Raw genomic sequence first — 144,179 nt, forward strand, 5'->3', positions numbered from 1 at the left:
GCTGGCGAGAACACAGTCTTTAAACGAATTCAAAGCTGACACAATTAATGCAAGAACACAGTCTTTAAACGAATTCAAAGCTGGCACAGTTTATGTGAGAACACAGTCTTTAAATGAATTCAAGCTGGCGAGAACACAGTCTTTAAACGAATTCAAATATACAGCCGGACCGAGAGACGAATTATGTCGCGACGTGCTTACTTGCACACACTCGCTGACTCACGGCTTACTGCCGACTCACTCCACTCTCTGCCTTCAGCACACTGCCGTCGCATACGGCACACTCTCTCTGCTTTACTGCAGGCTCTCTGCTTACCTTCTGCCTTACCCCAGGCTGGCGACTCGCTTATATTTCGTTCATGCAGCAATGGAACACGAAGGAACCTTCTGCGTGACGTCGCTTGTCCTTGGCCGGTGTTCTGGAACGTCGCGAACTTGCTCGCAGTTCCCATTATGCCTGTGCGTTCGGCGCAAGTTTTAAAGGCTTACGGCCGGGTGTTAGCGAGCTTCTCTTAATAAAAGAATGAAACGTGAATGCTCGTAGGGTGTTACCGTTTCAATATATATATATATATATATATATATATATATATATATATATATATATATATATATATATATATAAATTAAGGCATGAAATGAAAACAGTCGTGAATTGATGAGACCATTCTAGGCATCTTTGAAGCTTAACACTTGGTACCTGACAAGCTGATGACTTCAGGATCCCTAGCAAAATCTAAAATTCTCAAAATTCTGAGGGGGACACGCTGGGAGTTTTAAATCTGCATTAGAACACAGTCGGTGATATTTATCCAGAATGATAACCTGTAGGTTTCATGAGCTTTAAAATTTTTCTGAATGTCCTAATGATTAACCCCCTCCCCGTTATCAAGATGGCAGCACAATCTCCTAGAAAAATTAGAAAATTTATATTTGGCAAAATTATAGCTTTTAGCCTGTAAGCGACGGAAAATTTACGAGATGTTTAAAAATTTTATTTTTAACCCCGGAAAATATCGAAGTATATAGGAAATTTGTGCAGACCTTCCTTTTGAGGTATTTCGTGGCTAAATGGTAAGTCGTATCACAAAACGGATGGCAAAATCTCAATTCAATTTGGAGTGATCTACAACTATCGCCCTATGACTTTTTGTCGTATCTACATCCCTTAAACCTTAAATTTGGCTCTATTACTAGATTTACCTAAATATTGCACTTTGTACACGTATAATTGATGGTTTGATTCACTTATAGGAAACATGGGATCATCAAATTCTACACGAATATTGGCCCACCCAGTAGCCATATGTGAGCTAAATTCTATGTCTGAACCGGTCGCATAAGTATCTGAAAAGTAATTCACTGTGAAAACCTTACACAAATTTCACAGTATTCAACTTTTCTAAATTAATCTTACGTTTAAATAGATAAGATAGGGGAAATATCATAGGGCCAGCCATTAAGATCGCTAAATGAGGCCAGAGGCGTCTTTTCATACAATCCGTTTTTCGATATGATGCACAGTTTAGCAACCGTTATTCTGTAAATGAAGGCGAACATGCATAGGCCTATACTTCCGTATGTCGATCTACAATTATTAATTTAAGCCGATTTGTAGCGATCTAAAGGTGTGTTTGACATTTTAATTAATACTTTACAATTCCATACTGACTGTCAGCAGGTGTGCGTCTGCTGTCCCCACATCGACTTTAACTGGCAGTAGGAATGGGGTCTTCCTCCAACGCCTGTGTACCATTGTAATGAATAATTCCCTTCTCGATTTGACTAGCAGAAGGCAAGGGAGGGTGCGTTTTTTCAAAACGCTTTTACACGATTCTCTTTATCATTAGGTATAGGCTCCCTCTTGCAAGGGTGCCGCGATTATAAACAAATTTATTCATCAAAATGTGACTAACATTACGCATAGTGAATTCTCAGTAGGCAAGTGGACCTGTCGTTATCAAAACTCCGCAACTCGCACTTTGCATTGGAAACAACGTCTGCGGACCTCCCTATGCTTTTTCTCGGATAACGCCAAGAGACGTGCACTTTGAAAGTTCTCATTCACTTCATGTACAGTAATTTACTTCGATATACGTATACAGTGTAGAATACCGTAGCGAAGCACGGGTACATTTGCTAGTATTAATAATAAAATATACAGTAATGATACAGTTGTGCCTGAATACAGCATCCTACATAAAGATATCCTCTGCGCTTTACATTAGATTAAATTACAATGACTAAATATTAAACTGACAACTCGCGTAACAAGATTTTATAAATAGTAAACCAAGTCTTAGGTCTACAATAATAATTAATGTACTCACATTGTTGCAATCAGGTTCCGTCCGTGCCACGGGCGTCCGTAGCCGTTGAATTAGAACATTATGGCGGTGATTTCACTCATTAAGACAATATTGCCGTATCCACCATTGGCGCGGACAACAATTTTCACACGTTTACAACATCTTGATGCCTTAATTCTAACACACAGTTTATGACCTAATTAAACACTTTCAACTTAAAATTACACTGACTGACAGTGACAATGCAACACCAAGGAGGAGTGGTTCGAAAGGGATGAAAGTTGGGGAAAAAACAAAGACGGCACGGACGAATAATTGATGTTTATTTCAAACCGATATGCAGGTTACACAATGCGCACGGCATCGACTCAGTAGGATGTAGGACCACCGCGAGCGGTACAGAGGTACAGAGTCAATAAGAGTGCGGATGGTGTCCTGAGGGATGGTTCTCCATTCTCTGTCAACCATTTGCCACAGTTGGTCGTCCGTACGAGGCTGGGGCAGAGTTTGCAAACGGCGTCCAATGAGATCCCATATGTGTTCGATTGGTGAGAGATCCGGAGAGTACGCTGGCCACGGAAGCATCTGTACACCTCGTAGAGCCTGTTGGGAGATGCGAGCAGTGTGTGGGCGGGCATTATCCTGCTGAAACAGAACATTGGGCAGCCCCTGAAGGTACGGGAGTGCCACCGGCCGCAGCACATGCTGCACGTAGCGGTGGGCATTTAACGTGCCTTGAATACGCACTAGAGGTGACGTGGAATCATACGCAATAGCGCCCCAAACCATGATGCTGCGTTGTCTAGCGGTAGGGCGCTCCACAGTTACTGCCGGATCTGACCTTTCTCCACGCCGACGCCACACTCGTCTGCGGTGACTATCACTGACAGGACAGAAGCGTGACTCATCGGAGAACACGACGTTCCGCCATTCCCTCATCCAAGTCGCTCTAGCCCGGCACCATGCCAGGTGTGCACGTCTATGCTGTGGAGTCAATGGTAGTCTTCTGAGCGGACGCCGGGAGTGCAGGCCTCCTTCAACCAATCGACGGGAAATTGTTCTGGTCGATATTGGAACAGCCAGGGTGTCTTGCACATGCTGAAGAATGGCGGTTGACGTGGCGTGCGGGGCTGCCACCGCTTGGCGGCGGATGCGCCGATCCTCGCGTGCTGACGTCACTCGGGCTGCGCCTGGACCCCTCGCACGTGCCACATGTCCCTGCGCCAACCATCTTCGCCACAGGCGCTGCACCGCGGACACATCCCTATGGGTATCGGCTGCGATTTGACGAAGCGACCAACCTGCCCTTTTCAGCCCGATCACCATACCCCTCGTAAAGTCGTCTGTCTGCTGGAAATGCCTCCATTGACGGCGGCCTGGCATTCCTAGCTATACACGTGTCCTGTGGCACACAACAACACGTTCTACAATGACTGTCGGCTGAGAAATCACGGTACGAAGTGGGCCATTCGCCAACGCCGTGTCCCATTTATCGTTCGCTACGTGCGCAGCACAGCGGCGCATTTCACATCATGAGCATACCTCAGTGACGTCAGTCTACCCTGCAATTGGCATAAAGTTCTGACCACTCCTTCTTGGTGTTGCATTTGCTCTGTCAGTCAGTGTATATATATACTTCTTCCTCCTAAAGCAGCTCACATATTTCCACACGTATGAAATTTACTGCGTGATGAGTTTGTGTCAGCTGGAATACTGTCTGTCTGGCGACTGTGTTTTCCCTGGCTACCTGCTCCTCGGCAAAGTCGTCCCGTTAATCCTATTATGAAATGTAATTCACCCCTCTTGTACTCGCCATACCGTTGACGGCGGCCTGGCATTCCTAGCTATACACGTGTCCTGTGGCACACAACAACACGTTCTACAATGACTGTCGGCTGAGAAATCACGGTACGAAGTGGGCCATTCGCCAACGCCGTGTCCCATTTATCGTTCGCTACGTGCGCAGCACAGCGGCGCATTTCACATCATGAGCATACCTCAGTGATGTCAGTCTACCCTGCAATTGGCATAAAGTTCTGACCACTCCTTCTTGGTGTTGCATTTGCTCTGTCAGTCAGTGTATATATATACTTCTTCCTCCTAAAGCAGCTCACATATTTCCACACGTATGAAATTTACTGCGTGATGAGTTTGTGTCAGCTGGAATACTGTCTGTCTGGCGACTGTGTTTTCCCTGGCTACCTGCTCCTCGGCAAAGTCGTCCCGTTAATCCTATTATGAAATGTAATTCACCCCTCTTGTACTCGCCTTGTTCACCACCATTCCTCAATTAATTATATGCTCCCAGTCTCTAGAAAATGAAAGTATTTCCTTTAACTTGCTGGCTGATCGCCATTGAAATGAAAGTTCCACATTCTATGAACTCCCATCATCTGTTAAATATATCAAAGTGTTGTAACAGGCAAAATAATATTAATGACAAGGCTTATTATATTAAAAATGAATAATTGTTCCTCGACGTATGCTTAGTATTTGCCTCGTATCGGTTATAATGCTGCAGTGTCATAAAAGCACAATCCATAACCTTATTCAATGCTTACATACTGCACAAAAATCTTACAAGTGTCTCATAAATACAATACATAAGCGTTCTCAGTTCACGTCTTCATCTAACGACTTCCCAAATAAAGGTGTTCTCACTGGCGTGGCGTCTGTTCGCAGGTCCTGACACAGGTGCGGAGTGATATCCCTTGACTTACTCTCGGATTTTATGGTTGTTAGAGCGTCTTTTTATTTACACACCAACTCTTGTCACTTCACTAATAGCTCTTATAACAAATAAACCTATAACGATTCCACTGTTATGTCGTGATTGCAAAGTTGATCACTGATTTTTATATAATTCTGACGGCTTGGGTTGAAATATTTCGTCTAGCGGAATGTGTGGCGTGGTTAAGAAATGGTGGCAATACTCATTCTCCCTTGTAGTACGACGCCTTTTCACTTTATTATCAGCCACACATCTAATAAATGTCCTTCCTCTATCATTTACGCTATATAAATCGGAGAAGAATTTCCACAAAATCACCTGTAACTACTGTTGGATATTCTAAAATGACTAAATATTACAGAGCGATAGCTCTGAAATACTCAGAATGGCGAATTTTCATTGGCTGAGGTATTTTGATGCTTGTCTGTGTGGACGCTCCCACTACATTTTTAGGGGTTTCAGGAAGATTTTTCTATCTTCTGCCTGTGTTGCTCCGTTGCTTTCTTGTCTTGCAAACAGCGGAAAATTCCCACACTTGACGTACTTTCTCTGTTATCTGCTGCGTACTGGTGAGCTATTGTGCGCCGAGATAATTGCTTTATTGCCCCAAAACAGAACGTGATTTTAAGAAACTTGAGTGGCTTAAGGATGCTCTTTGTCAATACACGGCTGTAAGAGCACAGAATTTTGCTGTATGGAGACAGTTCACATTTGATATTCACTAAAGATATATTATAATCAAATAAGGCTCAATTCGGTGGGTTCAACACCTCTCCCACTTAAATTAGAAGTGTTCTGAAATATATGAGAAAGATTTCTAAGTTTTATACACTTGATCTCATCTTAGATCACTTTCTTGCGACCATCATTGAGCCTTATTTTGCATTTACTTTCTTTTGCTTGCTAATCTCTTGCCGTAACTGTTGGTTTTCTTCCTCCAAATTTTTCCGTTCCCCTTGTAAGTAATCAATGATCATCTTCATGATTTCCTTTAATTCCATTGCATCCGGTAGGCATGTCAGGCAATCATCCCTTCTTTCATCTTCCTTCCTCTCCTCGAAGTCTGAAGTTTTTCCATCCGTGGAGATCTGGGACATTTCTTCTTCGCTGGTTGATGTACTGATTTGCTCATCTTCTTCTTCTTCTTCTTCTGCAGACAGCTCATCAACATCTGCTGTACTCTCTAGATATTCTGCCAGGTTTACATGTGGTGGAATTCCAGCTGGTGGTGGTCTGTATAATTTCAGGCTTGCAGCATTAAAAATCACCTCATTACTACCGTGCATTGTTGTTAAACGACTGGGTAAATCGATATGGTCCCACATAGAGTGGTGCAAATTTGGCATAATACGTTTCCGTAAGTATGGACGTAACTGAACGTCGGATAAGAACTAATTCACCCACTCTCAGTGGGCGTTGAAATCTTCTTCCCCGAACTCTCCTTAATAGACGCTGCGCCTCTTGTTGCAGTTGTTCAGTAACTTCTCGTACACGAATATCTGGAGCTGGCCTTGCGTCTGCGGGGCTATTAACGACCGCGTGCCATGGTCTTATAGGATAATTGTTTGAATGTATAACCGAATGTATGCATCCTGTAGATTCACGAACGTATTATTAATACAATCCATGATAACTGGTAACAATTTGACCCATTCAGCATGATGAGAGGGAATATAATTTGTGCAAAATTTGGAAATGACTATCATAACCCTTTCTGATGGATTGCTCTGAGGGTTGCATACTGAGCTCATAACGTGCTCTATTTCCAGATCCTGAAACTAAGCCGAAGTGAACTGGGTTCCATGGTCCGTTAGCAAACTCTGTGGTTTACCCATGTTAGGTATTATGCTCCTGGTGAGACATCTCAGTACAAGTTTAATGTTAGCTTTCTGCATCGGGATATAAAGTTGTGTATTTCGAAAACACATCCATTGTTACCAGAATGAATCGATTTCCCCGGGTTGACTTTGGAATTGGACCGAAGATATCCATTGCGTACAAGATATTAGGTTCTGTTGGTAATAATGGGATAGGCATTTGTTTAATGAGGTATGGATTTGACGTAACTGTTTGGCAAGTGTCACAGGTAATAATAGCCTCTCTTACTGACTCTCGGAGATTTTTCCAGGTAAAACTCTCCTGAAATTGTGGCTACAACTTTATCTATACCACCGTGCCCTGTAATTCGGTGAACATGCCAAATTATTTCACCTTGAAGTTGGAATGGGATAACTACTCTTAATTTTGTCTGATCTTTGTCTACATATTTAACTAAAAGATTGTTTACGAATAAGTATTCTTCTGCATGTTTTTGAATTTCCATGTAGTTAGGATCTCCCTGCTGAATTCTCCCTTGGAAAAATTCCACCAGCCTTCTTAATGAATTATCTGCCTGTTGAAATCGGGCTAATTTGCTTAAGTGAAGCAAGACCACTTGATCCTCTGGTACTAAATCTACGTAATTAACTTGTTCCTCACCTTCACTGGGATTCCTACTTAAAATATCTGCCACAATGTTATCTTTTCCTGGACAATGTTCAGTGGTAAAATTCAGTTGCTGCACGTACAATGACCAACGTGAGACTCTCCGACTATAGAATGCCGTCTTCAACACAAATGTTAAGGCTTTATGATCCGTCCGAATTTTTACTTGAAAAGCAGAAATAACCGTGTGCCAGTGTTGCAATACTTGTACAATCGCCAACATTTCCAACTCGGAAGTACTGTAATTGGTTTCATGTTTTCTCAGCTTGCGGCTATAAAATGATATAAATTTCTTGGAGTGCGGTGACTTTTCTTCCTCTTGGAAGAATATTGCACCGATCCCAGTATTAGATGCATCGGTTTGTAATATAAACCGCTTGTCGAAATCTGGATAAGATAGCTTGATGCTTCTTGACAATGATGCCTTCGTACGCTGAAATGACATCTCAGTAGCTTCTGTCCATCGCCATTTATTATTTTCGTGCAACAACTCCTGAAGTGGTGCTATTACTTCTGTGTAATTTGGACAGTGGTCCGAAAAAATTGCACATGCCCAAGAATTGCCGAATGTGCTTGATTTACCTTGGCTTCGGAAAATTATTAATGGCCTCTAATTTAACTGGATTAGTCGAATTCCCTGGTCATCAATTACGTGTCCTGGAAACAATATTTCTGTTTGGCAGAAAAGAGACTTTTTCAAGTTAACCTTGAAACCAGTAACTATCAAATTTTGAAACATTTTCTGAATTCTCCTCAAAACATTTACTCGGAATAATGATTTCATCGATAAATCTTGTAGTTATTTCCTTCACAGCGTCAGTAATGTTCCTCTCTAGGGCTCTAATCAGTGCTGCGAAGTTATTTTTTCAGTCCGAATGTCAACCTTTCATCAGTGTACGTGTGTTGGTCAAAAATAAACCCTATGATTAATTTAGATTTACCTTCTAACTGGATATGATGGAAATAAGAGGTCACATCAACTCCTGTGAACATTTTAATGCTCCTAAGTCCCTGGATAATGTTTATATTGGGGATACCTGGTCGTTCTCTGGAATGAGCTTTTGATTGAGCTGACGGGCGTCTAAACAAAGAAGAAATGAAACATCGGGCTTCACAAAAGTCACCATATTGTTTACGTAAGGGGTGACCCTTTTCGACAAAATTCCGTTCTCTTCCATTTCCCGAATAATCCGTTTTTCTTCCTGATAATGTTTTTCGGAATCGGGTATGATTTACGTTTATCCGGCCGCCAATCTGTAACGTTTTGAACATATTTAACATTTTGTATTTTACCAACCTTTGAGTCGGAAACTTCTTTACATTCTTTAACATGGTTCTTAATTTATCTTTTTTGCTCTTTGGTCCCCTGAAATTCCGGTACCTTGGCTGATATCAAGTCATTTAGTTATGCTTCGGCTTCAGCATTAAGAATATCTATGAAAATACTCTCATTGTCCAAAGCATTCTCCTCTTCCTCATCATTAATTTCGTCCTGATTACCATAATTAATATCAGCTCCGCTGTTAGTGTCATGGTCTAGAAATATTTGCTCGTCCCCTTGTGTTTTGCGAAATTTTTGTACATCTCCTGCCAAATCAACTACAGCATTTGTCTCTCTCAAAAATCAGCCCCTAAAATTATATTGTAGTTCACTCGAAACATGATGAAAATGGATGAATAAATGTGGAAGTTCCTATTTCAATTTCCAACAATGTTTGAGAATTGCAAACGGTAGTTTTATCTGGAATGATGCCTCTTACCTTAACTGCAGACACAGGAATTTCTGGTAATTTATATCTATCATTTATGCCATTCTAAAGTACCTTGATATATTTATAGATGCCCCGGTATCTGTCAAAGATCTCGCCTGAGTGCCATGTAGTCTTACGTTGATAACGGGTAATTTTTGCATTTGGATGGCCTCTCTTTTTACTGGAAAATCTAGCAGATCTTGTGGTTGCACGACCCAGGAGTCCACCTGCGCTATCACCCAATCATTGGCGTTGTTGACCATTAGTACGGGCTCGCCCCGGTCGGATGGAAACGTTGATCTTAATTTGGCGGTATTTTGCCCGTTGCCTCTCTTTGAGGACTGTTTTTCGGGATTTAACGATTGGTGTCGGCGCTCCGTTTGCTCTCGTGCCTTTTGATATTCCAAGCTTTCTGCCCCACTATATCTGGGTTTTAGTCTTGTCGATCAATGGCGTGTCCCCATCTTCCTTTCTCTTCACATTGCGAATGCAAATCCTGTACATACCGTTCGTTCTCTCTGTCTCGGTATTCTGGTTCCCTGTAGTTATACCGTTGTTGTTGTTGCTGCCTGTTATTCCATCTACCACGCTGCCCATACCGTTGGTAAGGACGGTTGCAGTTCCCACCTTCATATCGGTTTCTATCCCGATTCAATTCTCGTCTTGGATACTGCCTAGGATATTCATAATTACGACGATGTTACCTCTCGTTCTGTATTTCTCTACTCTTTGCCTCTCCTCTGCCCTCAGACTTGCGACGAGGGATTGCTCCTGCATTCTGGTTCATTCTAACATACTGGTCATTTAGTTCAATTGTGTCTACCACAAATGTTCTCTGTTCCACGTTCCGAGCTTGTCTAGGTGTATGGAGGATTATCTAACTCACTCATCTTCACTAATTGTTCAATGAAATATTGACTGTATCGTGTTGGCATACAGGACGTATATTTTTAAATATAATTCCAGACGTAAGTTCTGCTGAGCTCCTATTCCCCCAAAACGGTTAAGAAATGCATTCTTGAAGTCTTGACAGGTTTTAAACAATGATCGGAATCCTATAAATCATGTCTCAGTACTAGATTCTAGATATCTCTCTGTTAATCTTAGCTTCTTGTCCTCGGGAACTTGTATTTCCCTGAAATAGGCCTTAAGATCTCTCAGAAACATTTATGTGTCAATGACTTTGAGCCGTTAAACTTCCGTGTTTGCTCATCATTGAGCTTAAAAATGTTAATGAGTTTGAAATGTGTCACAGCTGCCTGTATATTTCCGCTCGGAAATAGTTGGGTACTGTTGTCATTCAGTACGGGCGCTTCCAGGAAAGGATTAATAACCGGCTGCTGGAGTGTTGGTCTGTCTTTCGCGCATCTGCTTTTATTACAGCCTTTTCCTCCGTTATGAATTTTACTAAGATTGCTAAGTTCTCGCCTTGTACATGCAATATATGGAGTTCACTCCTCACCCCGTCTTTTACCTCCTCACGTATTCCCTCTTCACTCAAACTAATCTCTCTGTAAATCTTATTACTTATTTCGTTCTGCCACGCCTTCATTTCACCTTTCGTTTCAGTGAATTGCTGGTTTACGTTTTCCTGGTCCGTAACTCGAGCAGCTTCCATCACTGTACGTCCTTGATCTAACTTTTTCAGGCCTTCATCAACCTTGGTGGTTACTGACCTAAGATTCTTTTGGGGCTGATCCTTAATTACATCTATCCGATCCTGCACGAGAATAATGTGCTGCGATTTTTTTCGCATTGTCCCTGGACTTCTTTTTTTGTCTCTTGTATACTATTACTAAGTGATATAGTAACATCCCCTAGCTGTTTAATAAGCTGATTATGTGCTGTTGATAGATTGTGTAATTCCTGTTTCGTCTGTTGTTTTCGCATTGCTGCAACAGCTTCTCCTGCCAGTCTAGTAATTCTCTTCGCAATTCAGCCTGATAACGCATGAATTTGCACTCTACAGTTTATTCGCATTGCTTGAGTTCCTTCATAAGCATTTTTTGTTTATCCTCGAAATGTTCTGCTAGGTTCTCGGTTAACTCCAATTTAGAAGCTGCTAGTATGCCTTCTATTTGTTTACCAAGATTTTCGGTTAACACAACTTGAAGTGTGCCTTGCCCTGTTTTCAATTCGTTCTGTACTGTTTCTACCTTAGCGTTTAGGAGATTGATGCTGGTCATCAACTGCTCCCACTGCTCGTCGCTTCTGACCATATTTCACAATTATAAAAATACCAGATACGTTACGACTAGGGCGAAACGTAATTGGTATTTCAAATATCGCAACATTTTCCTATTCATCGTTACAACGGGATAAATAAACACATTTTAATTCAAAATGAATAATACTACTATGTCACATAGTTTGTACACAGTGTTCATATTTAATTATTATTTCCTTTGGAATGTTCTAAGTATCAGCCTGGTCGTAACCTACCTATTCTTACCTATATTTCCTACAACAGTTTTACCATTCTTACCGATAATGTAGGCGACAACCAGCCCCAACATTGGCGGGACATTTGTAAGCCTCCTATCCACCCTTTAGCCGGTAGAGCTGCGGTAAATTATCCTGGCTCTTGGCTCGGCTGTTGTAAAACAATATACTGACCGTTACTTGAGAACCTATCTCATTGGAGATCAGTTCTTCGTCGCCTTCAGGGTACTAATAAGGATTGTCTAACTACGAGCTATCTATACAAACGAATAAAAGAAATCTTATTTGACTCACACTGATTTTTAAACAAACTTTATGAACCCAAAAGGGAGCATAATTCCCACATTCTATTGACTGATAAAATAAAATATAAACATAGATTTACAAGTTGCAAACGTGTTGAAAACTTGTTTAAACGTGAGTTTGCAACCTTTACAGAAATTTAAAACAATTATAAATTGTTTAATAACATGTATTAATTAACTATCACATTAATAATTCATCTTACATTTGACAATGCTGTAATTATTATTTTGATCAACATTAATCTAAATTTCATTACAATAGCTTAATAACCAGCAGTTAAATGTTATGACTGACACTTAATATCACCAATTATTGCATTATAATATAATTTTACATCATGAGCTAATAACATTTCATTTGCTTAGAACATTCCAATAGGAGTTGCTCGAGATATTTCTCCCGTTTTCAACATTCCCTATTATTTAAATATGACAAACTTCCTTGCAAATAATAAATATAAAAATAAAATAAAAATCACTGTGTAAATTTCCCTTAGTTTACATCGGATTTTCGAAACTGTTATTACTTAAAATCTCGGAAATACTGAACTTTTACTGTTATCACAACCATGTGGGATATACAAAGTCCTACTTGAGTACCGTATCCCAAATGTTTACTTTTACAAATTATGATTTATTCACTACACATGGGTAACACATATAATTAGTAACATCCTAACGGCCGATAATTTAGATTCAATGCAGGCCTTAACATAAATCCAAATTAGTGAAACAGATAATAATAATATTATTATTATTATTAATAATAATAAAATACACAGTAATAATACAGTTGTGCGTGAATGAAGTATCCTACATAGAGATATCCTCCGCGCTTTACATTAGACTAAACTACAATGACAAAATGTTAAACTGACAACTCACGTAACTAGACTGTACAAATAGTAAACCAAGTCTTAGGTCTACAATAATAATTAATGTACTCAACTTGACGCAATCAGCTGTTGAATTAGAATATTATGGCGGTGATTTCACTCATTAACACAATATTGCCGTATCCACCCTTGGCGCGGACAACAATTTTCACACGTTTACAATATCTTGGTGACTTAATTCTAACATATACTTTATGACCTAATTTATCACTTTCAACTTAAAATTATATATACACACATCTTCCTCCTACAGCAGCTCATATATTTAAACACGTATGAAATTTACTGCGTGATGAGTTTCTGTCAGCTGGAATACTGTCTGTCTGGCGACTGTGTTTTCCCTGGCTACCTGCTCCTCGGCAAAGTCATCCTGTTAATCCTACTATGAAATGTAATTCACCCCTCTTGTACTCGCCTTCTTCTACACTTGACTTGTGGTACAACTGTTTGTTTACCATTCATCAACTAATTATATGCTCCCAGTCTCTAGAAAATGAAAGTATTTCCTTTCTGACTTGCTGGCTGATCGCCACTGAAATGAAAGTTCCACCTTCTATGAACTGCCATCCACTGTTAAATATATCAAAGTGTTGTAACAGGCAAAATAATATTAATGACAAGGCTTATTATATTAAACATGAATAATTGTTCCTCGACGTATGCTTAGTATTTGCCTCGTATCGGTTATAATGCTGCAGTGTCATAAAAGCACAATCCATAACCTTATTCAATGCTTACATACTGCACAAAAATCTTACAAGTGTCCCATAAATACAATACATCAGCGTTTTCAGTTCACGTCTTCATCTAACGACTTCCCAAATAAAGGTGTTCTCACTGGCGTGGCGTCTGTTCGCAGGTCCTGACACAGGTGCGGAGTGATGTCCCTTGACTTACTCTGGGATTTTATGGTTGTTAGAGCGTCTTTTTATTTACACACCAACTCTTGTCACTTCACTAATAGCTTTAATAACAAATAAACCTATAACGATTCCACTGTTATGTCGTGATTGCAAAGTTGATCACTGATTTTTATATAATTCTGACGGCTTGTGTTGAAATATTTCGTCTAGCGGAATGTGTGGCGTGGTTAAGAAATGGTGGCAATACTCATTCTCCCTTGTAGTACGACGCCTTTTCACTTTATTATCAGCCACACATCTAATAAATGTCCTTCCTCTATCATTTACACTATATAAATCGGAGAAGAATTTCCACAAAATCACCTGTAACTACTGTTGGATATTCTAAAATGACTAAATATTACAGAGCGATAGCTCTGAAATACTCAGAATGGCGAATTTTCATTGGCTGAGGTATATTGATGCTTGTCTGTGTGGACGCTCCCACTACATTTTTAGGAGTTTCAGGAAGATTTTTCTATCTTCTGTCTGCGTTGCTCCGTTGCTTTCTTGTCTTGCAAACAGCGGAAAATTCCCACACTTGACCTACTTTCTCTGCTATCTGCTTCGTACTGGTGAGCTATTGTTCGCCGAGATAATTGAAGGGTTGGATCCAAGAACCAGCCAACTCCCCTTTTCAACAAAATGGATATTTTCGTGTATGTGAATGTAAACAAATAAGCGCACATTTCTATGCAAGAACCACACAGCTCCAAGGACTTCCATTGGCGATAGAAAGGAAAGGGAGCCACATGGAGATAGCATTCACCATTATTTTAATGCAAGAACAAGGCAGCTCCAGGTGCTACATGGTTCTTCTATCGATTTTAGTTCAGTGCATCTTCACTGGTGCTGGCTACTGCCCAAAAGAAGAATCATATATTCATACATTTCTGCTCTATGCTAGTGTATCATGGACATGTAGGCTTAACTAAAGTAATACAACGCTTTCCACAGCTTGGTCTCAGCTCTCTTCCATGTGACCGGAGCTTCAGAATAGTAGAAAAAGAAAAATGGAAGAGAAGAAGTCTGTATGTTCCTAATGACTATGTCAACCTCGAAAGAGGGTCAAGCTTGAAATGTGTTTTCAAACAAATTGGGAGAGACAGCTTTCTTGACTATAAAGGTACTTTTGAAGAATCCTTCAGGAAAGATGTTAGTGGTGTAGGTAAGGAGAAGTACTCCATTTCATATATCGGTTGTTTGTTCGTAGTGAAGAAATTCGTGGAACTGTTAAATGTTCAATGAATGCATCAGGTTTTTCTCTACAAGAGTTGCCTCTCTTGAAAAACAGCAGTACTCCAAGGTTTCCTCACGCAAGTCAGAAACTGTATCTAGAAACCCTGCACAGCAAGGAAGCGAAATTTTGGGATGTAATAGCACTGGCTATGTACCTCTCACTGACAAGTGGCATTACAACATCATAATCAGCCAATCAAGACTCATCTGAAAGTGAATAACATCAACTGTCATACTTTAACAGCAGATACACTTAAAATTTCTGTGACTTATTATTAAGTGTTTGCATATTGAAATACTATCATTTATTTTGCAAATAATACAGTTTTGGTAAGTAAAAACACAGGTCATTGAATTAAGCGTTTTCTATGCAAGAACCAGGTAGTATGAAAATAAATTTATTGCTTTAAGGGACAGGAAAATTGAAATTTCTGCTACAGTACAGGCTGAATGTATCAAGGAGGTCATAATTAATGTACAGAGACAAATATGTATCTATACCACCATTCATAATTATTTTATAGGTTTTTTTGCTCCTGAAAAATTAGCAAAAATGGAGCTGCAAGGTTCTTGCATCAAACCCTTCAATTGCATTATTGCCCCTAAAAGAACGTGATTTTAAGAAACTTGAGTGGGTTAAGGATGCTCTTTGGTGGTCTTTATCAATAAACGGCACAGAAGTTCGCTGTATGGAAAAAATTCACAGGTGATATACACTAAAGATGCATTATAATCTGATGGGGCTCAATTCGATGGGTGCATTATGTACTGCAACCTGCGACAACAGTATTTTTCTCTTCACTTTGCCCCATGTATGGGCAACAAATTTAATGCTACCTATTGGTGGCCTCGTAGTCCTAATTCTTACCAAGTTCCAGGTTGGACTGATAAAAATATAGGTATCACCATCGCGCTGTACTTCCTCATACTTCACCTCAAGTTGTAGTACTAATTTAATATGATGTTGCCCGTGCAATATTTCCACTTAAATGTTGCTAATTAACTATCCGAAATCGGGGATGGATATACCAATCAAGTGCGGTGGTTGCATGTCCATATTACGTCAATATCTCAGGGTAAAAACATCTATGTATATTCAAAAATACTATTTACCTTCGTAAGTTCCGTTGAAGAGGTTGTATACTTCAATATGTTACTCATTTTCACCAAAATCCTACCGTAGAATCAATATGAGCCTCTGAATATCATGATTCCGAAATACCAGTCTAAATATATCCTATAACTACTCTTCCTATCTCTACGTTTGAAAATAAACGCTAAAATAATCTTAAAACTAATTTATTAGCATGCCAATATTATAATTAACAAAAATAATGATCATCTTTGGTAATAGAGGAAAGTAAACTCGAAAATCACATATTATTTTTCTTGACAACTAACATTGACGAATTAACATAATTAAAATTGGGCAGGTATCTTTAATTCATCTGGGCAATTATTATTTTGCTGCGTGACCACATTTCATCATTTTATTTCATCATGGGGACAATTAGGATTTACTCTTTATTAAAGGAGGGAGTGGTCTTTTTTCCTTTAGGTCTTTTTGAAATATTCTTTGGGATTGGTTTGGGAATTGCGTACTGACTTGTTTATGGCATGAGATAAGTAACTCTTTCCAATTATGGCTTCAAAATGCCATTTTAAGTATCTAAAAAAATTAATCCTAACCATAAATATTAATTCCAACATCCTTATATATTAAAAATGTGTGCCAAAATAAAATTAAATATCTTCATTTACGAGTGCCACCTCCATGTTCTTCAACCGTCATAACCTGCCAGAATCGTACCGAGCAATTAATTATTGAGTGTATTTTCAATTAAAATGGTTCCTTCGACTGCCTACTAATTTTACCATTTTCAGGTTAACGCGTGCTCCAATGCTGTATATTCATTATGTGAGACAAATATATTACTAGGCGACTATATCTCTTCTATATGCACTTCAAATACATGTAAATTACGATCAATCTATCTCCATATTCCATATAAGTTCGACCAATAGACCATTTAATCTCACTGCTACACTTAATATATTCACGTATCTAGGCCTTAATTCCACTGCTTGCCTCATTTTCAATCGCAACATAACTGTAGCTAAGCATAAATTCGCACCTATTTCCTTCAATCATTTACTTACACAATACCTATTCAACATCTCAAATCTCCAACAACATATTACATTTATGCTTTAAATTACTGCGATTCCTCCTCATACAATCAATATCTCTATTCAGCTTCTTCATAATGTCTACCACGTCGCAGTAAAACATTTCTTTTACCTTAATATCTACTCAAAACACCGCAAGCTGCTACTGTTTATTTCAACTCATCGTAAATGTGGACGATATCGGCCTCGTTATTCAATCTGGTCATTGGGTAGCCTAGGTTTATTATTATTATACTGCACTTCACTTTCATATCTCAGCCTCGCCTAGCTTGAATACGACGTTCTCGTAAGCATATAGGTTCAAAAACATCATAATTCTCTTCCCGATACTGCTCACATTAACCTCATATCAAACTTATGAGCACGGCAGTATATTACTACACATAAATAATACGTATTTGTGGTTATTTTCTCTGGCATGTGCCTTAGAATTCACACAATGGCACAAACAGGTCATATATTTGGCACTACAGCATTCCTACAATTATACTACACTAAATGAAATACTTTATAGTTAAATTTCTCAAAATGTCACTTATCTCATGCCATCCTAGGTCTGACGCTGCTTTCTTCTTCCTGCTCACGGCATCTCGGAACGTCTAGCCTTGCACTGGATCACGTCATGCTGGATCTCTAGGTCTTCAGGCTTGAGCTTACGATGATCTGGTTAGCCCTCCTCCATCGCTTTAAGCCAGCTCTATTCCGTGTCCAATTTCCATGCAACGAAAAGAAATTATTATTAAATTGACAGAATACATCTTAATTTTCAGTATATAGAGCCTTTCCAAGGACTTTGTCTAACTGTATTTATATTTCTTTTCCTCTAAAGATACTGCTCAGATTCAATTTTATTTTCATAAACTGGCTCTTCCTTGGTTTTTTTATGTTGTTTGAATAATGTTCTTTAAATCTTATAAATGGGCTATACGTATAATTTGATGAAAATTTGGCCGTTTATTAAGTCAGTGTAGGCCTTATTTACGAATGCCGTATTCCAACACCTCTTCTTCCGTACAGTATTTGAAATCTATTATGCGTGTTTCCCTGCCGTTTTTACGTATTTTCCAGTAGTTTGTTTCTGGATTCTTCCTTTGTATGGCTCCTATTATGGTTATATTGATTATGTCAGCTAATCTTCTGGTCAGGTAATTGCAATTCACAGTCCGTTTATGACGAAAAAAAATCTTCTTGCCAAAGTAGATAATAATAGACCGTTTTTCAATTATTTTTTTACGTATAATGGTTCATTTCTCATAGAGTTTCCTTTCCATCTCGCCAGGCACTGCCTCCTAATTGCGGTCAACTTGTCACAAAAAGTTATTCCGTGCATTCTTAATGCTTGAAGCTGATCTGCGCCATTTTTCTTCCGATCTATTTTCATGCCAACTGACGTCAAAATGTAACGTAATGGTACAGTACATATGTGCTTTGTTCAATGGGTTGACTGCATGTGGCAGCTTGGTACTCACTTTTAGTTTCCCACTGTTTGTGTTGTCCATTATTGTGTAAAATGGAGTCTTCCAGCGATATATTGTAATTGCATTTTATGTATATTTTGGTGTGTTCATGAGGTGCCAATCACGGATATTTTTCAGAATATAGTTAATTATTTTAGAATCAGTGGAGTTACTGATGAAGCGAGCCGAAGTCCCTACCTATTAAGTCGTTTTCAGAAGGCTAGGTAAGGCCTTGAAGTTGTACCACTGCACAGGATTATGTACACATCCTGGTAGAGAAAAAATTACCAAGCTGTGATTAAATTTGATGGATCCATTCGGGTGAAATCTGGCGCATATAATACGGACATTTTGAAATGTTATGCTATTAATTTATTTTAATAATGTTAGTAATTTTTTCAGGCAGGTTTCATTAGCACCCAAGCGTGAGGCAATTAAGTACTTTATTCATATTTTATTTTATTTTAATCATATTGCAATGGTTAATTATTAACATCATATTACAGATGGCGCCCAATGTGAGGTGCTGAAGTATTTGAATTTATAATTTTAGTCATATGGCAATGGCTGTTAATTATTTTAATTGTTATTCTTATATATAACAGTGTGCATGTGTAACGTACTGTATATTCGCCTTGCGCTCTTCAAGAAACTTCTTACCTCATCCATTACGCCAATGTGGGCGCTATCCACTAATCGCAAGAATATGTTGTCGAATATTAGGTTACGTTAAATATTACCACATTGAACAAAATGATGTGGACGTGTCTAATAACTGCTGTCTTTTTTCAAGCAACTAAGATATATATAACAATATTCAACTCCACCTTTTCTCCAAAACTGTTACAGACATGGTTTTCAATGAAGTGGGACAGCTGCAATATTACTTGTGTTTTTGAAGACTGGACTTGGTAATGACACTAACTATCGCATTGATTCTAGGAATGTACACGCTCCCCAGTATGGTTCATCTAATGTTGTCGAAGCACTTTCTTTTCAGAAAACGTATTACCACATTGAACAAACGAATGTGGACGCTCACCAGTATGTGTAACCAGGTATTGCCGAATATGCGACTTTATAGAAAACTTCCTACCACATTGTTTATAGAAATATGGACGCCCTAACAGCATATGTAAGCATGTGTTGCCGCATGTTTGACTTGTGACCAAACTGCCGAAAACAACGGCTACAAGAATGTGGACGCTCACCAGTGTATGTAAGCAGTTGATGCCGAAGATCCGACTCCAACTGTCCGGCTCCATGGCTAAATGGATAGCGTGCTGGCCTTTGGTCACAGGGGTCCCGGGCTCGATTCCCGGCAGCGTCGGGAATTTTAACCTTAATTGGTTAATTTCGCTGGCATAGAGGCTGGGTGTCCATGTCGTCTTCATCATCATTTCATCCTCATCACGACGTGCAGGTCACCGACGGGAGTCACATCGAAAGACCTGCATCTGGCGAGCCGAACTTGTCCTCGGACACTCCCGACACTAAAAGCCATACGCCATTTCATTTTTGATTCGACTTCAACGAAAACTTCTTGCCACATTCTTCACAGAAATTTGGACGCTCAACAGAAGGTATACCAGCTGGAGCCGAAGACCTGTCATTTGAATAAACAGATAAACCCATTGACGCCGAATACTTGCTTTCCTTTTTTTAAATTTTTTTTTTTTTTTTTTTTTTTTTTTTTTTTTTTTTTTTTTTTTGCAAAACTTGGAAACACATTGATTACAGGAATACGGACGCTCATATGTACGTGTAACCAGGTGTTGCCAAAGACCTGATATTTGAGTAAACCTAGAAGCACATTGATTTCAAAAATTTGGACACTCGCCAAGATGTGTAAGTAGGTGACGCCGAAGATTTGCTTTTCTAGTAAAATTAGAACCACATTCATCACAGGAATGTGGACGCTCATCAGTATGTATAACCAAATGTTGCCGAAGATTTGACTTCACAGAAAACTTCTTACCACACACTTTACAGCAATGCGGCCGCTCACCAGTATGTGAGACAAGGTGTTTCCGAAGACTTGACGTTCGAGTAAAGTTAGCAGCACATTGATTACAGGAAAGAGGATGCACACCAGGATGTTTCAGCAGGTGACGCCGAAGATTCGACTTCACTGAAAACTTCCTACCACATTGATCACAAGAATGTGGACGCTGCCCGTTATGTGTCAGCAGGTGTTGCTGCAGATATTGCTTTTGGGAAAATTTCTTGCCACATTCATCACAGGAATGCTGACACTCACCAGTATGTATAAGCAGGTGACGCGTTAGGCATCCCCTTCGAGTAAACTTGGAACCACATTGATTACAAGAAAATGGACGTATACCAGTATGTGTAAGAAGGTGTTGATGCAGATATCTCTTCCGAGAAAACTCCTTACCACATTGTTTACAATAATGTGAACGCTCAGCAGACGGTGTACCTAGTTGCTGCCGAACATTCCACATCTGAGAAAAATTAGGACTACATTCATTGCAACTGAGTGTCAATTGGCTAATGGGATGGATTGGACTGTGACCAGAGTCACAGGACTTATGTAGGTTGCATTCATTACGACTGGGCAAAAAAATTACTTCACTTCCTTCCTTAAATATCTTGCACCTACTGTTACATTTACCCACTTGACTTCTGGTCAATAATGCAGCATTCCCAAATCTAGAAAACAGAAAACAAAGAGGTATTAGATTTTACGATTAAATAAAAAAATCTAATACAATATCCAGAAGTATACGCAATATATGTAACAAGATTGCTTCTATCATATTAAATAGCACTCCAAAACTCACTAATTCCAGATAAGGGAGCTAACACATAAGCCCATGTAATTTCCAATTGCCAAATAGAATACATGATAAGTTTGCACATAACCACAGCACACCAAAACAATGCAAGAGGGTCCAATATGGAAGCAATTATTGTGAGAATGCGTCCCTTAGAGATTTCCTTACGTGCATTTCCCAAGTTTATGTTAACTGAGACTCATCACATTTAGGATGCCAAATAACAGTTAATGTTTTAATAGCTTTATCCTTGGTGAGGTTTCATGTTGACAAGATTTCCCTATCATTTACAGGGACAATGGCCAGGGCTTCTGGAAAATTGTATGTCAAATTTCTGAGATACACATGTGTACTATAAAGCCGGGAAGAAATTACTGATGGAGCTCCTCACCTGCTTCAATTGAGTTAGTAACCGTCAACACGACATCACCGTAAAAATATGCAGTAGGGTGAGATTATGTGTGTCCCTCAGCAAGTTGAACTAGAAATCTCAGAGAAAGAAATGGTGCAGAACTTGTAACAGTAGTAAGGTCGTAGTCCTTGATCTCTTCATCAGAGTATTCATGCCATGCAATATTCTGAAGACTCTTGTGGTTGGGATGTAGTAACAAATATTTGTATATCTTAGGTATATCAGCTGAATGAGTAACAAGATAGGTTATGAACTTAAAACAATAGACAGGAAGACAGGCTACACTGAAGGGTCAACCATTTACAAAGAGTTCAAAGCTGTCGCATTTCAATATTCACAACATCTGTCAAACACAACTCTTGGCTTAGTTGTCATGCTAGAATCTTTCAGCACACAATGATGGGGCATATGAAAGCTTGAAGAGTTAGAAGTCACAAGGGGGTACATTTTACATGTGTCCCGTCTCACTATATTCACACATAAAGATAATTACAGCTGTTTCAAATCTTGAAATCTAGCAAACTTATTTTCAATATGTTCAAGAATTTTAACAGCATTATGCTTATACTGAGCTACTGGTGACACTTCAGGACGATTAGAAAATTTGTCATTAAATCTGCCAGAATTTTCCATTTGATCACTATTCAAGAAACTGTTCCTCACATGCCCTTTCTTCAGGAGTAAGAAATGGTTGATGTAGTTCTTAAAGCTTGCCAAACCATTGCAATTTTGTGTAGAGAGAATCAAGGTTTATAAGCCTGACACACCACACCTTGGCATTATTCCTAATATAAAATTAAGGGATGGTGCCTGACATTCCCCAACAAAATTTGGTCATCTAACAAGGTGAAATAACCTTACTTATACAAGGTATTGAAAGATAAAATATCATAGTAGACTACAGCACTTAGCAAAATACAAATAGCAGAACACCAATATGACATCACGAGCAATACACCAACTAGAACAATTCAATTTGCTGTGCAAGAACTTCTAATATTCCTATCATTATTGAGAATTGTTTGTCTTTACAAACCAATAAGGTGTGGGGTCCATTGTACCGGGGGCACTTGTGTCGCTTACACAGTTTAGATAAATAAGAAGAAAAAACATAGATACCAAAGTTTATTTTCCCTCATAAACTTGCAGTGATAATCAAAGTTTGTTTGAAATTTCTAACATCAGAATTGCTATGATCATCAAGTTTTCTACACTTACAATTATAGGAAATGCTCCTGTTGGTATTGTGAAATAAAATCTAAAATGAATGACAATGACAAAATGGCCATGAATCAAAGACAATCAGTGGATCCAATTCACAATGCCTTATTTTCAGGGATAATGCGTGTTGTCCAAAAGGGTCCAAGATCCATGTCACTGAAATTGCAATAATATTAATTACTGGTAAAGCAGCACCATGGCCTCCCTATAGTGGTAGTAATCACAAATATCATTCTTACAGGTTCCTCTCACGGTGGTACTACTCACAGTTTATATAGACACATGGCATGACATACATAATGGCACCACTCACAGGTAACACATATCAATGGTGTTCCCCATATTATGGTACTACTCACAAGTAATGCAGACCGATGGTGTTCCTCACACAGTGGGACTAAACACATTCACCGACTAGATCAATGATGATGTTGATGATCATAATACTGGTTTAAAGGGGCCTACCCGCTAGGTAACCAGACCCTATTGGTATGAGGTGCAACAAGATGAAACTATAATTAAAACTTCAACATGTATTCATTGACAAGAATCTAAAGTAAATGATGATGAAAAATTAGCATGAATACAAAACAATCAGTGGATCCAATTGACAATACTTTAATGACGTCACTATGCAGGGTAGGATTAGAAAGAATTTCAGGATAAACCATACAACTTAGCTTGGATTCCCAACGCTCAATGCTGCATCAGCCTGTTTGCATCCCACAGTCGGCGTGTTTTTCTCCTCCACAAAGCGAGTTTGCTACATGTTTTAGTTCCTACAGCCAAGAACATCCACTCGAGGGATGGTACGTTCGAATCCGCAGTTAAGAAGATAGTTTTAAAGTAGTTTCACATTTTCATACCAAGCTGGTTAAGATAACGTCAATATAGTATGAAACTTCTTCTCCACAAAGACATACTAGCGCTTGACCTGCTCTTTATGGAGAGAGTAGCGTATGACCTCTTCCTATTTAGTACTCGTTTCTGTTACAAAATTGAGTAAACCTCAGATTTATCTCTCGGACCTCTTAACAGACATTCAAACTTACACCTTTATCAAATAGACCTAAATGAATTGCTGTTAAAATTTATACTTCATCCATTCAGATTAAAATAAATGCCTACCTCTCCACCACCATTAAGAAACAAACGCTGAATCTCTGAGTTCTGAGATAGAAATTTGAACCCCAAAAAGTACAAAAAACTACGTGCATATTCACTTGGCAAACTTGTATTGATGTAATCTTTTTACAGAGAATCGGTTCATCATGAGATTCGACTACTCAGTAGTATCACTATTAAAATTAAACTTATGTTTTACTGGTCCACCTTTCCAATCCTATATTATGCAATGTGTATAGACTATATAGTATTGGAAAGGTTGAGTAGTATGGCAAAGCAAATATGAGCTGCAACATAACAACTTCAACAGAAACCAACAGAGAGCACCATCAGTAAGAAATATACTACCTGCAGGGAAAGCTTCTTTCATGGTGCTTGGAAATTCTACACCATCACCACCACCATGAGGACAACAAATTGCGATGGAGGACAATGCAGGGAAGCAGGCTAGGAGTCTGGAAGACTGTGATTCTCCAAGCTCAAATCATTGCTCCAGAGGAATTGATGGGCAGAACACATACTCCACTCTCAATCAGGCAGCACATCACATCTCAACATCAGAGTGATATCCTAGCACTGTTCCATTTGCCAGTTGGGAACCGCTCAATGGTATTTATGCCACTAAATATCAGGAGCTAAGCAGAGGCAGCAAAAAAACTTGCACTGCTCACACTAAGTACAATGCAGTGGCACAACAACAAACACTGGTCATCCTGACACATTCTACATAGTGAAGATGAGAAATCTGAACCCGGATATCAACCAATTGATTCCAATCTACAATATAATCACTGAGCTTCTGCCCAATGCCACAGGAGATTATCTCCTAGAAATTCAGTACAGCAAATATGGCCATGCCATCAAAAATTCCAAAATATTTTTACACAGTCCTAGTTAACCAAATAAGACTGGCACATTTTGAACAAATGCTGCAGCACAAAACCTGGCTCAACAATGCGGCACAACTAACCGTCTTGGTGATCAGCCTCCACCTGGTCAGTGGTGGCACATGGGGTTGATTGCAGCTGCACAGGGGACATTATCACTGGCCATCTTCAGAAACAGGGACATCAAACATTCTGGGCCATTGGGGTCCGGTGTTCTAATGGACACACCTCGCTGATGCGTATCCTGTTCCAGATTATGGCAACAATGAACCAGCTTCTGAAGAATGGTTTGCTGATCTACGTGAAGCGACATCATGTGGAGGCCTCTTGGTCATTTTTACCACAGCGCAGACACTGCGATCATTGCCAATTCTATGATCATCCTACTACTGCTTTCTTCAAAATGTATGTGCAATTTGTAGTGGTCAACACACCCCAAGTGCTTGAACGAGAAAGGGATCACTCAAATGCAACACTTACAGTGAAGATCATCCACCTTTCTCAGTTAAACGTAAGGGTAAACATCAACCTTCTCCCCCTCAGCCTGAAAAAGTGTTACCTATCATACCAATTGACATACCTGCCCCATCCTCCGCTTCCAGTCTTCCCCTCCTTCCACTGAGACCAATCTGAGAATCATCGCTATGGAGCTCCAGAATATTGTCCCATTCCAACGTCCTGATGTTTTGTATCAGATCCAGCTAGCGGCGCGATTGATCTTCCAGACTCACTTTGACAGAATTTTCTCTGGGACGTGAATGCACTGTGCATTATTTCTCCTTGATCCTAGTCCACTGTTGTAGTAAATTAATGTTTATTACATTAATGTGTGTTCTTTAAAGGTCAAGTGACTGCTGCCCCAATAGATGTCATAGAGGGGTAGCAATTAGTATTCATAAATCCATCCCTTCAGAACAACAGTATCATTCCTTAAATAAATATCTATCTGAAAACTTAAGAATATAAATCATTATTGGAAATCAAATAATAGCATTGGAACCTCCCATTCTACAAAGCGAAATCAAGAACGCCATTAACCATTTGAAAAGAAGCAAATCCCCTGGACTGGATGGTATTTCTGGAGAGATGCTTAAAGAAATGGGTGAAGAAGGTTTGCACGTAATGCACTCATTGTGTAATAGGATATGGACGACGAGAGAATGGCCAAAAGATTGGACAAGCTCTATCTTAATCCCCTTGCACAAGAGTCGGTCAGGAAGTGTTCCAACTATGGTACAATTGCTCTGATATCTCATGCAAGTAAGATTTTATTGTACATCATAAACCAGCGCCTGAAGTCTTACATAATGCCTCACATATCCCTTGAGCAAGCAGGATTTGTTGCAGGAAAAGGAACACGGGAACAGATTTTTAATATTAGGCAAATAATTGAAAAATCTCGTGAGTTGTGTGTTCCTGTGCTAATATGCTTCCTTGACTACAAGAAAGCTTTTGATTGTGTTGTCTGGAGTAAACTAAGGCAGGTGCTTGGTGAATTTGGCTTTCCGCAACATCTAATATCATTACTGAGAAGTCTGTATGGAAATAACATTGCAACTATAAAGGTAGATGATATGGATGTTGATTCCCATAGGGAATCTGAAATCTTTGTCCTGAATGAGCAAATTTATAATACCAATATAAATGGTCCGTTATTGGACATTATAAATTTTCCAGCTAGCTCATTCTTGGTTGCCAGCGTTTCGCCCTCGTGTGCTAGGGTGGGCTCATCAGTTGGTACCTAGCACACCTACCAATACGCTGGCTAGTGCATACCGTGGAGGCCACTGTGTAGGCTAACTGGAGCCACCGGCAGTGCCAATGCACTAAGAGACTTTGTCTCATCACTAAAAATTGATGCCTGCTTGGCCATCAGATGATATGGATTTTGATTCCCATAGGGAATCTGAAATATTTGTCCTGAATGAGCAAATTTATAATACCAATATAAATGGTCCGTTATTGGACATTATAAATTTTCCAGCTAGCTCATTCTTGGTTGCCAGCGTTTCGCCCTCGTGTGCTAGGGTGGGCTCATCAGTTGGTACCTAGCACACCTACCAATACGCTGGCTAGTGCATACCGTGGAGGCCACTGCGTAGGCCTACTGGAGCCACCGGCAGTGCCAATGCACTAAGAGACTTTGTCTCATCACTAAAAATTGATGCCTGCTTGGCCATCAGATGATATGGATGTTGATTCCCATAGGGAATCTGAAATATTTGTCCTGAATGAGCAAATTTATAATACCAATATAAATGGTCCGTTATTGGACATTATAAATTTTCCAGCTAGCTCATTCTTGGTTGCCAGCGTTTCGCCCTCGTGTGCTAGGGTGGGCTCATCAGTTGGTACCTAGCACACCTACCAATACACTGGCTAGTGCATACCGTGGAGGCCACTGTGTAGCCTAACTGGAGCCACCGGCAGTGCCAATGCACTAAGAGACTTTGTCTCATCACTAAAAATTGATGCCTGCTTGGCCATCAGATGATATGGATGTTGATTCCCATAGGGAATCTGAAATATTTGTCCTGAATGAGCAAATTTATAATACCAATATAAATGGTCCGTTATTGGACATTATAAATTTTCCAGCTAGCTCATTCTTGGTTGCCAGCGTTTCGCCCTCGTGTGCTAGGGTGGGCTCATCAGTTGGTACCTAGCACACCTACCAATACGCTGGCTAGTGCATACCGTGGAGGCCACTGCGTAGCCTAACTGGAGCCACCGGCAGTGCCAATGCACTAAGAGACTTTGTCTCATCACTAAAAATTGATGCCTGCTTGGCCATCAAATGATATGGATGTTGATTCCCATAGGGAATCTGAAATATTTGTCCTGAATGAGCAAATTTATAATACCAATATAAATGGTCCGTTACTGGACATTATAAATTTTCCAGCTAGCTCATTCTTGGTTGCCAGCGTTTCGCCCTCGTGTGCTAGGGTGGGCTCATCAGTTAGTACCTAGCACACCTACCAATACGCTGGCTAGTGCATACCGTGGAGGCCACTGCGTAGGCTAACTGGAGCCACCGGCAGTGCCAATGCACTAAGAGACTTTGTCTCATCACTAAAAATTGATGCCTGGTTGGCCATCAGATGATATGGATGTTGATTCCCATAGGGAATCTGAAATATTTGTCCTGAATGAGCAAATTTATAATACCAATATAAATGGTCCGTTATTGGACATTATAAATTTTCCAGCTAGCTCATTCTTGGTTGCCAGCGTTTCGCCCTCGTGTGCTAGGGTGGGCGCATCAGTTGGTACCTAGCACACCTACCAATACGCTGGCTAGTGCATACCGTGGAGGCCACTGCGTAGGCTAACTGGAGCCACCGGCAGTGCCAATGCACTAAGAGACTTTGTCTCATCACTAAAAATTGATGCCTGCTTGGCCATCAGATGATATGGATGTTGATTCCCAGGCATCAATTTTTAGTGATGAGACAAAGTCTCTTAGTGCATTGGCACTGCCGGTGGCTCCAGGTAGCCTACGCAGTGGCCTCCACGGTATGCACTAGCCAGCATATTGGTAGGTGTGCTAGGTACCAACTGATGAGTCCACCCTAGCACACGAGGGTGAAACGCTGGCAACCAAGAATGAGCTAGCTGGAAAATTTATAATGTCCAATAACGGACCATTTATATTGGTATTATAAATTTGCTCATTCAGGACAAATATTTCAGATTCCCTATGGGAATCAACATCCATATCATCTGATGGCCAAGCAGGCATCAATTTTTAGTGATGAGACAAAGTCTCTTAGTGCATTGGCACTGCCGGTGGCTCCAGTTAGCTTATGCAGTGGCCTCCACGGTATGCACTAGCCAGCGTATTGGTAGGTGTGCTAGGTACCAACTGATGAGCCCACCTTAGCACACGAGGGTGAAACCCTGGCAACCAAGAATGAGCTAGCTGGAAAATTTATAATGTCCAATAACGGACCATTTATATTGGTATTATAAAGGTAGATGGCAACATTTCAGAATTTTTCAGTATTTTGCAGGGTGTCCGACAGTGCTGCATATTATCACCTATTCTTTTTTTTTTTTTTGCTACTTGCTTTATGTCGCACCGACACAGATAGGTCTTATGGCGACGATGCGATGGGAAAGGCCTAGGAGTTGGAAGGAAGCGGCCGTGGCCTTAATTAAGGTACAGCCCCAGCATTTGCCTGGTGTGAAAATGGGAAACCACGGAAAACCCTTTTCAGGGCTGCCGACAGTGGGGCTCGAACCCACGATCTCCCGGATGCAAGCTCACAGCCGCGCGCCTCTACGCGCAAGGCCAACTCGCCCGGTAATCACCTATTCTATATAACATCTATGTTGAATATGTGATGAAGAAAACCCTCAACGACTGGACTGAAGGCATATCAATTGGTGGACGAAAAATCAGTAACCTGCGCTTTGCTGATGACACCACTCTCCTTGCCAGCAGTGAAGATGATCTTGCAGAATTACTTGCAAGGGTAAAAAGATGCAAGTTTAGAATATGGACTAGAGATCAACCTGAGCAAGTCCAAACTAATGATAATTGACAGAGTAGCACAGATTCAGCTGACAGGTCAATTCAGGGAACTGGAAATGGTAAATGACTCTATATACCTTGGGTCAACCATCAGTGATACTGAAGTTCTGACAAAGAGATTAGGAGACGTATCATGTTAGGGCGCATTGCCATAAGCAAACTCACAAAAATATGGCAGAGCAGAGCAATCACAAACAGTACAAAGATTAGACTAGTTGATTCTCTTGTGTTCTCCGTCTTCCTTTATGGTTCCGAGACCTGGATCCTCAAGGAAAGAGATAAGTACCGTATTGACGCCTTTCAGGTGTGGTGTTGGAGAAGGATGCTCCGTGTACCTTGGACGGAAAGAAGAACTAATGCATCTATTATTCGAGAACTGAATATCTCCGAACGTCTCTCCTCTCATGTCATAAAGAGAATCGTCCAATTCTTCGGACATATTGTAAGACGTGATAGTGAAAATCTGGAGATATGTATCATGGAAGGCACAGTTTTCGGCAGAAGACCCCGAAGAAGGACATCGAGTAGGTGGATTGATCAAGCTCTGCATACCACCGGTCTGACTCTTCAGCAGGCTTTAAGAGAAGCTGAACATCGTCAAAGTTGGCGCCGCTTAATCCAGAATATTGTGTGAAGTCAAATGGGGTCATGACGCTCAGCAATGAGTTACATGACTTATGATGCTTTATCTCTTGGCTATTCTCCACCTCACAAATTTGTAGAAAATTCCTATCGCGAATATAGTTCTTACATCACGAACACAGAATTTAAAATTACTTCATATACACAAAAACAACAAGCTTTTTAAAATCAACTATTACATGATATACTGTACTTACTCTTCCCTTCCCATAACCCACCCTACATCAAATATGAGTCCTGAATTTCTGATCCTCAGCCCTAACCTAACAATGAACCGTGACATCACCATGCTACCTTCAATGGGAAATGACCACGCCCTCGCTTACTGACCATTAGAAAAGTATTAATAAACCCGTAGCAACATAACCAACATCCCCAGTCAGTCACACAGTATACATGATCCTACGGGGTAGCATACAAACAATATCAGACATAATATGCAATACTGAACCACCAACTTCACGCATGAATTACAAGATAAAGTTAAGAAATTACAATCCCCACAAACTATTGCCAAGCGACTCCACATTCCAAACAATAAAATATTCTTATGAACATTACAAGGCATACCTTCGAACCTGTGACCCAAATATTCAGGAAGAGAAGAGTTCGAACATTTTTCTACTCTTCCTTCCGCATTTGTAATTCCAACATGACTAATTTGGCTTTCATTATTTTTTTTATCAGGTTGGCATGGTCCCATATCGAACTGGGAATCAAGCATGGTTTCAAAATAAGATCTTCATATGACCATACGATTTTCTCTGGAACCTACTGAGTTAAGCTTATACAAACAAGAGTTATTCCACACATGAATGACATATGTAGTGCAATTTTCTTTTAACAGGACAAATATATAAACATCTTATGACTTACATGCTTCAAGCTGGATCATCTCTCATGTGCGTATGGAATTAACAACTTTCTCACATTAGATATTAAAGAATTTTACTTCATGTTCTGACGCACCATAATCACATTCCATATTTTCGTACTATACTTTTAACTTATTTTAAATCACTGTTGTATATGTGCCATGTGATTTATACTGTTTATTGGATGTTTGTATTTTGTTTAATTTTATCAATGGCTGATGATGACACGTAATTAGTGTCAAAACTAGTACCACTCTTTTATGAATGGCATGTGGTATAATTCACATCAATAAATTAGTGTAGAAAAGGTGGTCCCAAAATACCTTTAATTCACTGACAAGCAAAGCAATCCTACCCCTATTATCTAAGAATACACAACAAATCTGCACTTACTGATAATAAAACATGACTGACATTTTTGCAGATCATTATAAAGTAATCTTCTCGCCATCTTCCGATCACAATATCTACCATCCTGACCACGGTGCAATATCGGAATATTCAGGTAGCACACAAAATCCTCTTTGCCTTACCTTTGAATCTGCTCCAGCTCTTCACTCCCAACATCCCCTAAATACTCCTATTACAGTCTAAGATATAAAAGATGCACTCAGGACTAAAAAGAACACTGCACCTGGACTGTATCAAAACACTTACCAACACATAACACAAGCTCCACATCCCTTCCTACAACTCCAAAATGTAGTATACACCATAATTCTCCATACTGGATTCTTCCCCACCCCTCCCCCCAAATCGGGTACAGGACAGATTTTGTCAGTTTGAAAACCCCAAAGACTACCATCCTAATTAATTTCATATTGTTCCATAAATCTTGTAACAGAGGGTTCTAAAATCTTAGAAATCATCCTAGCTCACTGTACATACACCTATCTTGACTCCCTCTATCTCATACATCAGTAACACGCCAGTTTCTGTCCTCAGCACTCCATACATGACCACGTCTTTCATATCTCTGTATCCAGCACAAAATATTTTCCTACAAAAATATGTGCAGCCCTTACCATTCTTGATGTTGAGAATGCCTTTCAATGGACTGATATATAAATTTCATCATCTTCCAGTTCCAATAACAATCACCAATTTTCTAGCCAAAATCAATAGGCCTATTGATAACACATTTACCTACACCTCTCCAATGAAAGCAGGAGTACCACAAGGTATCCCACTGTCACCACTTTTGTATGTCCCGTTTTGTATTAATATTACCCAACTTTCATTGTGCTAGTTTACTGAAAACACAGCAATACTGGCTGTGGAATCCAATAACTGATCATTGCATTCCCATCCCAAAACTATTTAAATGAACTTGAACAATGGCTTAATCTCTGACAAATCAAAATTAATGTCAGCAAAAAAATGTATAATATTTTCCTAATCGAAATGTAGATGCTGTTCCACTAACAAACACTTTCTGACCTTAAATAATCAACCCCTTGCAGTAAAACCACATTTACCCACCTAGGCATAACATTTCAAAATAATTTTCTATGGAAAGTACGTTTGGACCAAATTTATAAAACGGCATCCCACAGGATTCACCTCCTCTACTGGCTGTTAGGTCAAACCTGGGCATTAAAAGCCATACAAATAACACATCCTACCAAGCACCACTTCCCACTTCTGAGCCAGACCATAGATTTATTTAAACTCAAAATGGAATTATGGACAAATACAGATCGCACATCTCTGGGCGAGGTTCTCCTTGTTATTTTTTCCTCAGAAATTATGACAACTTGGCTTATTCACATGGAGAAGTATTTCTTAATAATTTTATGTCATCAATTGTATACTGATACTTAAAATATATATAAATGTATCTAAGTAAAAATATAAAATATATATATATATATATTTAACATTGTTTCACTTCAAGAAGAACAATGTTTTCTGTTCTGTTATTATATTTGTTGTGATTCAATACTTTAACAAGAAAACTATTTTTATTTCTGATGACGTGTTTTACAAAAGCAGAAGAAAAGTTTTAAAATTTAATTCCATAAAACATGTGAAGTTAGCACACAACCATAACTGAAACAAATATCTGTAAATGTAATTGGCCAAAGAGTCCATTTGTTAGACTGATGGCTCGCTCCCGTATTGGGGAGAATGAAATAACTATTAAATTAAAAAGATTGGTTCGTCTCTCTTTGCCTCTCTTTCTCTTTAGGAAAATATCTACCTTGAAACAACCTACCCCGGGTTATATTTGCAAAGATTGTGGAAGAACATTCCTCTGGGGGTATTACAAGAGTGCCATATGATGTTGTGTAGTGCAATTTTTGATGCAAACATGGTAAAAGTCTGTTCTACAACCCTTCCAACGGCAAACATCATGAAGAAGCTCGTAGTGTACCTTCATTGAGAGAGAAGTTTAAAGAGGTCAAATGTATTCTACCAGATAATTATTTATTTATGAATAGTAAACCTTTACAAATTATTTCAAACTCTAGTTCATTGTCTAGATTTACAACAAGTTCTGTTCCTATGCTCACATCTCAAGAGGAAGAGAAGTAAGATAAAGAAGAGGAAGAAAAAAATGATCTATACGGTATTTACCATCAGAGATTTTAATTTTATTTTATTGCCCATGCCTACTCCATGTTCTATCGCAGTGCAAATATCTAAAGACAGAGAGCAGCAGGAAGAGGTACAAAATGAAGAAGGCGATGAAAAAGAAGATGGCTGAGAAGGTCTCAATGCCTTTATAATGATGTTATTTGCTTTACGTCCCACTAACTACTTTAACGGTTTTTGGAGAAGCCGAGGTGCCGGAATTTTGTTCCGCAGGATTCTTTTACATGCCAGTAAATTTACCAATACGAGGCTGACATATTTGAGCACCTTCAAATACCACCGGACTGAGTCAGGATTGAACCTGCGAAGTTGGGGTCGGAAGGCCAGCGCCTCAACCGTCTGAGCCACTCAGCCCGACCAACGCCTTTTTACCAACAACAACCGTCTGAGCCACTCAGCCCGACCAACGCCTTTTTACCAACAAAGCAAGTTAAATTTCTGCGTATCAACTGTCTGCACATAGTCCGAAATGTTAACAACAAGCCTCTGTTACCGTATGTAGATGTAAGATCCTAACCTACTCGTAAAACGCTTGTAACTGATAAGAGCCGATCAAGATTGTCATTACACAAAGTATGAAGCAGAGACTCCAGAAATAGGACAAGAATTACATTGTGTGGATATTACTGAGTAATAGATTTTATGGTACAGTCAGTACAGTACCCTTCTTTTTTCTGTAGCATACAGTACACTATAATGTTGCAGACTCTTCAATAACCTACATCTCTTAAGCTCTTATCTCCAACTCTATCTGTTGAGCAGGTCTCAAACCTGGATAGAGCAAGAGAGACAGCAGAAATAGCAGGCTAGCTAAAACAGTAGTTTAGGGGGAAGTATAAAATGTAATTCTTGTATCGTTTTATCGAAACATGCAATGCTACAAGAGGACGTGATGCGTATAAAGTCTGCTGAAAAAAGGGTACGAGAAGCCACAAATGAGGACAAAAAAAGCAGAAGAAGATTAAAACTGGAGAATTAAGCTGAGAAAACTGCTTTAGAGGGAACATCCTATGCCCCAGGAGTATTTTAGCAGCCACTGGAAGGCTGCTGTGTCTTTACAGGGGTCGTATAACTTTGCAGCTCATTTTCTCAAAACTATATTTTTCAAAACCATTTCCCTTGTAACTCCTAAATTACTAATGATGTAAAACATAACATTTCTATCATTTTTGGCCAAACTTGAGTTTTCAAGTTTTCTTTTGCTAGGGGCTTTACGTCGCACCGACACAGATAGGTCTTATAGCGACGATGGGATACGAAAGGCCTAGGAGTTGGAAGCAAGTGGCCGTGGCCTTAATTAAGGTACAGCCCTAGCATTTGCCTGGTGTGAAAATGGGAAACCACGTAAAACCATCTTCAGGGCTGCCGATAGTGGGATTCGAACCTACTATCTCCCGGATGCAAGCTCACAGCCGCGCGCCTCTACGCGCACGGCCAACTCGCCCGGTTTTTCAAGTTTTTGTACAGGCTATATTAACATAGATATTCATGAATATAAATTTAACTGAGTTATAAGGAGATAGTTGCATAAAGTGTAAAAAAAACTTGTAATGCACATCTCATTAATCCACACTTTTTAGTCACTGCTCGTTAGCCTGCACTCATTAGTAATTGCTAATACCCCTTGCTCAATTGCCCCCTGATCATTTGCAATTGCTTATTAGATCCTGCTCATTAAGTCATGCTTAACTGACCCTTGCTCATTAGCGACTGCTCATTGGTGATGACCACACAGTGTCCAACAGTCTTACCCCTCACCTAGGCAGTTTACCAAACATGGAAGGTGGATGGGTGTTTGAACCATATTTAGAATTAGATGATATTTTCTCAGTCTAAGTCTATACAAACTTGATATGACAAAATGGCAATGGCGGAGTAGTGGGTGTGTGACGATAGTGCTCCTCAATATATTGTGATTATAGTTGTAGCTAGTTTGAATAACGAAGTGAAACTGTGTGCCACTGAATTACTAAGGTTTGAAGAACTGATGTACGTATTAGATTGTTATTGGACCTTAATTAGTGATGTATTACCAGTCAAGTTTAAGTCATTTGAGGAAGAATCTGTATATATAAACATTGAGGTGAAGTGCTACCAACTTGAACATATTTCCACAGAGTAGTGAAGTGCAGTTACCATGAGCCTACACAATTGATTTCTATATTGTCGTGATACCACCACTCTTCACCACCATGAGCTCTTTTGTAGCATGTCAGAAGTTGTTTCTAGGCAAGATATAAATTCTAAGATTCAGAGTAGTAACTGTAAAGGTTGGTTCCCCCGCAAATGTGTTAATATAGGAGACGTTGAATTAAAATCTGAAAATCAAGTTTGGAGGTGTGCTCATTGTGAAAAGGAGAGATGAAATAGTGTACATGGCTAGGAACTAGCTACAGCACCATCTATTGGGGAGATCTATCAGCTATCAGTTGAGGTGAAGAAAGAAATTGCAGAGGTTTAGACACCAAGTGTAGAGGGTGAGCGAGAGTTAGGCAAAAGTTTGGAGTTAGCTCACGTAAACTTGGATAAGAATGAAACATTTATTAAAAAAACAGTCGGAAGTAATAAATCAATCCATGGAGAAAATGTAGCTGCTAAAGTTAAAACTAGAAATAATATTCTTTGGAAACTTGCTAGTACATCATGGGGAAGCCAATACTCATGTTCTAAGATCAACAGCATTAGCCTTATCATATTATGTTGCTGAATACTGCTGCCCCTCTTGGATCAATAGTGTTCACTAAGAAGATTGATATACAACCCAATCAGGCATCGCATAATCTCGGTATGCATTCAGAGCATGAATACGCTATGGCTTCTTGTTTTCAGCAATATTCCACCTCCAGCCCTAAGATGATCAGAAGCTCTCCTAAAGGTTTGGAAAAACATTCAGCAGAACCCCCAACTACCCATCCATCAAGATATTACAAACAATGAACATCAACGACTGAAATCAAGGTAACCACCCTGGCGTACAACAACAGATCATGAAAGAACCTTTTTTCATACTAACAGTTCATGGAAAGCCCAGTGGGAACAGTCTTCAGTAGTAAAAAAACATCTAGTTGAATATTGTTCTAAACGCGTACAAGGATTTGACCTTCCAAGGTGACAGTGGAGAATCATCAATTGGATAAAAACTGGACAAGGCAGATGTGGTAATATACTGTGCAAATGGGGTTGGACTAGCTCTGAAGATTGTCACTGTGGTACCTCTTCTCAGTCAATCCACCACATTGTAGCTGACTGCCCAATTCGAGCTTTCAAAGGAACGCTAATGGACATTCACCGCACATCGGATGAAGCAGTTGATTGGGTCGAAATACTAGAGCAAGAGTTGTAGTATTGTACGGACTTGTGACTACGCACATTTATCCTGAAACTGTATATATATATATATGCATATACATTCATCATACGATAAATAAATAATCAATTTGATAGTTCTTGGAATATTGTGATGAGTGAGCGAGTGGTGTTTTCCATTTCTACCATACATTGCCCGTAACTGTGCAGAAATCAGCTCCTACTTACACTGTCAGATGTAAGAAAAAAAATTGTGGAAGAGCAACAGGAGGCCAAGTTAAATGTTGGAGAGCAATAATGACTTGACATTTAGACACTTAAATATCTCCAAACTGCATGGAGCAGTGTTTATAATGAGGTGATAGAGGTAAAGAAAGAAAAACAAAATACAGATGATAAAATATAATACACCAGCCACTGTGGATCATTGCTGGATTTTCAGCCACTGGACCCCAAGATCAAATTTTCAAAGGTCAGAATAAATTCTGAGTATGGAAAGCAAATTGAGTACATCAGAACATGGTCATCCAACTGCAAATGATCAGGCCTCAAAATATAAGAAAGATTCCAGGCAGGTTTTTGATGTTATTCTTCCATCTGAAAGAACATTAAAAAATATGGACTTAATAACACCAAGATAAAAATCTACTATGCTATCATACAAGCCATTATATAAAACGGCTTTCAAACTAGACAAGCCACTGAAGGAGACAGTAAATATATCGATATCACAGAAAGAAGGTATTTGCGAAGTGTCACTAATGAAAGAAATAGGGGATCAAGAGAAGAATCATAAATATGTACAGAGGTATGAAAGGAGACAGAATCAAGGGCCTAATATACAGCAGGTTGATTCTCTGGACTGGTCTTGTTCCAAGAATGGCCAAGCAATGTCATGGTCAACCAGACACCCCAAGAACACCTATTACAATATGGAGAAAAGGACTGGGATGGTAATATTAACAAGCATGATACTAGCTCAGATAGCGAGTTGTGCCAACTAGGCAGCCTGATGATCACTAGATACTACAGGCTGACTTATTTTTATTTTGTGGAATTTTTTCACGAGCCATGATCAACCCAACAAGTTCGGACCATGAGTGAAGTACAGGAGACAGAATTCGAGAATGATCTGGATCGACCTGTGCTCACCTTGAACCCAAGATATTGGGATATCGAGTACTTCACTCAACCTCTTGTCTGCAGAGGGAGCTACTCAACATATAAATAGCAAATTCCATAATGTCGAGGGTTAGGGGTGTAAAATCAAATTAAGCAAAACGGTACTTACTTGTCTTCTCCTTTGAAACAAGTGACCAGCTGATCTACTGTGTGTTCATCTACACTTATGTCATTCTTAATATCGCAGGAAGGCTGTAAGGAACAAATATGCAAAACAAAGTAAGAAATTTAGAGTAAACAGATAACTAGAGTAAAAGTTTATAAATAGACATGACACAGCTGACAAGATAAACTGTATATTTACACAATAAAAATATCAATTTATTCTCCCACTGTAAAAAGAAAACAAGCAAACAAGTCTCAAGTCAAAATTATATGAAGAACTGGAAGAAGAAAAGGATCTCATAATAAGATCAGGAGGACAGAACTGGAAGAGGGAGCAAAAGAAGAAGAAAAACTTGAAGGACAACAATAATCTCTACAATTTTTTTCTTCCTACAACTTCCTGTCAACATGTTCATCCTTTTATGTGTTCTTAAATGACAGGAAACTTGTTGGTTTCTCGTGTTCCCACAGATGACTCTGATTGTCAGATAGACATACACTGGATTTTAACTTGAGAAAGGTTAATCTCTTGCCTACCTTATTGAAGTTTGTACAACAAATAGTCAGTTGTTGGACTTTTCATTCACTCTAGACAATCTGAAGGCTTTATTAATATAAACTTACAACATTTACATTCAGATTTTAAGGGACAATGCTGGCCATGTTTTCTAAGGATAGCAAATACACCGCCTTCCCGGAAGCCCCAGAATTGATTCTCGGACAAGTCAGAGATTATTATCAGCCTTTGATGGCTAGTTGCTGGTCCAGTCAGGCTGTATGAGAACAAAGTTGTTAACTGATGGAGAGGTAACGTCCTTAGTCTAAAAATCCATTAATAATGGCCAAGAAAATTTGGTTTGCTCATCACACACCAACTTATAAACCGCAGGCCATCAGGCTGAGCAGGGGTCGCTTGACAGGGTAATGTTCATCAGAGCTGCAGAGTCACAAATTTTGTTTTGGTCTTAAAAGCACTCTGTTCACAGAGTTTAAAACTACCTAGTATGTTTTCTACACATGATCAGAACAGCCTAACCTTTTTAAAAAGAATATCATTTAACTGAAGTAATCTACACTTGACTTTGTATGCAATGATAGATTAATGTTATCTCTTGGATTTTTTGAAAGAGAGAAACCTTACATTTTACTTCCTCACAAGTGAACCTTCCACTGTTCTAACAAAGTTGAAAGGATTCAATTTAGTTAAATGTCATTGATTATTTCATCAATAGAGCAATATTCAAATGAATTCATCAATCTAAACCATACTAATGACAGTTGAAGATTCATAACTAATGTCGTGTATTTTGAACTAACAACCAGCAAAAGAATATAAACTCCTATCTTCCCGTGTAGCAAATGCTGCAAAAAAATCAAGGATCCAAAGCACATGGGTAACACTTCCCTGGAAAAGCTCAAGGCTCAATTCTTCTCAGATGAGTCTCTTCAGGTTCGGCTGCATCTATGGATATGCCACGAAGCACATGTAAAATCATATTAACTTTAATGTAAAATTTCATACCGGAAAGGCAACCCCATTTGTTCACAACAAAGCTTTAAATAACAATCTATATTAACTTAATGAGAAGAAACATGCTGGAAACAAGCAATTCTCCAGATATATACATAAAATATTTTCAATGGACTGGTCATATGAAGATTAAGTAGGCCACAGGTGGATGAAAACAGAAATGGCGTTTAATTAGCTCTAGAAAATGAAGGCGAACTGGAGTACGGGAGATAAGATGTTTGGAACTTTAAGAGTGACAACAATGCTGATGAGATGCCATGCAATGGAATCTAATAATGTCACTGACAGCACACATTACTTGTATACTTACTGTACCATTTCATCGTCCTGATAGCGAGATAAACGAGGCCATACGGCGTTAGAATTTGCCATGCACGCGAGAAGATTCACTTGGTTGGGTTATAAATTTAAAAAAATATATACGGACACAATGAATCAAACGGGCCGTGGTTATCAAAATAATAAAATACGGGTGCAGAGAGTCAAAGAAGCCGTAACATGTCGGAGAAATGCTAATTTGGCGATGCAGACAGTCCATGGTTTCGGGAGTTAGACATACGGACCGGTAGAATCCATGCGGCCGTGATGAGAAAAAAAAAGTAGAATGCTTTTGGGATTGTTTAAAATGGAGTTGGATAATGAAAAAAAAAAAATCACTGCAACGGGACGAGATTTTCTACGCAGAAGAAACCGTCGTATACAGAAGGAGGAAGATTTAGCTGAAGAATTAGTACTTCAAGCGAATTTTAAAGGATCACGCCAAAATCTAGCGTAATACCGAAGAGATTAAGTAATTAAAATCAGGAAAGAAGAAGTTTAAACACTTCGTCAGTGGCCGTAACTCCAATTCAAACTTCGCGTATTGCATTAAACGAGATAATAGTGTATATACACTGAAGATATTAACGACAGTGAAATTGAGAGCTGACTAGATTATATTCTTAAAGTCTTGTCACTAAATTCTATCGTTGAAGTTCTGATTTGGATTACCTGTAGAAAGAGTTACGAATTAAATCCTGAATAATACATATTTCAAAAGACTATGTACCTGATCCTAATGCCAATGTTGAATATTCTGTCGCATGTACTCATCGCCGTCAACATGAGGAGCTAAACTGGAGATGGATCTGACAACCTGACGGAAGCCGCTCAGCTGAGTCTGCTACCCGAACCTGCATTCCTGTACCCAGTCATGACGCAATAGATGTCTAGTGCCAGCCAGCAGACTATGAATGACAGCACGAAGCCGAGCCCAGTCCAATAACATCGGCAACGGAAAGCTAAGCTCCAAAATTAAATTCTTTTTAACAGTAGTAGTAAATATTTAAAGTGATGTAGAAATGTTAGCTGTGATTTCGTAGTGTGAAGGTTATAGTTATATCTTCGAGATGAAATTCCAATTGGCAGTATCTTCGCAAAGAGTTTAATGTGATTCACTGACTCGTATGAACGTAGGTAATCTTCTATAATGTAAAAACAATGCCATTATATAGGAATGTTTATACTGGTATCTGCAGAGGTTTTAGATGATCTTTCGTGCTAATATAAAACGATGCATTTAATGTGGTAAACTGCAACCGTGAGATAGAAAGAAGAAGATTGTTTATGAATGATTTAAACTTGGTCACCGCTACACTACAACTACATGTAAGTAAATATGAACTTAGGTTGTTCAGATATGTATTTATTTTTCAGAATAACATAACTGTGTGGTAATATGACTGAAATTTAATCCATTTATGCGACATTGTAGTTTCCGTAAGGAGTTTTGGTAGATAAGGTTATGAGAGATGTGTTGTGGAGAATATACATATGAGTATTCGCCGAGATGCATGCGAATTTGAGTATGGCGTGATATTATGATATTTTCAAATGATATATGGAAGGGTGTATCCATATTTGAGAGTTGTTGGTAGTAATTATGACTTGTTACTAACCATTAATATTATTTGATGTGTGCGGCACGACAATTAGAATGAAATGTGGTACTTTTGGGTTAGATATATGTGATCATACGACGTCACGTAACATAGTGTAGTGGTAGGGTAATTGAAAACTGTCTTCAAAATACAACCTATAAATGAAGTATAAGTACGGCTAAAACTTGATGTCTTCTTGGAGAATTCCAAACGGGGTAGTGAATGTTATTTGATATCTATGGATGAAGCCATATTTTAAAGGGAGAAATGTCTTCTTAAATTTTATTCCCTGCCATAAGCAAATGATATGCGTCACCAGCTGTATTCCTAGGGATGGTATGAAATATTATTCGGACCCGGATGCGAATTTGAGGCACGTCAGATACATCGATTGATGGTATAACATTAATAACTTGTTATTATATAGTACCTACCGGAGATATTAGAATACTAGATGATTACATTTACATATTAATGACATGATAAAAATGATTGATATTTTTTTTATGAAAGATAATTAATATAACCGAATAGAGCTATGGCTTTGGGACTTTGCTGACATTGCCGATGTTATAAATAATTTTTCTTACAAGATGCATGAAGATGAAATAGGTATCGGAACTGAAAATAAGAATATTCAGAACTGAGAGCAAATTTGTTTTGTTTGATTTATCTAATTTATTCAATGCATTTAACTGTTTTCATTTATTCAATTATTTGATTCGATTAACTTACTTAATTCATTTAACAGCTATAATTTATGAAAGTAGGCAAACTTTTCTTTGTTTTTCATGAGGCGATTAAGATATTTATTCTGATGGAAGAATGATCGAATCCTTTAAAGAAAAACATGATGAATATTTGTTATGGAAAGTCATGTTTTCTTTTCTTTTATTAATTCATGATCATGAATATATATAAAAATTTATAAAAAAAAGGATATTATTGTAGTTAACTAATTTGATTTTAGTAGATAAGTTTATGTTGAACTTGCATGGTTAACGAGCTATCGAAAGACTGATTTTTAGAGAGTAATTGAGAATTGACATTGACAGATGAATAATATTATGGGTGAATCTTGCGTATGAAAAAATGGGTTCCCGGTTGAACCCTACATAAAAAAATATTTTTCTTAAATGATGCGCAGTAAAATCCCTGAGAGGTGTCGCGCAGCAACTTAGAAAATCTTTTGATGAGTGCAATGAGTCAAAGAGATGGTATTACTGCGTCGGTTGAAAATGATTTTGACACAATAAGTTAAACACTATACGACGTATGGTAACTTGGATAGCTGCCGACTTTTTAGCATCACATATTTTATTGCATTGGTCTGTTCATTCGATCCGAAGACATGATAGGCATAGAAGGGGAAATGGCCGGAGCATTGGATTGATCGCCCAATATGGTACAGAAAAATATAATTCCCCGAGGATCGGTGCATTACCTTACCTCAGAGCATACCTTCTCACAACACACACATGCAAAGTGGCATAATGAACGCAGCCTAGGGTTAGCTGGCTATCTAAGTCAGTGTTGTCACAATGTTTTTGAAATAGGAACAATGGAATTGGATCAACTTTGACTGTGCCAGAGGTCGTACAGCACGAAAGTGTCCTCAAGGTCTTCAAGTAGCTTGCAGCGAAAATGCATAGCTTTACAGGGCAGTGGCACGTTTGGTAAAAGCCTTTAACGAGGGACGTCAATAAGTGGCAGGTGTGTGTCAGCCAGGTCATCCTAGTGTCAGTGAAGGAGAAGTGCATGTTCTTGCCGTGTTAATGGACACTGGTCGATGTCATATTATATTCGAGCTGGCACAAGACACCGGGTCAGCGAATACGACTGTGCTTCATATTAGAAGGCACTCTGAGCATGAGAAAAATTCATCAAAATTGGTTCAGCGTGATTCAACGGAAATGCAGAAATGATTATGATACGATTATGCTCATAACCATTCGGAATACTGTAAGTACAAATAAGAGGCTTTCTTATGCAATATCGTTACGCTGGATGAGACATGAGCTAAATTGTATGAGCCACAGCTGAAATACTGATCGAAATAATGGCATCATTACGGGAAACCACAAAGATTGAGAGTTCGCGAGAACCCCAGGCATGTGAAAGTTATTGTTATATTCATGTATAACAGTGATGGTTTTATCCTAATGCACAATGTTCCTCCACGGCATACCGTCAATGTGTATTTCCCATCATTTTCCACGACAACGCACGGCCGCATGCAGTGCAAACGTGGCTGATTTGTTCGGTTGATGGGGCTGGGAATTGCTGTACCATATACTATAATCCGCAGATTTAAGCCGTTGTGACTTTGACTTGATTCACAAGATGAAGGAACCACTTCGGGGCCTTTGCTCCAAAACTGTTACAGAGATTTTTCACGCAGTAAACTGCTACATTCGAACTATCAACATAACAGGTGCTGCAATAGATCACAATGCTGGTGACTACTCTGTAGGACAGTAAATCATGGTATAACTTTAATATCTTTTGTATGAATTGTAATTGAATATTTGCTACTATTAAAGTTCCAACCCAAAAAGTTTCTATTTACAACTTGCTTCATGGTGCTCCGACACAGATAGGTCTTATGGCAATGATGGGATAGGAATGGGCTGGGAGTAGGAAGGAAGCAACCTTGGCATTAACTCATTGGCGCCGACTTATGGAACCGTTCCTTACACCGCCAATTTGGACCAAACGCCGATATACGGAACTGTTCCGTACCAACCTATAAACAATTGTAATTTTAGTTACTAGAAGTGATAAGTCTTGTGCCGCATGTAGATTACTCCTTGAAGTTCAGTGAAACTTCTATACTAGTGTCCAAATGTTAAGCACAATCACTAAATGAGACCATATCGCTTGATAGGAATGTCAGATGGATTACTGAACAAACGGAAGCTGAATCACACACATTATGTCACACAAAAAACAGTTTCAATAAGGTTCTGATAGCTAAGGTACAACTTTGCCAACAACTAACAAAACTTGGCAATGTCTTCCAAACAAAAATATGCTGTAAATAGGGTGCATGGTTACCCCTAACGGCCACACATGCTTCGCAGCGACGTGGCAAGCTCTCTATCAGATGGTCGAAGAACTCTTGTGGAAGTCGATCCCATTCCTCTGAAAGGGCAATCTGAAGGTGTTGGACGGTCCTTGGTAGAAGCTGACTGGATGCAATTCGCCTCCCCAATGCATCCCAGGCATGTTCTATAGGATTCAGATCCACAGACCTCGCTGGCAAGTGCACGCGATGAATGTCTTCCCGAGCCACAATTTCATCCACCAGAGCAGTGCTGTGCGGTCGGGCATTATTGTCCATTAAGAGGAAGTCTGGACAAACTGCACCTCTGAAGAGTCTAACGTGGTTGTATCGGCTACCCGGTGCTCTCCAGATTAATGTGCAACGGGAATAGCTATGCAAACTGAAGCAGGATTCATCTGTGAAGCGCACATGCCTCCATTCATTCATAGTCCAGTTTCGATGTTGATGGCTCCACAGTAAACGGGCTCATCTCTGTGCTGGAGTGAGCGGGACGCACACTGCTGGACGTCGGGCAAACGGCTGTGCTGTTCTGAGACTCTGGTACACAGTTTGCTTGGAAACGGCAACCCCTGAGACAGCTGAAAGCACCACCGACAATTGACTTGCAGATGCTTTGCAATTTATTCAGGCGATTAGGGCGAAATATTGGTCCTCCTGTCGGGTGGTTACCCTTGGTTGACGTGGTACTGGCCTACAACTAACATCTCCTGTGTCTCGAAATTGTCTCCAAAGCCTGGAAATGAAACTTTGTGGCACATTCAAGGATACGGAAACTTCGGTCTGTGTCTGGCCTGCTTCCATGTAGCCGAATATTCTACCCTGCAAAACGGGGTCCAAATGGCGTCATTGTGCCATTATGTTGTCATGATCACCACGAGGCTACACTCCACACCTTAAAACAGGGCAAACACGACTTAAGGAATATGGGGGCGCAGGCACTGCCTGTGTTTACTTTGCGGTTACGCTGCTAGTCAAAGCTGGGAACACTCCTTTCGTACACAGAGCGAACACGTAAGGTTGGTAGGTGCGTATCACAGAGATAAGTTTTCTAAGGTTCAACCTCTTCAATACAAATTACGAGTTGTATAAGATATTACTGACAATATTTATTTAATAATGGTACCGGTTTTAATGCTTAAATGTCATCATCAGCCATAAAATACATTAATCACAAAATTGAGAAAGGACATGATAATTAAAATTGATGTTATGATACATAAATACATACATAGTATTTTAACAATAAAAGATTTAAAAGTTTTGACATGCTTTCGACGTATAAAATTATTTTCAAGCGCTTATTTATACTGTGTGCTGAATAAAATATTAAAAAATTATAGCAATCACTTTATACACTGTTTCTGTTGATCTGTTTATGTGCTAATACTCAAATCATCACGTCATATTTACGATTGCATTTGAATCTTTGGCGATAATTTGTCCGTCTTTTAAGACAGTTGTTATTCAAATGTTGTCAAAGTGAAAACGTAATTTTAGCTGATAACACCTTCTTCATGTAAAGAACTTGTAGAAATATGCGTTAGTATATCTCATTACACTCGTCTCAAAAGACTTGTTGTGTTCGTTAAAATTATAAAATATCAAATCATAGACTCTTTCAATTATATATAAAACAATTTTAAACGCACCAAATAATACTGTATTTTTTCAAAAAGACATGTTATTTGTATAGTACAATGGGTCGATGTTTTCTAGATATTTTTAATGTTTTTCATGTAGAATAGGACTTGCTGTTAAAAGTATGCCAAACATACATTATATACCGATTTTATAGCATATTTTTACTTTTTTGAATGTTCCATGCTTTTAAACTTCCACTGGCTGATGATGGCATGGTGGATTGCCGAAACCGGTCGCAAATATGTATGTTACAATAAGTTAAATAAATATGTGATGTTCTGAACAGACCATTATGATAATGTATTGAATAGGTGGAACCTTTAGCTTTACCAAGCATTGTAAAATCTTGAGTCAACATGGACAAAAAATGAAGTTTTTAATACAAGTCTGCCTACCAGGCAAAAAGAAAAGCCTATCTTTATAAGAGCTTACGTATTAAAAAAGGGATGCTGAGCAAGGATATTAACTTTATTAAAAAGTGTATTGAAAATAAATTAACTCCAAAATTTCTAAAGAACAGAAAGTATGTTTCAACACATCAAAGAAAAGTACAGGAAAAAAACCAATAAACTTTGGCTTCAAAATGAACTGAAATTTCTACACAAGAAAAAATCCTTTTTAAATAACTGATTATATGAAACTCATTTCGAAGTCACTAAATTACTACCAGCTGCACAGTGGAATATTTTTCAAAACACATTAAATATAATACTTTCCCATAAACAAAATACGTTGGATAGAAAGTTCCAGATTCTTCTCAATGAAGCCAGCTCAAACAAAGCGCCATCTAGAAACACATCCTCAAATAATACACAAACTCAAAGTCTACCTCAAAATCAAGCCCAATTTCAACAGCCATTTGTGAACCTATCAAACATTAACTTCAACCAAGAAGAAATAATAATGCTCTCCAAAGGACCTAAACATAATTGGCCTAATTACAACACCGCCAACGAGGCTAAACAACTAATTATCAAAACAGAAGCATCTATCAGTAAAATGCCTACAGACATTCAAAACGAAGTTAGGTATGAAGCTAAAAAACAATTTTAAAATATCTTCAGCACACCAACTATAGATTTTAATACAACACAGCTTGAAGACAGAAAAAAGATCTGTCAATTTAAAAATAAAATCAAAAATTCAAATGTTATCATCACCAAAGCAGATAAAGGCAACGCCACTGTTGTTTTAGACCAAACAGATTACATTACAAAAACACAAAACTTTTTTACAGATAAAACCTTCAAAATCGTAGATAAAGATCCAATGCAATCTATTCAAAGACAACTTAAACAAATTCTTAAAAATACAACATGCCTCTTTACTGGCAGTGAAAAGAACAAATTAATCAATATGAACCCCAGTCTACCAACAGTAAAAGCACAACCTAAAATACACAAAAACGGTGTTCTTCTTTCTAAGTAAGCATTATACATTTCAAGCCAACAAATCAATAAAAAACACTCCAGAACTAATTAAACAACTAGAAAATTTCAAATTACAGGCACATCATACCATGCATTCATTCAATATCACCAATATGTACGCCAACATCAAACCGGAAAAAGTTATACCAATCGTTCTAAAAAATTTGCGCGCTCACAGCCAACTTAGTCAACTTGAAATAGATGATTTCATACTAATCTTGAAGTTCCTAACTAATAATAATTATTTCATTTTCAACAAAGTAATCTATAAACAGGACGGACTGGCCATGGGTTCACCGGCATCAGGTATTTTAGCTGACATTTATATAGATTTTCTGGAACACACTAAAATTATAAATAATAAGACATTCAATAATATAGCTTTATGGGCCAGGTTTGTAGATGATACATTTATAATAATGGATCAACGCACTACCGATGCCCCTTCCACCTTAATACATCTCAACAACATCGACAATGATACTAAATTTACAATAGAATCCGAAAGTAATAAAACCCTCAATTTTTTAGATCTAACCATTACCAGGCGCCCATCCTCTTTTGAATACAAAATCTATAGAAAACCGACACACACAGCCACGACCATCAAATATGACTCTGAACATCCTCCTAGTCATAAAAGAGCTACATACAATAATTTAATACAGAGAGCATTTAATGTACCCATGTCCAATATAGAACATAAAAAAGAACTTAACACTATACGCAAGATCGCATCTTACAATGGCTACAACAAATGTTTTATAGAATGCATAATTTATAAATTTAAACACCAACCCAAGACTAAATTACAAAAAGAAACACCCAAAACAAAGACATATGCTACATTCACCTTTAGCTCTGACATCTTCCGATTAACCAATATTTAAAAAAAAAGAAATGTCAATATTGCCTTCAAAACTAACAACAGACATTTAGATATTTTCTACAACTCCAAATCTGTTAATGTACAAAACCCATTTGATAGATCAGATGTATATAGGTTTCATTGCAATGACTGTACCAGTGTTTACCTTGGACAGACTGGGAGATCATTTAATATCAGATACAATGAACATGTCAATGCCATAAAATATGGAAAATTTTCGGCAATAGGCCAGCACATACAGAAATACAAACATAATTCTTACGGTATCAACAAGGACTTGGACATCATCGAAACAATAAATAAAGGCCCACTCCTAGACCTAACGGAGCAATGTTACATTACCCTAGATCAATATTACAATCCCAATTACAATCTAAATGATATTTCAGAAAAATTAAAATTTTATTTGACATGCTTATTTCATTGATTAACAGTTTAAAAATTCCTAAAAATTAATCAGTAAAATGAAAAACCTGAGGTGAGTTTCATATCTTCAACTCTTTCCTATAGTACCGCGTTTTATTCTCAATAACTCATACTTGATTTACAATTTCCTTTTTAGGTCCGTGCTGGTTCGAGATTAATACTAATTACTGCCCACTTCCACCTAGCATATAAAATAATATTCAAGATCTCAACCATAGTTTCGGCCTCAGCCATACAGTTATTTATCTTTAAAAAATATTACCAAGCAAGGTTCAAATACTAAAATAAGGCTAAACATATCAGAAATCTGCTACTCCTTACATTAGTCAAACATAGACTGTTTTGTCAATAATTTTTAAGAAAGAAGAACCTGTAGATATTATCAAACAGTATAAGTCGCACATCATGAGGAACCAAAAAACTGTGCTTTAATAATGGCAGATGTTTTGTAGAATTATCTATCAAATTTATATGAACTTCCTGTACATCAACCACACCAAATATATAGACTTTTTCAACCACCTAAAAAAACAATTTTAGACGCACCAAATAATACTTAAAAAAAGACTTGTATAATACAATGGGTCAATGTTATCTAGCCATTTTTAATGTCTTTCATGTAGAATAGGACTTGCTGTTTAAAAAACTGTGGTTAAAATGGTAAATGGTTTGTAGATTCACTTATCAATTTCATATAAATTTTCTTGTACATAAGCTATATCAAATCATAGACTCTTTCAATTATATATAAAACAATTTTAGACACACCAAATAATATTGTATTTTTTCTAAAAGACATGTTATTTGTATAGTACAATGGGTCAATGTTATCTAGCTATTTTTAATGTTTTTCATGTAGAATAGGACTTGGTGTTAAAAGTATGCCAAACATACATTCTATACTGATTTTATAGCATACTTTTACTTTTTTGAATGTTCCTTGCTATTAAACTTCCAATGGCTGATGATGGCATGGTGGATTGCCGAAACCGATCCCAAAGATGTATTTTACAATAAGTTAAATAAATATGTGATGTTCTAAACAGACCATTATGATAATGTATTGAATAGATGGAACCTTTAGCTTTACCAAGCATTGTAAAATACAGAAGAAATGTACGAACATATGAAGCAATCCTGACTGTACATCTGATCTTAGAGGATTGAATTAAGAAGGACAAGCACACATACATAGTGTCCGTAGAACAACAAATGGCATTCATTATCAGATACTGAGAAAGAAGAATAACTTACAATCTGCACAAAAATCAGTCTGCTGTGATCGAATCAAAGATTTTGAGAAAGCAGCAATATTCCATAAGGGAGTGAGGCAGGACTGGAGGTTCCCCCTCCTTTCCAACATTCATATAGAAGAAAGAGGCAGTATAGAAAATCAAAGAGGAATTTGGAAAGGGCATCACAATCAAAGGAGAGGAAATCAAATCTCTGGAATTTGCTCATGATATCGTTACTTTATCTCAGTCTGCAGAAGATCTGGAGAAATTGGTAAATGATACAGACAGAGTCTTGAGGAAGGAGTACAAGATCAAAATAAATAAATCCAAAAGGAAAGTAATGGAGTGCAATAGAGCGAAGTCAGCTGATGCAGAAAGAATTAGATTAGGAAATGAACTTCTAAAAGTGATAGATGAATATTGTTACTTGGGTAGGAAATAAACTAATGAGAGCAGAAATAATGAGGACATAAAATGCAGACTGCAGGCTAGCACAAGCAAGGAAGGACTTTCTTCAGAAAACAAATTTGCACCATTCAAAGAGTGATAAATGGATTACTTAGATGTTTTTGAACACATTAGTCTGGAGCATGGTGATGTATGGAAGAAAATCAAGGACGAAAACTAGCTCAGGAAAAAAAGATTGTAGAAGCTCCTGAAATATAGTGTTAAAGATTAATGCTGAAGGTGAGCTAGGTAGAACGAATGACGAATGAGGAGATACGGAATTAAATTGGTGAGAGGTCAATTTGGCTAAATTTGCCAAGAAGAGAGAGAATGATAGGATATATCTAGACACCCAGGACTTGTTCAGATGGCTTCTGAGGGAAGTGTAGTTAGTAAGAACAGTAGGGGTAGACCAAGATTAGAATATGACAAGCAGATCAGAGCAGATGTAGGATGTAGTAATTATCTAGAGCTGAAAATATACCTCAGGATAGGAGCACATAAAGGGCTGCATCAAACCAGTCTTTGGACTGATGACTATCAAACAATAACAAGTGAGAAATTGTGTCCTGGTTAACAGAGACTGCAATTTGTTTCCAAGAGGACATGCTGAAAACAAAATGTGATGTCCAGAATGGAAGCATTTCTATAATTTATGGTGAACAAATTGCTTCTATTACAAATAAGGACTGGAAGTAAAATTTGTGAGCACGTAAATAAATTTGAAGATCAGCAATTTCAACTGAAGGTTTATTGGACAATGGTAAACATAAAGGTGGGAAGTGAAATGGACGGAAATAGTGACAGTGATGGAAGCAATACTGAAACCGCAAGAGAAAGTGTTAATAAAACAATAGACACTGCCAGCGGAAGTGAAATAGGCATGGATGCAGAATACGATGAAACAGTAGGAGAGGCATTCTCTAAGTGATTACGTATGCCTAGATATAGTGAGGTGAATGATCCATAGGCTTCTGTCAAGTGATTAACATACTGAGTTACGTGTAATGTGCAGTTAGGTGTGTAATTATTGGAAGGATTTGTGAAAGGCTTCTTAACAGGAATACTGTAATTTACAATGAGACTGTATGTTTCATCAGGAATGCGTTTTACAATATCCTCACTCATACTCTTCTATTGCACCCGCCCCCGCCCTAAAAGGCACCGGCATTGAATCTACAGGGTCGCACATGGGTCAAGAAAATTTAAAAAATAGGCGCTGAACTAAAGTAATCTTAAAGGCATACAGGGAAGGAGAAGCGGGTCATACTTAACTAAAATGAGAACACATTCGAATTAAAAATTTAACTCACAAACCGGTTTATTCAACCTTAATGATGATGGGAAATGGCGCATTAAGATACACTAATGAACTACATTAATATTCATAATTGTTGTGAATTATTATGTGGATGTCTGTCCATTATGCTTGATAGAAATGAGTACGTTTATCGCGAAGTGATGTATCGTGACATGAAGCGAATGGAAAATTTTACCATAACACTGAGGCTATATTATCACTAACACATAAAACTAACATGCACCGACAACGTGTCTGAGCAATCACTACTCTAATGAAGACCTAGATTTCCCCATGAAATGATGTAAAAGAACAATGCACTCATATGAAACAACACCTGGGTTCGAGCCAAACCTCGCTAGTATAGACATTGCCAGGTTGATGGACAGAACCACCACTGACCTTATTTACAACCACACATGACACAAGAACACATAAAAATCATACATGATATGCAGCCAAATACAAGAGGCACTTTAATCTTCCTTCCGATGCTGTAAACCTTTGATGTCTACGTTGAGCATCGAACTGACAACCCCTTGCGATGAAGACAGGGTCCTGTAATGCCTATCTATATTATACTCAAACAATTAACAATTATTCACTAGCAAACATTAGCATTCTCGGCCGGGCCACTTGTTAATAAATACACTACTCTGGCGTGTTGAATAAATCACATATTTAGCCGTCAAACAGGCCTCTTTCTCTTTACTTTAAAAGCCCTTGCCTTTTACACAGCTGGGACACACACACAAAAACACGACTGGTGGCAGGATCAGACAATATGCTCCCCTTTCCACATGCGGTCAACAGCCCCACCGTTAACAGGCGTAACATTTCCTTTCATAAGGAAACAAGACCGCTTCACTCAGAAGTACGTCTACAATAAACTGAGGTCTCAAAAAAAACTCTCGCAAATCACCTTGAATTCAACACATTTTTTTCCCCAACAGTATCACGTCATTTTCACAATGCGACTCCGGGATTACAATGCTAATATTTGCCCGATTATTATTATTATTATTATTATTATTATTATTATTATTATTATTACTGCCATTGTACATGACTTACCCGCTGTATTGATCAAACATGGTCATCGTGCGGAATCTATTCAGCAATTACAATATAATTACGTCCTCGCACGGCAATTAACATCTGATTATTGACTGCTATTTAATCGATGGTCAGCACTTGGTTACTTTATCGTCACACGGCAATACATTAATTAATTAATTAATTAATATTCACACGGATTGATATTTGACACTCGCATTATGATCACATCCTGGTAAGTTTAATCACATATTCAATTTAAATCATAACGCTCCCTATCTAAGTATTTCAGCGGGGGGGGGGGGGGGGGTTGGTTGTCAGTTCTTCCGGCGCTTCGTAGTTCCGTGCCTCCACACCATATAGTACTTACCATTTTCACTTGCCATGCACTTATCAAAATAATAATTACTCCAATTAATAACTACTCTAACTGCACTCCCCTAAACTCATTACTACCGGTCTTCTGACGCAAATAAACAAACAAAATCTCCCAAGAAACAATAATTGAATAAATCTCTACCACATGCAAAACTAATGTATTCGTATTATATTCCCTAAATTATTTACAATCAATGACTCAGACCTGTCGTCGGCTTCCTAAACTAAGAATTAACAGCTACGCGCCCATTTCGGCGCTTTATTTCAACTGGACTACATCTTTAACATTTTATAGCGTCAGCTTACGATAAACATTTCCCATCCCCACTAGGCATGCCAGATATAAAAAATTAATACTCATCTCTATCACATGACGACACCTTCGTCAGCTCAGGAGGTCCATCCTGGGCTTACTCTTGGTCCATGGGCACCGCGGTGATTACTTGCATTTCCATACCACCTTGAAGTTGAGAGTCCATGGTTCCTTGCTGGTGGAGCCGCTGGCAGTTAATCCTGTACACACACACGTCACTGTTTAATTCCACACTCTGGTTAACAACGTTCAGTGTGAACGTCCGGTCACGATCGCGGATACGACTACGTAGTCCGCGGTTCAGTACCGAATCCCGTCTATCTCTCAGCCACTATTCAGTCTGCCGCTACATAATACTATCGTGCTATAGTAATGATAATAATATTACTTTACACATCACGCTTTTATAAAAAGTTAACACTGGTGTCACGGAGACCAAAACTATACACTGTTTATGCGAATTCGATTATTTCACTTGAAATGGGAGTTAACTTCACTTGAACAAAGAACTAACGAGGGCTTAACCAAGCATAGCTTCGCCGTCGATGAGCCGCGAGTCCCGAGTGACGCTCGTCCCTTACTGCAGTGGTTTTTACAAGGGCGCGATACCCCTTCACGAATTTGCGTATTGCCTATTCACGGCATACTTGAGGTGTGATAGTACGACTAATCGGTGACCAATATTTAGTTGATGCAATTGAGACATATCCATTCAATTATCCTTCGGTGGATCTCCTTTAATTAATTAAAATCTGTCCGGCTTCCCCTACCACGCGGGGTGAACTCCCTCCGTCAAGGACGTGTCATGAGAATAAACAGATGGCCCCGGTACTTTTCCACGCAGAAAAAACACAATATTCTTTCCTCTTCTGAAAGTTATCAAGAAAGGGGACAATAGACACTCTAAATAAATGTCCCAGTGACATTTATCCCTTTTAAATCGGGAGACGACTCCATAATTCGAGTTTCATTAATTTCTAGATCGTAGATAATTAAGTTGGCTAGTCCGAATTCAAGATGGCTCCTATAGTTCGTTTCGAAAAAGTTGGTTTCCCCTCATTCTCTGAGTCTTGAGGAGGGATGTCTTCTCTCGAGTGATGTCATGGAGAATCCCCATTCATAACCCCTCCCGGGTCCATATGGGCTTGCGTTCCGCTGCGGGCCCCCGCTACACAAAGGATAATATGGTGCAGTGGGTCGCAAAAAAGACATCTCGTAAAATAACTTTCAAAGACTCAATTTATCTATCTTAATGGTATGAATATTAATTAGTTTCGGTATTACCTCTATTAATGATATGAATATTAATCAATTTCAGCATTGTTTTCCTTAGATAGCATTGCGTGCGTAATTACGAAGATCAATATCAACCTAAGGTCCTTGGATCATGCCCCTGTCGGGTTCAATATGTATGCTTGAACCTAGTCCTTGTAACCTTCTACTACAGCGCACTTCCTGTCCTGCACTTAAATGCGTGTTCTCCACAATTTGGAAAAGCTGTACACAAAGACTGTGACTTTACACAACAAAGCAATGTACAAAAGAAACCTACACCATCGGAAATCTTTCTGATGTACAATATACAGGTAGAAAGGGTAAAATATGTGGTATATCTGCTGCTGCTTTGCTATTTCCTTAACATTGCACCGACACAGATAGGTCATATGGCGATGATGGGATAGGAAAGGCCTAGGAATGGGAAGAAAGCAGCCATGGCCTTAATTAAGGTAGAGCCCCAGCATTTTCCTGGTGTGAAAATGGGAAACCACGGAAAACCATCCTCAGGGCTGCCGACTGTGGCTCAAACCCACTATCTCCCGGATGCGAGCTCACAGCTGCGCGCTCCTAACCGCATGGCCAACTCGCTCAGGTATGGTATATCTAAAGAGTAACATAGGACAATTTTGCTGAAATCAAATGCTGGATAGAGAAAGCAGAGTCCATCTTCATTAACATGTGGCAACTCCTATCCTGAAAAGATCTTAGAATAAAGCTCAAAAAGAGAATAACAAAGTGCTGTGTCCTCTCCATCCTACTAAATACTGTAGAACCCCATATATTTTATTGCCCACAGAAAAGAGAATACAAATGTTCAAGATGTGGATATATAATGGCAAATTGTATAATTCCTGTGGGTTATTTTCATGTTGCACCAAAGGAGATGGGTCTTATGCCTACAAAAGGATAGGAGAGGGCTAGGAGTAGAAAGGAAGCAGCCTAATTAAGATACAGCCCCAGCATATCAATGATATGAAAATGGGAAATGATAAAAACCATCTTCAGGGCTGCCGAGTGTGGGGTACTCCAGACAATGAGCTGTCGACCTCAGCTTATCAAGACAATTTAACTCAAGAGGCTGAAATACATGTATCACATTACGAGGACTCCTAAAAAGGACAGTCTGTTACAAGTAATATTTTGAGGAAAAAATTTAGGCAAAAGAGGACTTAGAAGAAGACGGACAACTCGGATCAACATTTTGAAGAAATGGGTTGGAGCTCTTTGGCACATGACAAAAGAAAGATAGCCATGCTCATAGCCTGAATCTGGTCAGGATAAGATAGCAGTAACAGTGAAGAAACCAGCCACCTGATGCCATGCAGTGGAGGGACTTTGAATATTAATAGCTGCTATATGTTACCTAGCATAAAATATGGAAGTACATGAAGAAAATATGAAAATCATTCCAAAATATTGGAATCTGACTATACATCTTTCAAAGGATCTTCAGAATGTCTTCTTTAAAATAAGGAGTTGCTCAATTAAGTCTATTCAGCAGTTTGTTACAATTTCCACTATCAGAAAAATGTCATCAAAATATTAGATTACTTCAAATGTGTTTACCTGTGTTTCTCTTTGCACTGCCAACTCTGATTTTGGTTCTTCTTTCAAAAGCATCTCTTCTGATATAATTTTGTAATTGTCCTGTAGAAAAGTTAATATATTAGACAAATTTTACAGGCACATCTGGAAATGTATTTATATACGAGTGGGCTTAACAGTTCATCATTTCGTAGTAAATGAGAAAGTTTCAGTTTCAAATCATTATTATCATTTGTCAGAAAATCTCCATGTTGTGTATCCATAAAAGCATGACAACTAAGAGACCTTCAGGAGTGGAGGAATATCCTGTTTGAATGCTCAGTTATTTTGGAAGAGTAGAACATATATAAAACCTTCCAAAATTACACCGAATGATCATGAAAATGTACAGACATACTTACAAATAATCTGCTCATTATAAACAAACCAATTCTGAAATATTAAGAACTTCACAATTTATCACTGTTAACTTTCACATCCTGTACCAGCAAATAAAACTCAGCAGAAAATGTATCTTCTATATTTCCTCTTGTATATGAAGTGCTCCGCCTGAAGGCAGGGAGGATCTTCAACAACTCTACCATCAGCTGCCATAGAGAACTAGGTGTCACTGAGGAGGCAAGCTAAGGAAATGAAGTGTAAGGTGGTTTCCCATTGTTTTCCTCCTCCAGCCAGACAGTGCTGTTACATACCAGTCTCTCATGTTCAGACCAGCTATTTCACGCCTTTTCCTATAGGATCTGGCTGTGTTAAGAATGGTGTTACCCATACTGCTCATATCTCAGTCACTTTCATAGCGTAAGATCCAAGGATGAGACTGAGGCCCAAAATATAAGTGACAAACTTGTTCTGGGCCAATCCAGAATACAACAGGCATTGAGCACACAGTATCTCACTAGAGATGGATTGGGGCAGGCCACCTTATATGGAAGTCATAAGCCCTAAACAACATGAACCATAACCTATAGGTTACCTACAATATCACAGAGGGCCTGCATGCCTGGCATCAGTGCTCCTTGTGAAGGCACGAGTACATATGTTCAGCTGACAGGGATATTGCAACTTGCTTTATATTGCACTGACACAGGTAGGCCTTTTGGGGACGATGGGATAGGTAAGGGCTAGGAGTGAAAAGGAAGTGACCGTGGCCCTAATTAAGGTACAGACCAAGCAACTGCCTGGCGTGTAAACAGGAAACCATGGAAAACCATCTTCAGGGCTGTCAACGGTGGGTTCGACCCACTTTTTTCCCGAATACAAACTCACAGCTCTATGACCCTAACCGCATGGCCACTTGCTCAATATAGATATATTGTACATTGTGACAGGACTCCATATGTATTGAGAAGAAAAAGGTCAGATTGTTGTCTCAAGAATTCCAGTCCTATGTTCAGCATACGGCTGCACTAATCAGTGTAACTAATCCAAGGATACATTTTGTTTTAACTAAGTGTTACTGACATTGCTTTTGCAATTCCTGTTTGATTATATTTTCCTTTACATTAGCAAACAAAGAAAATAGAGCGCTCACTGAAAATAAAACTTAACCAAGAAAACCAACCAGAGGCAACCTATTAAAATTAAAGTATATAAAGTGGGGACTATTAAACAGTTTTAAATTTTCTTTCCCTAACCATTTGGTGCTCCTATTTATCAAGCAATTTAAAATTGTAGTGATTAGGGTGACAGTGTTTTAAAATTGTTTTAGTTTTATTTTTTAAATCACCAAACCTATGAACAAAACTACAGCTTTTGTGCCATCTCTACGAAATTAAAGCAGCAATTGGTGCAGGCTACCAGGAAAAAAAAAAAGCTGAAACCATAAAAAAGGAAGGAGGAACAGGAGGAAAGTCTTCCATCAGCAAGAAACATAATGATTCAGGTCTCAATGTTCTGGTTAGCTGTTTCCAAGAGGTGATCCAAGACCTCATCAGGCATCAATATCCCCAGTATATCCCTACTGTTACTGATACCTCAGGAAATTTTTACACCACCACATGTTCAAAATCTTTGTCACTGGACAACATCTATTGATGGCAGTCCAGATTTTACAGAAGAGACTAGTACGTGAGGCACTATATAATTTTAGGGATCAGCACTGCAAGTTGATAATTCCAAAATCATGAAGTAGTCATAGATCAAATATGTAAATGTAGTATGGGGCAAGTTCTTGAAGAGTAGCAAGACATATGTGTGGATCGGCACTGTGCTTCATGAACTACAACTAAAAATATGTATTTGATCCTAGACTTCTTCATAACATTGAATTTCCAACACACTGTGCTCCCTAAAGTGTTATGGTGCTTCTCAGACAGCATCAGATGGAAATGTTTAAACTTCACATTTTGTTTACCTTTTATACTTCTTTGCGATTGGCTGAAATTTCAACACACAGTGCTCCCTAATGTGTTTTAGTGCTTGTGCCCGTCGGCACACGATTTAAGCCTTCCCCTTGAACATTTTAGACCTTGGCAATTCGCCATTGAAAAGCATATATCTTATAAAAAATATCCTACTCTCTTTTATTTGGTGTACTCTGCGACTAATGTCGCTTACTGTATCTGCTTTCCGTCCGTCCGCGGAGTATTTCAAATGTTTTAATTTGTTGTACGTCACCATTTCCCCATTATCTATTGGTCCGCCTCAGGCCTGCCCGAGAGCGAGTCCGATTTTAGACTCGTTCGCTGGACGGCCCGCTTCTACTGCTAGCCGCGTTGGAACGCGTTTTCAGTTCATTGTCGACCGCCATGATCTCTGGAAGCCTTGTGCCGAACGTCTGCGTAAGGGCCTTTAACCATCATAAAATGCCTCCGTGATATTCAATGGATATGGGCTAAGGCCCAGGTGTGCTTTATTTTTAAATTTTAATATTTTTTATTTGCCTGGAGTGGACGCCTGTTTTTCATACTGTACCAGAAATATGTAAGTAACGACATTTCTACTGACGCTATGGAGTAGCTTTCTTCGCATGGACAAAAGTATGTTTCACTACAAGATTTTTATATTCTACCCTGTAACTTCTGGAGTTGGATTTCGTCGTATTTAAAATTCTAACCAAAAATTGTGGATCTCCAAGTGTTCTGTAACTACCTTTTCTGGTCGATCTCCACTGGAAATGAACTCGAAATTTAACATCGCATATTTAAAAAAAACCTTTCGAGTTGTTGACTGTACTTTTTAACCTATCAAAGTGCGCAAGATAATTTATTTTTCGTCGGCTGGCGTTTTTGGGGCTTAACAATTAATGTGTTTTGAGATAAGTTAGAGAAGTTTGTAATGTATTTAACTCAAGGGCATCTCAGTAGTATAATACAGGGATTCGGCCGCCTCCTCCCGCGGGAAATTTGAATTCTGGCGGGAAATTTGAATTTTGGCGGAAGATTTTAATTTTGGCGGGAGATTTGAATTTTGGCGCGAGATTTGAATTTGTAAACAAAGCCACGTGCTTTTGACAGCTGTCATCGACAACAACGCATCGCTAACCTCACTGCTGCCATCTTGACGGGTCTAAACCTCAGTAGTGCCAACTTAACCTAACTAGCGCGAGATAAACAAAGCCACGTGTTTTTTGACAGACAACAACGCATCGCTAACCTCAGTACTGCCATCTTAACGGGCCTAAACCTCAGCAGTACCAACTTAACCTAACTAGCGCGTGGTAAACAAAGCCACGTGCTTTTTGACAGCTGTCATCAGCCATCTTTAAACTACAGAGCACTGTGCTGCACTCTTTATCGTAGTAGATGTAAAATTCGTCACCTGTCATCGGCAGTGCTGCCATCTTGGCGGGCCTAAACCTTAGTGCTACAACTTACCCTCACTAGCGTGAGATAAACAAATCCACGTGCAGCTGTCATCCGCCATCTTTAATCCAGAGAGCACCGTGCTGCCCTCTTTAGCTACTTACCTTTGAAATGTGGTACGTCACAGCTGTCATCCGCCATCTTGCATCGCAAACCTCAGTGCTGCACTCTTTAGCTTGAAATGTAGTGGCGGCAAATTCCACGTGCTCTTGTTTGGAAACAAAGCCACGTGCAGCTGTCATCCGCCATCTTTAATCCAGAGAGCACCGTGCTGCCCTCTTTAGCTACTTACCTTTGAAATGTGGTACGTCACAGCTGTCATCCGCCATCTTGCATCGCAAAACTCAGTGCTGCACTCTTTAGCTTGAAATGTAGTGGCGGCAAATTCCACGTGCTCTTGTTTGGAAACAAAGCCACGTGCAGCTGTCAACCACCATCTTTAATCCAGAGAGCACCGTGCTGCCCTCTTTAGCTACTTACCTTTGAAATGTGGTACGTCACAGCTGTCATCCGCCATCTTGCGCCGCAAGCCTCAGTGCTGCACTCTTTAGCTAGATACCTTTGAAATGTAGTGGCGGCAATTTGAAAAATTCTTTATGCTCCTGTTTGGAAACAAACCTATGCGCTTTTTTTGTCAGCTATCATCCGCCATCTTTAATCCAGAGAGCGCCGTGCTGCCCTCTAAGGGGTGGTGGTAAATTCTACACGCTTTACAAACCCATGTGCTTTTCTGACAGCTGTCAACCGCCAGAGAGCACCGTGCTGCCCTCTTTGTGCCGGTGACAAATTCCACGTGCTTTTTGACAGCTGTCATCCGCCATCTTGCATCACAAACCTCAGTGCTGTACTCTTTAGCTAGATACCTTTGAAATGTGGTGGCGGCAAATTCCACGTGCTCTTGTTTAGTAAACAAACTCACGCGCTATTTGTCAGCTGTCATCCGCCATCTTACATCGCAAACCTCAGTGCTACACTCTTTAGTTGAAAAATGGTGGCGGATAATTTAAAAAGAAAAATTCTACAGCAGCCATCTCTCGACGCTAATTGCACAAGATGGTGGCTATACATGACTCCTTAAAGGTGCTTATGCGAGATGATCGCTATACATAGTTTCTTATGAGACTCCCTTGGGATGCTTGCGCAAGATGGCAGTTCGTGATACAGCGATTTAAAATCTAGGAAGAGCATCTAGCTGTAAATCCCCGATTCTCGTGTTAGAAGTTGAAAAACAGATTCTTAATCCGAGTTCTTTGACGTCAGGAAGGGCAACCGGTCGAAAACAATAGTGTATGATGTAAGAGGCTAGATACTGGCAGTTTTGCGTCAGGAAGGGCAACTAGTCTTAAAAAAATTATTGCGATTTAAAATCTTAGTTTTGCGTCAGGAAGGGCATCCGGCTGTAAAACAATAGTTCACGATACAGCGATTCAAAATCTAAGAAGTGCATCTAGCTGTAAAACCCCGATTCTCGTGTTAGAAGTTGTAAAAGAGATTCTTAATCCAAGTTCTTTGACGTCAGGAAGGGCAACCGGTCGAAAACAATAGTGTATGATGTAAGAGGCTAGATACTGGCAGTTTTGCGTCAGGAAGGGCAACTAGTCTTAAAAAAATTCTTGCGATTTAAAATCTTAGTTTTGCGTCAGGAAGGGCATCCGGCTGTAAAACAGTAGTTCGTGATGCAGTGATTTAAAATCTAAGAAGAGCATCTAGCTGCAAAACCCCGATTCTCGTGTTAGAAAAAGCATCTAGTTGTAAAAGAGATTCTTAATCCAAGTTCTTTGACGTCAGGAAGGGCAACCGGACGAAAACAATACTGTATGATGTAAGAGGCTAGATACTGCCAGTTTCGCATCAGATCCCCGATTCTCGTGTTAGGAGTTGAAAAACTGATTCTTAATCCGAGTTCTTTGACGTCAGGAAGGGCAACCGGTCGAAAACAATAGTGTATGATGTAAGAGGCTAGATACTGGCAGTTTTGCGTCAGGAAGGGCAACTAGTCTTAAAACAAATTCTTGCGATTTACAATCTTAGTTTTGCGTCAGGAAGGACATCCGGCTGTAAGACATTAGTTCACGATACAGCGATTTAAAATCTAAGAAGTGCATCTAGCTGTAAAACCCCGATTCTCGTGTTAAAAAAAGCATCTAATTGTAAAAGAGATTCTTAATCCAAGTTCTTTGACGTCAGGAAGGGCAACAGGTCGAAAACAATAGTGTATGATGTAAGAGGTTAGATACTGCCAGTTTTGCGTCAGGAAGGGCAACTAGTCTTAAAACAAATTCTAGCGATTTAAAATCTTAGTTTTGCGTCAGGAAGGGCATCCGGCTGTAAAACAATAGTTCACGATACAACGATTTAAAATCTAAGAAGTGCATCTAGCTGTAAATCCCCGATTCTCGTGTTAGAAAGAGCAACTTGTTGTAAAACATTCTTTATCCAAGTTCTTTGACGTCAGGAAGGGCAGCCGGTCGAAAACAATAGCGTATGATGTAAGAGGCTAGATACTGCTTTTTAAAATCCTAGAAGGGCATCCTGTTGTAAAACGGATTCTTGTGATTTAAAATCTCGCGTCAGGAAGGGCAACCGGTCGTAAAACAAATTCTTGCTATTTAAACTCCTGCGTCAGGAGGAGGCACTCGGCTTTAAAACATATTTTTAATCCCGGCCCTGCTACGTTAGGAACCACATCTAGCTGTAAAAACAGGAGCTTCAAACATTTACAGTTTTAAGCTTTAGGGACGGGTTATGGGTTACATTTTTTGTTCTACTGCATAGAACACTATCTTTGAAGTTGTATCGGCGCAGTCATTCAGAGCGAGGTATAGAATGCATGTGTTGGCTGAAATTGTACATGTATCTTCCGGCTGTAGTAACCTTGAACGAAGACACTGCATGCTGATGAGCGACTTGAACTCACCCTGTAAGCTCCTAACATAAATTATCATGATTGTACGGAGAGGTTAAAACACACAGTGCTAGCCTATAGCCCCCCTCCTATCGAAAGAGCCTGCACGGCGCCGGCATGTAGGCTACTCCTGTTGAAGGAGCCTGTACAAGGTATAACACCCCTCTATCAACAGCCCTTACTTAATACTAGCTTCTTTTGCACACCCTCGAAACTGCCTAAGAATGTAATATACTACCGTAGGGAGAGGGTAAAACACGGTGCCAGCACATAGCCTACTCCTACCGAAGAAGCCTGCACACAGCTTAACGCCTCCATCCGACAAATGAATCACCCTCAACACTCTTGTACTCACAATCATTTTCGAAGGAGTCTGCACAAGGTTTAACGTCCCCATCAACAGCCCTTACTTAATGCTGGCTCATTGCACGCCCTCGAAACTACCTGAGAATGTAATATGCAACAGTAGGATCACCCCCATCCGACAAATGAATCACCCTCAACACGGGTTTTACAGCTAGATGCACTTCTTAGATTTTAAATCGCTGTATCACGAACTATTGGTTTACAGCCGGATGCCCTTCCTGACGCAAAACTAAGATTTTAAATCGCAAGAATTTGTTTTAAGACTAGTTGCCCTTCCTGACGCAAAACTGCCAGTATCTAGCCTCTTACATCATACGCTATTGTTTTCGACCGGTTGCCCTTCCTGACGTCAAAGAACTTGGATTAAGAATCTATTTTTACAACTTCTAACACGAGAATCGGGGATTTACAGCTAGATGCTCTTCTTAGATTTTAAATCGCTGTATCGTGAACTATTGTTTTACAGCCGGATGCCCTTCCTGACCCAAAACTAAGATTTTAAATCGCAAGAATTTGTTTTAAGAATAGTTGCCCTTCCTGACGCAAAACTGGCAGTATCTAGCCTCTTACATCATACACTATTGTTTTCGACCGGTTGCCCTTCCTGACGTCAAAGAACTTGGATTAAGAATCTGTTTTACAACTTCTAACACGAGAATCGGGGTTTTACAGCTAGATGCATTTCCTAGATTTTAAATCGCTGTATCGTGAAGTATTGTTTTACAGCCGGATGCCCTTCCTGACGCAAAACTAAGATTTTAAATCGCTAGAATTTTGTTTTAAGACTAGTTGCCCTTCCTGACGCAAAACTGGCAGTATGTAACCTCTTACATCATACACTATTGTTTTCGACGGGTTGCCCTTCCTGACGTCAAAGAACTTGGATTAAGAATCTCTTTTACAACTTCTAACACGAGAATCGGGGTTTTACAGCTAGATGCACTTCTTAGATTTTAAATCGCTGTATCGTGAACTATTGTTTTACAGCCGGATGCCCTTCCTGACGGAAAACTAAGATTTTAAATCGCAAGAATTTTTTTAAGACTAGTTGCCCTTCTTGACGCAAAACTGGCAGTTATTTATTTATTTATTTATTTATTTATTTATCGTATGATGTGCACAGATAGATTATATAAATAAGTATACAATATATACACAATATATACAAGCAGAAGCCTATAGTTCCAAATCAAGTCCATTGATCCATTTCAAGGCCTCCTCAGTTGCGTTATGAATGTCCTCCAAAGGACCTTGAAATGCTCTCCGTGGACACTCGGCAATTACGTGGTGGATGGTCTGTGAGGTAGCTCCACAATCACACCCAGAAGACTTCTGCCAGCCCCATTTATAAAGCGTATAGCCGCATCTTCCTTGATTGACTCTTATCCTGTTTAGAGTCCTCCATTGACGTCTGGGTAGATGGAATCCAGGAGGTTGAACATGAGGTAGAGTCACAAGATGTTGATTGGGAACAGAAGACTGCTGCCATTGGTGTAACCAGGCGTTCGTGATGGAGAACCCAGATTCTTCCAGTGTAAGTGCAGTGCGCCAGGGTGGAGATCTAGACTTAAGTCGAGGAGGGGCAGGTTAAGTAATATCCTGGTGAACGGGGAGGTTGGAGTCCTGGCTGGTCTTCTTCCACAGTTTTAGAAGAGCTTCAGACCTTCTTAAGCAAGGCGGAGGAATATTACTGAGTGTAGGCAGCCAGGCCACGTTTGTAGAGCGAATACAACCGGTTATGATGCGCATTGTTTGATTTAGTTGAGCATCAATCTTCGCAGTATGAGCACTGTTCAGCCAAATTGAAGCGCAGTATTCAGCAACTGAATAGCAAAGAGCTAGAGCAGTAGATCTCAACACTTGGTTGTTTGCGCCCCAAGATGTGCCGGCTAATTTTTGAAGAATATTATTCCTACTTTCAATCTTGGCGGCTGTGTTGTTAATATGATGTTTATATGTTAGGGATCTGTCTAATGTGACACCTAAATATTTTGGGAAGGGTCAGTGTTGTAAGGATTAATTTCTGAATGTTATTGAAGGCTTGTAGTTGGCAAATTTATTTCTGAGATGAAACACAGATACAACAGTCTTTTGGAGATTTGGACGGAGACACCACTTTTGGAAGTATGTATCTAGCTTTTCTAGATCTGCTGTAAGAATTTGTTCAGCTTCTGGAAAACTTGGTGTTTGGCTAACCAGTAGTATATCATCTGCGTAAATAAATTTCCTGGACTTAGTTGCTGGTAAGTCAGCAGTATAGAGGTTGAAAAGTAAGGGTACCAGAACAGATCTTTGTGGAAGTCCATCATTCAGTTTGTAGGTTTTGCTTACTGCATCATCCGAAAAGATCTGAAAGTTTCTGTTGCTAATCATATTGCCAATGAGATTAGTAAGTTTGACACAGGGGATGGCAGAGATAAGTTTTAGCAGAAGCCCTTCTCGCCAGACAGTATCATAGGCTGCTGGTAAGTCTAAGAAGACAGCCATACTAATCTTCCGATTCTCAAATCCATTTTCAATATGAGAGGTCAATGCAAAAATTTGGTCAGCGCAATTTCTTCCAGGTCTGAAGCCAGCTTGTTCCGTGGGAAGGAGATTACTGATGGTTTCTGAGATCCTATTGTATATTAATCTTTCCAGGAGCTTTAGAGTAACACTTAGCAGTGCAATGGGTCTGTAGCTTTCCACTCTCAGAGGGTCTTTGTTGGGTTTCAAGATCGATATTACTTTGGTCTTCTTGAATAGTGAAGGAAGGTTACCTGTCTCCAAAATATTGGAGAAGAATTTGGTGAGCCAAGTGATTGTTAAAGGTCCAAGATGTTGCAGGAATTCAGGATAGATGCCGTCTATACCTGCTGCTTTCCCGGATTTTATGTTCTTGATGCCTTCTAGGGTTTCCTCTCTTGTGAAAGGACAAGAGAATTGGGATGACTGTTGTTTTGCTAATTGCTTTTTATGTTTCAGTGCTGACCGGATTTCCCTTACAACTTGTTTATCTCTATTGATCTTTGAGATAGAGATCATGTGTTTGGCTAGATCATTAATGTTAACACTCAGCTTCTGCCTGCCAGCTGGCTTTGATGAGTCAAGCTTTCTAATGAGAGACCAGGCCTTTCTACTTGAGTGGGTAAAATCAAGAGATGACACAGTGTCGTTCCAAATTTGTTTTCTATTGTCATTCAGTGATTGAATAAGTTTTGTGGCTGTTTCATTGTTGCCATTTTCCTCAAATTCCTTAAGAAGGCTCTCGCTCTCTGCAGTCCATCCAGGAATATATTCTTTACGGCATCCTCTTGGAATGCAGCGCCGAGCAGCACCTTTTATAACTCCAACAAATCTGTCATAGTTATTAAAGGTTGGCTTAATCCATCTTATATTTGCATCAGTTTGTTCTTTAAATTTTTTCCAATTAGCTTTTTTAAAGTTCCATCTAGGTTTCGGATAAGATCGAATGACAGGAATATACATGCCAATTTGGAGTATGACAGGCCGGTGTTGACTATGAGGGAAACTGTTGAGAACTGAGCGAAGTATCTGGTTTGGAGAGTTTGGGGATTGGGTTATGAAGGAAAGATCTGGAGTGTATTCCTTACCCCATCGGGCGGAGAAGAAGGTTCCTTTTTCTTTAGCATCATAGATTAGTTTAAGATTTTCCATATCCATCCTGGCAGTATCTAGCCTCTTAAATCATACACTATTGTTTTCGACCGGTTGCCCTTCCTGACGTCAAAGAACTCGGATTAAGAATCTGTTTTACAACTTCTAACACGAGAATCGGGGATTTACAGCTAGATGCTCTTCTTATATTTTAAATCACTGTATCACGAACTATTGTTTTACAGCCGGATGCCCTTCCTGACGCAATACTAAGATTTTAAATCGCAAGAATTTGTTTTAAGACTAGTTGCCCTCCCTGACGCAAAACTGGCAGTATCTAGCCTCTTACATCATACACTATTGTTTCGACCGGTTGCCCTTCCTGACGTCAAAAAACTCGGATTAAGAATCTGTTTTTCAACTTCTAACACGAGAATCGGGGATTTACAGCTAGATGCTCTTCTTAGATTTTAAATCGCTGTATCACGAACTATTGTTTTACAGCCGGATGCCCTTCCGGACGCAAAACTAAGATTTTAAATCAGAAGAATTTGTTTTAAGACTAGTTGCCCTTCCTGACGCAAAACTAGCAGTATCTAGCCTAGTCAAAGAACTGGGATTAAGAATGTTTTACAACAAGTTCCTCTTTCTAACATGAGAATCGGGGATTTACAGCTAGATGCTCGCCGGATGCCCTTCCTGACGGCATAAGTTGCCAGGATTTGAATCGCGGTATCCATCATTGTGTCTGACTTGCATGTATGCAAACTCACGCGTATTTTTTTTTTGCTGAGATATCATGCTACTTCCGTTCGCCAGCTATAGCGGAAACTCGCAGTACTGCGTCTATTTCGTCTTACAACTTGGAGGAGACAACATGTGTACATATAATTTATGATCTTTCACCCCCAATATTTTTTTAACATGTAAGTATGTAGTATCTCGCAACATTCTTATCCGTGTGTGTATCAGTGTTCTAGTCGTGTTGCAATTACTAAGCGAGTGACCCGAGCGAGTTGGCTACGCAGTGTGCTTTCTTGATTTTCGTATGACATATATCAGTGTATTTGCAATTACTAAGCGTCTTAGCAGTGCGATTAACGAGTTAGCTACGCGGTATAGATTTTATTTTCGTACTAAGAAAATCATTTGAAGTGTTGCCGAGTTAGCTATGCGATATGTGCACAGTGTGTTTTTGATTTTCATACTAGGCAAGTGATAGGCGAGATAGCTATGCGATATGTGCACAGTGTGTGTTTTACACTAGGTAAATCATTGAAGTTGTACTTTTGCTCTGAACACATCAAACAATGTTCTTACAGTGTTCGATTCTAGTCTTGCTATGCTTCAATCTAATTTTCTTAGAACAAAGGTATCCCCTAACATGTTGTATCGGATCACATGTTAAGGTTAACTGCATCGAGTGCAGTGTTCGATTCTAGTCTTGTTATGTTTCAATCTAATTTTCTTAGAACAAAGGTATCCCCTAACATGTTGTACAGTGTTCGGTTCTACTTGTTTAGTGATCTGAACACATCAATCAATGTTCTGATCACATGTCGTATCGAGTGCAGTGTTCAATTCTAGTCTTGTTATGTTTCAATCTGATCTTCTTAGAACAAAGGTATCCCCTAACATGTTGTACAGTGTTCGGTTCTATTTGTTTAGTGATCTGAACACATAAATCAATGTTCTGATCACATGTTAAGGTTAAAGACATCAAGTGCTGTGTTCAATTCTAGTCTTGTTATGTTTCAATCTGATCTTCTTAGAACAAAGGTATCCCCTAACATGTTGTACAGTGTTCGGTTCTACTTCTTTAGTGATCTGAACACATCAATCAATGTTCTGATCACATGTTAAGGTTATCGACATCGAGTGCAGTGTTCGATTCTAGTCTTGTTATGTTTCAATCTAATTTTCTTAGAACAAAGTATCCCCTAACATGTTGCACAGTGTTCGGTTCTACTTGTTTAGTGATCTGAACACATCAATCAATGTTCCGTTCACATGTTAAGGTTAACGACATCGAGTGCAGTGTTCAATTCTAGTCTTGTTATGTTTCAATCTGATCTTCTTAGAACAAAGATATCCCCTAACATGTTGTACAGCGTTCGATTCTACTTATGTAGTGTTCTGAACACACCAAACAATGTTTTAATCACATGTTGAAGTTAACGACATCGAGTACAGTGTTCGACTCTAGTCTTGATCACTTATTTTGTGTTCTGAACACTTCAATCAATGTTCTGATCACATGTTGTATCGAGTACTGGCTGTCTCATAAGGAGCTATGTATAACCGCCATCTTGCGACCGCCATCTTGCGCAAGCATCCTTAGGGGTGGGGGGCGTCTCTAGCCATCTTGTGCAAGGATCCTTAAGCCGCCTCAGAAGAGCAACCACCATCTTGCGCAAGCATCCCTAGGGTGTCTCATAAGGAGCCTTGTATAACCGCCATCTTGCGCAAGCATCCCAAGGGAGTCTCATAAGAAACTATGTATAGCGATCATCTCGCATAAGCACCTTTAAGGAGTCATGTATAGCCACCATCTTGTGCAATTAGCGTCGAGAGATGGCTGCTGTAGAATTTTTACTTTTTAAATTATCCGCCACCATTTTTCAACTAAAGAGTGTAGCACTGAGGTTTGCGATGTAAGATGGCGGATGACAGCTGACAAAAAGCGCGTGAGTTTGTTTACTAAACAAGAGCACGTGGAATTTGCCGCCACCACAGTTCAACTAAAGATGGCAACACGGTGCTCTCTTGATTAAAGATGGCGGATGACAGCTAACAGAACTTTTCAAATTACCCGCTACTACAGAGAGCAGCACGGTGCTCTGTGGATTAAAGATGGCGGATGACAGCTGACGAAATTACCCGCAGCACAGTGCTCTATTGATTAAAGATGGCGGACGACAGCTGTCAATAAGCACGTGGCTTTGTTTACTAAACAAGAGCACGTGGAATTTGCCGCCACCACATTTCAAAGGTATCTAGCTAAAGAGTACAGCACTGAGGTTTGTGATGCAAGATGGCGGATGACAGCTGTCAAAAAGCACGTGGAATTTGTCACCGGCACAAAGAGGGCAGCACGGTGCTCTCTGGCGGTTGACAGCTGTCAGAAAAGCACATGGGTTTGTAAAGCGTGTAGAATTTACCACCACCACATAGAGGGCAGCACGGCGCTCTCTGGATTAAAGATGGCGGATGATAGCTGACAAAAAAAAGCGCATAGGTTTGTTTCCAAACAGGAGCATAAAGAATTTTTCAAATTGCCGCCACTACATTTCAAAGGTATCTAGCTAAAGAGTGCAGCACTGAGGTTTGCGATGCAAGATGGCGGATGACAGCTGTGACGTCCCACATTTCAAAGATAAGAAGCTAAAGAGGGCAGCACGGTGCTCTCTGGATTAAAGATGGTGGTTGACAGCTGCACGTGGCTTTGTTTCCAAAGAAGAGCACGTGGAATTTGCCGCCACTACATTTCAAGCTAAAGAGTGCAGCACTGAGGTTTGCGATGCAAGATGCCGGATGACAGCTGTGACGTACCACATTTCAAAGGTAAGTAGCTAAAGAGGGCAGCACGGTGCTCTCTGGATTAAAGATGGCGGATGACAGCTGCACGTGGCTTTGTTTCCAAACAAGAGCACGTGGAATTTGCCGCCACTACATTTCAAGCTAAAGAGTGCAGCACTGAGGTTTGCGATGCAAGATGGCGGATGACAGCTGTGACGTACCACATTTCAAAGGTAAGTAGCTAAAGAGGGCAGCACGGTGCTCTCTGGATTAAAGATGGCGGATGACAGCTGCACGTGGATTTGTTTATCTCACGCTAGTGAGGGTAAGTTGTAGCACTAAGGTTTAGGCCCGCCAAGATGGCAGCACTGCCGATGACAGGTGACGAATTTTACATCTACTACGATAAAGAGTGCAGCACAGTGCTCTGTAGTTTAAAGATGGCTGATGACAGCTGTCAAAAAGCACGTGGCTTTGTTTACCACGCGCTAGTTAGGTTAAGTTGGTACTACTGAGGTTTAGGCCCGTCAAGATGGCAGTACTGAGGTTAGCGATGCGTTGTTGTCTGTCAAAAAGCACGTGGCTGTCAAAAAACACGTGGCTTTGTTTACCTCGCGCTAGTTAGGTTAAGTTGGCACTACTGAGGTTTAGACCCGTCAAGATGGCAGCAGTGAGGTTAGCGATGCGTTGTTGTCGATGACAGCTGTTAAAAAGCACGTGGCTTTGTTTACAAATTCAAATCTCGCGCCAAAATTCAAATCTCCCGCCAAAATTCAAATTTTCCGCGGGAGGAGGCGGCCGAATCCGTGTATTATACTACTCATCTCTTATGGAGGTTTGAAATCGCGAGATAATCTCCGTTGGTCGGAATCGGTTTCTGCTTTATTTGATCTTTCTGTTCGTTTTTCGTTTAGTGTAATTTCCTTTTATCTTATGCTTGGGTACGCTATTTCTTGTTTACTTTTCCATTGCAACCGTTGCCAACGGGAACGATTGTTTGGGTAAGTATTCGTGTTTTTTGGGTTCCTTTGTAATTGGATTGAGCTGTGACGAGCGTGTTTTCACGCTGTGAGTTTCTGTCTCCTTATTAATCTCATTTATTGATTCTTGATTTAATTGGCGGTTGGTTTCCTTTGTGGATTGTGCTGCCTGGTGCTTTATACCAACCTGATTTTTGGTGCGGTTACTTCTGTGTTTTGAGCGGCTTGCTCTTAAAATGTATATGATTTAATTCCAAAACCCTTTGTGGGGAGTTTTCCTTCTTAACGCTATCTTTTCCTCCCTTTTCCATGTGTGGCGTATGTTTGGCTAATCCCGGTTTTGTGTCATTTAATTTTGGGAGCGCCTTTCGGTTTTGATGTATGCTTTCTATGCATGGTATTTATTCTTGTTGGGCTCCCGTGATCCGACTCTGGAGAGTATTTCGCGGCCTCACTCCAACATATTTTCTCTTAATGCAAAAGTAATTATTCCTACAGGTGTTTTCTTAAGATGTTCAAAATACAACTAAAATCTTGTGAACGTACAGAGGTTTACCCGAGCTCGTCTAACGGGCAGTCAAATTAGTCCACGGACTCTGGTGCAAATAATTAATCTGTAATTCATGGTTTTAAAGTTTTCTTTTAATTTATTTCTTCTACTAGAGGGCGTCCCTCGTTTTAAAGGCATTTGTTATTTTAATTTAGTTATTCAATTATTTACTGTTATTCTTTTTCAAAGTCTATTTTACTGACCAGTTTAGCGCTGAGGTAAAACATATTTGTGAATTCATGAAGGTGCACCTTTTCATTTAATAAACTTCTTTGATGCTGTTAAGATGGCCGCTAGCTGCTAGTCGCACGCAAACTTTCTCTTGCAAGAATTGTAAATTGCAGGTGATATAGTGCTTGAAGTGATAAAGACGTTATTACATTCGTGCTGAAGTTCAACGTGCTTGAAGTGATAAAGACGTTATTACATTCGTGCTGAAGTTCAACGTGTGCAGCTAACTACAGTAAACTATCAGTGTTCTACTACTAGGTTGTCATAATGGCTCCTAAGAAGCTTCCCCAAGCCAGCCCGCCGCATGGCGCCAGCATACAAGAACTCGTTAAGCAGGCCGTAGCCGTAGCCGAACAGTTACAGCCCCTAATGTTTCAGCTCCAGGAACTAAGAGCGGAATACAAGGAAAGTGTCAAACTATTACAAGATCAGCTTCAGGCTAAGGACAGGGAGCTTGTGAAAATCAAAAGTGAATTTAAAACCAAGCAAGATGAACTGGAGCAATACCAGCGGCGGCAAAGTATCCGTATTTTCGGCATTCCGGAAAAGGAAGGAGAAGATCCCGATGTCATCGCAATAAGCATCGCAAGAGATCTTGGTGTCGACCTTGATCTTCGGGACATTGACAGGAACCATCGCATTGGAAGACGACTGGGTGCGAAGCCACGACCTCTGATAGTGAAATTCGTTTCCTACCGTAAGCAGAGTGAAATCTTCCACAGGAAAAGAGGCCTTAAGGGAACGGCGATCACAATAAGAGAGGATCTGACTGCAACAAGACTCGCAGTCCTTAAGGAGGCAATTTCTAGGTTCGGTGTATGCCAGGTATGGAGCATTGATGGAGTAATCAATATAAAAATAGGATCAAATAAGTTTAAAGTGTGCACTATGGAACAGTTGAATGAACTAAAGTGATATGCGGGAGAAATGCTAGTTGCTTTACGTCGCACCGACGCGGGAGAAATAATCACAACATTTTGTTACTTTCTATTGTAGTTTAATTTTAGAGTTATCCTTGTAGTATATCATAATTTTTAACTTTAACTCTCTATTAGAACGTAATTAGTAATATAGTTTACTTTTGCTTGCCGTAGTGGTAGATTGGTGTTAGTAGCAGTAGACTGGGTTCAGTGCCTTATTTTTGTCGCGTTTATTTCCACTTACATTATTGACACATTGCCATTATCGTATTGATCGCTGTAAATAGTTATTTCCATTCCCATTATTGTCATAATCATCTCCAACATAACGGAGAACAACGTCATTTACAGTCCCCCTGATAACGTACTTGAGACTAACGAACAGGCTCCTCTCTTCCTTGCAAACACTCCTCAAACCTTTCACTTACTCCACCCTCCCCCAATGTCGCTGGAACCTGCTGCGCAGGCAACAAACACCTATTGTCATCTGAGCTTTCTTGCCATTCCCAGTCGACCAGGGACATCATTAACCACCAGCTTTCTCCGTACAGTAATGCTTTAAAGATCTACCATATAAACGCTCAAAGCCTCCTTGCGGAGGCGCGAATGGACGAAATAAAAGCCCTATTTATGCCTCCCAGTTTCCACGCAATATTAATCTCTGAATCATGGTTAAAACCACATCACGCAATAGCAAGAGTGCAGCTGGCGGGTTATACATTTCTTAGATCCGACAGATTAAATAAGCCCTCCGGGGGTACCGCTGCGTATGACCAGATTACGCCCTAAAATAATCTGTAGGTCTCCAGATCCGTACGAGCGAAAACCTGAGTTCATATTCCTGGAAATAACTGTGAGCGAAGTAAAATGTCTTCTGCGTGTAGTATATAAGCCACCGAAAGCGGGTTTTTATGCGATCTAGAAACTCAAATACAAGATTTAGTCACTGATTACTCAACCCAACCCAACTTTGCAATTTAACGTTTCTCCCTCTCAACGCTACACATCACACACCTTAATTGATCTCATTGCCACTAACCAACCTGAATTAGTTCTTCATCACGGTCAAATTAGTGTCCCAGGTATATCGCGACATGATGCTATATTTGTGGCCTATTCTATTAAAAGTCCCAAGTTCAAATCGAAAATAATTTCATATAGAGATCTAGGAAGAATTGATAAGATTAAACTTTTACAAGACGCAGTTGCAGTGCCATGGCATGGCATATTTAAACTTAAAGACATAAATGACAAAGTGACTCTCTTCAATCAACATATGACTGAACTGTACGATAGACACGCCCCTGAAAAAAAGGCTCCAGTTACGCGGAAGCCAGCTCCCTGGCTCTCAGATGAGATTAGAGCACTAATGGCTGAACGCGATGCTGCTTATAGACGAGTTAAGAAACATTGCACTCCTGACAATCTACTGAACTATTAGAGACTGAGAAACGCTACGACCCAACAGATTAGAAATGCGAAACTACGACACGCTCAGTTTAATTCAACCGAATGTTTCAACAGCTGTGTTGTGGAAATCCATAAAGAGCTTTGGAATTACCAAAGGACGAGACGATGACGAAATAAATATACCCTTGGAAAAACTGAACGATCATTTTTCATCTAAATGCACATTAAATGCAGGCCTGAAACAGGAAGTTCTAGACGGGAATTATACAAAGACGCGAACAGATAGAGAAAACTTCTACTTCCGTCCAGCAACCCACTCACAAGTTAGGTTTGCTATAAATTGGATAACATCAACGGCAACAGGAAATTACAGTATAGGAATAGAGATGATAAAAATTATTCTGGATGTGATATTACCTGCACTAATTAACATATTTAACTCTTCCCTTGTAGACAGCACATTTCCCGAAATATGGAAAGCGGGCATTATACGTCCTCTAAAAAAGTAGCTTCCCCTTCTGAACCATCTGTATACAGAACCATCTGCATACTTTCTGCTTTATCCAAAGCGCTAGAGTTCATCGCTCATAGACAAATAACAGACTACATGACGACTTACAACTTATTTGACCCACTACAATCTGGTTTTCGTCAAGCACACAGTACTACAACGGCACTACTGAAGGTCACAGAAGACATCCGAGAAGCTATGGACAACAAGAAAGTGACATTTTTAATACTCCTAGATTTGAGCAAAGCTTTTGACTCTGTTGACATTGACATTTTGCTCTCGAAATTGTATTTCCTCCATTTCTCGGACAGCGCCCTCCTTTGGTTGCATTCTACCTGCATGGCCGTCGGCAGTGTGTTACAGATAGAATAAACAAATCAACTTGGCGGCCTGTGCAGTGTGGTGTGCCCCAAGGGTCAGTGTTAGGACCCCTTCTTTTGTCTATTTATATTAATGATGTCTCCCAAAACCTAACGCACTGCAAATACCATGTTTATGCTGATGATGTACAAATGTACCTCCATACATCTCCAAATCTAATACTTTCGGCCATAGACAAAATCAATCAGGATCTAACATCGTTTTCTTCTTGATCTTTGAGATGCGGGCTTAGGTTAAACCCAGCAAAAACGCAAGCCATCATCCTTGGATACCCAAAACAACTCGCGAAGGTCAATCGTCCAGAGATTCCATCTATAAGGTTGTGTAATACTAACATACCATTCATGTCATCAGTAAAAGTCCTAGGCATTACTTTCGATGATGACATGTCATGGAAAACGCATATCAGGAACATCACCCAGAAAACGTTCTCTGCATTGTACATGCTGCGCGGGTATAAATACTTATTTCCTGAAAAACTCAAAAAATGCTGGTAGAAAGTCTGGTTTTCCCTCATTTCGACTATTGTGACGCGATTTATAGAGACGCTCGAGGCAAGTTATTGAGCAGGTTACGTGGTCAAAATGCTTGTGTGATACGTCTGTAACCTACGGTACCATGACCATGTAACTCCTTCATATAACCAACTATCTTGGCCCCGATTAGAAATCCGTCGCACTGTGCATTCCCTATGCCATCTCCATAAAATCCTTCATTCTTCACAACCATTTTACCTTACTTCATATTTCAAATACTTATCCTCTTATCACAGTCTTAACACCAGATCCACTAATAATTCCATCCTTGCTTTACCTACCCATAGAACTGCCATCTATGATAAATTATTCACAGTAATTGCCTGCCGTGAGTGGAACCTCCTTCCCAAAAATATCAGGGGGTTAAGCGCTATTCGCACTTTCAAGGAAGCACTTTGGAGACATTTTATGCACCAGGAAGGATCATCTGTAAACTTGATGCTGCTACTTACAACCATTCTATTGTTATGGATGTCCTGGTAGAGAGTCTAAAATTCTTATCCGATTTGTCTTTAAAATCAAATTTTATGTACTGCCTTTTTTTACATGTAGGATATTAGTTTTAAGAATTTATCTCTTTTTATATCTGATTTATTTCATCTTAATTTTTAATTTAATCTTAATTTATTTCATCTTAATGTAATCTCACCATTCTTGTATTATTATTAATTTAATTTGTATTAGATCTAGTTATTGTAAGTAATACAATGCAATATATGTATATTTCAGTTCCTGGTTAGATGGAAGAGAAGGCCTGAAGGCCTTAATTTTGCCAGGAAAAATAAAACATTACTTATTTACTTACTTACTTACTTACTTAAATGTCATCTGTAAGCTTTGGTCTGAGTAATTAAAGTTTTAGTTCTTTCAAATAACATTTTTGGGTTTTTCTTTCACGTTCTCTATCATTTACCACTGTGAAAACCGCTAGTAACGATCTGTGTTGCCTCTGTTAAATGGTCCAGTTGGTGTCCTTGAGGGCAAGTATTTGGCTTTCACTTTAATGTTTTTCTTCGTTTGTTTATTTCATTCCCTTGTTAACTTGTGCTAGTAATTGCTGGTACGACTGGCACAGGTATTGGTAGCAGAGTGTGGTTTTTGCAATTTTGGTACCGGTAGTACATTTTTAAAACCTTTCCCTGCCACGGTGGTAAATGCTTGGAATATTAAAAGAAAAGCCTGTAGCAAAAAAGAGGTAAACTAAGGGAACAATTTGTGAAAAGGAGTGCAATTTCTTGTTCTAATATCTTCTTGTGATTTTCTGTTGCATATCTGCTTCATCTATGGCTCGGCCTGTATTGTTTCACCATCAACTCCGGAAAGGGGAATTGATTTATGAGCTTCTTGTAAGGGGACAGGAACGTGGGCAGACTCATGCGGAGTGTATCTCCTTGTTGTCAGACTGTATGCAAGTACCCATCAATTTATCTCCTATTACTCCAGAGAAGGTGAATGAGTCTTTGCATGACATAGAAATCGCGTTGCATGAAATTTCTATTTTGAAAAACGATTTTGCCGATCAGGCTCCTACTAAAAGTCAAATCAATCGGCTCAGAGCCAGGACGTGCCATTTCATTAATCAAACACAAGATTTATTGAGTATCAAACCTCAAGCAGAATATGTATCTGAATGTGTTAGGCTTTTATCCTTGTCCACGAGTATGTCCGCTGAGCTAGAAATTATTCTTGCCAGTAGGGAAATGGAGAATTTATCCATAACTAGCAATCAAAGCTGTTCTAGACCTAATTCTGTGAATGCCTCTAACTTGGTTGCCTCTAATTATTGTCAACATAATGCATTAGGGCATTATTTCCCCATTGTAAGGGTATTCTAAAACGAGAAATTACAGAAGCTATTTCTAGGAATTTAAAAATAAATGAATTTCATGATTTAGTCCTCTCAAAATTCATCCCCTCTCTGGCCCGCCAGAGATTAATCCCTCAATATTGTTTCAGGGTACAGCTTTTGCATGAAAATTTGTTAACATACATCCTTGACTTGAAATTTTATTGTAAGGTATTCAGGATAGCTGCACCAGAGGAAGAAATGGTGACTAGGATTATTAAGGGAATATCACCCGCATACCGTTCATACTTGTCTCTGACGAGATGCCCAACTACCTCTTCTGATCTTGAGGCTGCATGTTCGTTTGCGGAAGACTTTAAGCATGGGGACGCATCACGACAAATTCAACATCTCCCACCTACTAATCTAGTGAATTCGGTTCCACATCAACCTGCTAAAAACCATTTGAACGTCAAAAAATGCTTTAATTGTGGAAGTAGAGATCATCTAAGAAATAATTGTCCTTCGGTGAAGCGAAGTTCTGGAACTTGCTGCTATAACTGTGGTTCGAGGCAACACTCCAAAAATAACTGTCCTTCTTTTCGGAATCAGGGTTAATGACTACAGAATGATCTTAACAATAATAAAATTGAAAAGGTTAAAATCTTTGATAATTGTGACACTATAGTATGTCCTCATGGGTGTAACAGGATTGCTGCTAATATTGGGTCCAAGGGAACTTTTGTTCCTGTACAAGTTAATACTGAACCCCTGGTTGCCTTAAATGATTCGGGTAGCGTTGTTAACGTTATCGATTTTGGCTGGTACTGCCAAAAGAAGTCACCTTCTAATCCGCCTGATATGCAGAGTGTTAATGTTGAATGTGTCACAGCTGATGGTAAGAAAATGAAAATTTTAGGCTCTGTTAAGATTAAACTTAGAATTGGAAAATTTACTTGGAAAACCGTGTGTCTGGTAACTCCTAGTCTTTCATGTAGCATGATTCTTGGCACTAAGTTTCTTTCTAGTGTGGGGCTAGTGTTAGATCTTCAAGACAGAAATTATTTCTTCTAATTTGCCACTAACTATAAATTTAATTTAATTGATGACCCTTTTAAGACTGTTAGTGTTTCTGGTGTTGTTAATCCTCCCCCACTGGAGAGTAATGATATCGATCAGCTAAAACTCAATCATCTGAGTGACAAAAAGGCCGAGCAAATTCGTAATCTTTGCCAGCAATTTCCCGAGGTGTTCACCAGCAAACTAGGTCTAACTGAGGTCCTACAGTATGACAGTGTTGACCGACAACCAACCTGTTCGATCTTCGCCTAATCGACTCTCACCTCCGCGTATGCTGGAACTAAAAAAGATTATTGAGCAAAAGCTCAAAGAAGGTGTCTTTCGACCTTCCACCTCGCCTTATGCTTCTCCGGTATTCTTAGTGCCTAAGCCCTCTGGTGGCTTCAGAGCTGTCGTTGACTACCGTTTACTCAACCGCAATGTGGTTCTCGAGTCTGTACCATTGCCTGATTTATATAGTGTTGGTAGTGAGAATAGGGATAGATGTGTGTTATGTGGAGAGAAGTGGGAGGACCTGCATATTTTTAATCAATGCCGACCTTTGGCGGAGATAAAGATCAAACTACTAAGTAAGAAGGAGCTGCATATGGTAGGGGAAAGCTATAAGATAACATCTTGGTTATGTAGAGAGTGGGAGAAAGGAACGAATATAGCGAAATTCTTAAATGTGGCCAGAGCTATATTTATAAAGAAATTGAGGGAGTAACAGGGGTTGTGCAGATAATGTGGTTCGTGCTGAGGGAGAAAGGGGGAAGGCATTCTGCTCAGAGGAATGGATATCCGCCCTGAGCAAATGCGGGAAGGGTATCATGGTAATCATGATATCAGAAGAGGGGGCTGTAGTGTTAGGGGAAAGGGGGAGAACACCTTGCCCTGTGGAAAGGTGATCCGCCTGGGGCAAAGGGAAAGCCTGAGAAAATTAGGTAAGCGTTGAGAAAAAGGGAGGTTGAGTAGGTTTGAGGGTAGTGTAAAGCTTAGTAAAAAAAAAAAAAAACGAGTTGACTTAGTGAACTAATGGACTTGGAATGGAGTACTGTCTGTTGGTGTGTAAATGAGGAGTGAAAAAAAAATGGATTGTTTAAGTGTATTTGTGTGAGGAGGGAGTATAAAGAAGGTATATGTGATAGAATTGTGATAGATTAAGTGGGAATGTAGTGAAGGAGAAAATGTTGGCAGTATGGAAATTATGAAAGTAGGTCAAAAAAAACTCTTTTAAAAAGAATTTAAATGGTGTAGATGCCTTGATGAGGGGTGTAAAAATTGAGGGATTCTTGATGTTTATGTATTAAGTTTAATAGGATGGAAGAAATGGGATCTAACAGTTTGATGTAATTGAGGTGTTGTAGACTGAGAAGACGGAGTGAACTAATGGATTTGGAATGGAAACTGTTTGTTTGTGTGTAAGTGAAATGTTTAAAACAAAAAAGTCAAATTGTTTTAAGTGCGATATAAAATGATTGTTAGTTGATGTTTAAGTCTGAAGCTTAATAAGGTGAATCGGTTTGATATATGAAGTGTGGTGCGGTAGGTGGAGAAGACTGAGTGAACTAATGGACTTCGAATGAAAAAAGTTTGTCTGTGTAAAAAAAAAGTGTTAATTGTTTTAGGTGCGTTGATGAGGGATTTTAAATGGTTGTTAGCTGATGTTTAAGTCTTCAGTTTTTATAAGGTGAGATGTAAATAGCGGGAGTAGTGCGTGAGAGGTGAGGGTGACGTATCAAGGGAAGAGGGAGGGGTGGGGGACTTGACCCCACTCCAAAGAAGATAGACTTGAGCATGTCCGCACGGAAATGAAAAGGATAGGGAAGGTAGTGTGCTGACAAGGGACAAGAGTATGTGTGACGTACATAGCGGAAGTGTGTTGCAGGCCACCTGTTGGGTCTGGTTCAGCCAGGGTGGCTTGTAACACATGATAAGGAAAGGAACACAGTGTTTGTCAGCGAGGGTCGGTGAGATACGATACCAGTTCTCACGTGGCAAGGCTGGTGGCTGCTGTAGACGGGTTGGTGGGCGTGTGTTCCATGCCAGGGCTGTTGCAGCGACCAGTCTAATTATTTTTTTTTTTAGGTGGTAGTTAGGGGTTGGGCTTTGGGTAGTTAGTAGTGCGGTATCGTCCTGCATGTGTGCTGGCTATCCGCGTACGTGTGGGATGATACTGAGCAGATGTAGAGGTAGTAAATGTAGTTAAGTAGTTTTAAGAGATATGTAGTTGTTATTATTGCTTGTTTTCCTTTGTTTCGCTCTGTCTGTCTTTATTGCCTGTAAGCCGATGGTGTACACTAGGGTGGGCAATAAAGATATGTATATATGTATGTATGTATGATTTACATACTTTCTTTGGGTGGTTTTCTGCAGCTAAATTTTTTATGGTACTGGACCTTAACCAGGCCAACTACCAAATCCCTCTATCTAAGCGGTCCATACCGCTTACAGATTTCATTACTGATTGGAATCTGTATGAATTTGTTCGCCTGCCGTTCGGATTGAGCTCTGGTGCAGGAGTCCTAACTCGCTTACTTGATTCTATCCTCTCAGATGTTAAATTTAATTTCGTTTTTAACTATCTTGATGATCTATTTTTTCAAAAACCTTTGAGGAACATGTGGACCATGTGCGTGAAGTCCTTGACCGCCTGAGATAAGCTGGTCTTACTGTTAAGCTATCTAAAGTAGCCTTTGCTCAGCGCAGTATGTCCTTTCTTGGGCATGTTGTGACGTCAAATGGAGTTTGTATTGATCAGGCTAGGACACAGGCTATTCGGGAATTTCGGGGATGTCAAAGGCACTGCCCGTTTTGTTGGAATGGTCAATTTTTTTCGTACATTTATTCTAAATTTCGCTGAGGTAGCTGCTCCTCTTAATCATTTGAGGCGGAAGGATGTCAATTTCTTCTGGGGACCTTCCCAACAAGAAGCTTTTGAGAAATTGAAAATAGCCCTTTCGAACGCACCTGTTTTGGCCATTCTGGATTTTAATCGCTGCTTCATAGTTCAGACTGATGCTTCTGGTAAGGCTACTGCTGGCGTGTTGCTTCAAGAGTATGAGGATGGAGGAAGAACCGTAGCATATGTATCTAGGATCCTCACGGAGCTAGAGAGCAAGTACTCTATTTATGAATTAGAATGCCTCGCCGTGCTCTTTGCCCTTGAAAAGTTTAGGTCGTTCATTGAGCATGTTGACTTTGATCTTGAGACAGATAATCAGGCCTTTTCATGGATATTGAATCGACCCAAAAGGACTGGGAGACTTACCAGATGGGCCCTTCGAATCTCCGCTTTCAGGTTTAATGTTAAACACATTAGGGGAACCGAGAATGTCATCGCCGACAGTCTAAGTCGAATGTTTGATGTTCATGAGGCTGTAGAGGAAAATCTGATTCAAATGATCCTGTAGTAATTAACATGTTTGGAGTTAACGCTATCCTTTCTGATCTACCTTTACTATTTCATGAATTTGCTGATCACCAAAAAGCTGACCACGAATTGAAAGAAATCATTGACAAAATTGCATCCGGAAATTGGTAAAACCTTATTCGTTGTCTAAAGGAGTCCTTTGTTGTAAAAGTCGTGATGACCGCAACCTCAAAACTGTTGTTCCTAAAGTTTTGGTACCCATGATTTTTAGATACTATCATTCTTCTCATCTTGCCGGTCATTTCAGCATCTTTAAGACCAGACAAAGAATTAGATAATTCTTCATTTGGAAAAGAATGGATAAGGATATTAGGAACATGGTCAAGGCTTGTACTTCTTGTGCGATTAGCAAACCTTGCATAAACTCAAACGTTGGTTTATTGTCTTCCTCTCAAGCGACCCGCCCACTAGAGAGACTATTTATAAATTTCGTGGGACTGTTTCCTCGATCCGCCTTGGGTAACACTCACATTTGTGGGTGTGTGGATGCTTTCTCTCGATTTTCTCGGATTATGCCAACTAGATCAACTAATTCACGGACATCTATCAGTTGCTTAAATGCTATTTTTGCTTCATTTGCCCCCCCCCCCCCAAGTTCTTGGTTTCGGAAAATGCCAGTGCTTTCACCAGTCACTCGTTTAAAAGATACTTGTTTGAGTTGTGCATTTCCCATGTCACTACTACCCCGTACTACCCCAATCCATCGTTTGCTGAGAGAATGAATAGGAACCTGAAATCTGCTTTAATCGCTTACCATCATGATAATCAGTCCAAGTGGGATACCTGTTCGCACTGGTTGGCTTACGCTTTTAATTCAGACTGTCATGAATCACATGGCAAAACCCCTATGTCCCTCATGTCCTCCTACACACCATATTTTCCTATCTCCAACCTTCTTTGGATTGAAGATCTTCTGTCTGAGCGGGCAAGACCTAATAATGTTTAAAAGATATGGAACGAAGCCAAAAAGAACTTGTGCTAGTTATTGCCGGTACATCTGGCACATGCTTCACAAACAGCAACTGATGGAATTATTTAAATTTCACATTTTATTTACCTGTGCATTGTCTTTTATACTTATTTGTGATCGGCTGATGATGACCTAGAATAATGGTCAAAACTGGTACCAATTTTAATTAAGTAGGGATGTAAAAATTACATTTCTTATTTTAATAGTATTGGAAGGTTGAACCATCTTATAACATCTTTTAGTATGTAAAATATATATCTAAATCAATTAAATATGTGCAGCATTTGTGTCTTTTGCAGTGTTACATAATATCAGCTTCATATCCGTACTGGCAGTACTGAATTATACACCTACAAGACTTTATTACACCCTCGTAATCAATACAAACTTCAGGATAAGTGCACTGATAACTTCAGGCCATGCTGCCAATAGGGGAAAACATGGACATTGCACTAATGCAATTCATATCTTGTACTGAATATGAGGATCCAATGGAGTCCTATAAAGGTATAATTCCTTTGTAGTGCACAAGCACTGACACATGTGGATTGGTGCAGTGTAATGAGTCTACATGAAACACACCCTTTTCTTATCATCATGGTATTATTATTATTGTTATTATTATTATTATTATTATTATCAATAATATTCTGAATGGCTAAATTAAGATGAGAAAAACCATTCCTTGAAAATTTTATTTCATTCTTATTCTAATAGCAAGACTCTTCCTTAATGGGGCTGACTGATCAAAAATCACCGTCTAGGAGGTGAACTAAAAGTGAACCAACACTCAAATCAGATAGCATTTTTGTATATCATGTAATAAGGCAATAAACTGATGATTGCAAGTAAGAATGCATTCAGTATTTTGTACTGCATAAAGAACAGAGGAATTTTTTGGATAACTTTAGACCATGCTGCCAATAGTGGCAAATAGGGACACTGCGCTAGAGCAATTGTTATCCATGAGCACATTATGCAATGTCCTGTTGAAGGGATACATAAATACATACGTATTCATTATAGACTGTTATTCATTTTGATGTTCAGTCTGCAAGCCTCTGGGAATGTACTAATCACCACAACAATCCCCTATTTCTAACTAGTTCTATATCTCTTATCTTAAAATCATTAGAAACTGAGTCTAATCCTCACTGCCTTAGTCTCCCTGTATTCCTCTTACCCTCCATGACCGACTCCATCATTCTTCTCCTAGGTAACCTATCCTGCGCCATTCACCTCACATGACCCCAACACGACTCGCTTCATGACTACAGCTCCATCCATTCAGTTCAATCCTAACTTAGCCTTTATTTCTTCATACCAAGTACCCTCCTGCCGTAGTTCCCACCTGTTTTTACCAGCAATCAATCTTGCTACTTTTATGTCTGTTACTTCTAAGTTGTCAATAAGTTATTCTGTGCCCACCAAGCTTTCACTCCCATATAGCAAAGTTGGTCTGAAACACACCTATGTAAAGATAGTTTCGTCCAGGAGCTGACTTCATTCTTCCAGAATACTGTTGATTGCAACTGTGAGCAGTCTGCATTAGCTTGATTCAAGTTCACTTACTATATTACCAGCCTTGGAATGCACACATTATAAATATTTGAAATTATCTACCTGTTAAACTTTGTATCTCCAATCTGACATTCATTTATCTCTGATGTCTTACCTATTGACATCAATTTAGTCTTAGAAAGGATAATTTTCAAACCATACTTATTGTAACTATGTTCAAGTTCCAAGGTAGTAGACTGCAAGCTTTAGGCAAAATCTGCCATTAAGAAAAAGTTGTCAGCATAGGCCTACGCCAGATTGCTTACTAAATTTTCACCTTACTGAATCCCCTTCTGCTGTTTTATACCTTTTAGCAGATGATCTATGTAAACTACGAACAACAATGATTTTTCAAAATTATGGCAAATACAAAAAATCTGACTGTGACAGTCCTTTTATGGGCTGAAACCACACTGCTTTTCATCCTACTTCCTCTGAAGCACTGACCTCACCCTCCCTTCCAAGATGCCAGTGAACACCTTGCCTGGTATACTGATTATTAAGATATTTTGATAATTGATGCAATCCTTCCTCTTTGCTTGCAAATAGGTAGGTGCAAACACAGCTTTCATCCAATCTGAAGGTACCTTTCTAACACTCCATGATAATCTTATTTTATGAAGCCATTTCAACCCTTCCTTTACACTATACTTCACCATTTCAGGGCTAATTTCATTTATTCCTACTGTTTTATGACAATGGAGTATATCTACATCTTTTCCAATTCCTTAAGAATAATTTCATCAAGATCATCGCCTGCTTGACACAAGAGTTGAGAAACAATTGGGATTGCAAGGAATATATGACACAGTGATGTTGCAGAATGGAGTGTGTTCTATGACTGAGAAAATTATTCATGAGAATTAATTTGATGAGTATGATGCTGCACTGCAAGAATGGGCTAAAGTAGGTATTGATGAAGAGACAGATTATGAAAGGGCTAGAGGTAAAGGTTACATTCTACCTCATCCGAGTGTATTTAAGGACAGTGCAACGAAGCAAGTTAGGCCCATATTCGACATATCCAGTAAAAGGAAGAGGGAGTTGTCACTGAATGACTGTATGAAAAAGGTCCAAACTTAATTGAACTTATTCCGTCTGTTCTGTTCAGGTTTAGAGAGAGGCCAGCGGGTGTTGGAATATTGCACGTTGGCACTCGTGTGTTACTGCTGCACTTGTGTGAAAGATTTTTGGTTATACAAAGACAAAGGAGCAGCCAGACTATGTTGTCAAGATGTGCGAGATGAAAAACGGCACCAAGCTAGAAAGGCGGATGCCGATTCTGAAACTCTATCGGAAAACAGAATAAAAGATGCCGTGGTATTTGTTGGACTCTTGTTACTGAAAGTAAAAAGGAAGAGGTTGATTTTGCTCTTTACTTTTGCTGTGTATAAACCAGTGTACTTGAACTGGTCAGCAATTTCATAACAAATGGATTTTTACTGAGTTTGCGACGGTTCACCACTCCATGAGAAATACCAAGAGTGTCTACAACAACAATGGCACAAATTTCACAGATAATTTGTTTTGAAATGTCGACTAAAACCACACAGAAAGAGAGTCCACATTAGAGGATTAACCCTCCCACAGCAGGCTGGTGGCAAAGTCTGATTCAGATAGTAAAGAGAAATTTGAGATGTGTCCTTGGGAGAGATTCACTGTGTTGCGAAGAGATGACGAAACTACAGTTCGAGTGTGATGCCATCGTTAATTCCCGTCCTCTTACCTACTTGCCTGAGAAGCGTGATGATCTCAACCAACTTTCACCTTCAAGTACTCTGCAAGATGATGTCTGCATGGGAATACTAGATTTAGATCAACTGGATTCTGTGAACTTGTCAAGGAGATTTTGATTTCTACTGCAGCTGCAAAAAGAATTTAAGAAGAGTACCTAAGTCAGTTGATCTAGAAGCAGAATAAGATGTCTATAAACACTGGAGAAGGGGATGTGGTGCTGGTTGCAGCTGATTTGAAGAAATGGATCAAATGGCCATTAACACGGCTGCTAGAAGTGTATCATTGGAAAGATGTGGAAGATTAGTGAGGTTAAAAACATTGTCAGGTGAGGGGACTAGTCTACAGCAGTGACCTCTAAAACTGCAAAGGATAATGCTGATGACTGTCCCAGTAGCTTTCACTCTCATGAACAGTCCGACTCATCACTCCTGAAGGTGGTATTGTGACAGCATGTCTACTGCTTCATGTGAATATAAAAACTGATTAAATCTAAGTGATTTTCAATAAAAGTGAAGTTCCTCTCAGGTAGAAAAAAAATTTCTCACAGGCTATGTGCTTTACTATATGGCATTCTGAAAAGATATCCCTCTCATTAATCCTCCTATCAAAATAGTGTACATGAGGAGAAAGTTTGACAATAGATTTCCAGTAAGGCTGGTAGATTTCAAATATGGTTGGCCATGTATATTTTTTGGGAGAGTAAAATCACTGTTTCAGCCTTCACATAAATCCCCAATCAATTCATGGATGTTGAAATGATATTGAACCTAAAACTATCCATGGATAAGAGGATTCTAAATGTTGGTTCAAATACATCCAGTAGTTTTTCAATTACAAGAACTCAAACAACAACAAAAAGAAAGGCATGACCCCTAAGATAAAAATATTTCGGTATCATTATTACTCCTGAAATGGATAATTAAAAGAAAATGCTGCCAAAATAATCAATATATAGATACACTGTTGTTACAATTGTTTTTCATATAGATTACAGTCATTAATAATATGCATTGCTTATCATTCCATGGACTACAATGATGCAGCTTTTCATGTCAATTTATCCTGCCCTACCAGCCTTTTCTTCTCTAAGTAGAGCAGTGTTTTCCCCAGAAATGTTGTCAGCCGGGTATCAGGAATGAGTGGCTAGGTGGGGAATACTACGCACTAAAACGGATGTGATAAAATATCAATTTATTCCCAACATGGCATTCGTATTAACAGACGGGTAACAGTAACTGCAAAATTGAACTATTTTAGTAATATTACCCTGAATAAGACAACAGAGGATTTTGAACTTCTGGTGTTCTACTGCTCATTCATAATCATTAATTCTGGGGATTACTGTTCCATTGCTGTGGAGTGCCATATGGGTTTGTGACATCATTCAAAACCACTAAATATTTAAACTCTGATGTAATAATGCTGAAAATAATGATTGATCATTTAACTAAACTTTTTTTCATTATGTAATTAGTGCATATCTAGGTTATGTTAGCTGGGCCGTCTGTAAACATGGCAGGGCGCTTCACCCATTAAGAGGTCTTAGGGATAGCACTGTAGTTGAACTAATATTTACTACAATTCTTTTATTACATTAATATCATGGCCTGCCCTATCACTCTAAACCTCTAGACTTGCTCCTAAACTACTGTAAATTAATGAAATCCTGCAGGAATTTGCTTCTAAAAAGATAACAATAATAAGGTTGCTATAACATTCCTTCAGTAGTGCTACATTTCATAGAACATTAATAAAACTGGCTCCGTGGTTTAAGGGGCAATGTGCCTGCCTGTCACCTGACGGCCCCGGGTTCGATTCCCAGCAGGGTCAGGGGTTTTTAATTGTAAATTATTAATATCCCTGGCCTGGGGACTGGGGGTTTGTGTCCTCCTTAATGTTCCTTTCCTCACATTCAACACTGTACATTTCCTCCATTTCAATAACACACAGGTTCCAATTACATGGTGCAAGTAGGGGCAATAGATCTCTACAGGTCGATGCCCCAAACAAATAACATTTTAAAAAATAATAATGAATAAAGCTGCTGCAGTACCTACAGCCAAACAATCAGGTCAGGTGATACCAGTGTTGTAATATCATGGTGGAAAAAGTGGTGGTCAACTATTTTGCCATTAACTGGTTATTAAATGCAGTATAAGGTGACTTTTCATTTCAATGGAATAGTTAATCATCTCACTATCCACATGAACCCTGTACATTCCTCACTCTAACAGGGAATAAGTATAGTACTCCCCTAGATGTATCCCTATGAGCAATCTCAAATGCAACACTTTAGGAAGCCTTAAGGGTATTGTGGCAGTGTAAAATCCAATTATCAAAGCTGACCATCAATGATATAAAATCTTTCAATCAGGAGAGGGGATGAGTAAAAATCAATAATGAGCAAGCTCCCCATGAAAATGTTAATTTAAATCTGTTGATGCCAAACAGGATAATATACAGTTACCAATACTGCATTAATGGACTCTATACCCTCATGATTTTAAGCGAAAAGAAAGCGACCAGTCAAAATCAATAATTCTATCATGAACAGCAACCTAAATGTCACTGTAGTAGTTTTACCAAATGAAAAAAAGTCCATAGCACTAACAGGATCCTGAATCAGCACTAAGTTTCAGGCAATGATATATCAAACTCACTGGGAATTTTACTGGGGCCTTGTAGGTAAGAAAAAGGTGCTCATGCTTAAAAAATAGGGCCTGCTCAGTTAATTTATCCCGAATATAATTAGTGTTATGTAACCATTCATTAAAACATCCATGGGGAAAAATAATGAATACAAGGTTCCAATGCCAACAACTATCCACTATTTCCAATAAAAATGAATGACATCCAGCACATAATATACTACGGGTGATGGTTTTGTCTGCCCTGTCAACATATTATCAGTTTCAAAATTTGTACAATTATTTCACTCGTACATGTTTTGGAAGACCCGACTCACTTCACCTGCGATTTCTACATCATAAATCAATAGTCCACATATCTTAAGGTCTAATATTATTCACCTATACATAAGACATCATCAATATATACAATTATTTTTAACACATACACACATAATGATCATATCATGATAATGTGTGCTGCAATGGAACACTTTAAAACATAATGGAACACTTTGGAACATTTATAAAAAGTTCAACTGGTTATTCTTATGTTATGTAATACTTTAAAACATGTATTAAAACATCAGATTGTTTCCTTAGAAAAATCCATCACTGATAAAATGTTTCTTGCTACTGTTTGTTCTGTTGTAGCCCACTTAAGCGTAGGCCTATTAAAAAATTAACTATTATGGTACCAAAGTCAACATTTTTGTCCTGTGATTCTTAGGACACTTTCTAGAATGAACTGGTTTATCGCTGAATTATTTGACTCCTTAAGAGCTCAACACGTAATTCATTATATCATATCAGATGGAATCTTTATGTGTTGGTGTTGGGATGGAATTTTGACAGAGCCGACCAAACCTCCCATCACATCCTTGAATTCATGGCTATTATTTGCTCTTCTTAATGTAAATTATTGAAGCGGAGGAAGAATACCCGCTCACCAGCCTAACACTTATTGATTCAATGTCATGCAAACTAGCTTTTAAGGTTTCAAAACACTAGGATGGGAGAAATCGTTCCTAATGTATTTGAGCACCCTTAATACCATCAGGGTGATAAAGAATTTAATATGCCAACTTGAAACCAGAAGGCAAGTCCTCCACAACCTGAACTACTCAGACTGCCATTTTTCCTGAAAAGAGCTACAAAGCAAAGAGGGATGGCTACTTGCTTTACGTCGCACCGACACAGATAGGTCTTATGGAGACGATGGGATAGGGAAGGCCTAGGAGTGGGAAGGAAGCGGCCGTGGCCTTAATTAAAGTACAGCCCCAGCATTTGCCTGTTGTGAAAATGGGAAACCACGGAAAACCATCTTCAGGGCTGCCGACAGTGGGATTCGAACCCACAATCTCCCGAATACTGGATACTGGCCGCACTTAAGCGACTGCAGCTATCGAGCTCGGTCAAAGAGGGATGAAGAGAGACCCAATTCTTCTTCAGCTTTCAGACACTCTGTGCCAAATAAGAGGTGTATACCTGTAAGTTCCGCATTTGTGTAATCATAAAAAATATACTTAGTCAATGCGAGATTAGTGTACAAATATACATGTGCCTTAAGTATAGACAGCAAGATACTCATATATCTCCTGAACATCAGATAAAGGTAGAGTTACGTAACCAGTCAAACTCATATGACTGCTAAGGGTTTAAATGTAATCACTACAAAGTTACCTGGAATGATACTTACGCATGAAGTATTCGAAGTTTCATCAAAGTAGATTGGTTCCTCTTTGATCTCTACTTCCAAGTCCATTTTAAACAGCGTGTGAAGGTACAGACGGTTTTGGGTTGTAGATTACTTCCACAGATCTTGTACTGTAACATGAGCAAAAAATGCTATTATTGCTGATTTGAAGTCAAGTCTGTAGTTTTAGGTGATTTTTGATATTGTGCTCATAGCCACAGGACCTCCAGTTTTACCTGGAAACTGAACCTCAGGGATAAACATCTTCAATGAAAGAACATCCAACACCCACATTAAGGGATTAATTTCGCACACACCTTGTGGAAAGCCTGTGACTATGCAACTTACATATCGCCCACTACACTGGGAGTCTAATGAATGGTTTGATGTACCTTCCTTTTTTTACAATTTGTTTACATCACACTGATGCAGATAGGAATTATAGCATTATGGCTAGCAGTGGGGATCAACTTACTGTGGCCTTGAGTAAGGTAGAGTCCCAGCAATTCTTTGGCGTGAAAATGGGAAAACACAGAAAACTGTCTCAGGGTCTGCGACTTCCTTCCCACTCCTACCCCATTCCTATCCAATCATCACCATGAGTCCTATCTGTGTCAGTGCAATGTAAAACCAACTCAAACAACAACAACAACAAAAATTCCACAACCAACCTTTGAAACTATTAATTTCTTGCTCAACCTGCAGGGAAAACAATCCACTTTTAGCCACTGTGAAGACACAATCCCCGCGCCCTGTCCCTCCGCTAGCTCTATTGGGCATGTTCATTTTGTACTGCTCAATATAAACCTCACTCTCTCTACAGTAGAGTCCAGTGGTGATTCAGACATAATATAAAATTTGAAAGTCACTATTAGGAATGTTCTGATATATTACATTCAGTTTTGTTTTCAAAGCACAAACCTTCGGATAGTAGGTGGTGAGCCCAGTCTTATTCATAACACTTACAAATTATGTAAATCATCCTGGATGTTAATGACAATTGTGGGTAAGCCCTGTGCCTCATGTATTTTAATAAGCCAGTATCTTACACAGATATAGCCATAGTTCTTCTCTCGACGCACAGTACTCTCCTGGGCTAGCAGCCCCTATAAGAGCTAGCATACAATATGTTGAATTCAGTAGCAGTTTTGCCATATTCCTTATTGATCAAACAAATTATTTGATAGAGGATAGAAAGGTACTCACTGGCAACTTATCCAGAAAGTTGCAACCATTACTGATTATGCTACAATATATACTGTATGTCCATTACAACAATCAGTCCCGTACTGGTTATGAACTCCTTCGTTACAGAATTCCGAACTGGCTATATACTATTTTGTTACAACAAACAGTTCTGAACTGGCTATGATCTACTTTGTTACAACAAACTGTTCCGAACTGGCTATGAACTCCTTCAAAATTATCTTAATGAGCATACACGAATCAGAATGCTTCCAGAACTGAATGTTAATATTGGTTTGTTGGAATTAGTATATGGCATTTGTGAACTGTATCAAAGCCACCCACGAACTGTTACAAAACGTTACACAATGGTTGATGGAAGAACTGACTATTCCAATTAGAAGTACTACATGTAGTCACACCATTTACTGGTCGAATCAAATGTGAATGTATAGAACAGCATGAATTCAGAACTCAACAGTTCAGAAGCAGTTCTGAATTTCTGTCAGAACAGCATGTACACTGGCATGAAAAATTATTGGCACAGACACCTTTTTGCATATAATACAATTGTATAAATACTAGGAACTTTATATGTATACCATTAACCCTTACTCAATGAAGGAAATAATTTGTATATTAAGTTATATTCTAAACACAACATAAACACATACAAGCTATTAAAATAGTGTTTTCTCCTGCTCAAAAAAGTATTGGCACACTGTACGTTGTTTGTTATTGAGCTTTACAGACAGCGCCATGCGTACCAGTATTGTGCAATCGGAGTTGACAAACACTTCAGTCGCTTGCCTTGCCAGTGTATGGGTCATTCACTTGTCACGATGAATCGGAAGGCGAAAGAGCATTCCGTGGGGTTCCGCACCAAGGTCGTTTTCTCGTATTCGCAGGGTAAAACTTACCGTGAAGTTGGTACCGTAAATAACTTTCTGTTACTTATTCAACAGTGCGGGCAATCATCAAGAAGTTTCAAGAGACTGGTATAACAGACAATAAAGGCAGATCTGGACGTTGAAGAGTTGTAGGGAGCGTCGAAGCATAGTTCGTTTGCACTAAAAGAGTCCTTCAAAATGCAGGGTCGATTGTATCGGACATCCAGTCAACGTCCAACAAACTGGTCAGTCCTCAACCTATTAGGAATGTTTTGAATGCAGCTGATATTCATGGGAGATCTCCCAGAAAGAAACCATTTATTTTGGAAGTTATCCGAAGAAAACACTTCCAGTTCGCCAAAGATTATGTCAATAAATCGATTGAATTTTGGAATTCTGTGATATTTTCTGACGAATACGAGTCCAACTTGTTCGTTCCTGATGGAAATGTAAAAGTGTGGTGCAAACCGAATACAGAGCTCCAATCACAACATGCCCTACCTACAGTAAAACATGTGGGAGGAAGCATAGTGGTATGGGGATGCATGGGAACTTCTCGTGATGGTGACCTGGCAATTATTGAAGGTGTCATGGATCACTGTAAATATACCGATGTGTTGCGAGGTCACTTATGTAGCAGTGCACAGAAACTGACTCTTGATGGCATCTTTTACTTTCAACAAGACAACGACCCAAAACATACGGGTCTGTGAACGCGGCAGTGGTTACTACTGGGTATTTTTTATGGCTTGTTTCGCATGTCAGGGGAACACGCACGAAAGGCGACAGCCAGGTGACTCGTTTGCCGAGAGATATATTGCTTTGAGTTGTGCTGCGCAACCAGCTAAAAAAGAAAAGACCCTGTATTATCGGCACACTGTATCTGGATGAATTTACACCCTAGTGCTGAATCGGTCGACCTCGGCAATCTTCGAGATTCGTACTAGCAACCTTTGAAACACAAACTATGAATCGCTTAAGCATCGTTGTGCGACTTCTGGCGTACACTTTACGTACTAGTACTGCTGTTATTGACACAGCAAAGCCAAACTATAGAATTCATGCTAGGAACAAGACTCGCATCGAGAAATGTCAGATAATCTGTATGTGACAGAGTTGTTGGCTTAAGACAATAACGGTTTAGAAACTTCATATCGATCGATCATATTCTCGATTCAATTCAGATTTCATTTTCATTCAGTTGGCAGCACTACCGGAACCGGGACAGCTTCCTCCTTACTCCTCAAACCCGTACACAAATGCATCCAGATAAAGTGTGCCGAAAATATATAATGCACCTAAAGGAGTTTTCACACCACACAGAGCCCTGATTTTAACCCAATAGAGCATCCTTGGAATCACTTGGAGACAAAAGTTTGAAAATGTCGTCCTACAGGGAAGCGCCTGTTTCAGACGGTGTTGTTGGAGGAATGGTCCAAGATCTCAGGAGGGATAACTCAACATGTAGTACGTTTACATGCAGGATTCAGATCGATCTGAGTACACTTCCCGTATTGAAAACGCCATGTAAACGGGGACTCAGTTCAGATTGAGTCTCAAGGTCGATACGGTAAAATCTGGGATCGTATCGTACTCAGATCGAATTGAGTTCCATCAAATACAGTATAGACAATACGCGACACTGAGCGAGATATCGAGGGACAGCTATTGGAGTTGACTCTAGCGGATAGACCTGAACAGTACTGATTCTCTCATAAGAGCACGTGTATTTTTGTGGGAAGTTTTTGGTGTTATTTACGCGTTTTCAGTGAGTTGACATAATAAAATAGTAGCATGTGTCATTCCTTGATATTTCCTCTCAACATGAGGGGAAAATATGTGCTGTGTTTGGCTGCAGTAATTATGAAGTAGAGAAATATGCGCGGTCGTTCTTCAGGTTCCCTCGTGACAAGAACATGTAAGTAATATTGTGTTTGCATATATATTTTTCCAGTGACAGAAATTTTTTTAGTACTTCATAATCTTCTGACCTGCTCGACCCATATTTTAACTGGCATAAAATGTAATACGCATATTTTATTCTATAGTGCAGCAGTTAACCTTCAATACCGATGTGTTGTTGTAGGTGTGATCTGTGGGTTTTGAAATGTCACAGAAGTGATTTGGGTAAGGTGTATAAGAAATAAGGGACGATACACTTATATAAGAATTATAAGATCTGTTCAGATCATTTCCAGGCCAGCGACTTTAAAAAGCCTCGACTATACAGCCAAGGGTATGTTACATTTTTACTCTAATTGTACGTAAATATTCTTCAAAGCATCACTATCGACAACATTTTCATACTTTTATTTCTTTAATCCCTCTTCTCAGATTAAAGCTGGAATTTTATAGATTTTCTTTCTGTTAGTAGGCTTCATGTTAAGAGGAAAATTGTCCAGCTTTTAAATGTTAATTCATTGCATCATGTGGGTAAGGAATGTGCCGATATTTTTATTGACAAGTGTCTAAAATTGATCATACAATGTTTTTTAAACGAGAAAAAAGACAAATCCAACCGTAAAAGTTCAGGCAGGAATGCTAAGCTAAAAAAGTAATGCATAAATGAAAGATCAAGCCATTTCACAGCAGCCCATTTCATATCTTGTTTATGTGTCTAATTTCAGTCTTTGAATAATAACCTTTTAAATAATTCTTCATTCATTTATCCAGAATTGCATTAGCAACTTCGAAGTTAATATCTCAATACCACTTTCTTTCTAGATGTAATTTATTTATCCATTTCCGTATATACATTTCCATTGATATTTGAATTTAGCGCAATTTGTTCAGGTCAAGTCACTAGGAGCGCCACCGTCGAATTGTCTCCCATTTTAGCAAGGCGAAATCCGTAAGTGTCGCGTATTGTCTCTACTGTATTTGGTTCCATGTAAACGCGGATCGTACTGAGATCGTATTGAAAACGACTGCGCACACACTCCATGTTTGTTTTGACTAAATCATCATCACTAATGTTCTGTCGAAATAACAAATATAATAAGCCAGTAAATATATTTACCTGTATAAATGATCAGCAATTGCAATCATATTATAAGACGGCCAGCCCTGGCGATTAAGAAAATCACGATAACCTTCTCTTGGGGGTAAAATTGGAATGTGCGTTCTATCTATTGCACCAATTACATTTGGAATACCACACATACGGTACTTTCAAAACTGAAAGTTATCTCCTAGGCTTCTACTTCATTTGGCGTTTTTAAATTCTAAGAGGTGATATCGATTTTACTACAATTCTGCATCGTCTGTATACGTCGATGTTGCCTGGCGGATTCAATACGATACTCAAATAGTACATGTAAACGGGGATCGTATTCAATACGGTAAGTGTACTCAAATCGATCTCAATCCCCATGTAAACGCACTAATGGTTCCCTCCGTGCCAAGACGTCTACAAGCTGTCATCACTGCCAACGGTATGCAAATAGGCTATTACACTTGAGTTACGTGAATTACAGAGACTTTAATTTCATTTGTGTATAGGTGTGGCAATATTTTTGGTGCCAGTCTATATTTACTACTGCGCAAGAGCAAGCTATTCTGAATCAATTCGGTACCATGTTGGAACAAATTTGCATGGATTATCACTAAGAATGGTAGCTGACATATATTTAATGTAGACAGCCTACAGTCGTCTGAAAAACAGAATTATCTGCCGCTGATCTTTTATGTTTAAATACGAACTGAACAATATAGCTCACCTTATTTCCTATCACGTAAAGTACGATATAAAGTTCCTTATGGAGATGTACAAGACTGAGACTCCTTTGGACACGGTGTAAAACGTAAGAAACTGCAATTACCTGATGTAGAAAATCTTAAGGGAAATAGGATAAACAACAGAATAAATCTGCACAAACAGCCGCAACATGTCCGAGATGCACAGGACAAAACAAATTAATTCGAACATTAAATAACGACAAGCCAACCACTTCGAAAGTAAACCGGACATAGAGAATAGGGCTCCTCACATATTAATAACCCTGGCGTCGTTCCTCGACCGTATACATACACACCCGGTATAATTCACTTATCTCCAGCTAACTACTGCACCTGGATAGAAGTCAAAAGTCATCTGAGACAACCAAGACCAACCATTACACTCAGACCACAAGACAGAAAATACATGGCGTGCGTACCTACCTACCGAGAGACGGGAGACGAATGGGAATCAGAAGCGTACACCACCAATTACCACAATGCTCATAGGCTGTCTAGCATTCAATTTGGCCGTTACGCCTCTTTATTTTTGTCAACTTATGTTTGCAGTTTCGATATGTACCGGTAGGTTGTCAATCAATTAATAAATCAATCACTACTGATCTGCAGTTGGGGCAGTCGTCCAGGTGGTTGATTCCCTATCTCTTGTTTTCCTAGCCTTTTCTAAAGTGATTGCAAAGAAATTGGAAACTTATTGATCATCTCCCTTGGTAAGTTATTCCAATCCCTAACTCCGCCTGCTATAAATGAATATTTCCCCAATTTGTCCTCTTGAATTCCAACTTTATCTTTCCTACTTTTAAAGACACCACTCAAAGTTATTCGTCTACTAATGACATTCCACGCCATCTCTCCACTGAAACCTCGGAACACACCACATAATCGAGCAGCTCGTCTCCTTGCTCCCAAGTCTTCCCAGCACACACTTTGCAGCATTATACAAAGTGCACTAAGAAAGTTTTGCAATGTGAGTGAACGCTTTAGACTTTTTCAAAATAATTTCCACCACACTCAATACACTTCTCCATACGTCGAAACCAGTCACTGAACCAACTCTGCCACTTTACTCCGGTTACCGGTACATTTTCACACTCTTGCTGCCAGAAGCTCCTCGTCGGATGCAAAACGCCGCCCTTTCAGCTTCATCTTCACTTCTGGGAAGAGCGCGAAGTCACATGGGGCAAGATCAGGATTGTATGGAGGGTAATCAAGCACAGTCAACCCTGATCTGGCAAGAAAATCCATTGTTACATTAGCACGATATGCTGGAGCATTGTCGTGATGCAAGAGCCAAGTGTTGAGCCGTGACCTAGGACGGAGCTGCTTGAGAGCCTGGATGACTTGAGGCAGACATGTCTCACTGTACCACTTCGCAGTAACTGTCCTTTGTGTTTCTAGCACAACCCGAGTCAGGATGCCCCGTTTAGTGAAGAATACTGCATTCATCATTTTCTTCACTGACCTTGACTTTCGCACAGTGACAGGAGTACCCTCATCTTCAAACAACCACACCTTGTTCTGGGATTTTGTTGGGACATCGTAATAATAAAGCAATGTTTCGTCGCCTGTAACGATGCTATTGACGTTACGCGAAGTCCCATTTTCAAACTGTTTTAGCATTTTTCGGCACCATTTCACTCGATGTGCCCTTTGTTCCTCTGAAAACATGGAGATGGTCTTGTAGAATTGAATGAATAGCTGGTGCAGGGATGTGGAGGGTCTCTTCTACCTGTCGATATGTCAACCGCCTCTCTTGCTGCAACATTTTCCTCACAGCTTCAATGTTTTCCTCAGTCACTGATTCAGACGGTCGCTCAGAACGAGGATCGTCTTCAACCCCAAAATTTTCCCCCTGGAACTCTTTGTACCAGCGGAAAATTGTTTTCCGATGTGGACAGTACTTCCCCAGCACAGGAGGCACTGGTCAACAGTTAATCCACGAGCAAAATTGTAGTGGATAATTGCGTGATATTCACCTTTAGACCACACTGAAATCTTAACATGCTTTCAATCCCACTGCTTGGTAACAACTGGTATGAAGGTCACGCCTTACTGTCTTCTAGACCGGTTTTCATCCCTCACCGTAACAGGGGTGTCCAGCCAACCGTTTTTGCGTATTGCAAAACTTTCCTAGTGCCCTTGTATATTATGATTGATATTACGATATTGCCATTGTTGCAGTCATGGCCCGTACTTATAGCCATGATGTCCGGCTCCATGGCTAAATGGATAGCGTTTTGGCCTTTGGTCACTGGGGTGCCGGGTTCGATTCCCGGCAGGGTCGGGAATTATTACCTTCACTGGTTAATTTCGCTTGTCATCATTTCATTATCATCACGCTGCGCAGGTCGCCTACGGGAGTCAAATCAAAATACCTGCATCTGGCGAGCCGAACTTGTCCTCGGATACTCCCGGCACTAAAAGCCATACGCCATTTCATAGACATGATATAGGCTTTTGGGCTTATGCCTTATTTCTTGACATGGCATAACCCCAGAAGTCTATATCATGTCGATATCATAATTGATGGTCATTGAAAGATTTATTTCTTTGAAAAACCTTATCTTCCTTCCATCTGATACCAGACTTACAAACCGTAGGTAGCGGTATCGCAAGGTTGCGTTTCGGAAGCCTGTGTGTTACATTTATTTGACACTTCTCTATTTTTGTCCATTGCTGCGCCCAGTGATGTGATGGCATAATCATTATCTCCATCTTCCACTTGACGAATGCAATAGAAGTAGTAGGGCAACGTATGTTCTAAATCAGTAGCACCAGCATGTTTTCTGCTGAGTCAGCACCCGAGGTCGTTGACCCCGGCCAAAGTCATTGACCCTATGACGTCATTACCACGTGACCGTGACCTCACGAGCACGTGGCCTTGTTTGTAAACGAAAGCACGTGCTTTCGATACCTGTCAACTTCACAGAACCAAGTCCTCTTTTTGGGCAAGAGAACGTCGCGAACCTCACTGCTGCCACCTTGACAGATCTTAACTTCACTGCTGCCATCTATACTACGTGGAACTTAAATAGCTGCCATCTTGACAAGTCCTAACCACGTGCAATTGTCTGACGCGGAATTTTGAACGAGGATAACCTTACTGCTGCTATCTGAACAGGTCCTTACCTCACTGCTGTTATCGTAAGCACGTGGGCGCGGAATTTGAACAGCTGTCACTTTGACTGAACCTAACCTCACCTTTTTGGACAAGAGAACGTCGCTAACCTCACTGCTGCCATCTTGAGAGACCCTAAACTCACTGCTGCGATCTTAACTACGTGGGGCGCCGAATTTAAACCGATGTCAAAATGACAGCTGCAATCTTGACAGGTCCTACCCGCGTGCAATGTTTTAGCGCGGATTTTAAACAAGTGAACGTCGCTAGCGTCACTGCTGCAATCTTGACAGGTCCTAACCTCACTGCTGCCCTCTTAACCACGTGGGCGCGAAATCTGAATCAGTAACAGTCGTCAAGATGACAGCTGCCGTCTTGACAGGTCCTAACCGCGTGCATTTGTTTGGTGCACATTTTCAACAAGTGGCCTTGGCGACATCCCTCTTCCCCGACACTATTTTAGAGGGGGCCTAACTTCAGAGGATTATAGTTTCAAGGCTAGCTGATCTTCTCGACATGCACCCTTCCCGACACCATCTTGAAGAGGGCCTAGGAAGTCAGCTCATGACATGTCGCCATCCGACAGTAACGAGCAAGTCTAAACATGTATAACCATGACGACGTGAACTTATGCTTAAGGCTTTACGTCCCCCCATCCGGCAGTCTGTCTGCGACGGGACTGAGCGTGTGCGATACTAAGATTATTCTGCTTTTTACATGCAGTGATGACGTCGACATGGTTATGCATGTTTAGACTTGTTCGTTATCAAGGTCGCTCTCCAGTAAACTCAAGTCTTTAGAGATAGTATGAGTGTGAATTTTTCTTTAGTCTCTGAGATACTGTGATAGAGAGTAGAGCGCTTTATTCCATCATGACAAGAACATTAATAGTTGATGCACAAGGCTTCAAAGTAAACGGCAACGAATTTGTGTCTAATGAGGAGACTGTGTGGGACTGTACTGTGTTGTTTGGAAACAAATGAAGACAAAAGGCAGACTCAGTGGATTGAAAAATATTAGGTCAGCAGTGGGAAGAAAAAGGAATACCTTATCGCTTTCTACGTTAGGTAATGAAAGGTTATTCGTCAAGAGCTGATCTTGTTTTTTGAAGGGTTGTGAACAGAAGGAATGGTTGCGTGAGTGTCTACCATCAACGTGTGAAATTATCGACATGCATGAATCAGGATGTCCATCATTTAAAACACTTTACAAGAAGCATAGTGGAGAACAATTAAACAGTCGTTACGACATGTTTGCATGCTCTTTGATTAGTTACGTTGCAGGGCATGTCGGGAGGTGAACAACATATGTAAACTGCAGTGTCGAAATTACGTTTGTGTGAAAGAAACATTTGTAGTGTAAAGACATAATGTCATTTCTATCCGATACTAAGTGTAACGCAAGTGTAATGCATGCAAAAAGAAACTAAACACTTTTACTGAAGAGGAGTTGAATGCATTACCAAAGACATTTTTGGTTAGTATAGCTGCGAATGCAGTTAAGAAAATCTGGGATAAGGTGCCCCGTGAGTGGACACAGGACCCTGTTTTTTCAGAGCTTCAACCGTGTAGTGTACACTAAGAACAAGTGAGTTTTGAGCAACACCCCGCACGCACTAAGTCCTGCTCACCGTGCATAATATACCATATTTAGCTAAAACCTGAGGCACGGATCGCGACTGGGAAAGGCCACAAGCAACAAGCCTTGAGCTGGAGATGAGCCTCTCGGCAGAAAATTCCAAGGGACTAATTTTCAAAAGAAAATACCAAGAATTTCAACAAATAACAAGGAAACATTTATTGAATTAATAAAATGAAAAACGGAGAATGTAAATAATTTGAAAATAGGGAAAGATAATCAATATGAAAATTATACATTTGTAATTCCCCTTTTACAGAGATGTAGACACGGTGTCACTGTGACGGTATACCGTACCATAATTCAGAATCGAATTATATTGCAGTCAGTTGAACCGCTTATAAGCGTGCGATTACATTCAGATTATCCCCACACAAACCCGACGCAATCCATACAGTTTATTAAAAGGTCGTCTAATTTCCAGCAGTTGTTAATTTCACCTACTCAGCTTATCTCTACTACCGTATATCACACCTCTCTTCTTTAATATCTCTTATTTTTACAACAATCCGGCTCCCCCCCCCAAAAAAAAACTATACTCCTACGCACCAAAGTGCAAACTACAGGAAACAATTACTCGAAGAATCTTCGGAGTAGATTTAAAAGGAGCACGAACACGAACTACAAGAAAATGTAATGGTAGGGGCCAAAAGCATGCGCAGTGCAATCATTAAAGAAAGGTAAAACGTGTCGGCCGGAAGCGATACAGGAGGCTAAGATAGTTGCAAAGACCGAAAGGAAAATGCACCCACAATCAGGTAGAGAAATAAAATTAAAAACAAGAACATTATAAATTCCAAACAAACACATTCCTTCTTGGTACCCCACCCATTTACCCTCACGTCCGTGCACACATACAATCGGGCATAAAACAATAAGAGTGAGGAACGGTCCTGAGTGTCCATCAAGGATTCAAATTCTTCAATAACACGACACCAAGATCGGTAGATGGCGGTTTCCAATTATTAGGGTCACGTGTATACATACACATAAATTTGGCAATGGGATCAGCAGGTCCCGTATTCACATCAAAACCCATCCAGATTGCGATTCGTACAGAGCGTGTGAAGCCCCGTGGTGACACAAAAAATATACAGTGTAGATGGGAGGTAGACGCAGAAGAATGCAGGCACGTAGTAATTTTAGGACCATAACGTTGTGAATAAACCTTAACACATTAAGCACAGAGAATCATATTTCATTCAAACTGTGGGGTAAACAAGGGATATATTTTCTTTTGCTATTGGCTTTACGTCAGTAGTATAATTGGAGAGTTCTGCGGCCTCCTCCCGCGGGAAATTTGCATTCTGGCGGGAAATTTGAATTTTGGCGGGAGATTTGAATTTGTAAACAAAGCCACGTGCATTTTGACAGCTGTCATCGACAACAACGCATCGCTAACCTCACTGCTGCCATCTTGACGGGCCTAAACCTCAGTGGTACCAACTTAACCTAACTAGCGCGAGGTAAACAAAGCCACGTGTTTTTGACAGCCACGTGCTTTTTGACAGACAACAACGCATCGCTAACCTCACTGCTGCCATCTTGACGGGTCTGAACCTCAATGGTACCAACGTAACCTAACTAGAGCGAGATTTGAATTGGTAAGCAAAGCCACGTGTTTTTGACAGCCACGTGCTTTATGACAGACAACAACGCATCGCTAACCTCAGTACTGCCATCTTCACGGGCCTAAACCTCAGTAGTACCAACTTAACCTAACTAGCGCGAGGTAAACAAAGCCACGTGTTTTTTGACAGCCACGTGCTTTTTGTCAGACAACAACGCATCGCTAACCTCAGTACTGCCATCTTGACGGGCCTAAACCTCACTAGTACCAACTTAACCTAACTAGCACGTGGTAAACAAAGCCATGTGCTTTTTTGACAGCTGTCATCCGCCATCTTTAAACCACAGAGCACTGTGCTGCCCTCTTTATCGTAGTAGATGTAAAATTCGTCACCTGTCATCGGCAGTGCTGCTATCTTGGCGGGCCTAAACCTTAGTGCTACCAACTTAACCTCACTAGCGTGAGATAAACAAATCCACGTGCTTTTTGACAGCTGTCACCAGCCATCTTTAATCTATAGAGCACAGTGCTGCCCTCTTTAGATATTTACCTTTGAAATGTGGTGGCGGATAATTTGAAAAATGCTTTTTGACAGCAGCCATCTTGCATCGCAAACCTCAGTGCTGCCCTCTTTAACTAGATACCTGTGGTGGCAGACAATTCCACGTGACAACAGCCATCTTTGAGCACAGTGCTGCCCCTCTTTGTGGCGGCGGAAAATTGCACGTGCTCTTGTTTGGAAACAAATTCACGTGCTATTTTCTGACAGCTGTCATCCGCCATCTTGCATCACAAACCTCAGTGCTACACTCTTTAGCTAGATACCTTTCAAATGTGGTGGCGGCAAATTCTACATGCTCTTGTTTGGAAACAAACCTATGCGCTCTTTTGACAGCTATCATCCGCCATCTTTAATCCAGAGAGCACCGTGCTGCCCTCTTTAGCTACTTACCTTTGAAGTGTGGTGGCGGCAAATTCTACGTGCTCTTGTTTGGAAACAAACCCATGTGCTTTTCTGACAGCTGTCATCCGCCATCTTTAATCCAGAGAGAACAGTGCTGCACTCTTTAGTTGAAATGTGGTAGCGGCAAATTCCACGTGCTCTTCTTTGGAAACAAACCTATGCGCTTTTTGACAGCTATCATCCGCCATCTTTAATCCAGAGAGCACCGTGCCGCCCTCTTTAGCTACTTACCTTTGAAATGTGGTGGCGGCAAATTCCACGTGCTCTTGTTTGGAAACAAACCCATGTGTTTTTCTGACAGCTGTCATCTACCATCTTTAATCCAGAGAGAACAGTGCTGCACTCTTTAGTTGAAATGTGTTGGTGGCAAATTCCACGTGCTCTTGTTTGGAAACAAACCTATGCGCTTTTCTGACAGCTGTCATCCACCATCTTTAATCCAGAGAGAACAGTGCCGCACTCTTTGGTTGAAATGTGGTGGCGGCAAATTCCACGTGCTCTTGTTTGGAAACAAATTCTACGCGCTCTTCATCTGTCAACCACCATCTTTAATCAAGAGAGCACCGTGCTGCCCTCTTTGTGGTGGCGGATAATTTGAAAAATTCTTTTCGACAAGCAGCCATCTTTAATCCAGAGAGAACAGTGCTGCCCTCTTTAGCTACTTACCTTTGAGGCGGTTAATTTGAAAAATTCTTTTCGACAAGCAGCCATCTTTAATCCAGAGAGAACAGTGCTGCCCTCTTTAGCTACTTACCTTTGAGGCGGTTAATTTGAAAAATTCTATTTAACAAGCTGCCATCTTTAATGAAAAGAGCATCGTACTGCTATCTTGCTGGTAATTTTTTACGTCACAGCTGTCATCCACCATCTTGCATTGCTAACCTTAGTGCTGCCCTCTTTAGCTACTTACCTTTGAAAAAAATCTATTTGACAAGCTGTCACCCGCCATCTTGCATCGCAAACCTCAGTGCTGCACTCTATGTGGTGGCGGATATTTTGAAAAAATCTTTATGACAAGCAGCCATCTTTAATCCAGAGAGAACAGTGCTGCCATCTTTAGCTACTGCCATCTTACATCGCTTACCTCGATGCTGCACTCTTTAGTTGAAATGTGGTGGCAGTAAATTCGAACAAGTTTAATCACGCATCGGGAAAGCTAGAGTAAGCACGTGCTGCAGTGATGACGTCATCATGCATGTTTAGACTTGTCCGTTTTCTTAAGAGTAAGTCGGTGTAAAGGAATGTAGTAGCGGTAAATTCGAACAAGTTTAAACATGCATCGGGAAAGCTACTGTAGAGTAAGCACGTGCTGTTGTGATGACGTCATTGTGCATGTTTAGACCTGATCGTTTTTCTTAAGTGTAAGTCGGTGTAAAGCAATGCAATAAGTACAACATTTTTTGAATGCGATCAAATATTTATTTACAAATGTACTACAACAGTGTTCGTTTTTGCTGCTGACAAGGTTGGTGTGCTTCTTAACAACGTATGCTTCTGAAATGCCTCCTGCAACATTCAAATTAAACTAAACATTTAGAAATATATTATACTAAGTATGTTATGCTTTACAGAGAAGATCATATACTTCTTACCTTGCTGTTATTCCTTTTCGGAATCATCATCATCATCATGAGGTACTAGAGAAAGTTCATTCATACACTGTGTACAGTGTTCAATCCTCGGATTTGGTCCATCACAATCATCATCACCATTTTCTCCTCGATGCTTGTAATGTCGTTCACAAGTTCTGCATAATGCTACTTCGATCGACATCTTACTGTGTAGAGGAAGGATGTCCCAAAAATTATGTACGTAAGAGGCAGCGTACGTGTATAAAAATCCTGGTGGTAAGTATTGAATAAGATGTTTCGGCATCGACGATCTATGTTTATAGAACATCTTAATAGCCTCACTCACTCGTGAAAGATAAATAAGATGTTGCGTATGAGCATGCAAACAGCATGCACATTTACAGTTTTGTTCCATAGCGTACGATGTCGAAGCACACACTAATGAAAATGATAAAGATCTATTCTTGTTTATAGTCTCGTAACAATATTCGTTAGCGGATGGTAAGTAACATCACTCATATGAATAATAAGACAATAGGCTGCTGTGTTAGCAGGAATGTTTTCAGATGTTTCAAATTCTAAACGAATATCAACTGGAGATTCTTTTATAGATTCTTCATGATAAGAGCAGTCTATAACTACAATCGGTGCTTTATTTTTAAATTCTTGAGGTGTAAATAGCGGACGACCTTCTTTCTGATAATACGATGATTGACATTTACAAAACATGTCATAGAGCATCCCAAACTTATTTTTCTCAAAGTTAATGTCGATGTTTTCGTACGGATACGTAATTCCGTTGAGATATAGTCTAACGTGTCTTAATTTACAGTGATCAAACAGTGAGCTATCTTTTTCGTGATTAAATTTACGATTAGTTTGAAATCCAAAAATAATGTACAGGGCTTCTCAGTAAAACGTGATGTTTCAACAGCCCGGCTATGCTTGTTTGTAGGTGGCAACACAGGATATTCATGCAGCTCCCAACTTCTAAAACGTATAGGTAATGGTGTATCATTTTCTACAATCTTGAGCAATCGAAGTTTTTCACGATCAGATAAGGTTACATGTGGAATCCGCCACAGTATACGATGCAGTGTTATTTTCGATTCTACAGGTGTTTCTACTGCTTTGAGAGAATTGTAATCACTTCGATCACGGATTAGAATAAGCTCTTGTTTTGCATTGATTATAATACGTGTAAAGTCTTCTGCGAATCCAAAAATATGTTTCATTGATAACATACCCGTAAAAGTTCCATCCTCATTAATCATCCAGTTGTTAGTAGCTTTTGGACACCATCCAGCCATCCGCAAAAGATTACTTTCTTCATCACAGAAAGAAGGGTAGAGTTTCATTGCACTTGTAAAATACCAACATTCTTCGTTCGATCTATTTCAACATTATTTACTTCATATCGCGCTTCAGAAAAGAGAAAAGCTAGAGCATGGTTGTTTAGTTGTGAAGTGCTTGGTCCACTTCCATCAGACTTTTCTAGTCGTACTTCAATATAGAGGTAGCTTTCGTGTGGTAAGGTGTAAAAATCTTGCTGATTAATAATAAAATGAATTTCATCATTGTTATTTAATCCAAACGTAAAAGGTTGATAGGAATGAAGCTCACTTCGTACTACACCTTCACGACTTTCTACTGTATTCGTAATGTCTAGCATTTCTTCCATTCTGTTGTAGTAGTGTATATCCTAAATCTTGGAGTATCTGCTTATGGATATCTGTTAACTCGATGAGTCTCTGCACACATGTAGTATGTCTTCGGAATGTACACCGTGTTTTACAGATGGTTTTCATACTGGTTTAAGATGTAGTTTGTAAGCTACGTACGCGTGCTGATCTAAATGAATAAGCTGATTATGTTTATTTACAAGTCTAAGAGTAATGTTGCTAATGTGTTTTACAGACACAGGATGATAAAGAACTACTGCTGGTTTCTCACACATAGTATATCCACGTTCCTCTGTAACAATAAAGTCGTGCAGGACGTGCGAAGGTTGTAGATTACTATTCAAGTCTGTAATAATATTACAAGTAATGTTCACATTATAATCATCGAAGAGTTTTATAGGTTGATCAGACTCGTAACGTACGTTCGGTAGGAGCTCCCTCGATGAAAATCCAAGCAGTGGTCCAATCGAATCAGGTTGTGATTTGAAGTCAATCTTAAATGATGATTCAATAACACATTTATGTGTAATGTTGCTTATAGTGATTGAGAACTTGTAATTATGATTACTAAAACTATCTTCCCCAAACTGATCAATTAACGTACTTTCAATATAGTAGTGAATATCGTCTACTGTATAACTACCTGAGGGTAGTGTTAGCACATACTCATCGTAATAGAACTTGTTTACACCATCACGCACATTATAGATTTTATTGTAGCTTCCAAACGATACTAGTCCAAGACTATGCGGCTGATAGCTAAGTTCGATTGGTGGATTAAAATAGACGGTTGTTTCAGGTCCTTCTCCACGTACAGCAAACGTTCTTTCACTGTTCGTCATCACGTAGACACTAATGCACTTTCTCTACTGTCTGGGTTTGATATAAGAACATAAGACATAATCGTCCGCACATGCGTGTATTAAAGTTTGCACACGGGTTTTATTGTAAACAATGTCCGCACTGCTTCCGAAGAAACGTATGAGCTCAAAAGGAGGAGGTAAGTCTCCATAGCTATCAAAATACCATACTTTAGATTTACGTTTTACATAAGCAACGTAATGAGTTCCAGGTCCACGACTGTCGTCCAAGTTAATTACGGCACTTTCACGTTCACGTGGGCGTGCTGGTAGTTGATCGCGCATATACACTCCTCGAAAATAATTAATTCCTAGTTGTTTAGCAAACGTAAAAACTTCATCATGCGTTAGAGCTCGATATGGCAGTGCATTCAGTAGACGTTTTTTGGAGAAATGTAGATACCAAGCCCTTTCTTGTATGGCGCTAGCTTCATGTTCATACCTTTGCCTCGTAACGCAATTGCCTCCATCGTCTTGTTATGACGTTCACTCTCTTTCAACTGTTGTTTCGCTTCTTCTACAGCTTTGACAGTTCTCGCTACAGCACTAGCACCACCTAGCAATGACCCTAAAGCTGCTAAGCCAGCAAACAGCGCAGGAAGAAATCCTCCTCGTTTTGGTACAGGAATAATTCGTGCACGTTTACTAAATATTGCTCTGCACTTTGGAGAAATTCTCGCTCTTGCTGCGCGTAACGCTTTAGTAATAGCTACACGAGGATTGTATTCCCCTCGAATAGCTTTTTGCGCAGCCTTTATAAAATCTTTCCATCCAACAGTTTTTACTTTCTTCTTCTTCTTCATGTCGTTTGGATATCGTTGTTTTACCATGCTGGACACGACTTTACTAGTCAAGAGCAAATCATAAACTAACCGTTACCTCTTGTTTCGTTTAATATATATATTACTATTACGTACTTTATGATTCAGTTATCTTAAAGATTATAAAGCAGCAAGACACGCTGTTACCGACATTGTACCACATCTCTTACCTAGTTCTAGTACAACTACAGGAAAACGTCACGGAACGTTGTTTCCTTTTACTGTTCGATGTATTATATCAGGCCCGTCGGGATGCGGGAAAACAAATCTTTTACTCACAATTATTACTTCTGTAAATGGTGTACGCTTCGAGAATATTTACGTTTTTGCAAAGTCACTCTATCAGCCGCTATATACTATTCTACAAACTGTAATGCACGATCTAGTTAAAGATGGAATAAGATATTTTAAATTTAATTCGCATGAGCAAGTACCGTCACCAGACGATGTGCTTCCTAATTCTCTTATGATCTTTGATGATGTCGCAACAGAACAGCAAAACGTTATTCGTGCATTCTTTAGTATGGGTCGGCATGTTATTGTGCTTTTTCGGCAAGATGAGCGCAACATGCGACATGTGTATAACGATCATGTTAACACTGATATGACATTCGATGACTTTAAACGTATGCGTGCTAAATATTTGTCATTACACCGTTACAGTTTTTTAGTTATTGATAAAGAAAGTGATGTACAGCATGGACGATATCGCATGGGTTTCGATCATTTTATATGCATTAACACAGGATTACAGTAACTACTTGATTAAAAACCATCATCATGTTAACATCTAGCAAGGAGATCACAAAACATATCATCCAAGCTCGAAACAATATTCGACGGAAATTTAAGGAGCTTAAACGTATTCAAGCAGACACGGATTTATTTTTTAAAACACAACTAAGTACACCACTCAAAGAAATTTTTAATTCTACTTCATTACCGCAGTCTACTTCAAGTTTTGCTTCTATGCAAACATCATATCATAAAGAGAAGCATGAAGAAGAAAAGCATGAACAAGATAAGGAAGAGAAGAAGCAGGATGTAGATCAAGAAGAGGAAGATAAGGAAGAAGAACAACTTAATGATACATCACCATCTAAGCGTGTTGAGTTTTTAACTACAGATGTTATTGCTGAAACACCTACTACATCGACGCAAAATCTACCACCTTTGTCTGAGGTTATGATTACACCAGGGTATCGCAATCAGTTTAGAACTTTTATTCAAGATACCTATGGATCTCTCTTTGCACCTTATATAGAAAAACTTTTTACAGGACAAACTGACACTACCTACGGTATTCGCTACGAAGGTGACTGTTTCCGGATAGGAAATTCAAATGTTAAGATTAATAACAACAAACTCACTGTAAAAGGTGTTACCTATAAACCCACGAAAGGACTCTTAGAACTTCTTTTCTCACGAATACCTGACAAGGATATAATTTTACAAGATGATCATAAAAATATAAAGCATTACTTTTTGCTACTGATGCAACACGACGTAATTACAAGAGAACAGAAGCTGTAAATGCGAATAAGAGTTACAAGTATCGTGAGTTTATTTCTAAGCTGTTTCCGACTGCACGTAGTCTTGATGTTATCTACAAGCCTTTGTTGCCGTATGTGGATGTAAGATACTGGAATGACCCAAACTTACTCGTTGAACGATTACAACTTTTAAGAGCATCGCAAGAGGCTGGTCACACTGGTCACGGATCAGAAATTCTAGAAACAGAAAGAGAACTACGTTATGCCGGTATTATTTTGTAATGGCTCGTCAAGAGAAGATCTCACCTGTAAAGGTAAACATCGCACATGAGTTAGATAAAACAGCACGTCGCACCTACTGTCGCAGACGCGTTATTACACGAGGAAAAGATGATCTCTGGCAAGCAGACTTAGTAGAAATGATTCCATATGCCTCTAGTAATAAGGGGTATAAGTATCTACTTACTGTTATCGATGTGTACTCGAAGTTTGCTTTTGCACAACCCGTGCGTTCTAAAACAGCAGCTCAAGTTAAAGAAGCATTTAAACATATTGTTGAAGAATCGAAACGCTGCCCAAGGCTTCTTCAAACTGATCAAGGCAAAGAGTTTTACAACAAGGATTTTTCTTCTTACCTCAAGTTACTTGGCATTCAACACTACTCTACGTTCAGCAATCTCAAGGCAAGTGTTGTAGAACGCTTTATTCGTACACTCAAAACAATGATGTGGCGAGAATTTACAGCGCAAGGTTCATATCGTTGGATTGATCTGCTACCTAGACGTTTATCTACCTACAACGATACACCTCATCGCACAATCGGAACAAAGCCACGTCTTGTTACAAAGAATACACCTCGTATAAATGCTATTCATCTTGTAATTAAAACAGCTGATCCACGTCGCCATCGCTTTAAAGAAGGTGATTTCGTTCGCATCAGCAAACACAAGTCTACCTTTGCAAAAGGATACACACCTAACTGGAGCACTGAATTTTTTCAAATCAGAAGTGTTAAGCTTACTAATCCAGTTACGTATTTACTTCGCGATCTCAGAGGACAGCCTATTGAAGGAGGATTCTACATCGAAGAACTGCAGAAAACAAAATATCCTGATCACTATTTAGTTAAACGTGTTATTCGACGTCGTGGCAATAAACTGTATGTTAAATGGCTTGGTTTTAATAACAGCTTTAATTCATTGATTAATAAAGAGGATGTACTTTAAATCTTATGTGTGTTTTCTTTTAATCCTCTACGTTTCCTTTCTTCTAAGTCACTAGGACATGCTGTAGGATTAAACAACACCTGTAATATGTTTTGACAATTCATATTTATTTTAGAATATATATATATATATATATATATACATTTTTATCCTTTGTTTATTTTACGGTCTTTGTCACTCAGTTTTCGTTTTATTACACTAACAACGACAAGTGCTGCTATATTCTTCTGAGCAGCTAAAGCACTAGGTAATAACACACACACACACACACACAGCATAACTTTACGAAGCAGATTTTAACAGCTACACGACATACTCTATGCAGGCAGCATGTAACTACATGTCAGGCGAACGTGTTCTAGGGCCGCAGGGGAGATGAAGCATGAAGAAAAGAAGATCAATCACTCTATTGATGAGTCCACGCCCAACATGCTTCCTCATCTTTCTCCCAGCACGTTTCTTCACCTTTTCCTTGTTTACTCTCTCCACAGCCATGAAAAGTGTTTATAAGCGAAGACAACTCGTTAGTTTTAGGTCCGTGATACAGTTTAATTAGTTGACATGTACGGCACTGTCTCACAGAAGGTCTTCTACCTAAACTCACGTGTTCATGATGTAAACTACACGTTTGAAGCTCTGACAAAACAGGATCTTGAGTCCACCTTATCCCAAATCTTCTTTACAGCATTCGCAGCTACATTAACCAAAAATGCCTTTGGTAATGCATGTAACTCTTCTTCAGTAAAAGTGTTTAGTTTCTTTTTGCATGCATAAAACTTTACGATCGCCTTTTCAACTGCGTTACACTTAGTATCTGTTAGAAATGACATGATGTCTTTACTCTACAAATGTTTCTTTTACACTAAGGTTATTTCGACATTGCAGTTTACATATGTTGTTCACTTCCCGGCATGCACTGCAACACAACCAATCAAAGAGCATGCATACATGTTGTAAAGACTGTTTACTTGTTCCTCTACTATGCTCTTTCGGAAGAGTTTTAAATGATGGGCACCCCAATTCATGCATGTCGATAACTTCACACGATGATGGTAGAAAATCACGCAACCATTCCTTCTTTTCACAACCTTTTAAAAGAACAAGATCTGCTCTTGAAAAATGTGCATTCATCATTAAATGTAGAAAAAGATAAGGTATTCCTTTTTCTTCCCACTTCAAACCTCAATTATTTTCAATCCACTGAGTCTGCTTTTAATCTTCATCTGTTTGCAAACAGTAAGGGAACGGTTGAGAAATACTAAACTAACAAGTTTTGGTGCCCACAACACACTGCAATCTAACACAGCCACCTCTTTAAACACAAATTTGTTTCCGTTTACTTTAAAGCCTTGCACATCAACTATTAATGTTTTCGTCATGTTTGCACTCCACTCTCTATCACTGTTTCTCGAAGACTAAAGCTTTTAGTCAACGAACGGGTTTAAACATGCATAATAACGTCATCACTACAGCACATGCAAACTCTTGTTTTTATGATGCATACTTATTGCATTCCTTTACACCGACTTACTCTTAAGAAAACGGACAAGTCTAAACATGCATGATGACGTAATCACTGCAGCACGTGCTTACTCTAGCTTTCCCGATGCGTGATTAAACTTGTTCGAATTTACCGCCACCACATTTCAACTAAAGAGTGCAGCAGCGAGGTAAGCGATGTAAGATGGCGGTAGCTAAAGATGGCAGCACGGTGCTCTGTTGATTAAAGATGGCTGCTTGTCAAAAAGATTTTTTCAAATTATCCGCCACCACATAGAGTGCAGCACTGAGGTTTGCGATGCAAGATGGCGGGTGACAGCTTGTCAAATAGATTTTTTTCAAAGGTAAGTAGCTAAAGAGGGCAGCACTAAGGTTAGCAATGCAAGATGGTGGATGACAGCTGTGACGTAAAAAATTACCAGCAAGATAGCAGTACGATGCTCTTTTCATTAAAGATGGCAGCTTGTTAAATAGAATTTTTCAAATTAACCGCCTCAAAGGTAAGTAGCTAAAGAGGGTAGCACTGTTCTCTCTGGATTAAAGATGGCTGCTTGTCGAAAAGAATTTTTCAAATTATCCGCCACCACAAAGAGGGCAGCACGGTGCTCTCTTGATTAAAGATGGTGGTTGACAGCTGAAGAGCGCGTAGAATTTGTTTCCAAACAAGAGCACGTGGAATTTGCCGCCACCACATTTCAACCAAAGTGTGCGGCACTGTTCTCTCTGGATTAAAGATGGTGGATGACAGCTGTCAGAAAAGCGCATAGGTTTGTTTCCAAACAAGAGCACGTGGAATTTGCCACCAACACATTTCAACTAAAGAGTGCAGCACTGTTCCCTCTGGATTAAAGATGGTAGATGACAGCTGTCAGAAAAAACATGGGTTTGTTTCCAAACAAGAGCACGTGGAATTTGCCGCCACCACATTTCAAAGGTAAGTAGCTAAAGAGGGCGGCACGGTGCTCTCTGGATTAAAGATGGCGGATGATAACTGTCAAAAAGCGCATAGGTTTGTTTCCAAAGAAGAGCACGTGGAATTTGCCGCTACCACATTTCAACTAAAGAGTGCAGCACTGTTCTCTCTGGATTAAAGATGGCGGATGACAGCTGTCAGAAAAGCACATGGGTTTGTTTCCAAACAAGAGCATGTAGAATTTGCCGCCACCACATTTGAAAGGTATCTAGCTAAAGAGTGTAGCACTGAGGTTTGTGATGCAAGATGGCGGATGACAGCTGTCAGAAAATAGCACGTGATTTTGTTTCCAAACAAGAGCACGTGGAATTTCCCGCCGCCACACAGAGGGGCAGCACTGTGCTCAAAGATGGCTGCTGTCACGTGGAATTGTCTGCCACCACAGGTATCTAGCTAAAGAGGGCAGCACTGAGGTTTGCGATGCAAGATGGCTGCTGTCAAAAAGCATTTTTCAAATTATCCGCCACCACATTTCAAAGGCAAGTAGCTAAAGAGGGCAGCACTGTGCTCTATAGATTAAAGATAGCTGGTGACAGCTGTCAAAAAGCACGTGGATTTGTTTATCTCACGCTAGTGAGGTTAAGTTGGTAGCACTAAGGTTTAGGCCCGCCAAGATAGCAGCACTGCCGATGACAGGTGAAGAATTTTACATCTACTACGATAAAGAGGGCAGCACAGTGCTCTGTGGTTTAAGGATGGCGGATGACAGCTGTCAAAAAAGCACGTGGCTTTGTTTACCACGCGCTAGTTAGGTTAAGTTGGTACTACTGAGGTTTAGGCCCGTCAAGATGGCAGTACTGAGGTTAGCGATGTGTTGTTGTCTGTCAAAAAGCACGTGGCTGTCAAAAAACACGTGGCTTTGTTTACCTCGCGCTAGTTAGGTTAAGTTGGTACTACTGAGGTTTAGGCCCGTCAAGATGGCAATACTGTGGTTAGCGATGCGTTGTTGTCTGTCAAAAAGCACGTGGCTTTGTTTACCAATTCAAATCTCGCGCTAGTTAGGTTAAGTTGGTACCACTGAGGTATAGACCCGTCAAGATGGCAGCAGTGAGGTTAGGGATGCGTTGTTGTCTGTCAAAAAGCACGTGGCTGTCAAAAAACACGTGGCTTTGTTTACCTCGCGCTAGTTAGGTTAAGTTGGTACCACTGAGGTTTAGGCCCATCAAGATGGCAGCAGTGAGGTTAGCGATGCGTTGTTGTCGATGACAGCTGTCAAAAAGCACGTGGCTTTGTTTACAAATTCAAATCTCGCGCCAAAATTCAAATCTCCCGCCAAAATTCAAATTTCCCGCCAAAATTCAAATTTCCCGCCAGAATTCAAATTTCCCGCTGGAGGAGGCCGCAGAACTCTCCAATTATACTACTTACGTCGCACCGACACAGATAGGTCTTGTGGCGACGATGGAACAGGAAAGGCCTAGGACTGGGAAGGAAGCGACCGTGGCCTTAATTAAGGTACAGCCCCAGCATTTACCTGGTGTGAAAATGGGAAACCACGGGAAACCATCTTCAGGGCTGCCGACAGTGGGTTTCGAACCCACTATCTCCCGAATACTGGATACTGGCCGCACTTAAGCGACTGCAGCTATCGAGCTCGGTATATATTATTTCTTTTGCTTCTGGCTATACGTCGCACCGACACAGATAAAACTTATGGTGACGAAGGGATAGGAAAGGCCAAGGACTTGAAAATAAGAGGCCGTGGCCTTAATTAAGATGCTGCCCCAGCATTTGCCTGGTGTGAAAATGGGAAACCACGGAAAACCATCTTCAGGTCAGTTGACAGCGCGATTCGAACCCACTATCTCCCGGATGCAAGCTCATAGCCGCGCGCCCCTACCTCATGGCCAACACGCCCGGTACAAGGGATACCAACAACCATGATAACATAAAGAAAAAGGTGAATAAACGATATCGTTACCTGAAGTAATATCAACGTGCAATGAATGGAGGCTAATGGTAGTAGAAAATCCATTTGAAACGTTTAGAAGCATTTGGGTATAATAAAACTGCAGCATCTAGATTCATAGAGTCCATTTTATATGTCATTAAAACCCGACACATGTTCATCAACTCAAAGAGGCAAGAAGAATATATTCCGCTGGAAAGTTAGACCGTCCGTGACAGAAAAAACAATGACTGCCATATTTCGCACAATTACGGAAGTTACGGGATCGTCCCACGTGAAGCAGTAACGAGCCATTTTGCCAAATACACCCAGCTCGGAACGAAACCGAACTGACACAAGAATAAAAACTGGCTCATCTAAAATATGTCTTTACTTGTTGATCAGACAAGGAGACACGTTTTAAAAATGGGCCCCAAAAATATTACTAAAACTGCGCGCACTGACTCTAATGTTCTTATATTTAAACAAAGTATTAATATACAGGATTATACATGGTTACGATAATTGGTTGAACTAAAGGAGAAGAGAGACACAATGCACTCAAATTGCTGTCCGTAAACCGTCCTAATGCACCAGGTATACATAAACGGTCCTTATCTTCTTGTTATTTAATACGAAGGTAACCTACGGTTCTGATATTCCTCAATAGCATTATGTCATTTTCTTACAAGGTCGACCTTCTTCATCGTCTTATACGATCAATACGAGGTCGCTTTCAAAACTTCTTCCCTTTATTTATATATATCCAAGGAAAGAAAGTAGTTAATTTTTTCCTGGAAAATAAAATGTCTTGTAATTCTAGTATTACACGAACAAGAGGAAAAGTAATCTTGCAACAGTAAAGATAAATTAAAATGGGTATAAGGTATTACATTTTTCTTAGATTGTAAGGTTTTTGTAAAGATACGTGGGATCTGGATACCCTTTGCTTTTTTGTCTTTTAGCCTAACTGTTACAGGTCAAAGAAATTCAAAAATTTTCTTGGGGCCGGACGATTTCTGGTAAAGTTCAGCGGCAATTTGGTCCGCTGCTAAAGAGACAGCAAAGATTTCACGACGACCAGATCTCCAGCTTTGAAACTGACGGCTTTCCTTCTTTGGTTGAACTTTTCTTCCACACGGTTGCGGGCTTTGATCAGTTGTTCGACGGCCTCTTTCCATTCTGTGTTAACATCCAGGTTCCTCGATGACTCAGAGAGGTATTCGACGTTCCATTTTAATTGAAGTGGATCTGCGATACTTCTACCTAGAAATAAATAAGCTGGCGTATGGCGGTGAGATCCATGCACAGCTTTGTTGAAAGCTAGAACATAAAAGGCTAGAGTTTCGTCCCAGCTGCGTTGATCAGCGCTGTGGAAGGCGCTCAGGCAGGATTTCAGATTTCTGTGGAATCTTTCCACGTGAGATGACTTGGGGTAATGCGGACTTAGAAAAGTATGTTTGATTCCCCACCCGAAGCAGAGGTAACGGGGGATTTATTATAGTTCAAAGTAGAGGCATTATCGGAAAATAAAACCTTGGGGGCCCGAAAACTCCACAAATGTGCAGGGACAGCACATAGACGGCAGTATTCGAATTTATGTGAAGGACCGAGAACAACCACACAACCACAACAAACACACGGGAAAGGCATAGGTAGCAGAAAGTATTCTGACATTATTGTTCTTCGATTTCATTAGAGGACCAAAATAATCAATGAAGAATTTTTCACCAGGATAAGAAGCTACATCAGCAGAATGGAGCCCGATTTGCGAACTTTTTGCAGGCGTACACCGTTGGCATGTATCGCAGCTCTTTACGTACTCTAAGACATCATTTTTGAGATTAGGCCAGAAGTAATTACGCGAAACTCGTTGCATGGTTTTGTATTGACCTAGATGGACGCCTAAGTAGGAATCGTTAAAGTTAAGCAGCATCATGGATCTTAATTTAACAGGAACAGATATTTTGTCCCTTATATTCTTGCGGTTGCGGCGAACCAACAATCCTCGTTTGATTAAAAATTCGATGTCACGAACGGACCCATCGACGATGCCTTTGATCAAATCAGACCATCCTTTGTCTTCCTTTTGGTGCACAGAAATATCGGTGAAAGACCAAGTATAGTTTAGAAGAATATGGATCCCATCAAGCAGGTCGCAGTTTAGTAGGGGAGCTGTGAGAGTTCTAAAACAATGGGAGCAACGTCACCATTTTCCCACGAGGTCGTTGAACCCATGACGTAATGACCATGTGACCGTGACGTCAAATTGTTTGAAAACAAAGTCACGTGCTTGGCCATGTGATTTTTGACAGCTGTCATCTTGATGGACACTAACCTCACTTTTTTGGACAAATGAGCATCGCTAATGTAAGTGCTACCATCTAAAGAGGGCCTAACCTCATTGTTGCCACCTTATGCTCGTGGTGGCGGGCAATTTCTAATCCACGTGCTTTTGACAGCTGTCAAGATGACAGGTCGACCACGTGGGCGCGGGATTTTTAACAAGTGAACATGGTTAACCTCAGTGCTACCATCTTAACAGGGCGAAACCTCATTGATGCCACCTGTTGCATGTAGGGGCGCAGAAATTGAAATCCACATGCTTTTGACAGTCCATCTTGTCAGGTCCTAACCACTTGGGCATGGATTTTAGACAAGTAAACGTGATTAACATCAGTGCTGCCATCTTAAAATGCCCTGACTTCACTGTTTCCATCTTAACCACGTGGAGGGAGCAGAATTTCAAATCCACGTGCTTTTTGACACCTAACAGGTCCTAACCACGTGCACTTGTCTTGAACGTGGCTAACCTCACTACTGCTATCTTGATACGACCTATCTTCACTGCTGCTACGTAGGAGGGCGTAATTTAAATTTATCATGACGAGACTTAGCCACGCTGCGTACTTTTTTGAACGATCCTAAAGCCAGGGGACCTAACCACAGTGGATTAAGGCAAGCTGCCCTTCTCGACATGCCCCCCTCGTTACCATCTTGGAGGGGTCTAATCTCGGAGGTTTAAGGCAAGCTGCCCTTCTCGACATGACCCTTCCCGACAGAGTTTTCATGCAAGCTGCCCTTCTCGACATAAACCTTCCCCGACATAGTTTTCATGCAAGCTGCCTTTCTCAACAAGACCCTTCCCGACATAGTTTTAATGCATACTGCCTTTCTCGACATGACCGTTTCCTATATAGTTTTAAAACATGCTGCCAATCTGGACAGGGTACCTTCCCGACACCATTTTGGAGAGAGAATTATAGTTTTAAACCAAGCTGCCCTCCTTGACATAGATTCTTCCCGCCACCATTTTCGAGAGAGGATTGAGCAAGCTGCCCATCTCGACATGATCCCTTCCCGACACTATTTTTTGAGAGAGGATTATAGCTTTAAAGCAAGCTGCCCTTCTTGACATAGTTCCATCACGACACCAGTTTTGAGAGAGGATTAAGCAAGCTTCCCTTCTCGACATGATACCTTCGCGACACTATTTTTTGAGGATTATACTTTTAAAGCAAGCTGCCCTTCTCGACATTAAGAGCTAACTCATGACGATCTCCCAGTCTAGTTTACAAAGAGAGGCTTAGTAAAATGTTACCTTTTACCTGATATCCTTACTTTATTAAACTGGATATCATGGTGTAGCGTTGTCCTCTTGCTCTTTTTACCCTGTCGCATAAGTTTTTACTCTTTTCGATTGAGGAGAGAATGGTAGGAGGAGGAGGATGCGGTAAGGAGAAGGTAATACTTTTTACCCTCTTCAATTTTCCTTTTCGATTGCAATCAGCGCACTCACGCATAAATATACAATTGAATGAAGGACATACAAATGCTGTATGTCTCCGTCCGACAAGACAAAACATGTTGACAGATTTAATCCTGTTACAGAATGCTATCAGCACACACGCAAAGATATGCATTTGATTGCAGGACAAGCAAATGCTGTATGTCTCCATCCGACATGACAAAACATTTTAACAGGTTCAATCCTGTTACAGAGGACATTTGTTATCCTACAGTAAGGATTTGAATAGACAGCATACATTCTCTATAGTGTTCTAAACAGAAAACTTACCTTGATTATATGATAGGAGGAGCAGGAAACGCGGTATCTTGTTGATTGATGGGATTTTAATGTGTGATTAGTGTACAGTTGTACTTCGTCTTAAATCAATAATCACTTCCACTGTACTGATAAAATGATTTTTACGCTTTTAGTTACAACTTAGCAGGGGACACTATGAAATATCCTTGTCATACATATATTGTGTTAAGGAGAAGGATTTTGCGGGATTCGAACACTAATATATGCAACAGAAAAATCTGTATTACAGATATAGATTTCGAACTCTGATTTAGTTACCATCACAGAATAAAAAAATAATGGATTCAAACCCTGTTCTCTTAACGCAAACACAATTGTTACCGTAAAGAATAAAAACATCATGGAATTCGAACTATGATCACTTTCTATTGGAAACACTGACGCATGGAACAGAAAAAGAAATCTGCATTACAGATACAGATTTCGAACTCTGATTTAGTTACCGTAACAGATTAATAAAAATCATGGATTCAAACCCTGTTCTCTTATATCAAATACAATAGTTACCGTAATAGAATAAAAATCATAGGATTCGAACTGTGTTCCCTTTCTATTAGAAAAAATCTCTAATACATACATTATGGGATTCGAGCACTAATCTCTCTGTTGAAAACAGGTTATACATGATAACAAACGCACTTCTTTAATTCTACATCGTGTTGTGTTAAGGAGATTGATTTGCGGGATTCTAGTTTTATATAATTAGAATAAAAAGGGAGATGAATACAAGTGTGATTGTGTACAATTGTACTTCCTCTTAAATCAATAATCACTACCACAATGCAGATAAAATTATTTTACGTCAGCTGTGAGAGAGATCGGATATGTATTCATATATTGTTTACTTGTTTACAAAATGATTTTACTCATTTAGTCACTACTTACGTCAGTCAAGGGGATACCACAGTCTAATCTAGCAATAAATCGAACATAGTCACACAAATAAAAATAATCTGTTACGCTGAATAGCTCGGACGGCAACTTAAGGGACACCCTTTTTAGTCGACACTTACAACAGTTTTTGTGTTTAGAACACTGAATTTTTCATTGTAACATTTTAATCTTTTAGAATTGAACACTAGGGACATTTAATCGTCTACTGTAATGTTGACATTACCTGGTAAAATATCCGCACATCACATGCACAGGTGTTTAGAACACTCAGTGTTTATTGGTAAAGAGGTAATCTATCTGCAACACACATATAATGGCTTTCTGAGGTTTCACATAAGGTACAGCCTCAGCATTTGCCTGGTGTAAAAATGTGAAACCACGGAAACCCATCTTTATGGCTGCCGACAGTGGGGTTCGACCCAGCTATCCCCGACTGCATGCTGATAGCTAGGTGAGCTAAACCGCTGCTTAGCCCGATCGGCGGTCTTAGATATTTTACAGTACCCCGACAATATTAATTGTACACTTGAATCTTATTTTTTATACATACCGTATACTTACATATCCTTGATTTAAATTTAATCTCTAATCCCCCAGCATTTGCCATGCTAGGCTCTGTGGTTTAGACGCTGGGCTGAAAATTTTCTGCGATGCAAGGATAGAAAAGGGCTTAGAGTAGGAAGGTAGTGGTCGTGGCCATAGTTAACACAGCCCAGAATTTGCCTGGTGTGATAATAGGAAACTACGAAAATTATCTTCAGGATGAGATAAAAAACAACCAGTACCCGAGCTAAGAGAATTACAAATAAGGTATAGACCCTAGCATTTGGCCTGCTAGGCTGTGTAGCTTAGACACTAGCCTTAAAAATTCTCAGCGATGCAAGGTTGGGAAAGGGCTTAGACTAGGAATGTAGTGGCCGTAGCCATAGTTAAGGTACATCACAGAATCTGCCTGGTGTAATAATAGGAAACCACGAAATTCGAACCTACTATCACTTGGATGAGGAGGATTTATTACGCTGACTACGCATATTACCTCATAATCTGCAGAAAATTAGAGGGACTGAGCAGCAGTCATTTGGAAGTCAAAGTCCGCGGTACCGTTCGTAGCAGAGTCAGGGGAAATCGAACCTAGCCCTCTACCACTACCACCACTATTATGTTAAAGAAGTCCTGCAGGGACAAAATTCCGATACTAGGAAAGTAGTGGGCCGTAGCCATAGTTAAAATACATTCCAGCATTTGCCTATTGTGATAATAGGAATTCGAACCCACTATCACTTGGATGAGGAAGATTTTTACGCGGACCACGTACATTACCTCGTAATCTGTAGGCCTTTAGAGGGAGCTAAGCAGCAGTCGCTTGGTAGGCAAAGTCCGCGTTACCGCTCGTATCAGAACCAGGGGATATCGAACCTAGTCCTCTACTACTATATCCCCAGCATTTGTCTGTTCCGATTTCGATTTGTAACTATCATACTGCTATAGAGACCTGCTGAACTAAAAACTGCAACGATGTTCATTTACCAAGTTGATCGGGGGCATTCCAAACTCATCGATTTAATTCACGGTTCATAACAGAACATGAACGGTGTTCACACCGACACAGGTAGGTCTTATAGCGACGATAGGACAGGAAAGGACTAGAAACGAAGTGGTCATGCAATTGATTAGAGTACAACCCCAGCATTTGCCTCTTCCGAGTTCGATTTGTAACTATCATCCCGCTATAGAGACCTGCTGAACTGTAAAGTGCAACGCTGTTCATTTACCAAGTTAATCGGGGGCATTCTGCTCTCATCGGTTTAATTCAACAGAGCAAGAACGGTGTTCGCACCGTCACAAATAGGTCTTATAGCAACAATAGGACAGGAAAGGGCTAGGAAGGAAGCAGCCGTGCAGTACAGCCCCAGGATTTGCCTGTTCCGATGGGCTGCCATATTGTGCATTACACCCTAGGGCGTTAAAGTAGAAAAATTCATTTCGAATAAGCCAGGATAGAGTTGTAGACAGATAACATTGAGGTTTTGTCCTGCAGCCCCTCTAGATAATCTCAACACTAGTAGACAATTATTCCTGTTTCTATAAAATGAATGTACACTACGGTGAACAATGCAGTGGGACACACTTTAACAGGATGCATGACTTGAGACACATGAAGCATTCAAAAACGTTGAGTCAATAACCAAGTTCCTGCTGCAGAAACCGGACTTTGCTCTTTCAGGAGACTATTCGATTCCTAGCCTTCCTAGAGCTTTACGATTTTAATTCATTTCCTAAGCGTACTACACGTTCTGTCGCCGTGCAAACGTCTCAGGAAGAGATGCAAGGTGACGTAGAAGAAGATTTCAACGCTTCTTTGCTATAGAAACAAGTCAAATTTGTATATGGAAACGCTACTGCAGAAGCACGTATTTCATCAAGACAAGTCCCTACACATCAACTGTCAGCATATAGGCTCAATGTACACAAAAAACCTCTGTTACCCCATGTAGACGTAAGATACTGTAAAGACCCCGATGTACTCGTAAAACGTTCGCAGCTGCTAAGAGCCTATGAAGATGCTGGTTACACAGAGTATAAAGCAGATATTTCTGAAATAGAGCAAGAATGTCGTCGTGTGGGTATTATTGAGTAATAGCTCTATCTCGACAATACAACAGACTAAACACCTTCCTACATTTCCAGCCCTCACCCTCACCTAAGTCATCCATCTTCTGTAGTATATAGTGGATAGAGTAGCTATATTGGTACAGATTATTTTCCAACATTCTCCCTTCCTTAGAGTGTTAACTCCGCCTCTAAAAGTAGAGCCGGTCTCAAGCCCGGATAAAGAGAGTAGAGACCTTAAATACTACAAAAATGTTAGCCCTTTTACCATTTTACCCTTAGCCCATTAGCCCTTTATCTCTTTAACCCATTTCCCCTTAGACCTTTATCACTAGGAGGAGGGTGTAGTGAGGAGGAGGAGGAGGAGGAGGAGGAAGAGTCCTTTCGTCCTTTTGCCCTTCTAATAAGACGTGACCCAGGGGTTCCATTCCCTATCATGTGTGCAGCACGAAATTTTTCGGTTCAGCATTTCCCAATCCTACACCTGAATAAACTTTATCACTTCTAACAGATTACAAAGTTAGGTTATAACAACATTCTATGTTTATCTACATCTCATCATTCTGATAATGCGTTTAGCTTTAGGCGACTATCCATCCTCGGGAGCCGTAATACAGCTCTCCCCCCTCGAGTTAGTTCCATAAGAGCCTATGTGCACGCAAGAGCCCCTGCGCTAGACTGGTGTTAGGAAGGGTATCCGGTTAGGATGATGAAACTCCACCGTATTAGCCCAATACTCGAAAAGCTCTAGCACAGCTCTCCCCAAGTTAGTGCCATAAAGCACATGTACCACCCCTAGCTCCTGTGCTAGACTAAAGTTATGATCGGCAGCTGGTGAGAGGGATGAGCGATAGCCAAGCTCCTTAAAGTTAGTCTAATATTACCAATGTACAGCGGCTATCTTGCCTAGTAGCGTCTGGCCAGTTCGAAAAAATAGGAAATAAAACTAATGGGTCATAAGTTACAAGTTGTGAGACCCTGAGGCAGCTCTCTAGTTAGGTCTATACGAATACAGTATAGCAGTTATCTTGCATAGTACCCCTTGCCTCAGTTCTCGAATGTTAGGCTGATAAATCTAATAGGTCATAAGTTACAAGTTGTGAGCCCCTGAGGCAGCTATCTAGTTAAGGTCTATACGAATACAGTATAGCAGTTATCTTGCATAGCAGCCCTTGCCTCAGTTCTCGATTGACAGGCTGATCAAACCAATAGGTCGTAAGTTACAATTTGTAAGCCCCTGAAGCAGCTCTGTAAAGATCGGCCTATAAGAACAATGTATCGCCATTAGCTCCTGGTCCATCTCCTTAAAGTTAGTCACATATCACCAATGTATAGCATCCACCTTGCCTCGGGGGCCCTAGCACTAGAAAGATGGACGCAGCCGCCATCTTGCGCAATCGCCCGTAGGCCGTCTCCTTAAATCCGATGTCACCCCTGAGCCAGTTTTCTCCATAAGAGCCTATGTATAGCCGCCATATTGCGCAGTAGGCTATGGGCTGGCTTTATCATAAGAGCGTGTGAAGAGCTGCCAAATTATGCAATCGCCCTTAGGATGTCTCCTTAAATCCTATGTCTCCCGTAGACCAACTTTCTCCATAAGAGCCTATGCATAGTCGCCGTCTTGCGCAGTAGGCTCTGGGATTAACTTTCTCCATACGAGCCCATGTATAGCCACCATCTTGCGCAATGGCCCATAGGTCATCTAAATTAGTCCTATGTCCCCCCTAGGCCAGCTTCCTCCATAAGAGCCTATATAATGCAGCCATCTTACGCAGTAGCCTCTGGGCCAACTTTCTCCATACGAGCCCGTGTATAGCCACCATCTTGCGCAATGGCCCTTAGGTCATCTAAATAAGTCCTATGTCCCCCCTAGACCAGCTTTCTCCATAAGAGCCTATATATAGCAGCCATCATGCGCAGTAGCCTCTGGACCAGCTTTCTCCATAAGAGCCTATGTATAGCCGCCATCTTGCGCAGTAGCCTCTGGACCAGCTTTCTCGATAAGAGCCTATGCATAGCCGCCATCTTGTGCAATTGTCGTCAGAAAGGGCAGTCCGCTAAAGAGGAGGGAGGTTATGCCCCTACAAGATAGCGACTGTCCACGTCGGGAAGGGCATCAGCCTGTACATCTGAGGTTAGGCCCATCCAAGATAGCGAATGTCCACATTGGGAAGGGCATCTTCCTGTAAAACTAGGTACTGTGCGGTTAGGCCCCTCCAAGATAGCGACTGTGAGGTTAGCCTTGCTCTCTTATGCAAAATCCACGCCGGGAGGGACAACTTACCGTAAAACTTTGATTAAGCCCCTCCAAGATGGCGTCTGTGAGGTTAGGCTCGCTGTCTTATGCACATTCGCGAATAGGCATAGTCATCCTACTATACTACGGGTCAATGACCTCAGGTCAGAACCCGCATAGGTATACTAATAGAGCTGGCAGTGGTGTAGATAAAATTGTTTTACAACAGCTATTGATCCCCTACTACACGCAAAGGATAATGGACCTACATAACTCAGTAGGCATACCCAAAATTAAAACTAGGACGTAACAACATGACACGTGGAGATTGGGGTTAATAGAGAGTGATTTAACACACCCAGAATACATTTTCATCCCCATCTCTACCTCCTCCAAATTTCCTTCGAAGGAGATATCCCAGTCTAACCGCGCGACTGCTACAATTTGAGCCGCATCCCGCACGCACAATATCCTGCTCACCGTGCGTAATATAACATAAGCTAAAACGTGAAGCCCGGATCGCGACTGGGAAAGGCCACAAGCTACAAGCCTTGAGCTTGAGTTGAGCCTCTCGGCAGAAAAATACCAATAGACTAATGTTCAAAACAAAATACCAAGAAATTCAACAAATAACAAGGAAACATTTATTGAATTTATAAAACGAAAAGAAATAGAGAAAGAAATTGAATTTGAAAATAGGGAAAGATAATATGAAGATTATACATACGTAATTCACCTTTCACAGATATGTAGCAACAGTGTCGCTGCGACGGTATACCATCATTCAGAATCAAATTATATAACAATCTGTTGAACCGCTTATCAGCTTGCGATTACATTCAGATTATCCCCACACAAACACGACGCAATCCACACAGTTTAGTAAAAAGTGGTCTACTTTTCCAACAGATATTTCTTTAACCTACTCAACTTATCTCCACTCCGCATATCACACCTCTCTTTTTCATATCTCTTAATTTTACAACAATCCGTCACCCCCCCCCCCAGAAACTATACTCGTTCGCATCAAAGAGCAGACTAAATAAATAATTATTCGTAGAATATCCGGAGCGCTAACGCGAACTACAAAAAAGTAATGGTAAGGGCCAAAAGCATGCGCAGTGCGTACATGAAAGAAAGATAAAACATGTCGGCCGGAAACAATGCAAGAGGCTAAGATAGGTGCAAAGGCCGAAAGGAAAATGCACCAACAATCAGGTAGAGAAATAAAATTTGAAACGAGAACAAAACAAAATTCAAACAAAAATAAACCTTCTTGATACCCCACCCATTTACACTCACGTACGTACACACATACAGTCAGGCAACAAAACTATAAGAGCGAGGAGCGGTCCTAAGTGTCCATCAAGGATTCAAATTCTTCAATAACGCGACACCAAGGCCGGTAGAAGGCGGTTTCCAATTATTAGGGTCATGTGTATACATAAACATTAATTTGGCAACGGGATCAGCAGGTCCCGTATTCACATCAAAACCCATCCAGATTGCGATTCGTACAGAACGAGTGAAGCCATACAGTGTAATGGGAGTTAGACGCAAAATAATACGCGCACGTAGTAATTTGAGAACCATAACGGTAAGAATAAACGAACACATTAAGCACAGAGAATGATGTTTCATTCATACTGTGGGGTAAATAAGGGATAACAACAACCATGATAACATAAGGAAAAAGGTGAATAAACGATATCGTTACCTGAAGTAATATCAATGTGCAATGAAAGGAGGCGAATGGTAGAAGAATATCCATTTGATACGTTTAATAACGATTGGGTACATTAAAAATGCAGCATCCAGATGCATGGTGTCCATTTTATATCTAATTAAAGCTCGACACATGTTCTTCAACTCAAAGAGATGACGAGAATACATTCCGTTGGAATGTTAGAATATCCGTGGCAGAAAACTCAATGACTGCCAGCTTTCGTACAATCACAGAAGTTACGGTATCGTCCCACGTGAAGCAGTAACGAGCCATTTTGCCAAATACACCCAGCTCGGGACGAAAGCGAGCTGACACAAGAATAAAAATGGCTCAATTAGTTTATCTAGCGAGACAGTGTCGTGCATGTCAACTCATTCAACTGTATCACGGACCTAAAACTAACGAGTTGTCATCGCTTATAAACACTTATCATGGCTGCGAAAAGAGTAAACAAGTTGTCGCAGAAAAAGGTGAAGAATCGTGTTGGGAGAAAGGTGAGGAAGCATTCTGGGCATGGGCTCATGAATAAGGTGATTGATCTCCTTCCCTTTGAGTTTCATCGTCCTAGTTCCCAGTACTGGGGCCCTGGATCTCGTATTTACGTCCGCTTGGCACGCAGTGATCCTGGTATTAATATGTTAGATGCTGTCTGCAAAAGAGCATGACGTTGCTTACGGTCAAAATAATCCTAAACTAAAATGTGCAGCTGATAAGAATCCGTATCCTAAAGCTATGCAGCGTGCGTCGTCACCTAGTGCTTCAGTTGCTGAGGGGAAAGCAGCACTTGTCGTTTCCGGTGCAATAAAAGGTGTTAGGTTTACCAATTAAAAATCAGAAAGCACCCCGCTGAAATCAGACATTTTTTACTATTTATTCAGAAGAAAAAAACAAGCACTTCTCTATGTCAGCCATTCACATTATTTTCAACACCCACACACACTCTCTAACCCAGACATCCCTCTCTACTGCCAACCCTATCATATTAAATTTAATTTCAAATATGTTACAAACTCAACATCTTCCCACCTTGAGTTGTGGGAACAACTCAACACATCATTTATCCACATTACAATACAAAACTGAATTTACTATACACAATACAAAACAGCAAGATCACCTCTCCCCTTTCTTGTCTCTTTTGGAACTCAAAATAAAAAAAATCACTTAAGATAAATATCACATAGAATAAATGAACACTTGTGAAAAAATATCACTCAATCCTCAAATCTTTTGGGTTTAATCACCAGTCTCCCACTACTAGTTTTCAGTTTGGAGCTATCGGTCGATGATTTAATTGTTCTTCGGTCACTTTCTTTCTTTTCACACAGCTTAAATTGTCTGAAGGCGTGGTCTTCTGCAGGTGTCACTTCGAGTGGGTATACCTTCTACACCGGTCTCACGATTACCCCTCTTTCAGTCTTCAGACGAACAAGTCTCACAACACCACCTTTGCCAGGGATAACTTCCATTACTCTTGCCAACGGCCAATTCAGTCTCTTGGGGTTGTCATTGTCTACTAGTACTACTTCATCCACGAAGGGTTTGTATTGGTTTTTTGTAGGGTGGTTCTTCTGAATTACTTGTCCAAGATATTCATTCCTAAATCTCAACCTTAAATTTTTCTTTTATTTTCTGTCTATATCTGTATCTTTTGTCAAACCTTACATTTTCTATCATGTCGATATCGGGCATCCCAAACTCCTTGACCTCTTGCAGAAACATTGCAGGGGTTATTGCCATCAGGTCACTTCCATCATTGGACAGGTAGGTAAGCGGCCGAGAATTCATCACAGCATCGATGTCACACAAGACTGTCATCATTTCTTGGTACGACAAGCACAAATTTCCCAGAACTTTCCTGAGTATTTGTTTGAGAACACCAATCAATCTCTCCCACCAACCTCCCCACCATGGTGCAGCGGAAGGATTAAATTTCCATTCAATTTCATTTGTAGAACTATATTCAACAATTTTATCCCACTGAATCGTCTCCAAGGCATTACAGACGCCATGAAAATTCGTCCCATTATCACTGTAGACTATTGCTGGCCTTCCACGTCTGGATACAAAGCGTCGAAAAGCTTCTAGGAATGTTGAGGTAGCCATAGATGTCACAAGCTCCAGATGGACCGCACGAAAAACAGCACACGTGAACAAACAGATCCAGGCTTTCTCTCCTCCTCTCAAAATCAAAGGTCCTGCAAAGTCTACCCCTGATATCTCAAAAACCGAAGCCTCTCTCACTCGTTCAACGGGTAGATGAGCCTGTTCCGCTTCAATATGTTTTCCATGGTATCATCGGCAGACAACACATGATGCGATTGCACTCTTCACAGTTCTTCCTCCGCCGAGGATCCAGTATTTCTGTCGGAGCCCGCTGAGCAGAATCTGTGTACCAGCATGACATAATTCTTTGTGTTTTTTCCTAATAAGAGCACAAACTAAAGCATGTTTTGCAGGAAGGATAATAGGACAGCGGAAAGCGTAATCATCCCGACGTGCTATTATCCTTGTTTTCAGTCTCATCACTTTCTCGTCATCAGTGAAAACACAGAGTGTGCTAAATCTCTCGTCCTTTACATCAACAAAACACTCTTTTCGTATGAACTTCATCACAATTTTCTCCGCTCTGGTGGTCTCCTCAACTGATAGTTCTGCGTATATCCTAGTTAATTTTTGCTGTCGACAATTGTACAGAAATATCAAGATCCACCCCATAATGCGAACTGTTTTCCGAAAACTCGAGAAATAGTCGAGGTGCCACTCTTGCGTATTTGACTTATTTTCTATTGCGGTCATAGTGTTGAGACTTTTCTTCTTTTTTCTTCGAATACTTCTTCATCGTTTCTTGTAACTTCGGAGCAGGGACATTGAGTAGGGGATTGTTTCAGCCATTTCGAACCCTCCCACCATCTCTGTTCTAGTAAATGCTTTGGATCACATCCTCTTGATTCCAGGTCAGCTAGATTCATGGTTCCAGGAACATGTCGCCACTGTTCAATTCTGGATAATCTTCGGATTTCTTGAACTCTATTCCAAGGTTCGTCTAATTTTATCCAAGATGACACTGTCGATGAGTCACTCCAATAATGAACAATAATTTCTGTTACGGAATTTTCCGTGGTAGTTAGAGGTGAAAGAAGGTGCGGGGGTGAACAGGTCTCAGGCTACGAAATTAAAGTTAATTTAAAATTTAACAAGGTTATATTTTCTTTTCAAAATTCAGAAATAACAAGAATGGCAGGTACAGAGTAGCAAGATAACAAATTACACTTACAGTATTTACAGGATTTGGGCTTCGAGCCCCGAACTCACAATTCTTGGGCAATTAGCCCCACTTTACCCCAAAACAAGTTTTAACAGAGGGGCAGAAAACCCCATTCATGCCCAGGAGCACTTGCTCCAGAATTACACAGTAAAGCCTCCTCGAGGCGCGCAGAAAACACAATTTTATTTTGGAAAGAGCAACTAGCTCTCAAAGTTCCGGCCTATAAAAGACCACACCAAACTCGACTTTCAAGCTGTCCTCTAAGGACATAAACACAGGGGTAAGATACCCAACCTACTGAGGCCTATTAAGTGAGAAAAGGTTAATTACATGGCCTCTAAAATACCAATTTGAGAGGAGGCGAACTGCACTCCTAATACATTTTGTTTAAAACCTAATCTGGCTCTAGGCCGCTAATGCAAGGGCTAATCCCATACTAAAGAGGTGACTTTAGCAGGAAACAATTTACATTACGTTAAGGAAGAATCGGTTATGAAAAGTAAGTTCACCTCAAAACAATATGAGTGGGAGCTCGAGAGGGTTAAGCACTCTCTATCCCAATATGTAGCTTTAAAAGAGAATAGATGCTAAGAGTCTTTACATTTTAGGGAAAGTTACATGGTGGAAACGCTTCGGACCCGCCCCGAGAGTTAAACTGCTGAGCTAGCAAGAAAAGAAGTTATTAAACGGCCATTACCTTGTTGTTGAGCGGCTGCCCGAAAAAAGAGGCGCTTCCCGCCCCCTGCTGCGTACTTTACACTTTGAAAGTTGGTACAGAAGTGGCGCAGAGACCCGAAAATCAGCAGTTTATATACTCTCGTGGAAAGTTCGAGGCGTTTCGGAAATGAGAACACCCGCCCACAAAAACTTTATTGGCTAGGGTTAAGCAAGATATTCAAGTTGGAGAAGATACATCAGATTGGTCAGAAATTAATTAAAGAAATTCGGGATTGGCTAAATACAAAACAAGGGGAAAGAAAGGGGTATACAGCCAACTTAAACAATAACAGAAAGAAATTTAACAAGGAACAACTTATGAATTCAAAATTTCTCCAAAAAAACACAGTTCTTTCACTTTGCACTAGGGTGCACTATTGTAGTTCTTCAGTAGTGTCCTCTAGAAGAGAAAGTTCACACTTCTTACTTCAGGAAAAAACAAAAATACGTCGAAAACGACCCAGTTCAGAAACTTCAAACTTTCCAAGTAGTGACATCTTCTGAGAAACTTGAAAATTAATACATTAGATAAAGTTCAGACTTCCTCCAGTAGAGGAGTTTCAACAGGCGCAAGTTTTGAATTAGCGGCGTGGAGGTGTACCGCCCGGTACAATTTCTTTTGACCTTAATGATGGTAACACTGATGTGGCAAGTCTAACACCTATAGTAGCTGCTAATAATTCCAGACGTGGTATGGTGATCTTCTTCTTGGGTGCCACTCGTGCCTTTGCTTGTACTAGCCGTAGATCCACGTTATCAATCCTCTGTACTCGCAAGAATATAACTGCTGCATATGCGGTTTGACTAGCATCGCAGAATGTATGTTTAGAGATATCTTCAACCGACTGCAGCCTTCAAATCAGACATCTGTGAATCTTAATCTCAGCCAGGAGAGGTAGTTCTGCCAACCATTTCAGAAACCTTTTCTTTGTCGATTCATTTACCTCAGTGACCCAGTCCAGCTCAGAAGCCCAAAGTTCCTGCAGAATTAATTTAGGGCAGTGAGATGCAGGACATGAAAAACCAATAGGATCAAATACTCTATGAGCAGCTCTTAGTATTGTTATTACATCAGGTATGATATCAATGACATGTGCCAGATTCAACTCAATAGTACCATTTTCTTTATTCGAAACGAGTCCTAACACTTGTGAAAGGTTTTCATTTGTTTTGTCATGAGAATACTCCCACCCTCGTAGGTTGAAATATGCCTTCTCCATAATTATGTTTGCCTCTTTCATGAATGAATTGAGCTCAGTTTCATTGTTAACACTTGTAGTACAATTACCTACATAGAAACATTCTCTCAGACTTTCTATTGTCGGAACCAAGTAGGGATTGTTATCAACTGCTTCTCTCTTCATCTCGTTCAAATGGAATTCTATTGTTGCCGACAGCAAGAAAGGAGAACACGCAAGACCGAAAACAACTCTATTATGACGAAACACTTTCATCTTTTCTGTACTTTCCTTATCCCACCAAAAAATCTTAGAAAGTCACGGTCTCTAGGATGGACGCTTATTTGGAGAAATGCCTTTTCTATGTCTGCGATGACTCCAATATCATTTTCTCTGAACTTCAGTAATGAACTAGGAATCAACTCTATAAGGTTAGGTCCTTTTTCAATACAATCATTTAGAGAAGGAGCGTTCCTCTGTTTCGCAGAGGCGTCAAATACAGGTCTTATCTTGGTGGTGCTGTTCTCTTTCAAGACAGGTCGATGTGGTAAATAGTGTCCGCCGTTCGCCAGCTCTTCTTCGGACTACCATTGCAATAATTCCTTGCCCCATCCAATCTTGTAAGACGCCATCGTATCCCCCATAATGTTGCTCAGCTTGTAGTTTCATTGTGACTGTCTCCAATCTGCGCTGAGCTATTTCGCTATTGTCCGGAAGAGGTGGATGTTGCTCGCTCCAAGGGAGACACAATTCATATCTGTTGTCTTCATTCAGCCTCACAGTCTCAAGGAAATTCTTCCTAACTCGTTCATTCTTCTCGGTGGTAGATTCCTTTTCTGCAGGATCAGTAATTCCAAGAATTTCTAAGTCCCAGAGATCACAAATTTTTGTTTGTTTTGAAAACAATGATGTCACCAACAGTGACGCTGCATCCCTTCTAGGTTTATTACTTACAATTTTTCCCATTAGTGTCCACCCTAAAACAGCCTCGACTAGAATTAGATCACATTTTAGTTGATGTGTGCTCCCAGTAAGCAATTCACCTGCGACATCTGCCCCCAGTAGAATCTGTATGGGTCCTCGGTCTTGTACGTCTGTTAAACAAATCTTCAGATCCTTTATCTCATCACTCCAAGTACCATTCCTAACATATGGGACATCTTCACAAATTATTTCTTGGCTCAAAACTTGCCGTTTCTTGGAATGTTTTCCCTCTAATCTCCTTAAACTTATGTTGTAACGATCATGCTTTACCTCTTGGGAACGCACTCCCCCAAACAAAGAGTGTATTAGAGTTTCCTTTCCGACTGACTGGTACCGCATTTGTTCAGCTAGGCCACGCACAATGTAAGATTTAGTAGACCCGGTATAAATGATCGCTCGCACTGTTTTTTGTTTACTCTTACCCATAACAACAACTGCCAGAGTTTGCAAATATACCTCAGGAGAACAAGAGACGTTGGCCATAGTCTTATCTGCATGAGTGGCATCCTCACTAATCGACTTTCTTTCTACCTCAAAATTATTTTTGGAAACACTTTCTTTGTCTTTGTTACCAAGTTTATAATACATTGGTACCACATGCTTCCCACCACAAACAATACATCTGATAATGGATTTACAAGCTTTACTTTGATGACCTCTCTTTAAACAATTGAAACAACAGTGCTTGTTACTCAAGATTTTCCTTCTCTCCTCCACAGTCATTTGTTGAGCTTTAATGCATTCTGAAATTGAATGAGGTTTAAGACAAAATACACACTCCTGCATTTTATAAATATCAGTAGATAACAAGGCAGAAGCGGTGGGGACATTTAGTTCAGAGGCTTCCCTTGGTTTTTTGCCTCCCTTAATCTTGAGCCCTTGGGATGTATTAATGTTGAACCCTTTCATTGCCAATGAAATTCTTTCCTCACTAACAACTTCACTTTGGAGAAAAGCCATGAGCTGTTTCAAACGATCTTTGGAGACAGAATCACATCTGAAAGAAGTATTCCTTTGCCAGACCCTTAGTAAGTCTTCTGGCAAGGATGATTCAATTAAGGGGTATAGCATTGCAGTGCACTTTTCTGTAGTAACTCCTAAACTTTCCAGAGACCTGAGATGTGATTCTAATTTATCATATAAGCTACTAAGTGTTGGTTATTCTGTGGAATTTACTGCATGGGTTAAAACTAGCTTCAGTAGTTCACGAACGTAAACTTCTACCTTTAAGTCCTCCCTACCAAATCGACCTTGACGACTGTCTATCGCTTTATGATAATTGTCGGCAGTCGGGGGGAAACTTGTGACTAACTCGTACGCTCTAGAACCTTCTATCATAGCTTGAATGAGATACTGGAATTTATCTTCCTCCCCCATGTCCTCATCTTCGTGTATTTTACGGAACTGGCTCCAAAAATATAACCAGTCAATTATTTCCCCAGAAAACTTCTTCAATTCTATTTTTGGAAGCCTGTATTTCTTTCTTTCAGCTATATTTTCATTTACTACACTTTGGGTAGAGGAAGCCGGCACAGTGGTATTCAAAAATCTTGTTGCTTTAGCCCTACAGCTCAAGAATTTACGTCTATATTCATCAGTTGATTCTTCCTCATCTGCTATTTGACCAACCTCTCAATTATCATCTATCATCTGTTGAAATACCAATCCATCTAAATTAGCGATAGTATCATACCTTTCTTGAAGGATATCTAGTTGTACCTGAATTTCTTCTGTGTCTGGTTCACCGTCTTGTAACGATGACATAACCTCGTTGTATACTCGTGTAAATAACCGCCGCTTTACGGCCCTTGCTTTCGTTAGGTTTTCCATATTTTTTTCACGGGAGTCTTTCCTTATTAATGGTATCCTGTCACGGTCGCCAAGTAAATGTTAGGTTCACCAATAAAAAATCAGAAAACACCCCGCTGAAATCATACGTTTTTTACTATTTATTCAGGAGAAAAACACAAGCACTTCTCTATGTCAGCCATTCACATTTTTCAGCACACACACACACACACACACACACACACACACACACACACACACACACACACACACACTCTCTAACCCAGACATCCCTACTCTACTGCCAACCCTATCATATTAAATTTAATTTAAAATATGTTACAAACTCAACAAAAGGAAAACTGTTACTAGGTAGTGGCATTAAACAGCGAAGACTAAATTAATCTATGTATGAAAGATCAGAACAGATTTACTTGAAAAACTGTTATACATTCTAATAATAAATACAAATTGTAAAACTTATTTGCAGGTGCTGTTTTAATTTTTTAATATTAATCCTAGCCTTCAAACTGTCCTAGTAGAGACAATGTTAACATGCATTTTTAATCATTTCTTATGACATAGAAGGAAGGAGAGGTATAGTTTCGAGAATAAAAAACAAGTTTTAACCTACATCCTCTTTATTAATCCATGAATTAAATTTGTCATTATAACCTAGCCTGTCAATATCTGACAGTTATGAAGGTCATCACTCAGACTAGTTTTTTGAGAGTGTATATATCCTAAAAATGTTCATAATCAGCCGAGCTTAACCAAACAGACTCTGAAAAAGCTTCAATGTTTCCATCATTGTATTAACATGAAAAAATAACAGTTGCCAAGTTCTCAGATATCAAAAGCATAAGTCCAAAGAAAGTACTTGTTTGCTGAGAATGGCTCCCAAACTAAACTTTGGAACAGGTTTTCCACTTAAGCACACTTAAACAACAACTGTTGTTCAGCTACTTTGTTCTATGAAAGATCATTAGTTGTGAGCAAACAACAGTGTAGTACTTATTCAAGAATTGCACATTTTCTGGAAACGGTTTCTCACGAGTGGAAAATAATGAGTATTTAAAAAGTGATTAAGTTTTCCTCTGGTAAAATCAAATGTTGATAAATATGTCTTTCAGTAAAATATTTGATGGTAATCCAGCAATCGTGCAGGCTGTGATGGGAAGTATTGATGGAGAGCCAAACAATAGAGATCTATTGCTCCATCGCTCTTTATACAGATCCATGGCCTGCGCAACTCTCAAGGTAGCAAGTTAACATTACGCCACAAATTCTGAGATAGAATCAAGGTGCAACAAAGCTTATGCAGTGAGCTGGCAGTATTCTGTAAGGAGAAAGTCAGCTCCCGCTCAAAACTATCGTTATACCTGTCAGTTTTCAGACCAACGTTGTTGTACGTGAGTGAGAGCTAGGTGAATTCAGAGTAGAAGTAACAGACATGAAAGTAGCGAGAATAATCGCTCGTACAAGTAGATGGGGACAATGGCAGGGAGGTACTCAGAGGGAGGAGATGAATTCTAAGTTTTGAATGAACTGTTATGGATGAAGGTATACGCTTATTGCAGCTTAGTGGAGGGGTCATGTGAGGAGAATAGATTACCTAGGAGAATACGGGACTCGGTCGCGAAGGGTAACAGAAGTAAAAGGAGACCATAATGCCAATAGTTAGCCTCAGCTTCCAATGATTTAAAGACAAGAGGTATAGATCTAATCAAGGCCTCAGAGCTAGTTACAGTGAGCTAGAATAAAATAGAGAGGCGGAAGCGCTTTCTGGCTGGAGCTAATTTAACGTACGTCCGCCATGTTCGCTGTGATCAAGTAATCAAATGGACGCGGTTCTCGAATGAAGAAAAATGTTAAAAATACAAATTACTAAAGCACTGGTGCAAAATTAGAGACCGTTAGATAAAGCTTAGAGCATTATAAACATAGAGTGCGAACAGCGCCACTTCATACTCATTGCGATGCGAGGCCAGCACCATTTAAAAAGGTTATAAGAATTATCGTCAAACAGTGACATACGATCAGGACACGAAATCGGAATCCTGCTTGGTCGTTGCGCTTAAGAGTAAATTGCAATAAAACTGTGGATATAAATTAGTATTTATGACGGAAATCCTTAAAACGAAAGAGACCTGCGATAGGTTACAACCTCATTCGGATCACATTTTATGGTTTAATGTAGGGGAGTTGTCATTATTTCTCCTCACGGTATCGGACTACTTGTTCCTTGTTTAACGTCGCACGAACACATGAGCAGCTCTATAACACACACTACCTTCTAGTTTTAAAATAATCATTTGTTCCAGGAATGCTATGTAATGGACCTAAAACCTGTGCTGGTAGCATTGCAGATTGTTGTTGAACTCTCTGCCAGATGGAAGCATTTTAATCATTTGTGATGTGAATTCAGTCGAAGGCTCTAAGTGACCTGCTACATTTCCAAACGAAGAAGTTTACTTTGAATACGTGTGCATTTATTGTCAGTTTCTGTTTTGTGATTCTGTGTGTATGGAAAGGCGACAGTGTTTGAACAATACAAATGTGTTGTGTTTCATTTGTGGTAGTTTTGTAGTGAAAATACAGAGACAAATCATAACCTCGTTTGTCGCTAAAAGCCTATAAATCTTATATTGGAATAAAGTTAGGAGATCAAAACGAGTCATGGGCGCCTCATACAGTGTGCAGTATTTCTGTTGAAGATTTGAGAAATTGGACAAAAGGGATGAAAAAGCGCTTCGTTTTGGTATACCGATTGTTTGACGTGAACCCAAAAACCACACCAATGACTGTTACTTTTGTACTTGTAAGGTCAAAGGTTTCAATGCTAAGAAAAAAAGTCATAACATACCACAGCATCGAATCTGCTAGGAGACCAGTGCCTCATGGCCCCGATATTCCAGTTCCAACACTTCCTAAAGACGATACTAAAGTTTCTGATGCTTCAAGTAGTGAAACATCGGGAACATCTGACAATGACTTTACCCCGAAAAATCTAATGTACCAGTACTATTCACACAATCCGTGTTGAATGGCTTAATATCAGACTTCGACCTCCCCAATGATGCAGCTGAACTCTTAAGTTCCATGTTAAAAGAACAAAATCTCCTTGCTGATGGTACTTCAGTAACTTTCTAAAGAAATAGATGAAAACATCTTGCGCAGTAATTTAGTCATGAAGAGAGACTGTGTTATTGCAACAACATTCCAGACCTAATAAACAAGGTAGGTACTGCCAAGTATGGCCCAAACAATTGCAGGTTATTTGTTGACTCTAGTAAGAGAAGTATGAAAGCTGTGTTACTGAATAATGGCAACCACTTGGCTTCAATTCAAGTCCACTTAAAAGAGAGTTATGAAAACATGAAGCTTATCTTGGATAAAATACAATATAACAGACATCAGTGGATGGTCTGTGGAGATCTTAAAGTAATCGGTATTTTGTTAGGCCAGCAACAGGGATACACTGAATTACCATGTCACTTGTGTGAACGGGATAGCCGGGCAAGAGTTGAGTATTGGTCTGGGAAAAAATGGCCTGATCGAACCACCTTAACTCCAGGATGTAAAAAAAGTTGTTCCGAAAAGTCTAGTGGATCGTAAGAAAATACTATTACCACCTCTTCACATCATGTTGGGTCTGATGAAGCTGTATGTGAAAGCCCTTGACAAGGAGGGCGATTGTTTTCAATATCTTTGCAAAAAGTTCTCCTTCCCCCACAAGCAAGAATAAAAGAAGGTATTTTTAGGGCAACAAATCAGAAGTCTAATGAAAGATGATGAGTTTGAAGATACAATGACTCCTGAACAAAAAGAAGCCTGGCAAGCCTTTAGAGATGTAACCAATAAGTTTTTAGGAAACGCCAAAAATCCTAACTATGCAGAAGTAGTAGCCACAATGCTTGGGTTGCTACATGAGTCTTATGCTGCACTTTCTTTTTTGACATTTGGATGTATTTCCTGAGAATTTGGGGTCGGTGGGCGAGAAACAAGGCGAACGCCTCCATCAGGATATTTGGGAGATGGAACGACGGTACCAAGGATGGTGGAGTATATCAATGGTAGCAGATTACTGCTGGATGCTTCAAAGAGAAGACTCTGCAGCAACTCATAAGAGAATTTCCAAGATAAGATCACTGGAAGGCAAAGGAAAACATTATTGATTAAATAGCATTCTCGTGAATGAACATTGTGCATTTCCAAGTAATACAACCAGTATTTCAATCAAAACTGTATTCACTTTTGTAAAGAAAGGTATATTTTTGTAAATAATATTGAATTTTTCATCCTCGATTTGTAAAAAACCTGATGTGATAGGAGAAAAGGGCGTTTTTAAATGGCTGTACTCAATTGTATATAATCATTTTTCAGAAGTAAAAAAGCTTGAAAAAGTTCCATTTTGTAGACCTGTGTAATGGTTTAATGTAGGGGAAACTCGTCACGGTAACGAATTACTTGCTCTTGTTTCACCTCGCACTAACATATGTCTACAGTGATTTTGCTGTTTTGCATTATTGAGTCATTTTGAAGTATTATGCATGTTTTGATGCCAAAATAATATCCGTTTACTTGTATCACACACCATTTTTTTAGTCTTAAACTTATTTTTTGTCTTAGTAACGTTATTACATACTGCATACCACCTTTTAGTTTTAAATTAATCTTTTGTTCCAGGAATGCTATTTAATAGACCTAAAAACCTGTAGTGGTAGCACAGCACATTGTTGATGAACTCTTTGCCAGATGGAAGCACTCAAATCCTTTGTGATGTGAATTCAGTCGAAGGCTCTAAGTGACCTGCTAGATTTCCAAACGAAGAAGTTTACTTTGAATACGTGTTCATTTATTGTCAGTTTCTGTTTTGTGATTCTGTGTGTATGGAAAGGCGACAGTGTTTGAACAATACAAATGTGTTGTGTTTCATTTGTGGTAGTTTTGTAGTGAAAATACAGAGACAAATCATAACCTCGTTTGTCGCTAAAAGCCTATAAATCTTATATTGGAATAAAGTTAGGAGATCAAAACAAGTCATGGGCGCCTCATACAGTGTGCAGTATTTCTGTTGAAGATTTGGGAAATTGGACAAAAGGGAAGAAAAAAGCGCTTCGTTTCGGTATACTGATTGTTCGACGTGAACCCAAAAACCACACCAATGACTCCTACTTTTGTACTTGTAAGGTCAAAGGTTTCAATGCTAAGAATTAAAAAGTCATAACATACCACAGCATCGAATCTGCTAGGAGACCAGTGCCTCATGGCCCTGATATTCCAGTTCCAACACTTCCTAAAGACGATACTGAAGTTTCGGTTTCTTCAAGTAGTGAAACATCGGGAACATCTGACAATGACTTTACCCCGAAAAAATCTAATGTACCAGTACTATTCACACAATCCGTGTTGAATGGCTTAATATGAGACTTCGACCTCCCCAATGATGCAGCTGAACTCTTAAGTTCCAGGTTAAAAGAATAAAATCTCCTTGCTGGTGGTACTTCAGTGACTTTCTACAGAAATAGATGAAAACATCTTGCGCAGTAATTTAGTCATGAAGAGAGACTGTGTTATTGCAACAACATTCCAGACCTAATAAACAAGATAGGTGCTGCCACGTATGACCCCAACAATTGCAGGTTATTTATTGACTCTAGTAAGAGAAGTATGAAAGCTGTGTTACTGAACAATGGCAACCAGTTGGCTTCAATTCAAGTCCACTTAAAAGAGAGAGTTATGAGAATATGAAGCTTCTCTTGGATAAAATACAATATAACAGACATCAGTGGATAGTCTGTGGAGATCTTAAAGTGATCGGTATTTTGTTTGGCCAGCAACTACAGGGATATACGAAATTACCATGTCACTTGTGTGAACGGAATATCCGGGCAAGAGATGAGTATTGGCCTTACGAACCACCTTTACTGCAGGATGTAGTTCCGGAAAGCTTAGTGGATCTATTACCACTCTTCACATCAAGTTGGGTCTGATGAAGCAGTATGTGAAAGCCCTTGACAAAGGGGGCAATTGTTTTCAGTATCTTTGCAACATGTTCCCTTCTCTCTCACAAGCAAAAATAAAAGAAGGTATTTTTGTAGGACCACAAATCAGAAGTCTAATGAAAGATGATGAGTTTGAAGATACAATGACTCCTGAACAAAAAGAAGCCTGGCAAGCCTTTAGAGATATAACCAAGAAGTCTTTAGAAAACACCAAAGATCGTAACTATGGAGAAGTAGTAGCCACAATGCTTGAGAAATTCAGAATTATGGGTTGCAACATGAGTCTTAAGCTGCCCTTTCTTTTTTTTTGACATTTGGATTATTTCCTGAAAATTTGGGGGCGGTTAGCGAGGAACAAGGCGAACGCTTCCATCAGGACATTCGAGAGATGGAACGACGGTACCAAGGATGGTGGAGTTTTTTTTGCTAGGGGCTTTACGTCGCACCGACACAGATAGGTCTTATGGCGACGATGGGATAGGAAAGACCTAGGAGTTGGAAGGAAGCGGCCGTGGCCTTAATTAAGGTACAGCCCCAGCATTTGCCTGGTGTGAAAATGGGAAACCACGGAAAACCATCTTCAGGGCTGCCGATAGTGGGATTCGAACCTACTATCTCCCGGATGCAAGCTCACAGCCGCGCGCCTCTACGCGCACGGCCAACTCGCCCGGTGGTGGAGTATTTCAATGATAGCGGATTACTGCTAGATGCTTCAAAGAGAAGACTCTGCAGTAACTCATAATAGAATTTCCAAGACAAATCACTGGAAGGCAAATGAAAACATTATTGATTAAATAGCATTCTAGTGAATGCACATTATGCATTTCCAAGTAATACAACCAGTATTTCAATCAAAACTGTAAACTGTATTCACTTTTGTAAAAAAAGGTGTATGTTTGTAAATAATATTGAATTTTTCATTCTCGATTTGTAAAAAAAATTGATGTAATAGAAGAGAGAGTCATTTTTTAAAAATGGCGGTACTCAATTGTATATAAACACTTTTCAGAAGTAAAACGGTTTTTAAAAAGTTCCATTTTGTAGACCTGTGTAATGGTTTAATGCAGGGGAAACTCCTCACGGTATCGGACTAAGTGCTACATGTTTAACGTCGCACTAACACATGAGTAGCAATTTAATGGTTGGACACTCCTCACGATATCGTGCTACTTGGTACTTGTTTGACGTCGTACTAACACACGAGTAGCACTATAATGGTTTAATATAGGGGACACTCCTGGCGGTATCGGACTACTTGCTACTTGTTTAACACCGCAGTAACACATGCAACGTTTTCGGTGGCGGAGAGATGGAAAAGGGCTAGGATTGGGAAAGGGGTGCCCGTGGCTTTAATTAATGTATAGCCTGGTGCGAAAGGGGGCAACCACGGAAACCATCTTTAGGATTGCCAACGGTTCGATTCGACCACACTATCTCCCGAATGCAAGCTCATAGCACACCTTGTGTGTTGCTGTAGTAGAATAACAACCGCGGTATCCCTGCCGGTGTACCATGTAATCTTCACTTAGGAGCGTGGGTTGGCCACCACAGGGCACTTAGCTGAGTTCAGGTATTGCTTTTCGCTTACTTGTGCGTGGCTCCCCACTTTCATCTTTCCTATCCGACCTCCCTTGGTCAACTCTTGTTCTTTTCCGTCCACGACGGTATTAGGTTTGCGAATGCTAAGGTAGTCTTTCATTTTCATGCCTTTCGTCGTATTTGACTCTTAGGGGAGATGTAGCCAAAATATGACTCGAAAATACCTTTTTTTTTTCAAAGAAATCATTTTATAATAGCACAGAATCTCATAAAAATATTCCCAATGTTCCGTGGCGAAAATGTACCTAAGTGCCATAAAGCAATGAAAATTCACGTACGTGTGTTTCTTCCTCGCCAACCTGACAAAGAGTAGTTGCCAGCTTGTAAGTTTTATTCCCATTTCTTGCAGGTACTTTCAAGAACTGTTACTTTCTTGCACTATTCTTGTAGGCTAGATTGGGGCAATGATCTAGAAGGCTGTGTGTTTGTCCTTACGTGATTTGGTATTGTTGAAACTGTTTCCATGTAAACATCAAGTAAGTACTTTACTATCTGTGTATTTGTTAATCAGCTATGG

At 39.8% G+C, this 144,179-nt stretch overlaps 1 protein-coding gene across 1 annotated transcript; it reads right to left on the bottom strand.

Annotated features, from left to right (window-relative positions):
- Nucleotides 1-8,929: 8,929 nt before the first annotated feature.
- LOC136881830 (zinc finger protein 436-like) lies at nt 8,930-97,282 on the bottom strand. Its single transcript, XM_068229339.1, has 6 exons — nt 97,224-97,282; nt 91,433-91,560; nt 56,874-56,954; nt 38,402-38,484; nt 20,853-21,379; nt 8,930-9,111 (listed from the first exon to the last, which is right to left on the bottom strand). Exons 2-6 carry the CDS (start codon nt 91,496-91,498, stop codon nt 8,930-8,932), a joined length of 939 nt encoding a protein of 312 aa, XP_068085440.1. The 5' UTR covers nt 91,499-91,560; nt 97,224-97,282.
- Nucleotides 97,283-144,179: the final 46,897 nt, after the last annotated feature.

The sequence above is a fragment of the Anabrus simplex genome, chromosome 10, assembly GCF_040414725.1.
Source record: "Anabrus simplex isolate iqAnaSimp1 chromosome 10, ASM4041472v1, whole genome shotgun sequence".
In the NCBI taxonomy this organism is placed as follows: domain Eukaryota; kingdom Metazoa; phylum Arthropoda; class Insecta; order Orthoptera; family Tettigoniidae; genus Anabrus; species Anabrus simplex.

Coding starts and splice junctions, on each gene's coding strand:
- LOC136881830 (XM_068229339.1), bottom strand. CDS start 91,498: ATGGACTTGGAAGTAGAGATCAAAGAGGAACCAATCTACTTTGATGAA. Junction 56,955..91,432: donor AAACTTCGAATACTTCATGC/GTAAGTATCATT, acceptor ACTTTTCTACAG/GACAATTACAAAATTATATC. Junction 38,485..56,873: donor CAGTGCAAAGAGAAACACAG/GTAAACACATTT, acceptor TGTTCCTTACAG/CCTTCCTGCGATATTAAGAA.